General features: G+C 41.7%; 23 protein-coding genes across 45 annotated transcripts in view; 13 read left to right on the top strand and 10 right to left on the bottom strand.

The window, feature by feature from the left end:
* Positions 1-13,557: 13,557 nt before the first annotated feature.
* Positions 13,558-18,532, top strand: RB195_001580 (uncharacterized protein; the record flags this gene model as incomplete). 2 transcript variants are annotated; one of them, XM_064198430.1, is made up of 8 exons in its annotated part: positions 13,558-13,737; positions 14,709-14,872; positions 16,529-16,706; positions 16,766-16,885; positions 17,058-17,178; positions 17,482-17,623; positions 18,180-18,294; positions 18,353-18,532. In XM_064198430.1, 8 exons carry the CDS (start codon positions 13,558-13,560, stop codon positions 18,530-18,532), a joined length of 1,200 nt encoding a protein of 399 aa, XP_064054311.1. The 2 variants fall into 2 exon arrangements, with proteins under 2 accessions (XP_064054311.1, XP_064054312.1); XM_064198431.1 differs by having other exon boundaries at positions 13,591-13,737.
* A 3,254-nt stretch (positions 18,533-21,786) lies between these two features.
* Positions 21,787-22,337, top strand: RB195_001581 (uncharacterized protein; the record flags this gene model as incomplete). The annotated part of the gene is made up of 3 exons (XM_064198432.1): positions 21,787-21,807; positions 21,944-22,051; positions 22,119-22,337. The coding sequence occupies 3 exons, from the start codon at positions 21,787-21,789 to the stop codon at positions 22,335-22,337; spliced, it is 348 nt and encodes a 115-aa protein (XP_064054313.1).
* Positions 22,338-24,237: 1,900 nt separating this feature from the next.
* Positions 24,238-26,524, bottom strand: RB195_001582 (uncharacterized protein; the record flags this gene model as incomplete). Of its 2 annotated transcripts, XM_064198433.1 has the most annotated exons (5): positions 24,238-24,381; positions 24,471-24,562; positions 24,631-24,680; positions 24,740-24,840; positions 26,453-26,524. In XM_064198433.1, the coding sequence occupies 5 exons, from the start codon at positions 26,522-26,524 to the stop codon at positions 24,238-24,240; spliced, it is 459 nt and encodes a 152-aa protein (XP_064054314.1). The 2 variants fall into 2 exon arrangements, with proteins under 2 accessions (XP_064054314.1, XP_013298230.2); XM_013442776.2 differs by lacking the exon at positions 26,453-26,524.
* Positions 26,525-27,566: 1,042 nt separating this feature from the next.
* RB195_001583 (uncharacterized protein) lies at positions 27,567-29,922 on the bottom strand (the record flags this gene model as incomplete). 3 transcript variants are annotated; one of them, XM_064198435.1, is made up of 5 exons in its annotated part: positions 27,567-27,713; positions 27,781-27,881; positions 27,976-28,181; positions 28,273-28,275; positions 28,442-28,629. In XM_064198435.1, the coding sequence occupies 5 exons, from the start codon at positions 28,627-28,629 to the stop codon at positions 27,567-27,569; spliced, it is 645 nt and encodes a 214-aa protein (XP_064054316.1). The 3 variants fall into 3 exon arrangements, with proteins under 3 accessions (XP_064054316.1, XP_064054315.1, XP_064054317.1); XM_064198434.1 differs by lacking the exons at positions 28,273-28,275; positions 28,442-28,629 and adding an exon at positions 29,507-29,853; XM_064198436.1 differs by lacking the exons at positions 27,567-27,713; positions 27,781-27,881; positions 27,976-28,181; positions 28,273-28,275; positions 28,442-28,629 and adding an exon at positions 29,503-29,922.
* A 19-nt stretch (positions 29,923-29,941) lies between these two features.
* RB195_001584 (uncharacterized protein) lies at positions 29,942-30,466 on the bottom strand (the record flags this gene model as incomplete). The annotated part of the gene is made up of 1 exon (XM_064198437.1): positions 29,942-30,466. One exon carries the CDS (start codon positions 30,464-30,466, stop codon positions 29,942-29,944), a length of 525 nt encoding a protein of 174 aa, XP_064054318.1.
* A 338-nt stretch (positions 30,467-30,804) lies between these two features.
* Positions 30,805-31,140, bottom strand: RB195_001585 (uncharacterized protein; the record flags this gene model as incomplete). Its single annotated transcript, XM_013442778.2, has 1 exon — positions 30,805-31,140. The coding sequence occupies one exon, from the start codon at positions 31,138-31,140 to the stop codon at positions 30,805-30,807; it is 336 nt and encodes a 111-aa protein (XP_013298232.2).
* Positions 31,141-31,251: 111 nt separating this feature from the next.
* Positions 31,252-42,797, bottom strand: RB195_001586 (uncharacterized protein; the record flags this gene model as incomplete). 2 transcript variants are annotated; one of them, XM_064198439.1, is made up of 24 exons in its annotated part: positions 31,252-31,564; positions 32,707-32,826; positions 32,892-33,065; positions 33,132-33,286; positions 33,595-33,657; positions 33,770-33,892; positions 33,968-34,086; positions 34,145-34,250; positions 34,470-34,596; positions 34,658-34,749; positions 34,841-34,949; positions 35,095-35,189; positions 35,254-35,388; positions 35,589-35,748; positions 37,962-38,128; positions 38,196-38,358; positions 38,416-38,520; positions 39,550-39,609; positions 39,808-39,902; positions 39,961-40,060; positions 40,272-40,372; positions 41,624-41,777; positions 42,408-42,516; positions 42,749-42,797. In XM_064198439.1, 24 exons carry the CDS (start codon positions 42,795-42,797, stop codon positions 31,252-31,254), a joined length of 2,994 nt encoding a protein of 997 aa, XP_064054319.1. The 2 variants fall into 2 exon arrangements, with proteins under 2 accessions (XP_064054319.1, XP_064054320.1); XM_064198438.1 differs by lacking the exon at positions 31,252-31,564 and having other exon boundaries at positions 32,685-32,826.
* A 1,799-nt stretch (positions 42,798-44,596) lies between these two features.
* On the top strand, positions 44,597-50,555 carry RB195_001587 (uncharacterized protein; the record flags this gene model as incomplete). Of its 3 annotated transcripts, XM_064198440.1 has the most annotated exons (12): positions 44,597-44,737; positions 44,801-44,857; positions 44,924-45,074; positions 45,417-45,501; positions 45,998-46,113; positions 46,291-46,419; positions 47,320-47,459; positions 47,956-48,051; positions 49,448-49,580; positions 49,642-49,743; positions 50,035-50,152; positions 50,342-50,555. In XM_064198440.1, the coding sequence occupies 12 exons, from the start codon at positions 44,597-44,599 to the stop codon at positions 50,553-50,555; spliced, it is 1,482 nt and encodes a 493-aa protein (XP_064054321.1). The 3 variants fall into 3 exon arrangements, with proteins under 3 accessions (XP_064054321.1, XP_064054322.1, XP_064054323.1); XM_064198441.1 differs by lacking the exons at positions 44,597-44,737; positions 44,801-44,857; positions 44,924-45,074; positions 45,417-45,501 and adding an exon at positions 45,845-45,930 and having other exon boundaries at positions 46,291-46,440; XM_064198442.1 differs by lacking the exons at positions 44,597-44,737; positions 44,801-44,857; positions 44,924-45,074; positions 45,417-45,501; positions 47,956-48,051 and adding an exon at positions 45,845-45,930 and having other exon boundaries at positions 46,291-46,440.
* A 1,935-nt stretch (positions 50,556-52,490) lies between these two features.
* Positions 52,491-53,143, bottom strand: RB195_001588 (uncharacterized protein; the record flags this gene model as incomplete). 3 transcript variants are annotated; one of them, XM_064198445.1, is made up of 3 exons in its annotated part: positions 52,491-52,548; positions 52,617-52,895; positions 52,980-53,143. In XM_064198445.1, 3 exons carry the CDS (start codon positions 53,141-53,143, stop codon positions 52,491-52,493), a joined length of 501 nt encoding a protein of 166 aa, XP_064054324.1. The 3 variants fall into 3 exon arrangements, with proteins under 3 accessions (XP_064054324.1, XP_064054325.1, XP_064054326.1); XM_064198444.1 differs by having other exon boundaries at positions 52,617-52,816; positions 52,928-53,143; XM_064198443.1 differs by having other exon boundaries at positions 52,617-53,143.
* Positions 53,144-53,458: 315 nt separating this feature from the next.
* Positions 53,459-60,458, top strand: RB195_001589 (uncharacterized protein; the record flags this gene model as incomplete). 2 transcript variants are annotated; one of them, XM_064198446.1, is made up of 11 exons in its annotated part: positions 53,468-53,517; positions 54,650-54,662; positions 54,771-54,849; positions 57,335-57,480; positions 57,541-57,657; positions 57,905-57,994; positions 58,184-58,269; positions 58,547-58,702; positions 58,814-58,920; positions 59,135-59,340; positions 60,306-60,458. In XM_064198446.1, 11 exons carry the CDS (start codon positions 53,468-53,470, stop codon positions 60,456-60,458), a joined length of 1,203 nt encoding a protein of 400 aa, XP_064054327.1. The 2 variants fall into 2 exon arrangements, with proteins under 2 accessions (XP_013298237.2, XP_064054327.1); XM_013442783.2 differs by having other exon boundaries at positions 53,459-53,517; positions 54,650-54,849.
* A 732-nt stretch (positions 60,459-61,190) lies between these two features.
* On the top strand, positions 61,191-64,438 carry RB195_001590 (uncharacterized protein; the record flags this gene model as incomplete). 4 transcript variants are annotated; one of them, XM_064198448.1, is made up of 5 exons in its annotated part: positions 62,114-62,305; positions 62,359-62,436; positions 63,575-63,700; positions 64,079-64,243; positions 64,316-64,438. In XM_064198448.1, the coding sequence occupies 5 exons, from the start codon at positions 62,114-62,116 to the stop codon at positions 64,436-64,438; spliced, it is 684 nt and encodes a 227-aa protein (XP_064054329.1). The 4 variants fall into 4 exon arrangements, with proteins under 4 accessions (XP_064054328.1, XP_064054329.1, XP_064054330.1 ...); XM_064198447.1 differs by lacking the exons at positions 63,575-63,700; positions 64,079-64,243; positions 64,316-64,438 and adding exons at positions 61,191-61,247; positions 62,626-62,712 and having other exon boundaries at positions 62,111-62,305; XM_064198449.1 differs by lacking the exons at positions 62,114-62,305; positions 62,359-62,436 and adding an exon at positions 63,290-63,448.
* A 779-nt stretch (positions 64,439-65,217) lies between these two features.
* On the top strand, positions 65,218-67,144 carry RB195_001591 (uncharacterized protein; the record flags this gene model as incomplete). Of its 2 annotated transcripts, XM_064198450.1 has the most annotated exons (8): positions 65,218-65,297; positions 65,527-65,632; positions 65,888-66,031; positions 66,170-66,277; positions 66,345-66,410; positions 66,696-66,806; positions 66,863-66,960; positions 67,027-67,144. In XM_064198450.1, the coding sequence occupies 8 exons, from the start codon at positions 65,218-65,220 to the stop codon at positions 67,142-67,144; spliced, it is 831 nt and encodes a 276-aa protein (XP_064054331.1). The 2 variants fall into 2 exon arrangements, with proteins under 2 accessions (XP_064054331.1, XP_064054332.1); XM_064198451.1 differs by lacking the exon at positions 65,218-65,297 and having other exon boundaries at positions 65,588-65,632.
* Positions 67,145-68,651: 1,507 nt separating this feature from the next.
* RB195_001592 (uncharacterized protein) lies at positions 68,652-82,481 on the top strand (the record flags this gene model as incomplete). 4 transcript variants are annotated; one of them, XM_064198455.1, is made up of 22 exons in its annotated part: positions 68,652-69,980; positions 70,033-70,474; positions 70,606-71,497; positions 71,809-71,908; positions 71,973-72,131; positions 72,190-72,305; positions 72,436-72,525; positions 72,605-72,721; positions 72,781-72,916; positions 73,455-73,563; positions 73,624-73,747; positions 73,813-74,005; positions 74,286-74,423; positions 78,767-78,949; positions 79,008-79,087; positions 79,417-79,550; positions 80,053-80,158; positions 80,221-80,341; positions 80,470-80,595; positions 80,816-80,950; positions 81,125-81,326; positions 82,405-82,481. In XM_064198455.1, 22 exons carry the CDS (start codon positions 68,652-68,654, stop codon positions 82,479-82,481), a joined length of 5,109 nt encoding a protein of 1,702 aa, XP_064054333.1. The 4 variants fall into 4 exon arrangements, with proteins under 4 accessions (XP_064054333.1, XP_064054334.1, XP_064054335.1 ...); XM_064198453.1 differs by lacking the exons at positions 68,652-69,980; positions 70,033-70,474; positions 79,417-79,550; ... (4 more) ...; positions 81,125-81,326; positions 82,405-82,481 and having other exon boundaries at positions 70,638-71,497; positions 79,008-79,094; XM_064198454.1 differs by lacking the exons at positions 68,652-69,980; positions 70,033-70,474; positions 70,606-71,497; ... (10 more) ...; positions 78,767-78,949; positions 79,008-79,087 and having other exon boundaries at positions 79,427-79,550.
* On the bottom strand, positions 74,894-75,631 carry RB195_001593 (uncharacterized protein; the record flags this gene model as incomplete). The annotated part of the gene is made up of 1 exon (XM_064198456.1): positions 74,894-75,631. One exon carries the CDS (start codon positions 75,629-75,631, stop codon positions 74,894-74,896), a length of 738 nt encoding a protein of 245 aa, XP_064054336.1.
* An 8,525-nt stretch (positions 82,482-91,006) lies between the features above and the next one.
* RB195_001594 (uncharacterized protein) lies at positions 91,007-96,241 on the bottom strand (the record flags this gene model as incomplete). Of its 3 annotated transcripts, none has more annotated exons than XM_064198459.1 (4): positions 91,007-91,128; positions 91,207-91,321; positions 92,004-92,073; positions 96,141-96,241. In XM_064198459.1, the coding sequence occupies 4 exons, from the start codon at positions 96,239-96,241 to the stop codon at positions 91,007-91,009; spliced, it is 408 nt and encodes a 135-aa protein (XP_064054338.1). The 3 variants fall into 3 exon arrangements, with proteins under 3 accessions (XP_064054338.1, XP_064054339.1, XP_064054340.1); XM_064198457.1 differs by having other exon boundaries at positions 91,905-92,073; XM_064198458.1 differs by lacking the exons at positions 92,004-92,073; positions 96,141-96,241 and adding an exon at positions 91,905-91,937.
* Positions 96,242-98,005: 1,764 nt separating this feature from the next.
* Positions 98,006-115,850, top strand: RB195_001595 (uncharacterized protein; the record flags this gene model as incomplete). 2 transcript variants are annotated; one of them, XM_064198460.1, is made up of 13 exons in its annotated part: positions 98,006-98,023; positions 98,123-98,213; positions 105,914-106,036; positions 106,903-107,073; positions 109,822-109,987; positions 110,663-110,777; positions 110,884-110,989; positions 111,585-111,687; positions 111,752-111,831; positions 113,058-113,194; positions 114,411-114,493; positions 114,596-114,790; positions 115,733-115,850. In XM_064198460.1, 13 exons carry the CDS (start codon positions 98,006-98,008, stop codon positions 115,848-115,850), a joined length of 1,506 nt encoding a protein of 501 aa, XP_064054341.1. The 2 variants fall into 2 exon arrangements, with proteins under 2 accessions (XP_064054341.1, XP_013298242.2); XM_013442788.2 differs by lacking the exons at positions 114,596-114,790; positions 115,733-115,850 and having other exon boundaries at positions 114,411-114,524.
* RB195_001596 (uncharacterized protein) lies at positions 115,657-115,974 on the bottom strand (the record flags this gene model as incomplete). The annotated part of the gene is made up of 1 exon (XM_064198461.1): positions 115,657-115,974. One exon carries the CDS (start codon positions 115,972-115,974, stop codon positions 115,657-115,659), a length of 318 nt encoding a protein of 105 aa, XP_064054342.1.
* A 100-nt stretch (positions 115,975-116,074) lies between these two features.
* On the bottom strand, positions 116,075-118,568 carry RB195_001597 (uncharacterized protein; the record flags this gene model as incomplete). 2 transcript variants are annotated; one of them, XM_064198463.1, is made up of 2 exons in its annotated part: positions 116,075-118,285; positions 118,551-118,568. In XM_064198463.1, the coding sequence occupies 2 exons, from the start codon at positions 118,566-118,568 to the stop codon at positions 116,075-116,077; spliced, it is 2,229 nt and encodes a 742-aa protein (XP_064054343.1). The 2 variants fall into 2 exon arrangements, with proteins under 2 accessions (XP_064054343.1, XP_064054344.1); XM_064198462.1 differs by lacking the exon at positions 118,551-118,568 and having other exon boundaries at positions 116,075-117,931.
* Positions 118,227-121,227, top strand: RB195_001598 (uncharacterized protein; the record flags this gene model as incomplete). Of its 2 annotated transcripts, none has more annotated exons than XM_064198464.1 (6): positions 118,227-118,252; positions 118,925-118,989; positions 119,292-119,369; positions 120,120-120,215; positions 120,282-120,434; positions 121,028-121,227. In XM_064198464.1, 6 exons carry the CDS (start codon positions 118,227-118,229, stop codon positions 121,225-121,227), a joined length of 618 nt encoding a protein of 205 aa, XP_064054345.1. The 2 variants fall into 2 exon arrangements, with proteins under 2 accessions (XP_064054345.1, XP_064054346.1); XM_064198465.1 differs by lacking the exon at positions 118,227-118,252 and adding an exon at positions 118,639-118,697.
* Positions 121,228-121,857: 630 nt separating this feature from the next.
* RB195_001599 (uncharacterized protein) lies at positions 121,858-122,151 on the top strand (the record flags this gene model as incomplete). Its single annotated transcript, XM_064198466.1, has 1 exon — positions 121,858-122,151. One exon carries the CDS (start codon positions 121,858-121,860, stop codon positions 122,149-122,151), a length of 294 nt encoding a protein of 97 aa, XP_064054347.1.
* A 144-nt stretch (positions 122,152-122,295) lies between these two features.
* RB195_001600 (uncharacterized protein) lies at positions 122,296-122,733 on the top strand (the record flags this gene model as incomplete). Its single annotated transcript, XM_064198467.1, has 1 exon — positions 122,296-122,733. The coding sequence occupies one exon, from the start codon at positions 122,296-122,298 to the stop codon at positions 122,731-122,733; it is 438 nt and encodes a 145-aa protein (XP_064054348.1).
* Positions 122,734-129,793: 7,060 nt separating this feature from the next.
* Positions 129,794-133,367, top strand: RB195_001601 (uncharacterized protein; the record flags this gene model as incomplete). Its single annotated transcript, XM_064198468.1, has 2 exons — positions 129,794-129,872; positions 133,240-133,367. The coding sequence occupies 2 exons, from the start codon at positions 129,794-129,796 to the stop codon at positions 133,365-133,367; spliced, it is 207 nt and encodes a 68-aa protein (XP_064054349.1).
* A 2,196-nt stretch (positions 133,368-135,563) lies between these two features.
* Positions 135,564-137,961, top strand: part of RB195_001602 (uncharacterized protein) — a gene marked incomplete at both ends in the record, with an annotated part of 7,105 nt that continues 4,707 nt past the window's right edge. Inside the window, 7 exons of the mRNA XM_064198469.1 lie at positions 135,564-135,626; positions 135,823-135,986; positions 136,057-136,130; positions 136,202-136,312; positions 137,272-137,432; positions 137,493-137,660; positions 137,749-137,910. Of these exons, the coding sequence (XP_064054350.1) occupies positions 135,564-135,626; positions 135,823-135,986; positions 136,057-136,130; positions 136,202-136,312; positions 137,272-137,432; positions 137,493-137,660; positions 137,749-137,910 (903 nt within the window). The remainder of the gene's footprint in view (positions 135,627-135,822; positions 135,987-136,056; positions 136,131-136,201; positions 136,313-137,271; positions 137,433-137,492; positions 137,661-137,748; positions 137,911-137,961) is intronic.

A 137,961-nucleotide genomic window follows, 5' to 3' on the forward strand; every position in this document is an offset into this window, starting at 1 on the left:
TATACATCATGGTTAATACTGCATACGCTACGTATTTCCAGGTATTCTGGACAGCTCTTGATTGTTCCTTCTTTTTCTTCAAACATAGCAATTTAACCTTCCCTTCCATTCCTTGCGCACAAATCTCCCTCTCTACAGGAAGATAGCAATCCCTCAAATTTCCCTTTTTCGTTTTAACTCTGAAGAAGGCGGATTCAATCATGTGCTCGATCGACGATCCATGATCCTTTGGGAACTTGTTGCTCAATATTTTCTTTCATTATTCTGCTCAGTTAATATATTTGTGTACTGTGGTGCTTACTGCTCTCGATAAACACCTCACATAGCTGTTTTTCACGTTCATGAAAGCTGGAATTCTGAGGCCGTGACGCATTCATCCCTTTTTATCTTCGGAATCAGTGTTCACTTTCTTAACCGAATTCTTCTGATCTGCACTTTTTGAAGGGCACTTCATGCAGCTGACTTTACGTAGTGGCCAAAATTTTACAGATACTCATCCCACAACATATTTTGCAATTTTACTTGCATTATAGTACCAAAATATACTACCTCTGTATTGTCTATTATAATTTATTATATTTGTATTCTGATATTCGCACCATTTATCTTAATCGCTTCCTTTTGAATTATTTAGTAGATTTAAAGATGTATGTATTGATCAAAATTCAATGTCCTGCTATTAAGATTCCCTTGAAAGCCTAAAAAAAATGTGCGAAATACATGGATATGCCACTTTTAACGTGTTCCGTGGGTGGGGGACTTGGATTCATTCGTGGATGGTGGACGGGATATGCAGGACTGAATATTCAAATCTTGGTGAAACTGAGAAATCGGAAATGCAAGGTGATAAAAAAAGGAAAAGAAGTGAAGCGTAGAACGAAATTAAATTGCTGGTGTGAGACATTCTTGCAAATTGCCTTCAGAGTAGTTCAGTTCGCCCTAGAATTGACTTGCTGATTTCTGGACTTTGTTTTTCAATTTTTTACCTTGTATTTATGGGTTTTATACCTCAGATATTTTAACTCAAGTCAAATTTAAAAGGTCGCTCTAAGGTTTTATATAACTCACGAAATACTGCAAAACGAACAAATTTTCGTTTCTCATATTCTTATCTAGAATAGATCCTGGAAAGAAGTAAAATTCATACGCTTGAATGAAAATTTCGCACACCGAATTTCTATCCAAGCGTATGAAATGTACTTCCTATCCAGATCTATTCTTGATATTATTCAAATTGAATCCATTGAACTGGCCTTAACGACACTGTTTCTTCGAATTGCTTATTTTTCTGTGAGATAAAAACGATTTCTGGAATCGTATTCCAGTTCGAGATCTCCTTGAATATTACAAAGAGGTTGGATTTCTAGAGGTTTTAGAGAGGACTATACTTTCGTTGTTTCCTGCCGTTTTCTTTTCAAACCAAGACACGGTGAGTTTTTTTCACTTCACTTAGTCTAATTTTTATTTTGTATTGTATTGTAATCGTATCTAGAATCATTTGATAATATCATTTAAAGAATTAGAGTGTGCGTTATTTGTGAAGCATCTAATATTTATTGTGTTGTGCAAATCCTTTTGCACTTTACTGCTTTGCTGACTATCGTTGTTTCCAACACAGTTGCGTTTGTTCGTCGGGTTACCTAGAGTCATTTAATAGTTTCGTTCAAAACATTATTTATGTGATAGCACTACTAATGGAAAACAGCTTCAAAGACTTCCTCACAAAGTTTTAAATTCGCTATTGTTTCCGCTGTGATTATAAATCTCATAGGTTCGACAGCAACCAAAATCGTTTTTCACTGAGAAAAATTCTGTCGAGTTGTGAGCAAAGAAAATTTTTAGAACCTCTGGATATGATTTTCGATTTCTTTTCTTGCTTTTTTTTTAGGACGGATCTGCAGTGTTAATTCCTCTTGATGGAGCCTTAGCGTAATCGAAATTCGAGCAGTTTTTCCTCGTCTGCGATTGTTCAGTCGAAATACCGTGACTTTCTGCCTTTACGATCCTCTTAAATGAATACAGGAATGATGAAGCAGGTAATTAATAAACAAGCAAACAAATATGAGTTTGCGTGTTGAAGTAGATAATAAAGCTTTTCGATGGTATGAAAATAAGCCATTATTAGTGAGCAAGTCAGGTAATTAGTAATTGACGATTATGTCATCCTATTCGATATTCCACGCAATTTAGGTGGCCAGTCAGATATGAGCTGTCGCAGCTTCCCACGAGCGTCAGCCTACTCGTGTCGTGCCAGTAACACCATTTCCTGGTTCGAAAAATACTACAATACTAAGCATTTGCTGGAAATGTGATGTTATTCAGCTTTCCGATTTCTTAGGAAAATCTCCAGACTAATAGTCACATACGATTTTGCACACTTTCCTCGTCACAAGAGGCGAACATCAAAAATTGTGATTGCAGATTCGATGTCGCCTACGAAAATCACTGACTTTTGAGTTCTTACGGTACGAAAATCTATTCATTCTTCACTGTACTCCTCTAGGGGAAAGTTCCTCTCGATAGATGGTGGTCCTTTGGGCTTATTATGAGATGAATACTTACTACTACTAGTATTATTAGATTTTGTTGTGCCCTTCTCTATTTTAGAAAACGCTGGATTCACAAAATGATTTTCGTTGACATTGAATCGAAGGTCGGCTCAGGAATCGCTTCTTGTTTTTCCCGACGAGATGTAGCGAATCTTCATAATCTCCTATGCTATAACTGCTAGGCAGTGCGAAGTTCCTGGAATTCTCCTCGCGAAATTTGTTTCCTGAAACCTCTCTTCACCTCATGTTATGGAAGACGTTCCTTAGTTCTTTCCTAATTTTGATTAAATTTTCCTTTCAGCTCCTCCACTACAATAGCTCAGCTCCCATTACTAGACGTTAGATGACTTAGCAGCCATTATATTTAGCAGTACATATGTTCATACATGATAGCTCAAAATACTCTAGAATTATGGAATACTCTGGATTTATAGAATTTGCGATTATTTCCATCACTATTCTCGGTCCGCTAGGATCTTCTGAAGTAATTTTTATTGTGTTCATTGTACTTGTTTTATGGGGAATGGTGTCAGTTGGGAAGAGGCGAGCGAATAACTCAACTTGAAACCTATGCCTATCATCAAAATCAAAGTTAGGAGGCAAAGTCATGAGCAATTCAATCCATGTAGCGCGGCTGATTAGTACATGTCTGCTTCAATTAACGGATAATAATGTTTCTGTGGCGTTCCTGAAATGAGATGAGATCGCCTAAGGGCGTTGCTGTATATTTTAGGTTTCCTGGAATTGCGGATTATATCCGCAGTCTTCCTTCTTCTTTGAATAGATGCGAACTAAAAATATTTTGTTATTTAACTGGGAGAACTCTACTGTTTTCAATAAATGTATAAAAATATAAAGTGCACTGCACTGGTCAGTCCCTATGGAGGTGCGCCTACCCATTCAGCTTCTATTCAGAATCGTTTGAGTACGTTTATGCACGCCTAAGCACTATGTACGACTTGCGGCAGTTAGCAGATAGATGAGGCTCATGCCAGACACGTCTGTTACCAACATAGGAAGGGATGAACGGCTTGGTGAGCTCTGGGGCAGTTTCGCAATCGACTGTGCACCCACAAGTGAACTTCTTACCGAGTGCGCTTCACCCGCAGTGCGGTTTTCAGTCACTGGCTTACTTAACCTAAACGGATGTTACCGCCTAACGTGACTGTGTGCTACTTCGCCGGAGTGTATCGGCCTTGAACAATTCTGACCAGCCACGTTCCATGCTCTGCTGGAGCTCGCATAGGTTCCGCTATTCTATAATCTGCGGAATACTGCGTCTCAATTGAACAGCCAATCAAAGCCAGGTGTCCTCGGGTCTTTTTTCACCACCTTCATCCAGATTTTACTTTTAAAGCCAGGACACCCCCGTTTTCGCTTTGAGGAGATCCCCAAGACAAGACGATTAGAACGTCAACATGTAAATAATAATAACTTCTCCTAGAAGCACAATTCCATACCGTAGACTTTGGACTTCTCTGTTGATGGCATCTCTGAATATCTGTGACCTTTATCCTCTACACAGGACTCGAACCACTGACAATTTTATAACTAACATACATTGGTGTTAAGTGAGAAATGTGATGATTTTAAATGACTAAAGAACCGAGTCTACGATCCTGAGAGATCCGGAGATTTTTACTATGCTTTTTATTATCGACTGGAGCTCATCTTACCCTATTAGCACTTAATCGGCCGTATGAATTGATGCCTCCCCCTCTCAATGTAACGAGCAGATAAATAGTGCAGAGGTCCCACTCCTCTCGTCCGTTTCATTTATTCTATCTCGAAAATTCTACGAAACTTCTTTAATGATCCACTCGATTAGGTTTGTTAGGTCTAATTTCTCCCACTTATGCTTATGGCAAAAGAGTTCTAATTTTTAAACGTCTCATGCGGAGGAAATCTTGTTTCCTCGTCGTAATTTCGATTCCGCTGCACGACCATACTTGGCATCGACCACTTTTTCACGGCGCTCGTCTTTCTAAGGGAAAATAACTACATGTTCAAATTAGCAACTAGCAATTAGCTAATTTGGGTGTTTTATTGTCGAAGTATAATTTTAGGAAATAAATAAGAAAGCTTGGAGGAATACCGCAGCTGTCGAAGATACGGATCATTGCATTTCATCTTTGGAGAAAGACTTCACAACAGTATCAGCATTTCCGATGTAAATGATATACTTTGAATGAACTTGCTTTTTTTTCGCGAAGGCGGCAATCGGTCGACTCTCCTTAATCCAGAAATACATAGCAACTTTGCTTCTGCTGTTGTCTTCGCATTTTCGCGCAATTTTGGAAGATTTATTCTTATGTCGTAAATTTGTAAGTATCTCTTATACGTTGTTATATGATTTCATAGTTTGAAGTAAGAGAATCCAGGGACAACAGAGATTCAAGAAATCCAATCTCCCCATCAACTGCACAAAAATAAAAAGAATTTTTCAGATAGTTTTCTGTACGCAGCATTAAAATATCCACTTATTTCTAGCGTTTTGACATTTATTTCCATGTAAATTCGAGCTCAAATGTTTAATGAAAATCCCTACAAACTACTCAATCGTCGTTATTTTTTAAAGAGATCCGTGTACTGAGATATCATATCCTTTCCGCCTCCTCCGACTTTGTTTGTTTATGGTGTTTTTCCGGGTTATCTAAAGATTCCTTACGCACTACCTCATTCATTTCGAAGAGGCAATCCTTTCTTACATTAATCTGAATACTCAATCCTTCATAGTATTTCTGTTCCTGACTGAAAATATTGAGCTGCGAATCAGAACTTTCTTTCCCAATGTTGGCCTCAAATACTGGTACTTCACTCGATCAATTGTTTTCGCGATTTGCTCCTAGATATGCTAGGCGGTGGTTCCGCAGAAGAAAATTTGCGTCTGCTCTGTGTTCTAGAGGTATTCCCATATATCTAAGACACAGTATGACTCACTTCTTCATGGTGATGGATCCTTTTCCTCACCTTATTTCTAGCAAAGGGGCGGGTGTAACGCAGTGGGTTAGAGGTACCGCTGCCTGCACGATCGATCGGAGGTTCGAATCCGCCCTACTGCTCACCAAGCCTTTCATCCCTCCGATGTCGACAAATTGGAACCAGATTTGTCTGCGAGGATAAAAACACAGACACATCAGCTGGTTCCCGCAAGCCATTGTATGGTCAGCTACACGTTCGTCAACCTCAAACGATTCTGAATCGAAGTGAATGTGGTGGTGCATCCCAAGCGGATTGATTAACGCCAGACACTTTATTCTTCCTCCTTTTATCTTTAGCAAGACTATCTGAATCTTTTCAACAGGTGTTGTAAGGGTATGCCTTTCTTCTCTGAAAGTCCGGCTCATTTCTTAAGAACTTCACTAAGCGTTTATTTGCCTACTACATATCTTCTCATCCGCTTCGGTCGGTTCTTCCAACAACTTTACATTCTTTACATCTGTTCACACATGTGCTTCTCGTACTTATGCTTCTTGACATTCCAATGATCTGAATCTGGAACGACTCTACGTATTTTATTCAATTCATATTCTAAAAGTGAAAGCATGGGATATTTTGTTTAAGAACAACTGCCACAAATGCTTCAAAATTTATTTATTTATTACTCCAATGGTGCTCAAAAAGAAAAGAAAAAAAGCACTACAGATTCGTCTCAGTCGGAAAGTTTAAAAAGAAAAAATATTGTACTATATATATATATATATATATACATATATATATCTATATATATATATCTATATATATATATATATATATATATATATATATGGGAAGAATTAAAGAGAATAAAGACTGTACCACGTTCCACTGACAATACTTTTCTACAATACACTCCTGCTACAGTACAGTATTTTTACACTTCCACTTACTTTTACTTACTTCTACATTATATATATATATATACCTAAATATTGTAATGTAGTACCTAATTACCTAGTTTGCACTTTTTGCACTAGAATTGAATATTTTCGTTCCGTTGATGGGTTTTAGGCCTTTCGGAGCTCACCAAACGTCAACATCCCAATTTCATTTGGGTGAATTGAAATTCAAATTATTTTCGCTGAATAAGTGGCCCAATGTGTCCTAGAATTGAATTTCTGAAGGGAGTTCTTTTTCCGAGAACGATTATCGAATTTTTGAGCGATTTTAGTGTCACGGATTTTCCAGCATAATTCGGTTTCAACTGAGAAATAGATCTTCCCTAGACAAGCCCATCTTCTTCAGCTTTGAAAAATAAACTATCCACTATCCTCTTTTCTAAAACTACCTCTTTGCCTTTTTTCCTTTTTTTTTTCTTTTCAGAAATATAACTTCATTTCAAATCATAACTACTTTTCACATCATCAGTAAATTTACAGGAGTTTTTCCTCTTTTACCGGCAGCTCCTCTTCTATTGTCCCATTTTTAGTGTCAGCGAAAAATCGTGAACGACATTCAGAATTTTGCGACCACTCAGCTCTCCCAGCTAAATCGTTGCTGACACGCCTGAAAACGCTATTCTATGCTGGAACTGAATTATTTTTCTTTTTTCAATGATTATTTCCATTCCCTGCAATTGGAATATTACAAGTAGTTTAAAAAGCTATTTTTTTTTTTGATGAAGTTATAAACGTCAGGACAATTTTCTAATATTAAGTCGGATTTTCACTAAAGAAACCGCAGAAACCCGAATACTCGGTCTCAAGATTTTTGCGCATTTGTAGAATCCTCGGGAAAAGAATCTCTCTGCCTTTTCGAATAGTATCATCAATATTATGGGCGTGTGTGGTGTAGCGGTTAGAGGTTCCGTTTCCTGCACGATCGATCGGAGGTTCGAATCCGCCTTAGTGCTCACCAAGCCTTTTTCGATATTCTCGATAAATTGGAACCAGATTTGTCTGGGCAGGTAAAAGCACTGACTTGACACATCGGCTAGCCACCGCAAGTCATTGTACAAGCCAGTTACAAGTTCGTAAGCTCAAACGATTCTGAACTGAAGTGAACGTGGTGGCGCATCCCAAGCGGATTGATTGAACGCCAGACACTTTAAACTTTAAACTCTATCATTAGCAAAAACCTCAAAGAGCAGCGCCGCAAATCCTTTCAGACTAGAAATAACACCGCACTTTTCCAGCATAAAATCCATTAAAAAAAATTTTCTGTATGTGTACATAATCGCGATAGAACAGAAATACCTACTATACTAAACAATTGCAAATGAGAGGTCCCCGTTGTAAGAAGTACCTACCGGAATTTGTAGTTCTAATTATGCTTGCTCAACCTAAATAACGCGGTTAAGTGTATAATTTACAACGAGAATTGGCTCTCAGAGCGACTTCACACTTTTGTATTCTCGAAACTATAGAAGAAAGGTTTGAAGTAAACAGCTGCTCTTCAAAGAGAGCTCTTAAAGGAGGCAACGCAAACAAACCAACGCGCTTGATGTCTACATACAGTCGCTTGTAAATCCAAAGGTCTTTCTATGGAGACCAAACTACCTTACTCCAGCACGAGACCAAAAACGCTAACGCATGAAAACATTTCAGTTTCCTCGTGGGTTTCACCAGAATTTCTGGAATGAAACTTACAGCTAATAGCTAGAGATTAGTAGCGTAGTACCTGGTGATAAGGAACGTAGTTGTCCTGATCGGGTACTAGCGACCATAATGGCGCCCAAATTGTTTCTTATGAGTTCAACACGGGTGCATCTATCCAATCTCTACGCAGTCGTTGACTTGTGCTAATAAAGAGAAGGACTCGACATCTAAGAAAGATTTTACTGACGGGATCGAAAGCGAATAAAATGCTAGCATAGAGCTTAAGTTGGAAGTTGCGAGAAAGTCTGGATGGTTTTCTTCTTTTTTTCAGAAAATACCAGCAAAACTAGTACGAACGGTGGTTGAAAGGAAAACAATGTCGGAACGACTGACATCTATGTAGATTTTCAAGAGAAGACTGTGACCAGATAAATTGCTTTTCAAAAGGAAATTTAACAGGAATGTTTACAATCTAACAGTAACAACGGTTTTTTTTTGAAAATTAGTTTTGAGTATAACCTACGGAAGATCATGTAAGTTTTTTTTAATGGGTTTCTATCTTATTTCAACGCTATTTTGTTTATCTTCAACAACAGCTGCTAATGAATTTATTACCGATTTTTCAACAATTAACGTAATTTGTTCGCAATGTCTAAGATGATAACTTTTCATTGCATTGTTAGTTGTACCTATGTATCTTCCGAAAACTTTCGGGAGTTTGTATCAAACAGCACCTTTTGTGCAAATATATCATAGGCGTAAACAATGAAAGCAAGCCGTTTTTTTATATATTATATATATTTTATATCGTATATATTATCATGATATATAATAACGAGCTTAGTCCGTGTGTGTGTGTGTGTGTGTGTGTGTGTGTGTGTGTGTGTGTGTGTGTGTGTGTGTGTGTGTGTGTGTGTGTGTGTGTGTGTGTGTGTGTGTGTGTGTGTGTGTGTGTGTGTGTGTGTGTGTGTGTGTGTGTGTGTGTGTGTGTGTGTGTGTGTGTGTGTGTGTGTGTGTGTGTGTGTGTGTGTGTGTGTGTGTGTGTGTGTGTGTGTGAGTGTTTTTTTTTTTTTGTGGTGGTTTTGTCCGCCGTGCGTCACAAAATTCGAAAAAGGGGGTGCGACGGGTCCACCCGGCGTCAGATAGCTATAAAATGAGTTGCGACGGGTCCCGCGGCGTCGGATTGGTGCGCCGCGCCAAATACCTATAGAAGGGGGTGCGACGGGTCCACCCGGCGTCAGATAGCTATAAAATGAGTTGCGACGGGTCCCGCGGCGTCGGATTGGTGCGCCGCGCCAAATACCTATAGAAGGGGGTGCGACGGGTCCACCGCCGCCAGATACCTATAGAAGAGGGTGCGACGGGTCCACCACTGCCAGATACTTATAGAAGGGTGTGTGACGGGTCCACGAGCGTCAGATACCTATAGAAGGGGGTGCGACGGGTCCACCGGCGCCAGATTTCTATAGGAGGGGGTGCGACGGGTCCACCGGCGCCAGATTTCTATAGGAGGGGATGCGACGGGTTCACTGGCGTCGGATTGGTGCGCCGGCACCAGAGAGCTAGGAAATGTGCTGCGACGGGTCCCACGTCGTCATTGGTGCGCCGGCGCCAGATAGATATAACGTGGGTGAGACGGGTCCCGCGGAATCGAAATGGTGCGCAATAACTTCGCGTGCATGTCGCAAAAGATAAATGGTTAAAGCCGTTTCATAGCCGTGGCCATTGCGCGCGTTGCTCTTCACCGTCATGACTGCTCCGTGTGCATATTTCTTTCTTTGTTGGCCTCCAGTTTTTAGCATGCCGTTCTCAGAAAGTGGAAACACGCATGCAAACGATTACTTAAATAGTAGCAAGATGTTTACGTGATCTGAAGTGGAACGTTATCATTATCAGTAAAATGATGTCTTTCACGTCATTTAATGTTAAAACATCATTCTGTGATAACTATTGGGGGAAATCAAGAGGAATACCCATACTTCGAGTAATGCTTTCAAATAGTATCTTTATTATTCTGTCATCGAAGGAGTGTTTGCAGCTGATGGTCGAATATTCTCCATATGTAAAATTGACGCGTTTAGAAGGAAAACCCCGTAATCTTTCGCCTTAATTTATAGTATAAAGAAGAGAAGGAGAGCGTTGTTAAAAAAAAAGCACAAATCTAATGTTACAGAAAACACCACTACTATTAACTTTCATTGCTCAGGAAAGGGGAGCGAAGCTAAAATCACCGAAAGTCTGAAGTCCGGCTTTAGCCGGACATTCAGACTGGTATATATATAATGTGTTATTGCATATATAATCGATAACCTAGAGAGTTACGACACTCTTGATTCCTTTTCGTTGTTGTTGTTTTTGTTGTAGCTGATACTCGATGTTGTGATCGAATTTTTCGTCCGATAAGTTAATTATTTATTCAGTTCCTAAATACGTTTCGACATTAGTTTTTGTTTCCTTTTTTCGGTGGGTTTCTGTGGTGGTATTGCCTCAGATTCAGTTTTTCAACGAAATATTTCCTGGATTTTTTTATTAGTGAACTTTTGATCACGTACATGTATCTTCCATCTTCCGCTGATTATACCTGATACAAAATAGATTTTGCAAGTTTTGCATTTCAGCAGGGATTTCTTTAAAACAACTTTTGAAACCGTGTACCTTGAGCTTCGAATTACATCCCTGCGCTTCCCTAACGCAAATCGCATTAGCTGGGAAGGAAACGATTATGTCGCGAGAGTTGCTGGATGTTTTCTCTATTCACCGTTTATGTTGATCACTTTTTTTTTATGAACCTTCGGGAAAATTATTAAAAACTGAATTGGTGTTTTCTGTTGCTTAGCGTCATATCATTGCTTATCTATTCACTTCTATTTTTTTCCAATCACTTGGTGAAATTCAAAACTATTAGAAAGTTGCTCGCTTTGCCAACGTGCTATTTGCCAAATTAAAAATACTCCTTTCCCGTTACGCGGATATTTTAGAAATATTTACGGTAGCTGACTGTTCAATGACATCGAGTTAACGATGAAGGACCAATTTGCACACTCATGTTTTACGTTCGGTACGTTAATTTCGTACGTTTTCGCAGCACTGCAATCCTCCAGCGCGAGGTCTTGTCCTATTGTCAAATGGTGCGCACTCAAAAGCATAGCGCTAGGGTACAGTATATCATTAGATCTTTACTGGTGTTTATTTTGAATGCGACTACCTGTAATTTTGGGATTTTTACGCTCTTATGGTGCACTCTGGTGCCATGGTCTGACCCAGCGCCAAGAAGAGACTTCCCTTTTTTCGAGATTTTTCTGCACTTGGTTACCACGACCAGACTAGGTATCAAATACGTTTGTCCTTGGGAGGGCGAGTACAATCGGAATGAAACCATCGGCAACTTTGTTCTCCAACCGGGCTGACGTAAACTTGTAATTTCGCTGTGGGAACTAGCCGTCTAGCGGATAAACATTTCCAGCGCAGGTGGATGCGTGGTATCTCCGCTGCGTGCATTTATCCACAGGCGAGTTTTAAGTGGATAGCAACACATCCAACTAAGGTCCATTTATCCAGCAGTACGCGTTTATTCAGCCGGATCAATCACATTGAATACGGGCACAAACGTGGACATGATACAAATTTATCGAATTGTCAACTAAATGCAATGAACCAGTTTGGCCTGCGTCCGATGCTTCATGTATCGGAAAACAGAGGAGGGATTTCTGAACGGGGATCTCATCAGCTGACGCTTCTTTGTAGTATTACTTTCTGATTTCCACAGCATGAGGTGCTATTTAAGAATTCTTCGTTTCTTCAAGAAAACTCCATTGTACTAATTGAGAGCGGTAGTTTTTCTCTCGGTCCCGCTGTCCTTGTTGAAAAGCACAGCGAATGCAAAACGAAACTGTGCTCATTTGAATGCGCTGCGGAAATTTCAACAGCACTCGCATTTCCCTATTGTTCTTGAGATACGCTCTTTTTCTTCGTTCTCTGTTTCGTGCTTCAGTTGTTTTGCAAGGTGGTGTTGGATGCATAGGCCCGAGGAGGAAAAAGGAAGAGGGAGGGAAAGAACAATAGTTCGGCAATCCTTGCTTCTCCCAGTTGCCCCTAGGGGAAAATTTCTGAAATTTGCACTTGGCTGACTTCTTGTTCGACAACGGAGGTTATTTCCCTAGATTTTCTATTTCTTTCTGTGTATTTCTTCTCGGTGTTTATTCGATAGTTGAGACTCTCGGTGAAGATCTACCCAAAATGTTAAGAAACGGTTGTGCCCGTTCGTTTATGGTCAGAAGTCCCGCCTTTGCGGCGATTAGGCGTGGAGGGGAGGGTGAGAAGGGCGAGGGGTCCCTCAATTCCTTTTCCTTGCCCTTTTTCCATTTTCTCTCCTTTTTATCGTTCCAATCCCTTGACTCCCTCAACTCTTTTCCATTTGTTCTTCTTCCTTTTCCTTCCGCTCTGTTCCTTTGGATTTTTCGTATATAGTTTTATATCGTTTTATATTGAACATAGTAAACACTTCAACTATTCACTTTATTTATTTACTTCACTTTATTCGTGCTCTCTTTCTTCCGTCAAATTACTCCCTATCCTAAAAACTTGGTTCCCAGTCCCTTTGTGTTACTTTTCCATCTCTTGATTTGCACAATAAAGGTCTTCTTTTTTCCCCTTCTAATTCACTAATCCACTCTCTCATCCCTCATCCTCAAGCCGTCCTTAATATTCAATCTTTAATTGGTCCGTTCATTCATGCACGGAAACATTTGTCCATCCTTTCGTCATTTCTTCCCTTCAGTCCATACTCCATTCCTAGTCCTCGTTTTTATATTCCTTCTGACCTACATTGTAGCTTTTATCTGTAACTGATCCGGAGGACTTTTCAAGAAATATTTCCCTTTTCAGATGCTCATTCTACAAAGTGCGTCTTATTTATTTTTATTCTCCTTTCAGTGTTAACAGACGCAACCGGAATATTTCATAGTCGTTCATAACTTGTCTCCTTCTTCTTTCTTTACCTTATTTTTCTCCATACAGTTAATCTTTTTCAGTACAATTACTTATTCTTCCGATGTTCAATTCTTACTTGAATTTAGTTTTAACTGATTTCCTTGAGCTGTAGCCAAGATTGGTATCGATCTTTATTAAACAGCAGCTAAGTTTCGGCGATATCGCCTTCTTGAATTACTTGAATTGTTTTTCTTTGAGCCTGTAATATCTTTTGACTTTGCTTTTCTCTGTAAAATCTTTTGATTACTGTCACCTTGGTTTATTTCTCTTTGAGTTTTTTCTCTTATGAGAATTGGGCAGTAACAACACATGTGATCCTCAACATTTTCAAACACTCATAAATTTCCATGTATTTTGCGTAGCTCCTAGAAGCTGTTTCTTTTTCTTCATATTCTACGATTTATTTTCGTTTTCTCACCCGAATTAGTCCTTAATTTTGATCGTTTTCTATGTGTTTGTGGACTTTTCCGACCGTATTTCCTTATTATTTATATTTTATAGAGATGGAGGTCAGTATATTCATGGGAATTGTATGCATGGTTGTCGTATGTGGCAACATCTTCGTGTTGTATGCTTTGATCTCACAACCTTCACTGCATACCACAACGAATTTCCTCGTCCTCTCGTTGACGATCAGCGATTTGTTGCTTGGAACGGCTATTATTCCATTCGCTATCATACAGGTAAGAGCATTCGCTTGGGCATTTTCTTTTTGTAACTCTAGGACTTAAGCTTTTAAAGTAACCTGATAACTACTGAAGTGGATTCCCAAACTAAGACGTTTCTCTTCATTAATTTTCTTGTCTGGAAATGGTAATAGTTCTTGGATTCTGAGTATGGCACACCTAGTAAAGTGTGTATCTTCAACGAGTGTACCATTTCCAGAATTTAAGAGTGTTGTGAGGTTACTCGAAACTATGTGCACTCCACATATACTGTTAAATGAGGAGAATCGGGAGAGAAAGGTTTGCCTGTACCTTTAAGGCGAACTTTGTTTTGCCTCGAAAAAGAATGTAAAAATTGGCACATTAACGGTTCTTTTTGTTGCAGACATGACGAAAATTTAAGGAGCTAAGGTGAGCACTCGACAAGACTTCGCGAAAGCTTCAATTCGGTGATAACATGTGGATTATACATTGTTTGCACTCCAACCCTCTGACCACTTTCATCAAAAATTAGAATTAAAGATTCACTGTTGTTGAACTCATCAGCGACCTCTCCTTGGTGATTAACCCCTTCTCCTGCTCATAACTTTTTTGGCTTCAATCTACTCTTATGGGAGAAAAAGGATCAGTATCCGTATGGAATTGGAAATTTCCCGCTTCCATTTGTCTTACATGAGTAAAATATTGCAATTAATATTCACATTTCACCGTCTAGGTGTTATTTTGGCTGCCGCGTTCGTTCGTATTTATGTTGCTTCACTTGAGTAACGTGTTTACTTAAGCACCTCATGGACGCCGGCTTGCATTGTTTTCCAAGTTCTCTCCGCTTAAAGTATCCGGAGATGACGGATAACACGTCCGGACAACTCTCATTTTCGTCTTTCGGTCGAATTTAGGGACTTACAAATGGAAATTCTTAAAAATTCAGAAATTCAAATTCTTAAAAAGAAATCTCTATACATCTACAAAAAAGTGTTTCGCTCCTTCAGGAACACAGCAAGGATTGGCTTTTTGGCGATGTCGGTTGTAGACTGTGGCTGACCGCTGATGTGTGGTTTTCCACCGCATCCATCTACAACCTGCTGGCGATCTCGTTCGATCGATACATGGCAGTGAAACAACCGATACGATATCCGAGTATATCGTCGAAACGGTGAGTTTTTGGTGACTTGTAGTCGGTCGCTCAGTTAAAAAGAAGTGATATCAGATTTTTAAGCTGAGAGAGTCAGTAGGCACAAGGAGAGTGAGTACTTATGATGACCAAAAACAACTACTGGAATAAATTCGAAATAAGCAAGTCAAAAAGGGAAAGACACAAAAGAAAGAATCAAAAGAATGGCGGCACTGAAATGAAGCTGTGGGTTTGACGAGAGAGACATAATGGGTAGGCTTTGTTAAGTAGAACATTTCTTGAAGTTATTGGCTTGTCAAAATTTTTGATTCCCAAGTGCTGCCTAAGTTTCAACTAATTATAGTATAGAATTTTTTAGGATAAAAGGCGGAATTTCCTTCAAATTCCGGAATTCTTTTCGTAAGCTGTTGTAATTCGTGTTCCTTTTTGCTCATTCTTGTAACATCTCCAAAAGAAGTTTGTTTGTATTCTTCTTCTTAAAAATTTTCTAAAGGACAGAGATTATAGTAGTTTGGTAGTAATATGAAAATTTTCTTGTGATCTTTAGGGTATATTCAGGTAATTTCTTCTCGTTTTTTTTTCGCAGTATATTTAGCAGGAGCCTGATATAATTAATGATTTTGAAACCATATCCCATATTGTGGTTTCGCTGTGAGACCGACCAATGGCCAAAGACCCCTGGCGGGTACCATTCGCACGTAATTGTTCCAGACCGGTCATGTAATAGTGGTTGTGGGTTTTAAGTGCTCCATCGTTACACCTTCATTGTCATCTCCGGCGGGGACGTTAGTGTTCCAGAGAGGCTCTACGGAGTGCCTACACAATTGATTGGCCTACGATTCATGAGGCTTTCGCCTGAGGCACACATTAAAGAGACAACGTTTTTGCGGATAGTTTTCTTGGAATCCTTCATCGCAGTGGAACGTGCATGGTGCACAAAACAAACAGAACCTTCGTGAAAATTTCATCGAGGTCACTGAGACTCAAGAAAAGGGGTTGATGGAAGTCGTCAAATATATCTTTTGTTTCGAATGTAGTTCTATGATCCTCGGCCCTCTTGACTAGCAACCTTTCTGAAATAGATGGTCTATCGAATTCTCGAACGCTTATGTACACTATGTTTTCGCGGTTCCAGAAGGAAGGCTGACTTCCAAGAAGGGAACTCTATGAATTTTTGAAGGTCTCGCTGAAACGTTAAAACTATAGAAATTTTCTGATGCCACTCTTTTTCTGATTATTTGTGAGGAAAATGTGACCCGATCATCTTACTTGACCAAGAATTTGCATTATACAATTCATCTGCAGATCTGTCGTATGTCGTTTTTCCACGAATTTTGTAGAAACATAGGAATTTTATGGAAGAAATTTTGAGGACCTCGAATTGCAGTCTTTGTACGGTTTTTGAGATTTAAACGCTGAAACACCTTAGAGGGATATCTTCGCTTGGAAATTCGAAAGCAGATTTTCCTAACGGATCTACAAATTCTATTTCGGAACCTTAAAGCAATTAAGAAATCTGGATCAGAATCAGATCACTCGAATCGAGTGCAATACTGCCTTTTCTAGAATTCCTTCTCTGAAGCACTCTTGTTTTAGCGTTCCCTCAGGCTGATTATGGTTATGGTGAAAAAAAGCAGGTTGATTATGGTGCAATACTAGAAGAGTTGGCATTTTCAGAGTCACTCGCCTACTCGTTTTTCTCGTATGGGCATTCTCTGGATTACTTGGGCTCTGCCTCTTTATTCTCGAATCTATCCATAATTCGCCAAAACAGGAATGCACACCGATGCGTCTACCCAGTCTCTACATTATATTCTCCGCATCGGCATCGTTTATAGTACCAGCAATGGTTATGGTGAGTTACGATAGGATATGACTCTGTGTGATGTACGCGCACAGTCAAGAATTTCACAGATCGCTCTTAATGTCTCGATATTCTGCACGGTATTGACGACGAGTAGATTGAAATGCGTGTCGATCAATAGCAGTGGGTCTTCGATGCGTATACATCGAGGACGAGCGCCTAGTAGCAAGGTGGGTCTTCACATACCGTTCATAGGGACTTTCAGACTTAACGTGCACCAAAATTGCCAACTTTTCCCTTTTTTCCATTTTCGACATCTCGGAAAGTTTTTGGTTATGCTTCTAATGAATATTTCCGGAATTAGGAGAGTAATCGTTGACGTCGTATTCTTGCCCTGTGCAGGTTGTGAAGCAGTATCCTGTCGATGTTGATGTACGCCAGAAGCTCTCGGACGACATGAAGGATGCTCACCAACATGCAAAAATTGCGGATGAATTGCCATGCGCTCAGGAACCGCCAAAAGGTTCGTCTCTCCCGGAAAATTTCTTTTTTACTCTTTCACGAACATATGTACTGAATACCTTCTTTTTCAAATTTGAAGGAAATCTCACAAACAAAGATTCCTCATGGGCGAAGTTTCTTTTTACGCAGTGTATTTCCTCCCTTCCGCCCCTAGATTCAAGACCTTGTAAGCATAGCAGTTATTCTACGAAAAATACTACCTACTCCGAAAATGCACGGAAGTTGACTCGAGTTGAGAGGATATGCTACATTCTTGGCATCTGAGCATCATCAGCAATTAGAGAGGTCGAAGAATGTTGTTCAGGGAAACCGGCTGCGATCGTTGAAGGAAACGAAGAGCAAACTATTGGAAATCTAACACTGAAGTCGTTCTTCACACATGTGATGGTCGTTTCAATGATCAGTACAAACAAGAAGAAAAACAACATTATATCACAGATTGGAGGGTAGGTTTTTCAGAGGAAATCTGAGAAGTTTCCAAGCCAGAAACTTAGATTTTCAAAGGAAATTTAGCTCCTTTCTCACTTTGATCCGACCGAATTCAACTCTTTGTTCATTACTGGACTTTTCCTCTGCAGATTTCCCTCAACAGTCTTTTGTCGGAACATCAGTGATTTTTTCAAAAAAAACGTCAAACTTATTCTGACCCTTTTCCTTTAGATTGGTTATTTGTATTGTTACCACACCTCAAAGGATTGGGAGGTCTTACTGAATATCTCCTGAATTTGCAAAATTCAAAAAAGATGATAACTTTAAATCAAGATAGGACCAAACAGCAGCATAGGTTCAACTCGATGATCAACTCGTAGCCCGTGTCATTTTCCCCTTAGGGAGTTCATCGAGGAACTTCGGCTTACTCTAAACAACCAATCACTAACCAGTTCTTCAAATAACTCCCGGATCTCAGTAGAGATACCTGCAACTTTACAAAAAGCATAAATTTACCGACAGAATTGAGAAATCATGACAATTATCCCGACGCTAATCTTGGCTGTTCTCCAGAGAACGTCATCGCCATCGTTTGCGCACCGAGCTACGTGTTGCTCGTACCACGGCTGTCGTCGTGGGCGTTTTCGTCATTTGCTGGATTCCTTTTAGCACAATTTATGTTCTTCAGGTGAATTTTTTTAAAAGAAATTCCTATAATTTTTGTCGCTTAAATCCGTAATTTGCAGGCGTATTCCATTTGTCTTATGCCTGATTGTATCACTAACACAATGTATGTGGTCGCATTCTGGCTTGGCTATTCCAATTCAGCCGTGAATCCGCTGTTGTATGCAGCGTTTTCCAGAGACTTCCGAGCAGTTTTCCGGAAAATCCTAAGTATCAAGTCGAAGGGACCCATTCACAAATGACATTCATAAGCTTCTTGTGAATTTGCCATGTGTTGCAACACATTTCCTTTCCTCTATGCATGATAGAAACCTTTTGTATAGGTAGAGTTATCAGTAGCACGTGAATTTTTGTGATATTCTGAGCATCGCAGCCAAATTACAGCTGCCAAACCTATGCTACACCCGATGACTGCGACGTCTACGATCGAAACTCGCCTCGATCACACGCGACGTTGCTGTCGCATAGGCAAACATTTATCCCCTATTTTCAAAGCGATACTGTTGCCGCGTTGCAGAGTGAAGGCGCGAAAACGTCCTTCAGTGCAGCACTGGTTCGAGCAGCAAGGAAAGAAGCTCATTATCCATCCATTTTCTCATGGCGATTATTGAATTGCTTCATCAGTTGCAATTAACCGTGCCGCCTCAATTTATTTACGGGTTTGTAGTTCCTGTTGCCATCGAACAGCGGTTACGAACAGATTGATCTCTTAATCATTTAGGACATAACTCTTACTTTATTTTTCTATTCTTTTTTGGTTCGTTTTATGTCCCTAGTAAGTTTTTCAACGAACGAACTCCAGTACCGGTATATTTCTGTGTGTGCGTGTGTGGCTGTTTTGCGACATAAAAGTTTTCTACAAGGATAAGTTCGACTGTGCACACAATGGAAATGATATCTCCTTTCAGACAGATCGTAGACAGTTCTTTGACAATTTTTATCGTATGCATGGTGATAGCATTTTAATGTTTACGACAACGACTGCCCTCTCCATAATCTACTATCCCGTATAAGAATACTCCACCTGAAATCCGTACTACCTCAGATTCGTGGGGTGATGCCTTTAAGTGACTGTCTTATCTATCACTGATTTGCTTGAGACTTTGAATTTTGAGATTCGGCCAAAGTTGTTTCTGATATTATCAACAGTTGGAAGGGCCTAGAAGGGTTCTGTCGTTCTACGTACACCCCATCTTCTTACACTTGTTGGTATGAAATGTATGAAACGGTCCACGCCACGTGCGAGAATGACGTGAATTGTTGAAACACCACAAGCAAACTATAGGCAGCGCCTTGTACCCAATGGTGGGTATGAGCGGATTTGCACAAGTTCTGGCTGCGCTGTTTGGGCATATGAAAGAGAGGACTACTACATGATGTCGGGAACAGTTTGTTGTATCACGTGCAAGTCGGGTTGTGAGGATTGTATAAAAGAAACTGGGCGACCACTGTCCATTCGGGTAAAGGAGCATCTAAATAGGCTCACAAAATGAGAACATTGAGCCTCTCGAGGCTCACCAAAAATATCACGCTATATAAATAGCGGGCACAGTCTGTCACGTGTGTGTATGTGTATGTGGAACGAAATTCCAGAATAGAGGGAGACGGATCCCACGGCTTCGGATTGGTGTGCCTGCCCCGCAAAGCGATGAAATGGGGTGCGACGGGCCCAACGACTTCGAGTTGGTGCGCCGGAAAGCTATGAAATGGGAGAGAAAGCGGAGAAATGTATTGGGACGGGTCCAATGGAATCGAATTGGTGCGTCGTGGTAGAGTCGTATCGCGCAACAACTTTATGTTATTTTGACAAGGGGAAAATGAGACGTTGATATTACCTGAAAACTTTTATTTGTCAGTATGGTGATGACGCTCTTGTCATTTCATGTTAGCACATCATTCTGTGATAATTGTTGGGGAGAAAGGGAAGAAAAACTCATACTTGAAATCATGTTTCGAATTTGTGGCAGTATCGAAGAAATATATATGTAACATCAATCTTTCATGTACTCCAAATGTAGTGCTGACTTTAAGGAGAAAACTAAAAACTGGTAAATGACTAAATTTTTTTGGAAAAAGCACGGAAAAACAGCCGTTAGGGAAAAGGGGAAGGGGGACCGAAGTGAGCACCACAAGAAGTTCGCTGCGCAGCGTTAACTGCACGTTTAATATAACTCCGGAATATGGATCGAGACTACGATGCCCTTCGAGTTTGAGATAATAGCACGCAGAACACTATGTAGAGGCTGCGTGAACAAGTGCTCGAAGTTCAACAATTTACGAAAAAAAATTGTTGCACTGCTCCTGCGATTCTGCCGGACTGGCTGCTAGGCATCCTCCTCTGTAAAATCGTTTGTGATCCATAATTGTGGCGCAAAATGGTCTGCAGCGTAACACTTTCCATCACATGATGTAAGCTGTAGCCAAGATGTTCGCTGAATATGTCGACCATTTTAATGCTTTCTGTAGTCTTTTGAAAGGAAGTAGAGATTTTATTGATTTTCTTGAGCTGTAGCCAAGATTGTTATTGATCGCCTTTATTAACCACAGCTAACGTTTCGGCGTTATCGCCTTTGTCAGAGCCTGGAAAATTCAAAGCCATTAGTGATTTATCCTCTCAAGCGCTTCATCACCCTACAGGAAGCATCCAAACGGTAGGCAAACTCAAACAGCAACACATTGGCTAGTGCTTACCTCATTAGCTAGACTTCGTAACCACCACGTACCACAACTATGAGTCACAAGGGTTTTATATAGGGACCTCACGGCCCGCCAATAGATCAAAACCCGTATAGGGCTTGATATGGGGATAACTCGTTTGTGATAGCAATGCATTCATCCTTTTTGTTTATTTTTGAACTTTTAGCGGTTATCCAAAAGACCTCTAGTGTTCTGCGTGCTGTGACCTCGGACTCGTAGGATAATATCCGAACTCCTACATCTACTTCGGAGTTTGGATATTCTACGGCGTGCTCCAACTGTTAAATTGGTCGTGCGTATGATCGACTCTGCACAACTCCCAGCTGCGTGGTCTGCATGTATGCCAGAGAGTGTGATTGCATAGTATCAAGAGTAGTGTATCGTATCACGTGGAGGTTGTGCGGTGACGATTACATAGGAGAAATGGGACGTCCGCTGTCTATTAGGGTCAAAGAGCATCTAAATGGCTAAAGGAGCATGCACTCGCAAAATCTAAAACCTTCACCCCACTTGCAGCACATCGTAGAATATGCCATCCAAACTCCGATGTAGAGGTAGAAGTTAGTACATCATACGAGTCTATCCTCGTATCCTACGAGTCCGAGATCATTGCACGCAGAACACTAGAGGCCTTTTGGACAACCGCCAAAAGTCCAAAATGAACAAAAAGGATGAGTGCATTGCTATCACAAACCCATCGAGTTATCCCCATATCAAGCCCTATGCGGGTTTTGATTTACTGGCGGGGCGTGAGGTTCCTATATAAAACCCTTGTGACTCATATGTCACAAAGGTTTTAATGCTATGCGATCAGTTTCAGGTGCGAATTCTGGCGTTGTAGATCAATTGTTTCTGCGCGTATTTCTCTTCCATACTGTTTTGAATAGATTTTCTTTGAGACATTGACAATTTTTAGTTTGGTACATTCAACATTTTAAACATTTACTTTGGTTAAGAGCAAAATAGCAATACTGGAGCACAAATTAAACAAGGAGAAACGTGAGTATGTCAACCAATTGCAGCGTTTATATGAGAGGAATGCAGAAGCCATCGATAAAGTCAAAGTTAGTTGGTTCGCGGCACCGTGCTACTTTGTAGGAGTTTTTGTTGTTATTATTTCTTTCTTTTCAGCAAGTCGATGCAACTATGCAGTCGGTATCAACGAAGATTGTTCACCTAGGTGATCAACTTGAATCGGTATTTTATTCTCGCTTCTTGGCTACAGGTCAAGAAAATCAATTAAAACTACGTTTCAACATGCCGAGATTCAAAGACAGTCGAACATGGGCAATACGTAGAGTTTTTATTTTTTCCAAAGCTCTGACAAAAGCGATAACGTTGAAGCGTTAGCTGTTAATCAGGATGGAACACAACCTTTTCGAATACGACCCCTCAGTTGCTGCCAGATCAACATATTGGGAATTTCGTGTTTCGAAAAACCAAAACCAAAAATTAGTTGAGGAAAAAGTGGCAAATGAGAAAATTGGCAGCTGACAGAAACGCAGAAACACCAACTAGTAGAGGAAACAAATTTAGTGCAATGTTGTTGGCATATTGGTATTCAAATACTCTCATTTTTATCCTTGTCTATCAAATGTTTTTGAATATTGATTAAAACAAATGATAGGTCAAAAGGGGAAGGTGGTAATGGGTCGCCGCAGGTTCGATACCCTGTTGTGTAAAATGCTAGCAAATGAGTTAGAAACGTGGAACCACTTCGAAAAGATGAAGAATATAATTATATGTAGTGTTCAGCTGTTTAAAAGTGGATTTGTTATAGTTCAATGACCAAGTTCAGATTCTGTGCAGATTGTTAGGTCTGGAAGATCGCAACTAACTTCATGAAGACTAAGAGAAATATTTTAGATAGATTTACAGAGGTTTGACTCACAAAATAGTCGTAACGCTGTTTTTTGCAACCTTCTGCTTTTTTTTTTGGAATTTAGGTGGAAAAGGAAAATGCCGCTTTTCTCATATATTGCCCATTAAAAAAAATTGAAAAAAAAGGCGAAGCTCTGGAAACTGAGAGATACAGCATCTGATATAGAAAATCTTCGGCTACAACATACTGGAAGATAATTTGCTTCGCACTAAGCTACTTCGAGTGATTAGACTTTCTTCAAGATCATACACTTTCCGGCGCGAGAGCAAAAATCGGAAGTTTTTTCGATCCAGAGAAGATTTTTTAATAAATCACCCACAAATTCGTATGGAGACTAAGTAAATTCCCATATGCAAAATTTCTTCTTTTCGGGCAGTTTCCTCAAAATTTAGATTGGAAGGATGAAGAAATCGAAAATTTTCTACTTGTCCCATCTAAATTTCAAAGTAACTAGGTCTCAAAATATAGGGCAAACCTTCTTCTCTGGAAAACTACTATTTGAAACTACCTGAAATATTACTCTTGTTCTTTTCTCCACTTATCACGAAGTTATTTGCGATCTCCAAAATCTAACCAAGTGCACAGAATCTGAGCTTTTTTGACCATTAAACTCTGATCGATCCACTTTTAAACTGCTCAAAACTATGTATAACTCTTTATCTTTTAGAGTTGGTTTCGAGTTTCGTTCTTTTTTGCAAAAATATGGCTCAACGGGGTACTGAACTTAGGTGGCCCTATTGTCACATCGTCAACAGATTGTGCACTGCCGAAACGAAATGTCGAAATTATTGTCCTACACCCAAAACGTATAAAACGTAATATTTTGTCCTGGTTATCATGGTTTCGCTACTGCCCAATCCCTTTCTGCGCCCATTCCTTGCAACCCCTTCCGTCTACGAACCCCCAGTGAGAAATTCCCATCACATGTTTGATCCTGCTGTTACTAATTTTACCTATTTTTGATGTAGTTAAGTCAAAATCAATACAAGCGACATATTGAATATGCGAGATTCAGGGGCAGTCAAACTATGTTATCCTAGATATATCGTGATCATCTGTCCTATATTTGTGCTATTAGTCATACCACACTTCACATATGTTACAATATCTTGGTCTAAGCACTGCATCCGGTTGTTGAACCTCTCTGTTGGGCGATGGCGATCCACAATCGGCGGCAAGCGTTTGCTGCATTTTGTTCAAGACCTGGTCGGTTTGAAGCCAACCGTTTGCGTGATATTGCCCCATAAGTCATGTCGTTTTAACCCAAGTATCACAATTATAAAGCACATGTCTGTCGAAATCATTTATACTTTCAAGACGTAATGTAGTATCGTGCGTAAAATATTCGTATTCGGAAACAGGTTGAATTTAGTCACATGTGTTAGGTACGAAAGCAGGAATGAAGCTTGCCGCTCCGAGCACGTGCAGAAAAGCGACGAATGAGAATATGGCGACGATGACCGCTAGTGCAGTTGTGGATATACAACACGTCTTGACCAGACTTCTCTTATCCTTAAAGTACTGCTGTCGAGTGGATTGAATATAAAGAACATAGTGTTGAACGCATCCGCGTACGTGCTTGCGCATCCACTAATCCTTACCGACGTGAATTTCCGTCTCCCAGAGGGTTTCTTTGAAGCAGGGCTCTTCATGGGAGTTGCAGCAGGTTTTGCAGTACGTTTCTTAGATGGGACTTAAGCAAAAAAGAAGTAAGTTTTTAGTTCCAGTGGATTTCTTACCTTAAAAAACAACTTCAATCACCAGCATCTGCAAGGTAATCGATCTGGTTGTCATTTGTGAAGCCTCCAGTTCTGGAATTGAATAAATAATCGGAGAGGTATGAAGTAAATCATAACTTTTGAGGACTCACGGAGATGGTGAGAGTGGTTGCTGTTCAGGCGGCTGGTTCGCTGGCTGTCCTGCTGGCTGTCCTGCTGGCTGATTACCTGGTGGAGCAAAAAAATCGTCCATCTGAAAAATCACCTTTAATGGGGAAACTGTCAGAACGATAAATGTACAAGAAACCTAGGCACCTATGTTTGCCCGGACGGCTGCGATACGCGCTCGATTAAAGCGCTATAGAAGGAGCACGTAACGTGTGGAGTGGACGACGACTGCGATAGCAATTGGCGTGTCGCGGTTATCTGGGCAAAGACAGCTCCGACGATGAATACAAACTTTTGATCATATAGCACAGCCTTCTTGACCCAAAAAGACCAGTGCACTAAAATCAGGTGATGTCCTTTCTACTCTTCTATTTATACTTTTTCGACATGATTTTTTATCATTAGAAACAATCAGGATCATTTTAGGACAATTAAGAATGAGAGCGGTCACTGGACGTTCAGATTGCAAGTAGTCAGAATGGGCATAATTTCAAATAACTCATAATTATCAAACCGGCTTTATTCGTATCTTTTGTTCCTCCACTCTGAGTCCCCAAACGTGAAACTGGAAATGCTGCCTTCTATTGGGAACTTTCTTTCTTGGCATCTTTCGATTTCTAGTTACGTGCTGTATCGACAGGGTAAAACTATGAGAATGGCAATTTTTTGCTTCTCCGACCTTTCAGGAAAGCAGAAATGAGAACTAAGAGGGTTGAAGATTGTTCGAGGTTCCTGGTACGTCGCAGATCCCATCAAAACTCTTCCGCATTTCTTCCATCATCGATACCATCCAGACTGCACCATGAATGTGAGTCCCTCCGGTAGGAAAACAAACCAACCACGTTCACAAACGAGCGCAGCCAGTGAGCTTTCTTGATTGCAAATTGTCACCCAGGGCGAATCAGATCTACACTCGCTGCTGTATCCTTAGATACTGATGTTTTGATAAAGTCTTGAAGGTGTGTATCGGAGACAATCTCGTAGTTCGCACATTTTCACGAATGGCATGCAGCCATTCGTAGTCGATGAATATCTGTTTTAGTTATCCATGGATAGATTACTGAGAGAAATCCTGAAGGCTTCAAAAGCCTTCCCATCATGCATTTTCTCCTCATAAGCTGCAACACCATAATCTTCACAGATTTTTCATTGGCCCTGATTTCCAGCTAAGGTTTCGCCGTTATCGCCTTCGTCAGAGCCTGAAAGTCAAAGAGATAAGTGTTAGTGTATAGTTATAATTTCAGATCATCCTACATGCATCCAGTTTTTGCATGCTCAAAAAAAACTTGATGATCAAAAGGGTAACACGGCAAATCACTTCTTACTACAATAATTAATCACGAGGGCTTTTATAACTTCCCCAGTAACCCGTTCCGTAGATCAAAACTCGCGGTTTGGTGTGGGATAGTTCATTTGTGATCGCAAAGCACTCATCCTTTCTGTTCATTTTTGGATCTTTGGCAGTTATCCAAAAATCTCTAGTATTCTGCGTGCTATGGTGTCGAACTCTGAGGATACTATCGTAACTTCCACCTCTATGTCGGAGTTTCTATGGCGTATTTTATGGTGTGCTCCGAGTGGAATGAAAAGGGCAGACTTCGCGCCCACATCTAGATGATCCTTCATCCGAATGCACAGTGGCGTCACCTTCCAGTTTTGTAATGTTCATCACACGGCTTTCACGTGACACGACAAACCACTCCTCCATAGCATGTAGTCACTCTCTCTGCCATTTGCACAAACCACGGAGCTTGTGCAGAGTCGGTCATGCGCACGAACCTTACGTTACGTAACGACTGACACTTGAGGTTCGCTGGTGGTATTTCCATAACCCTCACCTCATTCTGTAGATCCGGTTGGTGTGGATATGTACGTACAGCTCTGTTCGTATTGTAGAAGATGCAAGGTAGACAGTAGTATTCATGCGTATGCTGAGATTCAAGGATACTCGAAGATAGGCGACTACTACTCGCACCCATAGAACGCACGCCGTGATCCGAAACCAAATCCAGCGCAAGCAATAGTTAAAAAAAAGGATTTGGTCACTGATCACAGTTTGTAGTGATAAATGATACCTGGAAGTTTGTTAATTTACAGGGCTATTTATACTTGTATCAAACTCTTTCCTATATCTAATTAAACTCTCACCCACCACCCTTATTCGACATCTCCCTTGTTCTAGCGATAAGATTTCTTCGCCTTGTTTTCAACAAACCTACAGTCATTCCTGTCCGTCTTACTGTTACGGAATGTACCTACGACATCTAACTGTCCTATTTGTACGAAGTCTGCAGCTTTTTTCGTCCTTTCCACTGCAATATTCAATTAATACCAGACAGTTCTAGAGTATGAACAATTTCTTATGTAGATTGGACTACACTCCATGTGTGCATGAGAATGTCGTTTGGTGGTTCTACACTCCCCCACCAATGGTTTCTGTCATCTGGTTTGCATTGTTCTTGGCTTTTTTCGTTTACATTTTCTAAAGATTTTTTTGAAAAATTTCTTTCGGATCCCCTGTATTATATGATTCAGCGAGTAAACCCTGGTTGTTAGCGATGAGAACGATTGTGCTGCAGGTCGACAGCAGAGAACACTGCTATTTTTCCGCTCTGAACCTTACCGATGTTCATTATCTCATCCACTTCTTAAGACGGAACATTTACATTGAGAGAGTATTTTCAATCTCTTGGTGTTTCAAAGGTTTAACATGAAATAAAACTTTATAAGACCTCCTGATCAATAAGCCGCTTATACACAGTAATGTAGAACTGTAACAGAAGTAACATTAACTCTCATTTAGCAGTCACATTATTTTGTAGGGCAGTAGTACGGTAGGAGGCTTTGCACAACGGTTAAAACTTCCAAAACGTGTAGTAGAATGACAGTTGTGAAGATAACGACGATGACAAGCAGGACTATCACGACAATAAGCAACTTTTTCAGTGTAGGGGTTTTCTGGAAGAGGTGAACATTTTTGTTTGAAATAGAAAAGAAATCTATTGCTTTTTGGAGGTGTACCAACCGCCTTTGTTTTGCCACTCAATAAAGGATCCTTTTCTGAATTGGTACTTTTGACACTTTTAGACCTGCCTCTACCGAACAATCGGAACTTCGATTTCTTTCCTATAATGTGCAAAATGTTTACTGGAAACATGCGTGTTCCTCAAGATCTGGAAGTTTACTATAAAACTGGCATAATGAAGGCTACTGTAGATACCGGGAGTCTGCGGTTTTCTAGATGTGGGTGTCTGTGAGAACGGTGAATTTGGTGGTACTCCTGGTGATGGACCTGGTGGTGGTGGCGCATCCCCCGCTGGTGGTGGTGGTGCCGGTGGAGGGGGGGGAGGAAGAGGATCACCAGGTGAAGGAGAACCTCCTGGAGGTAGGAAGTAACTCATTCTTCGCAAGGTTTTCGAGAACTTCCTGAAAATTTGCTGTTGAACTTATCTCAAGAACGACTTTCAGTAAACATCCAGAGTTCCATACATCTTTTGTATTATGACCAAGAACCCACCGTCTTCACTAAGGGGTTGATTTGTTGACAGATGAAGTCGTTCTGAAGGATTAGGAAGGCGACTGCCTCTTCGCAGCTAGTGAGTGAAATAGACGTTCCCAAGGCCTTTTTTTGTTGATACTTATCTTGTCCGTTGAATCAAATTCGATCGAATCAATTTGTCAATCACACGATCAATTTCACTTGTCCTGCTGTAGGTGGAATGCAATTCTGCTGCCTATGCTCCGTCATCATCACCGACGGCGACGACGAAGGTTGGCGATGACGACTTTGTTCTTGGCTTCTGGATAATGTTGTCGCAGCGATCACTGTCGGTGTAGCCCTTTCAATCAATAGGTAACGAGGATAAGTCTTCATAGTTAATGAAATCGTTGTCGCTTGTGATGACTATGCTTGCAGCATTCTAAATCGCATATCCATACAAACTAGCCAAGCTTCTACATCCGAGTATTCAGAAACTATCCTAACATTCGTCGTTTAGAATATATTACTTCTAAATGTAGATGGACCACGATAAAACGATCACCTTGATCACCTTGATCACCTTGACTCCCGTTGATCTTAAAACTGGTCGAGCGGGCACCAGTAATTCTTCCATTTGTCCCGATTGCGTGCCAGAGCAGCCCAGTGGTTCCTCCTTTTGCGTGGGACACGAAGAGCATCATAATTTTTTTTGAAGGACTTCATAAAGAAATCTGACCATCGGATCGGCGGTCTTCCTGTAGTGCGCTTAAAGGCATCAGTCCACGAATCTGAGGTGGTACGGATTTCAGGTGGAGTATTCGTACACAGGATGGAAGACTATGGAGAGGGGGTGATTTCGTCCATTTCTTCCTAATTGCCGTAAAAAACGGCCCGGAAGATACGGCTTCAGGCGTTCTGGCGCACTATTTTCTACAAGGAGTCCGACTGGAGCGCGCCAGCCTTGTGCGGTGCCGCATCTTCCGGGCCGTTTTTTACGGCAATTAGGACGAAATGGACTGAATCACACCCCTTTCCTTAATCTACTATCCAGTGTACAAATACTCCACCTGAAATCCGCACCACCTCAGATCCGTGGTATGCTGCCTTTAATATCGCAGGGGACCCAGTCGCTCACGGCTCTGGTCCAACGGTTGTCGTTAAAGTGCATCACGTGTCCGGCGCACCTTATTTCACTTTCCTTGGCAAACGTGGCGGCGTCTCTAATCTTCGATCGCTGACGTAGGAGGGAACTTCGAATCCCGTCCCTCACTTGCTTGAAACGGGAACTCCCTGCATCACTCTCTCAATTGCACGTTCGATGACGCTCACCGCGTTTTCCTCCTGCTTGCGAAATGCCCAGGTTTCCGAAGCATAGGTCAGAGCAGGAAGTACGGTTGTGTTGAAGAGGTGAGCACGGAGCCGAATGTTCCTGGTCTTCTTCGCTACACCCTCGATGCTCTTATACGCTCCCCAATCCGCTCGTCTCCTCCTCTCCAGCTCGGGGGTCGGGTCATTCATCATGTTCAATTCCCGACCCAGATGAACGTAGCTGGTGCATTCGGATATGTTCGTTCCGTTGAGCGTGAATGGGGCATTCGAGACCCATCCGTTGCGCATGAACATCGTCTTTTGCAGATTCAGCTGGAGGCCGATGCATGGACATGTTTCGTCGAATTCGATCAGCATTCGCTCCGCTTGGCTGATGCTAGGTGTTATCATCAGCAAAGTGCAAATGGTGTAGCTGCCGGCCATCAATCTTCACTTCCATCTCATCCCATTCCAACTTTCGCATTGCGTTTTCGACGGTGGCTGTGAATATTTTGGGTGAGATTGTATCACCCTGTAGGACCCTCCTCTTCACGTCAATGATGATGTTCTTGTAGAATGGCGAAATTCCGATCGTGAAGTTACTGTACAACTCTCGAAGTACCTTTATATATTGAGTAGGGACGCCTTGGTTGTCCAAGGCTTCCACGACCGATTCCGTCTCAACTGAGTCGAAGGCCTCCTTCAAGTCGATGAAGGTGAGACAGAGCGGCATCTTGTACTCTCGTGATACCTCGATGAGTTTCGAAACAGTGTGAATGTGGTCAAGCGTGCTGAATCCTTTTCGAAACTCTGCTTGCTCACATGGCTGTCCTTCATCCAAGACTTCTTCAATCCTATTAAGGATCAATCTTGTAAAGAGCTTGTAGATGACGGACAGTAAGCCGATAGTTGCCGATGTCATATGGATCTCCCTTTTTATACAACAACACGGTCTTGCTGGTCTTCCACTGTTTAGGAACCTTGCATTATGACAAGTAACGTGTAAAGATCCTCGCCAGAGTGTTGATGAACACTGGCGGAAGGTTTTTCAGGTGTTCTGGTCTTATTCTGTAGGGACCGCGTGCCGTACGATTTCTTACCGACATGATAGCATATTTCCAAAGGTTCTCCCGTCCGTATTTCGGACGGGAGAACCTTTGGAAATGAGATGTCCGTCTTCCCTCAGATGGTGAGGAGGCAAGTGGAAATGGCTGTCGAAGAGATCAAAGAAGAAGTCGTAGATGATTTTCTCCATCCCCCTCATCGATGCAATGGTTGTTCCCTTCGGGTTCCGGAGAGCAATCCTCGACTTGCAACTGGCGAAGTATCGACGGGAATAGCGGATGCTTTTCCACGCCTCTGCAGCTTCTGCCAGCACTTCTGCTCTTCTCTCTTTAAGGTCTTCCTTGATCGTCTCTCTGCAAAGCCTTGCAAGCACGGACGTGAGTTCTTGGTTCCCTGCGACTCGTGATGCTCCCAGCTTGCTATCAGCTCAAGAGTTTCAAGAGACAAGCGTCTCTTGGTGGTTTTAAAACTCTCAGCCTTCTTCGCGCAATTGTGAAGGTGTTCAATATATTCCTCGTCAATGTTGTCCATTGCGGAATCTTCCCAAAAGCCGGCTTGCGAAGAGATCCCAGTTAATAGTTAGTCCGATGTAAAGTTCCTCAGGCGTTCTTCTTGGTCCAACTTTGGCGTTGAAATCGCCAATTATGAAATTGTAGAAGGCATGATCTTCTCGGTAGAACTTCTCCAAAGAGCTTCGACTTCTTCTTCGTAGCTTGATGTTGGTGCGTAAGCGACGAAGATAGTCAAAGCTGGCGTTGGACCACATCTTCTCATCCGCAGACGTCCGATTCGGGTCGTAAGTTGTTCGAAAGAGTCGATGTTCTTTGCCATACACGTGTTGACGAGGACGCTAGCTCCACCAACACCTCTACTGTCGCATGTTCCTAAGAACAGTTCTTCTCCAGTTTCATATACGTCGTCTCGTTTCGGTAGGTCCGATGACGTCGTACTTGGTCTTCATGGCTTGCATCATCAGATCTTTGATGGCCGCTTCCGATGCAAGCGTACGTGCATTATAAGTACAAATCGTCATCCTAGTCGTTTTCGTTTCGATAGCCTATATGGCTCCTACAACCCCATCCTTCCTGGCGCTACCATACCAGGCTTTCCTCCGGAATCAGGAGACTCTTCTCTATTACTGTGACATGCAAAAAAATTTCATAACGCATGGGCAGGTTGCAAGCCTCTAGTCCCATGAGTTTTTGGGAGAACTTCCGTTCTCCCGGAGTGGACATGTGGAGCTTGTTTGCTGGAGGCGACTCCAAACCGCCTCCCTTGCACCTCCCAGTCACTTAATTGCAGGCTTTTGGCCGGACCGACGTGCGGGATACAAGGATGTCATGAGTCATTCCTTAGAGAACAGGGAGTCCGCGTCACGATAAAACGATGTCGCTGCAATTTAACCTGTGTCAAATTTGTGTGAAGTGCAGTTCTTCCGAGTGATTTTAAAAAATCAAATACAAACATTTTCGTGCTTTTAGTTTTCCTCCTAATAAGAAAATAGTTGCGCAAGGCGGATAGCTAATTTTTCAGCATCAGCTTACTTTTATTTTTGAAATAATTTTGCAAATCTAATTCTGCAACATACATTTGGAATGGTATCTCTGAAGCCCCAGAGATCAACAACGTGCAACAGTACAATGCGCGATGCACTTTCATATCTGCAAGGAACGTCGTTTACGAGTAAACTTTTTGAATGACCCGTAATAAAATGGATGATCGATCGGATTATGGAATAATCATTCGAAACGGGTTATGGGTCATGTTGATAGAGCAGTACGTCGTCACGGGTGCCGCTCTATAGGCATCGCCCACACTCTTTTTAATGAGATGGACCGTAGATTTGGATGTGTGTCACCTTTCTTCTACTCCTGATGTCGTACGTAAAATTTGATTTTTCCGCTTAAATTCCTCAAAAAAGGGAAAGGATTTCTAAGAAAAATATGTGTGAAATATCGTGTAACTTGTTAAAAATCAATTTCATTTTTCTTTTCAACTACCACCAACTTATCCGATATATACCCATAAAAACAGATATCAAGCAATTAGTTAATAAATACTCTATCCCACATGAACTATTTAGTATTGCTAGCCAACATATTGCATTGCTTAGTGAGCTCATCGTTCAGCCGAAATGTAATCCCAGGATATTTTGTAGCTCTCGTAACTGTTCTTTTCCTCCGCGGTTTCTTTGTCGTCTTATCAACCACTTTGAAACTGCAAAGAAGACAATTCTCAAAATACTTCAGAATTAACTGTCCGCGAAGTTCACAAAAGTTCACCTAGCATGGACGTCTCCTTGATGCATTCGAATGCATACATCAAACGGCATACTATTGAATGAAACATCCACATCTCCACCGATTGTAGTGACGACGCCCATATTGGTATTCAGCCGATGAACCACTTCTCCATGATGGAATAATGTTCCGTGAGCATCGAGGCTAACAGACACACTGAAACATTTGAGAAGATCCTCGAGAATATTTCTTTTCTAGAAGAATCAACGCAAGTTCACATACTTAGCGTTGAAGTTCGATATGGAATGTTGGTTCCACAGTGATACTGAAGATGAGGTGAGTAACTTGAGTGAAATTGCACCCACAGACGTTGCTTCCACAGCAAGTCCAGAGAGAAGTGGAAAAGTAAGCGAAATATCACGGAGCACCGCGTTTCCCTTAAGCGATGAGTTTGACAAGGGAAAAAACTAATCATTACATCTTAGAAACTAATGGGAAAAAATGTTTCAGTGAGTTTGAAAAGAAAGTCGTTTGAGGATCCATCCGAGGAGTTCTCCGGAACTAATATAATTTTTCAGCTCTTTGCAATTTTTTTTAAATTTTTTTTCAGCTCAAGCAAGAAAGAATGTATAAGGAGAGCAGTGCATGAAAGGAAAGATAAATAAGTTTGTTGTAAAGTAGATGAATTAATGAATGGATGAAAAATGGTGGAATGTATGTATGAACGAATGAATGAACGAAACACCTCTAGAATTTTGACAGTTTGCCCATCGGCATTCCACGCAGCTCCCATCATTTCCGAGGCATCCTAAAACCTACATTCAACATATATTCCTTTTTCTTTTTGTGATACACTTAAACGTCAGTCATCCAAATCTACTACTATTTTGATTATTTTATTTTTCAAGCACTCAAACAACCTGAAAGATTGTGTGTACAGGCAATGCATGGTTGATGAACGAAATTCGAACGTCCGCTTCTGGATCTGCTGGAGTTGTTTGCTCTCTGATGAACGAATCCAATGCATTCGTGTTTACTGAGACCTGGAAATCCTTTTTTTGCAGAAGAAAGTCTTGAAAAGGGAACGGATAAAGTTTTTGTCAGGTTGAATGACTCACAGCAAATAAGCTGACGTCTTCTTTACCATGTTTCACACGGATATCAATGTCTGATCTTTTAAACATTCCAGAATCAAATTCTGCCGAAGACGTCGCGTGCAGCTTGTAGCCAACAAGCTCTGGAGGAGTAAGAAGATAAAGAGGTTCGTGATTTTTTTAGTCTGTAATTTACCATACCTGTAATTTCACGCCAGTCCCTATAAGAATCCGCGATGAGGGCGCGTTGAGCGTAGTTCGGTCGGAACACTTTGAATTTTCGCATACGATGCCAGAACTCCTCCTTCTAAACGCGGTTCTATTTCAGGAGTTTGCATTTCCGCACGCTCCTTTATGCATGCTATTTTTTAAACCAATGTCGGGCACAAAAATTTTTTTGAAAAAAAAAACGCAGATAAAAAGCCGTACATAGGTCGTTGAACTAGTTTAATTAGCAAAATTAAATACATAAAGTTAGTTCTAGTTGTTATTTGCACTTTCTTTTGAAGGCAAAGCAGTTGCTCACCAATTCATCCTGAAGACCGCTGCTTTCCACCGCCTTATAGAAATACTGCCATTTCTCATGATCATCTGGATGTACACTTTCTGTACGTAACAACATAGTGGCAACATTTTGATGTTCCGGTAAGCAGCTATAATACGATACGGTAGAAATGGGAGACGGTAGAAATGTTGAGCATATGGCGTGCTCACTTTATAAGTACATCAATAGCCACTTGTGATTCACTAGTGCTCGTAGGATTGGGGCAAGTGTTACGGAACAATTTCACCAGTACGTTTATCAGCTGAAATTCCCTGGATTTGTTTAAGGTTTAGAAAACGGAAAAAGGTTGAGGCATAGGGTGTAAGTCCTCAGTTAAACTGCCAAAAACTGACCTCACTGTCATAAAGAGACGGACTGGCTGCTTTAATCACATGAAGTGCTGCCATCTGTACGGCACTGCTGTGATTGGAACAGAGCAGTCCACGGGCTACTTCGAAGGACCTTAAACAAGACTACCTCTGCAATTATTCCCACAATCAGTGCCAAGGTGAAAAGAGTGCGGCATAAGATAAGAAAAAATACCGGAAGTATGGAAATTTCTATTGAAAAAAATCCCAGAAAGTTAAAGAATGGAGCAAAAACTTGCATAGCAACAGGAATATTCTGCAACACTTGTAATGCCTTCAGATAGCATCTATCCCGTTTGCAATCACTAATATCGGTGATAAATTTGACGACAATCTAAACGTTAAATCCTAGACATTAATATTTTCAAGAAGAATTCATCCTCATCAAGCTGATTAACCCTTTCTTTTCCTTTTTTGCACGCATTTTGAGTGCTTGGAGTACGTTCACATCGTCTTCTGAGGATTGTAGCTACAGTGTTGGCAATTTTCCAAAATCGTTTGGTTTTGTCTCCTTTTGTTTCGGCCATCCAGTACTAAAACAGTTTTGTTTGACTGAAACTGCTTACTGTGTTGTTCGTAAAAGGCTGGATAACATAGCTGTAGGATTCCTGAATTCCTATAAACAGTCGAGAATCTTGACCGATTGCATCCTCTCTGCCTTCATGTCAATTTTGCGCAACCAGAAGCAGTAAGTGCTTGCAGTTTCAGAAAAGTTAAAAGCTTCAGTTCTCACCATCATTTGTTTGTGCCACTTCTCGTCAGTGCTGGTTGCATGAGCAGCTCCGAACAAGTAATCTTCCAAAAACTCGGGGCCCTGTTCGAAGAGCACCTCGCGAGCAATTTTCAATGATTGTGAATTTCCTAACGAACCCAGCACGTTTCCCAGGACATGTCTATAAGTAGTAGTATAAACATTTCGCACAAACTACTGTGCTCTTTTATTGACCAGCAGACCATAAAATTTTAAGGGGCTCAGAAACTGACTATACAAGAAATACTTCGAAAGTTTTTATCGCACAATTTCCAGTTTCAAAGCTTCTAATAGAACACATGAGGAAGATTCCAGCCAGTGTTCTTCAATATCCAATGTTGCAGGATCAACTAGCATTCTGGTGAAGCTTGCACCCGGTGAGAGGGAACCTCGACCTCCCCCCTCCCCCCTTCCCGCATCTCTCCTCTGCGATCTCTCTTAAAAGGTGTCTATAAGTCCTTGGAGTTTAAAGGATTAAAAAAATAAATCTCGAGAGAATTAGTTAAAGGGATTCTTCTCGAGAAATTTCCAGTTTCATCGGTTCTATAAGAGCTGATGAGGAGGTTCGCTGCGTTCCTCACAATATCCAGCGGTGTGCGTATTAGGTCATGCGTAAGTTTCTCTCCGCGATCGTCAACATTTTAACTCACAACAACCTGAATCTCAGGAGGAAATAATCAACAATCTATCGCATCGATGTACGAAGACTACTGACTAACTAAATTTTTAATTAGAATATATTTGTTGTTAAACAAAAATGTCAGAAAAATAGGAAAGGAACCTCCCGGACAACTAATGCACCCTCAACGAAATGTTATCCGCAGAAATGAGAATGGAAGCTAATAACCAATAGGATGGGTGGTTTCTCTAAAGGCATCACCCCACGAATCTGATTTCACGTGGAGTATTCGAATGCGGCGGGGTGTAGTGTAGCGGTTAGAGGTTCAGCTTCCTGCAGGAGCGATCGGAGGTTCGAATCCGCCCTAGTGCTCACCAAGCGTTTAATTCCTCCAGCAATAAACACTGACTTGACACATTGGCTAGCCACCGCAAGTGATTCATTGTATAGGCCAGTTACACGTCCGTAAACCTCAAACGATTCTGAATTGAAGTGAACGTGGAGGCGCATCCTAAGCGGATTGATTAACGCCAGAAACTTTATCCTTTATCCTTTATTCGAATACGGAATCGTAGATTAAGGAGAGGGGGATGATTTCGTCCATTTTTTCCTCACTGTCGTAAAAAACGGCCCGGAAGATACGGCTTCGAGCGTTCTGGCGCGCTATTTTCTACAACGAGTTCGATTGGAGCGCTCGAGCCGTGTGTACAGGCCGCATCTTCCGGGCCGGTTTTTACGCCAATTAGCAAGAAGTGGACGGAATCACCCACCTCTCCATATTCTACGATCCCGTATACGAATACTCCACCTGAAATCCGTACCACCTCAGATTCGTGGGGTAATGCCTTTAAATCATCACATCACAAAGCTGACGTGTCAAGGACTTCCGATGGACAAACGCTATACGGAGTCGCAGATTGCGAGGTCAGGGGTGGTTCCACTCACCCTTTCATAATCGTAGCAAAAGAATGGTGTCAAAGACTTCGGACTTATTCATGACGATTTCAGTTGCAACGCTCCATCCTGTACAGGCGCCGCATTCAGCTGCGAAACGAATTAGAAAGCCATTGAGTTCTCCTCGACTGCCTATTCTAGTGAAATCTTTGAATTGAAACCTTTGAATGGGACCAGAACGTATACAGAGAGGAGCGCTCTAACGTTCCTCGTACGAAATAAAGCGGCTCCCACGCCGTTTTTTAGGACATTAGGGAGAGGTGAGCTGGATAACCCTGGTCCTGCAATCCACAACTCCATTTCTAGCTTTTGCCGTGGATTCCTCACCACGTCAGATTCGTCATATGCTGCCTTTAATATATTGTTTGCAGTAATGAAAATCGTTTTTGTACGGCTGCCTGCAACTGTAGAATTTCCACAGAATAAACAATCACGTGTAACTGGTCTGTACAATCACTTGCGGTGGCCAGCCGATGCGTCAAGTCAGTCTTTTTATCCTCTCAGACAGGTCTGGTATCAATTCTGAATTGAAGTGAACGCGGGGGCTCATCCCAAGCAGATTGATTAATGCCAGACACTTTATCCTTTATCCTTTAAACAATCACGAGAGAGAATTAGGTAGGTAGAGCGAAATGTTCGAAAATTATCCCAAAGAATAGTTGATTAAAAATAGGTCATTTTCATTCCTTAAACGTTTTCCTTAACGGAAATTGATTGTGTTTGTTTGTACCTAACTAACCGTAAAAAAAATTCTGATCAGCTACTAGCGTTGCTAAACTCACAAGATCGGTTCATTCTCTGGATTCATTATGACGGCCTTCCAGTCTGCTTCACTTGAATGTCGTGCTTCTCGCACGATGTGAGCGAACATCGACGAATGTTTCTCGCAGGTATGTGAATCGCCCATTTCGAAAAGATGCTTGCGGTACTCGCCAACCAGTTTATGCAGCTGAATACGAAAAATTACAGAAGAAATAATTGATTTTTCAGAAATTAAGTCCAATTTCCATGCGTACCTCATTTTTCTTGCTTTCTTGTCCAAGTAGCACCTTTTCGTAAAGCTTATGGCCTACCGAAAGAGCCCCAAATCTTTCAGCAGCACAATCTGCTGAAGTTTGATTATCCTCGCAGTATCTCTTCACATAGTGCATGGTACGGTTGGTTATCTCTACGTGGGTCCTAGATGGAGTATGTATGTTCGTAGCATCAGTATTCCTATACGGAATGTCACCTCACCTGCTCTCAACAGTGAAACCCCATCTCCAATCGAATGGTGATTTAAATGTGACGATCTCAACCGCTTCGATTACGACAATGTCGGCGTCAATTTTCATGTTCTGTCTGGAGTACAAAACTTTTTTAACGATATTTTTTTGAAATTTATTTCTCGATCATGGTGATGTAAATGCGAGGTATAGCACAGCAGAATCAAAATATCGATCTCGCGCTCTCTACCGATCGATATACCGTTTGTTCTGGGTTCCTTACTGATGTTATGTGTACGAGTAACCGTGACAGTAAATATACTACTTAGACCTACTCATGCACGTAGCACTATTATTATTGAATTACTTTAAGTTCTTCTTTTTTTCTGTTTCAAATTTCCTTTTACGTTCAAATGGAAATCCGTTTCTACGTCTTATATGGTCCTTGGTTAAAGACATCACCCCACGAATCTGAGGGGGTACGGATTTCATTTGAAGTATTCGTATAGGGCACATTAGATTATGGAGAGGGGGTGATTCCGTCGATTTCTTCCTAATTGCCGTAAAAAAAACGGCCCGAAGATACGGCCTGTGCACAAGGATGGCGCGCTCCAATCAAACTCGTTGTGGAAAATAGCGCTCCGAAACGCTCGAAGCCGTATCTTCCGGGCCGTTTTTTACGGCAATTAGGAAGAAATGGTCGGAGTCATCCCCCCCCCCCTCCATAATCTACTATCCCGTATAAGAATACTCCACCTGAAATCCGTACCACCTCAGATTCGTAGGGTGATGCCTTTAATGTGCCCACACTGGGTGAGTGTTCCACAACCCAGAAATCCTGAGCTCAGACAGTTCTATGTGGTTGACACTAAGAAGTGTTCGTTTGGATATTTTACATCTTAAATAAAAGACAAGAGCAGCTATATCAATGTCGTTTGGGAAATTCTCCTTTGAAAGCAATTCTGCAGTCTTCGATTACATTGTACTAGGTATTTTAACTTGACAGAACCAATTACAGCTGATGTAACGAGAGTGGTGAAAAAGAGCTCAGCAGAGAATTATCCGATCAATGCCTTTCGAATTACACTTATATCTATCTATGGACATCTACAGATATTGGTTTTTCGATCAGTGGCATACTGTACATACAATAGTGTGCACTTACAAGTACGTTGCGTCCTGTTCATAATTTACAGGCTGGAGTCCACCAATGCGACTGTAATCCCTGCAAATATATTACCAGTATTGGTCATACTTCCATCGCGGATTTTGGTTTTCACTTCATGGGAAAGAAATTAGCAGAGATTTGAAGGAGAAAAGAGAGCACAAGCCGGAAACGGCAGAAGTGACTAATAAGTTCTCTTGCTCTTAGTTTGGAACATAGAAGTTGCCGTTGGAAATCCTGGAACCTGGAAGAACCTACAAATCGCTTTTGATATCGCAATTTTTGATCGTTCGACGGAAACGTTTATCCTCTGGCCGTGAAAAATGAACTTTACATTTCCCATAGAGGGTGTCCTGCAACGAACACATACAGTACTGCTATCTAGTAGATCGTCGTGAATGATCAGCTAACCACAGTCTGTTCGTCGCCTGCTCCATTTTCAGCTGGGGTGTAGAGGGTGTTGATGATCCCATATAGGAAGTTCCAGCGTGGCTCCTCGCCGGGGAATTGTCTGGAATTTATCGATACATGTCGAGTGTTTTCCAGATTCTGGTTTTAAATCGTTTTCAAGAGGACATTCGTTAAATTCAGGCGCCGCAGTCGTGAGAACATCGCGACCTCCTAAAGATTCAAGCGGTTCGTGAAACTCCGTGAAAAATCCTGTTGCGAGGTTTTTATTCGCCCTCTAAGCCACTAACTTGTCCTTAAAAAAGTATTCTTACGTTGGATCATAGAGAACTTCTTTGATGTTGTTTCCTCCTTGAACGAATGCTGCATACACATCTGGGACATTTCCGCAATTTCCTGTCTTGCATTCAGTTAACTGAAAACATGAAAGTTCAGGGCCAAATATTTCCTTCTCGCTAATAGCCGAGCAGAAACCATATGCAAAAAATTTGCTTCCGTCTCAGCTTCGTTAAAATTGTAAAATCATTATAAGTCATATTTATTATTATAAACAGCAGAATCGTCGGAAATAAATCATTTCGATCCCATTTCTAGGAGCAATTACTACATAGCTTTTTTTTCAGCAAAGTGTCATGAAAAAGGATTTGCCCCTCTCGACTCATAACAAATGCATAATGTTCCTGTTCCATGAATGTAACTATCCTTAGGATGAAGCTGATTTCAATTGGATGTCGGTCAAACTTGGTAATTCAGACCAAGTTGCTATGTAAGGAGAACGATTAGCGGCCGACTTTACACCGGACAACGTGTGTTGAGAAACCACAAGAGTGATCCTACCCGGTAAAACATGCCTCGCTTCTAAAAAATGTACATAAACATGTACGATGTACATCGTGGCTTTTCTCTAGCAATTTCTATTCAATTTTTGGAGTCATAAGAATCCGATGTGCGAATCGTTTTGTTGGCATTGCTTTGGACTTTTCAATGCTGACTCGCCATAAGGCATGCAGAACGGTTACGACGCGTGTTAGAAGAGTCTTCGAGCCTGATAACGACAAGCACTTTGTTCGAAGATGCGAAAACAACAAAGTGGAAAACAGCAGAATTTCTCGGCCGATGATTTCTGTCATTTTTTGTTTCCAATTTTTCTAAAATTTTAAATTATTCCTCGGCCAATCTCTTGAAATTCACTGTTTCATTGCTCATACATAGAAGTATTGCAAGTGCCAGCAACCAGTGTCTCAAGCTGGTTTCCTCCGCGCTTCGGTGCCGCTGACTGGATTGGCCGGTGGGCTGGGTTTGTGCCAGAGATGTTTTTCCGTCGTACAGAGTCACTGTCATTGTTATCCAGAGAGCAGATTGATGACTAGTAGCAAAATGGTGCAGTGACGTGTGCCTGGCACATAACTCGTACGGAAATTCCCATTGCTTACTACAATAAAGAATTCTTGAAAGTGTCCACAGATCAGAGAGAACGGATTTGGGGCATAAATGAGAGCTTTCAACTCCTTTCTTCTTTTCTTATCCAAGATTTTTACTTCTTCTACACCATGCATCTAAATACTGCGCAGAGTTCCCCTTCTTGCAGAGTTCCGCTCCTTGCAAAATTTTTATGTTATTCTTGTTTAGAAATAAGAAGGTAATAAGAAAACAGTTCTGTGCTCACTCTAAATTTGCATAGCATTCCTCCTGCCAAATCGTGGTGCAAAGAATCGAACGAAAAATTTCCCGCAATGATCGTTGACGGAGCTTTCGGTTTGTTCTTCACTAAATCGTACATGACTGTTTCGGTTTCGAAAGCATAGTCGACGGTGAGTAACCTAAAAATCACCACATGTCACACCATTAATGGAAAAATTTACGTAAGAAATGTTATTTGAGGAAATCTTTTCTGCCGGTTGTTTGTTTACAACATCGAAAGAACTAGCTCACCTGGACCTTCGCTAGCCCAGTTGGTAGAGCGTCAGACTTTTAATCAACGGTCACGGGTCCGAGTTCTCCTACGGGTCTGATGATTCCGCTTTAAGAGCGTTGGTTTCAGAAAAGATGATAAGTTTGTTACATGCTGTGGATAACATTAAGCTTTTTAAAATACTCTCTTCCTTTTTTTATTTCTTATTCAGATCCTGAATCTTAGGGGAATTTATGCCTAAAAAACTGGTCGATTGAAACTAAAATTGTGTGACTCAGTTTAAGACATTTTCAAGAAAAATGAAATATGACAAAGACGTCCGACAATAAACCGATTTCTACTTTCCCGAATCACATTATGTTCGTCGTGTTTTAATTCGCAGGACGCCGTTTTTTCAGTACTAAAATGGATGGAGGCGGTGTCAGCCGGCGATAAGCTGCTTTGTTTCGGCCTCCGTCTGTTTCTGAGATAATTTTACTACTACAAATATTATATGGGTGTGTTGACTATGCATATCCTGAATCTCAAGAGAATTTACCTTGTATAAGACCAAGGATCCTCGCCTTCGGGAACTGGAGAAGCTTTCAGCGGCTTTTCCTTCAGTTTCCTTCTTATTTCATCTAGGTCAGGCGGGCCAGCGAGTAGGGCTAAAACAAAGACGACAGCACTCGACAACTAAGCGTAGTAAAGAAAAACTTGGAAAGCCAGAAAAAATTGCACGTGTACTAAAATGTAGAAAAAGAAAACTTTCCCCACTGTAAGAACACTCCATCGAAAACTCGAAGTATCAACACGAATGCTCGAGTGAGCGTTCAATTCGATAGCATGTGCTTTATTGACATTTGTTCTGGTACAAGTAAAAGAAAACGAGAGAATTACCTGTGAAAAAGCATAAAAATATGAGGAAATGACAATGTACACGCACCATTGTCCACAGCTACTATGACTCTTATCAGTAAGGCCACGTCTTCATAGTGACAACATCTTGCATGCACTGCAGTTTGGTCAATAAGGTACTTCAGTAGGACGATGTTTTTGGAAAGACGTCAAGTGTTGGTTCTGAAAGGAAACAATTCTAAAAACTCACTGTATGTATTGGGTCATCCTACAAATAATATGGTACTCTATAGTCCCTTTGTTTCTTAAAAAAATGATTAAAGCTTTCTTCCCCAATTCAAAGCATTACAAAATGGAATAAAATAAAATAAAACACAATAAAATGCACTAAAATAAAACAAATAAAAATCAGCAATTTCTCACTTAATTTCTGCAATCCGTTTCAATCTTTCCGATAGATTTTTTCAATGCTTCTCTTCCTATATCCACCTAGACTTACGAGGTCGTATAACGTCGCTTTTTTGGCGTAGCGCAGTCGGTTACAAGTCCGTTGTAGCCACACGGTCGAAGGTTCGCAATCGCTCCAATGCAAGCCAATCCTTTCGTCCCTCCGGGATCGATAAACTGGTATCAGGCATGTCTGGGAGGATAGATACACTAACTTGATTATCGGCAATATCATATCAGAATATTTTTGAAGGGAGGTACTATCAGAATATTCTTGAAACGAACTTTCGTATTCGTTCGTTCATTCTAGGTCTTCCAAATGCAAGAGAAAACAGTGCTAGTCAAATACTGTCGAAGTAAAGGTTATTCGAAGTACGTGCACCGGTCTCGTTATAGGTAATTATATGACATAATTACACCCACGTCGTCTTGAACCATATATAAACTCATTCTCGAATCCACCTCCTCTATACGCCTATTTGGGTCATCTATAGCGTAAGTTTCCTTTGTTTGTTTCAACTCACCTAAGTAATTTATTTATAACATTCGTATCCCTCACAGAAGTGGAGAAATTTTTTGAGAGAAACGATCAAAAAGGAGTTGATCGTGCCGTCAAAATTTCCCATTCATCAATTAAATTTCAGAAGGAAATGCTGGAATGTAATGAAAGGAGTTGAAAAGTAGTTGAATAGTGCTCAAATTGATAGTCAGCCCAAAACTCTCAGTGTAGTCTGTATAGTATCGTAACTGCGCTACACTATGTATTTTTAACGTGAACTTCTAATTTAGTTGTTTTTCTGATTAATTAAAAATTATTTAGTTCGTAATTACCTTCTCTTATTTTTGGGGTGACAAATGAGTTTTTTTTCTCTAGTTTCTATTCTTTTATTCCGAAAAAGATATTATTTACTTCGCTTTACGGTCATTAAAAATAAGTATATTTCAGCACATTGCGCAAGTAATAATAGTGGAAAATAATAGCAATAATTAACGGCGATTGCAGTTATGAATTAAACATAATGGTGCTCTTATTTTCTCCAGAAAATAATAAGTTGTGCCTTTTGATTCTTTAATTCTTCTCGTCCATTCTAATTTTCTTAACAAACTGAGAACGAATCCTCCATGGAATATCACAATAATCTTCCCAAGACTTCTGCTAGAAAATTAACAACGAGAATTGCATTGACATAAAATTTTTAAAAATCATGTCTCAGACAGTATGGCCATGACCTTTAAATTATCAATGGTTTGAATCCTCGACGACACAATACATTCGAATTTGTGCCGCAAAAAAGTAAACAAATGATGAGAAGCAAACAGATTTGTTTACAAATATTCATTTGTTTGGATTCTCCATGATAAAACACATTTGAACTAATGGACACAAACAAGTAAAGAAATGATGAAAAGCTGCTAAACGTCTCCATACTTCCTTTCTTCAGGATGATCCTTGCTCTCTTGAATTTAATCGTTGCAACAACGTCTGCACTAAATATTCTTATGATTGCGCCGACACTCTCGTACAGTCATATTTCATTCAACGCGAAAATCGCGGAGGACTTAACCTCGAAAGGTCACAAAGTGGTAAGCGCGGGTCTCGTTCCCACCGAAAAGGACATGTTCACTCAAGAAAACGCGAATGCTTAGGTGATGTTAGTGCCCGATATCGACAGTGAGGTGCCAAATCCTGTCGGAAGCTTCGAAGTACGGTAGTAAATGCTATCGTTCTAGGCGTAAAGTTAGTAATCCACTTTATTTTCCGCAAAATAGGTTGTCAGAGGAGATGTCGGACTTGATCCAAGAGCATTCGCATCCACTTTATGGACGAATCCAGGTCCATATGAGGATAGTTCGCCGTTAAATTTGTGGATATTCGTCAAACTTCTACGTGTTTCGTCGCTGTTTGTAAGGGCTTGTGGAGGTAAATCGATATTTCTCCTTAATATTTTTTTTCTCCTCTTTCTTCTCTGAATGTAAGTGTTAAAAGTGATAAGGATCCTCAAAAAATTATTTTCTTCTTCATTTCCTATTAATTTCTCTTCCACCCGGCGTCCTATGGCTTTCTGTTTCATTTGTTTCTCCAAATCCTTTTGGGTCCTCGATCTCTTCTCGAACCTTGGATCTTCCCTGAAAAAGTGATATTAATCATATGCTAATGTCCACTAAATGCAATAATACGCTTGGCTGCATGTATTAAAATCATTCTAAACATTCAAGAGGCTAGAAGTCCTTCGAAATCGCAATAAAACTAGACCTTTTTTAGCACTCGCATCTGACCATCTGCTACTGAATTCGTTACGGGGACGTCAGTTCGATGTGGGAATGCTCGAACAATACGATTCTTGCGGGTAGGGCAGTGTACCACGAATCTGACTTTGTGAGGGAATCCGCGGGAAAAGGTAGAGATGGAGTTGTAGACTGTGAGATCCGGCATGGTTCCGCCCAACCTCCCCTAATCGTAAAAAAAACCGCGTAGGAACGGCGTGTGTTCCAACTAGGTACATTAGAACACGTCCCTTTGCACACGCTCCGGTCCTCTCAGCAGTCTATTCACTGGTTTTACGTGAATAGACTGACTGAGGACACCTAATTAATCTTCGACCGCTCGCGCGTGGTTGCGGCGCTTGCACAACGGTGGCGCCTTGCAACCGAAATCGTCTTAAAATTGTAGTCTTCCGCGATCATAGAGAGATGAACGGAACTGCCACGGATCCGTCACATCCACAATCTCACCTCCAGCTTTTCGACGGATTCCCTGATTCTACGTTAGATCCGTAGTATGTTACCTATAATTAAAACAATGAAAAAACATCGATAAGTCATTTCCAACAAACTTTCTTTTAGTTTCGGTTTATTTCGCGTAATTGGTGTCACTAACTTCGTGTGGTTGAGCGCAACTGGAATTTATGCAGGGCAGCCTCTGACAATTGGAGTCAACCATCCGCTTAGTTACGCTCCAAGTAAGAATTGTTAACAAATTCTTCCATTAGATTAATACTATTCTCATTATTACTTCGTGTTTCGTGAAAAGCGTGAAATAAGGTTCGCTTCCGTTAATAACTCATAATAATAGCAGCACAAGTATCTTCGGGATTAGCCTCTTTCGCTACTTTTCGATGCATTGGTGACTTTTTCAGATCTCTTCGCTCCTTTCGGAGACGAGATGAGCTTCCTGAACCGTGCACAGAACGTCCTCATATCTGCCGTCACTGCCCTCGTCTTCTCGTACAGTCGCGCTCAGCAATCCAGAATCTTCTGGAAAACTGGTGATCTGCCCTTTGGAGAGGGTGACCATTTCTATACAATTCTGCATAAGCACTGAAAGCAAACTAACTGAGACTGACACAGACTGACACAACTCTAGTGGGGCTGAAACGAAGTGAAGCACGGTGCTAGCCCCTCACTACTGTGCTGCACCGCACCGATTCCGGCGCAGCCACTATTCTGCCCGCAGAGTTCAGAGACGCACGGGTGCGGTTTGGCGGCTCTGCGGTTTTGGTGGTTATTGAACGTACTGTTGTGAACAGTCAATAACCACCAAAACCGCAGAGCCGGCAAACTGCGCGCCCGTACGGCTCTGAACTTCGCGGGCGGCCTCACGCAACTGCACCGTGCTTCATGTCATTTTGACCCATCTATGTCTACAGCCCCTCTCTATTCACAGTTGGGTAAAAAAGCTGATTTTATGGTGTCATGAAGCGGTGACGACTGCGTCAATATAATCAGGTATAGACATAACATAGACAGGTACTGTTGGGTCAAAACGACTTGAAACTCGTTGCGGCTGCGCTCGAAGCGAAACACTGGAGCGTAGGGTTGGAATCGAGGGAAGACCCTCGCTAGTACCAGTCATCGTTGCAGTCCAAATGAAGTTAGCGGTGGTTTGATCTCGATCCTAACAGCTCGCTACATCGCACTGCTTCGAGAGCACTCACTTACGCAACTCGTCCTCAAGGTTCAAGCCGTTTTGACCCAACTGTGACCCCAAAGGTGTCACTGTACCCATATATATCATCTACCAAATGGAGAGGTCAAGTGAAGCCGCGGAGATGCCCACGGTAGACTATTTGAGGAAAAACCATGAGGCGCATAAGGCATTTTATCCGAAAATTACTTTAATCCTAAAAAAAAAACTTAGATAAAATCAATCACAAGTGCTGTTTCAGATCTTTTCGCCACTGCACGCTCATCCGACTCTGTGTTGGTGAATACACTTCCAATGCTCGACTTCGCTATGCCAACGTCCAACAAAATTGCGTACATTGGAGGTTTTACAGCGCAGAAAGAGCCCAAACGTATGGACACGGTATGTATGTATGACCTGATAGGGGCCATAGAGATTGCACACATTTGCCGAGCATAAAACTCGCTGCGTGTGCTGAAACCATAGCTAGGCCAAAACGATCTGCAACATTGTGTGCTGTGAGGGTGGATGTGCTCGAAGTGGCGCGGAGGAGCTAGTCCCAATCGGAGTGGGACGTTGGTCTTCTGCAGCATCACTGCAGATCAAAAGTCGATTGGAACGCGCCACATCGAAGGCAGCTGCTTTCGCCGTCACAACGGACTTTGGCAGCTATGTGTAGCCATATAAGAAGCCGGGAGCAAGTAAGGAGGTTCTGTATATAGTTTTTTTCGTAGCTATAATAACATTATAGCAAAATAAACTGCACAGATGTTGTGTTTCCGCCAAAGTAGTTGCTGAATGGTTTCAGCTTACGCGACGTCTCCTTTCCTTCCTACTCTATTTGATTCGCATTTGATTCCCTTAGATTTCTCCTTCTTTTCGAACAAGTACTTTCTAGTTTTGGCAGCAACTTGCCGATTCGTCATCCCGAGGTTTCATTTTAGTCACATTTGGATCGATAGCCAAAACGATGGACATGCCCTTGGAAATGCAGGTACAGAAGATACAATCGGGTCAAAACGACATGAAGCATTATGCAGCTACGTAAGCGACTGTAGGAGAGAGCGCGTAGAAGAAGTAAGCGTAAGCGCATACGAGCAGAAGTCGGTCCTAGCGCGGCAGAGCGGCCCCACCCAACTACCCCAACACCTTATTGTGATCAAAAAGCCTCGAATGGCTATCGAAAACTACTCATTCAGGCCTGGAACCCTTGTACTTTGTTTTGATTAGCGAACAAAGCATGTCAATTTGTTTTATCTTGATCTTTTTGCAGTTTATTGTGATCTACTTGGGTGGTTCTAAAAATTTCTCGGTATAGCTGAACGAGCAAAACTAGCAGCATGTCCACAGTTTTCTGCACTCTCATCCTTCTCTTGAAAAAAGACCGAAGCAATACCACTCCTTTTCGACCTTTCTTCATCTTTTCAGCTCTACATCCTTTGAAGGTGATGCTCAACAAGAGGTCCAAAATGTGTATAGTTACTGATAGTTATGTTTACTCGGGTGACTGCGATTCCCTCTGGACTCTCCTCTGTCTCCGTTCAAATATAGGCGCCGGCGCCTACATGTCACGTAGTTTGAACAGTGTACATTTTACAGCTTGGAGCGGAGATTTTCTCTATCACATATCCACATTTTGATAAACTATTAACTAAATCTCAATTATGCGTTCTTGATTTTGCGATTGTTTTCTTCGGTTTTTTTTTGAGTACAATTATTCTAATCTAGCGCTCCGATTCGCTGAATGTTCCTTAGTATTCACAGCCAAGTCAAAAAAAAAAAAAAAAATCCGGTGCGATGTTGCATGAGATGTTGCGTGCAGTTTTTAAAAGCAGGGAAAACTTCCGATGTTGGATTCTTTCCAGTACTAAACAAGAAACATCAAGGCTTGCTTTGTAGGAATCAGAGAACACCCCTTACAAATTAAGGCATCATAAGCATCCTGCAGGATTCCTTACATCCGTAGGATTGATCAAGCGAAAAGGCGTAGAACCGTTTTCATCCACCGAATGAGTGTAAAGAGTTGTCCTATCGAGTAAACTGAGACCTCTGACTCTCTTGATGCCTCTGATTCCTAGATTGGTAGGTAGTGCTTCGCTTTTTCGCTGCGAACCATACTTATTGGTGGAAGGAACCCAACATTCAACACTTCCCAGACCTCGGCGTTATCCGCTCACCGATGTTTGACAGCATGCTGCTAGCTGACCGCGAGCGAATTAAGCAGGCATCTCGACGTGTTGACTTGGTGAACTTGTTGAGAACGCAAACGCGAGGGCTGTATCTCGTGCGGCAATCTGAAACCTTTGCCGGACAATAATTCCGAAAGCATGAGAAGACGCGGTGTGCGCTGTATGTAACAGTCGTAATGTAAATAACGCAGCACCTTGCAGGATAAGTTCTTCACAGCATTCTCTCAATTTCCTGAGATCACATTCATTATAAAGTATGAAACAACGAATTGTACTCTGCGAATCCCACCAAACGTGCAGTTTACTCGGTGGATCCCTCAGGCAGAGTTGATGGGTAAGTTTCGTGGTTGTTCACAGAATAGCATTCAAAAAAATCAATTCGCGAATGTTTGCAGCTCATCCCAATTACTTGGCAGTGATCACTCATGGGGGCTGGAGTAGTATACTGGAATCTATAAGTGTTGAGAAACCACTGGTATTAATCCCGCTGTTTGCTGGTGTGTTGTCTTCTCTTTAAAAGTTGCTGTTTTGGTGCGAGAAGAGTGGGCCGTACACGGTCGAGTTTGAAGTTGTGTTTGCGTAAGCGGCCGCACTCGATGCGCACGGTTGCGATTCGCAGTGCAGCGGTAAGTGGATCTAACGAGGACCCCACCTCGATTCCAGCCGATTTCATGGCGCCACTTCGAATGCAGCCGTTTGTGGTACTACATCTGGGTGCTGCATCGGTTTGCTTTGGACCATAACTGATGTTGCATCTGTGTTGCAAATATGCTGTAACCTGCATTTAGACCACGGGAAGAACTCCAAAGTGGTGGAAGCGAAAGGCGCAGCGCTCATCTTAGACAAAATGAATCTGAAAGTGTCCGATATAACAAAAGCAATAGCAGATGTGACTTCGAAACCAAGGTTGGTCGCTAAATACTAATCTTAGGGCTTGGAAACTAGGGTTCTAAATTTGACGTTACCTTTGTGTAAAAAAAAAGTGGGAAATCGGCGTAACGATGAACATTTAATTTATAACCACGAAGAGCAGGCTGCAAATTATCTCACCACACTCTGATCCGGAGGTTGTAATGCTCTATACACTATTTGCAGGTATCGGGAAGCGTGCATAAATCTCTCTCGAATGATGGATGATGCTTCACCGCTAAAGAGCGCTGACCTTCTGGACTACCAAGTCAGACGAGCAGCCAAAGCAAGCAGAAAGAAATTTCCGTCAACTCCTAGAGAATCACAGCGTTTCCCAGTCAATGCTTGTATTGAGATTTTCATTGGTATCTCAATAGCTATCGTGATAACTGCTTCTTAATCACAACGTCTCGATGGATGTTGTTGTACTTCATTATTCGACTACTGGTAACTGGACTGATAAATAATAAAGTATAAGGTGTCTGACGTCAATTAATCCGCTATGGATTAATTGACGCAATGATGCCAACGCATTTTTTTTTCAATTCGAAATCGTGTGAAGTCTATAAACGAGTATGCAGCCTATACGATGGCATGCGAGAGACAATCAGTTCGAGCCAGTCTTTTATCCTCCCAGGCAACTCTTGCACCAATTAATCAACTCCGGAGAAATTAATAGCTTGGTTGACGCTTTGCTATGTCGAACTGTTGACCGCATTGACGCGATGGAATCTCTTACAAGTTACATACATACTTACAGTTACGAGTTACATCCACCCTGTGGAGCTGTATAGACAGCGTCTTTCACAACAGTCTAATACTAAATTAACACCTATGCATGGTCTCATGACCACGGACTAGAGCGAAATCTAAGCAAATATTACAACTTAGTACTAGCAACAAGCAGCGGATGTCTTCGTTACTGTGGTCCCGACACAGCAAATCAATAGTACCATTCATGACACGACTACAACTGTAAGTTTGTGCTTCTGTTTATTAGTGTGTGGACTCATACGAGTGAAAATAAACATCCCGATAATTGTTGAGAACGTTTATTTTAAGTTTTTAGTTCCACCGTTTACTGTACAATAACATCACATTTCGAAACAGCACCAGTATCATTAAGAGATCTATTCTGAAAAAGCAAGTTCTCCATGTGCTAATAATTTCAACGGACCATTTTCCGATTGTCACTTCGAAGGAAACGACTCACCATCATAGGTGCGATGGGGAGAAGCCGGACTCTCCTCAGGTGAAGGGGTTTAGCGCATGGGGTGCAGCTCAAGTGAAGGGAGTCATTTCGCCAACCGTTCAAAAGTGAAGGGGGTAATTTCAAAAGGGGTAGTTTCAAAAACCCTTTTAAAAGTGAAGGAGGTCTCTTCCCCAACCGTTCAAAGGTGAAGGGGGTCAGAGCACCGGCTCCGACTATCGCATCTATGCTCACCATATTAAAGAAGTGTTAACAGAAACAGGGTGTTCAGATAGTTCACAGTGATCCACTAGCTTTGGCACTAAACTGGACTTGAATCGTGAATATGGGGAGCTGCATTTAAGACGAGCCTACCACGATTTTTACGAAGTGCAGAACTTACAGCGAAAGTTCGGCTAGTAGATTGTGACAATCAGCGTGGTTCCGCTCATCATTTCCTTAATCATCGTAGAAAAAACGGCATGGAAGACGCCTTTTCTTACGACGACCTCACTTGCAATGGGCCGTCTTTGTGCACGCGCCGCATCCGAGTGCGAGCGGACGAAGATCAATGATGTCTCCTCACCAGCGTATTGATCTTAACTCTATAAACAAGCTGCAGAGGGGACAGGAGCGCGTTCAACGTGTTCTAACGTACCTTGTTGGAACAAACGCCGCTCACAAGCCGTTTTTCACGACGATTGGGGAAAGATGGACCGAACCACTCTGGCTCCCACAATCTACTATCTGAGCTCTACGCATCTGCAGTGAGTTCCCCTCTACATCAGAAACGTGATACGCTGCTTTCAAAGTGGTATTAGCAAGCAACAAAAACAATGCGAAAGGACTACGTAAGTGGTACTACGAGCTGAAGATTCCAATGATGATGATGACAATGATGAGAATTGAGGGTCCTTGTTTCTCTATGGATTGGCATTCACTTCTTAGAACTTGTTTACAGAAGTGACGTAACAGCTAAAAGGTGGAAATAAAGCAGTTTTGTACTGCTAGATGGTTAACATATGGAAAGTGAAATCGGAGAAAATCTTCGTACCTTATTCATCTCCACCATTCTTTTTGTTTTGTTGGACGACGAAGTACTCTTTCAACAGTTCTTCCCGAACTTGGTCAGGGAGTAGACTATTCTTAGATTGTCGGTACTTGTTCAGAACAGCTTTCTTGGCAGAAGCAAGTATTCGGCCATCTAAATCTTGTCGAACAGCTTCCGACACTTCAGCGCGCAATATGCCATCTATTTCTGACAAAAATGACCTAGAGCTTTCAGACGGAGATCTCTTTGATGATTGAACTCGTTTCATACGGAGACCGTTAACCCTTTGAAGTATTTCCTCCACACCTTGATATCTGTGCAGCAAAGCATCCGCAGGTACCTCCATTTCTCGATCCATTTTAAGGATTGTCTCATCGGAAACACGATTTTCGCCTCGACTTGAATTCCTATGTAGGGCATCCTGAACGTCGCAGTCCACAAGCACACAGCAATAACGGAGACCAAAGGCACGTGCCATTCTTTCAAATGGGCGTCGCATGCTGCGAAGATAGAAATTGTCATCCACAATTACCGTTCTGTCAAACTCCTCGTCGCAATTCTGTTCCAAAAAGAAACGGACGCACTGCTCAAAAGATTTCCTATCTGTGTGTGCTCGAAATTCGTCCGACCATCGGCCATTAACATCGTCCAATGAAAATACAATAGCATTGGGGAGACGTTCTGTTATCTTGGAGCAAAGTGTGGTCTTTCCTGCAGCTGGTAGCCCCATGATCAGCAAAAGAGACATCTTAAAAAGTAAGCCTGAATCTGAAGCATATGTTATATCAAGGTAAACAGGGTAGTATGTGAAATCCCATTGAAAGCAACCGGGGTTAGTAGAAAAAAGAAGCAAGAATTCTAAATGTGAACTAGACCAAGTACAGAGAATTTGTGTAAAATCGAGCGCCTAATTTCAGCGTTCTGTAGCTGCAGGATTGTGATCCTGTTCGCGATTTTGCAGACAATTGTTAAAGAAATTCAATTTGGTGCATCAGGGTCGACTCATTTTTGTGCGGGATTTCAGAGTCTACGACTAGATTGTAACAGTTGGGCTTATTTTTGAATGGAGCCCATGGATTTGGATCTGGCAGTGCCTTCATTTTCATCTGCTAAGCTTTTTGGGTAGGTCTGCGTAGTAATGTATGTTCTTTTTGTCAAGTTTTACTGAGCACTGGTTTTTGTTTTACCTTCCTGAGGTCCTTTTGATATTGAAATTACTTCGATGGACCTTTAATCATTGAAGACACCTTAGGAAAATTATTCCACTTTCTTGAAATATCTGCGTTTTGTCTAATGACAGTATACATAACGCTACATACACTTCTCGTACTGGACGTTGTGTCAGAATATAAGCTGCAGCGACTATAAATCCTCGTATACAAAACAGTTTGAAGGTCTCGGTATCTTCAGCAGGTTTCTAAAGCCAGTTGCGTGTGATACTTGGTACTCTAGCATTAATGATAAAGTGGGATTGAAATAGAAGATTTTTCGGGTAAAATGCATTTGGGGGCTTTGGGGTCACTAAGTCGCGCCCTTATTTTTGGAGGTAAATAACTAAATCAGAGGCATTTTGGGTAATTGGGCCCTAAGAGCTAAGCGTTAATCCTAGACCATCTATGAGATGTAAGCTAACATTACTAAGAGAAAAAAGAAAGATAGACCTTTCAGAAATAAGTGCGCAGTTGAGTGCCTCGCCCTCTACTCCCAACTACACTTTCCCCGATTTTTTCTCTTCCGAACCCTAAAAACCTGTTTCTTAGCCGACCATGTACTTTTCCTCAATTACCTAATGGATTCGGCGCAGGCTTCGCTATCAGCATTTTTTTTAAAGTTCTTAAAGTCTATTGGGATCTGTTTGTCACTAAGGATTACTGGTAACGTTAGCCGTTAGGCTTTAAAGGCATCACTCCACGGATCTGAGGTGGTACGGATTTCAAGTGGAGTATCCGTATGCGGGATAGTAGATTATGGAGAGAGGGGTGATTCGGTCCATTTCTTCCTAATTGCCGTAAAAAACTGCTCGGAAGATACGGCTTCGGGCGTTCTGACGCACTATTTTGTGCAAGGAGTTCGACTGGAGCGCGCCAGCCTTGTGCGGCGCCGAATCTTCCGGACCGTTTTTTAGGAAGGAAGAAATGGACGGAATCACCCTCCTCTCCACAATCTACTATCCTTTATAAGAATGCACCACCTCTGATTCGTGGGATGATGCCTTTAATTCGATTGTTCTGCCCGTCATCGTTACTTCTTTTAGGCTTAAGGAGTTGGTAGGTCACGATGATGTCACTTCCATTGCCGTATCTGATTTCTCGTCCGATTTCACACGTTGTATAGCAGTTCTATGTCAGGAGTTGAGGGCTCTGTACGATCTTCAGGAAGCCGTTCCACAGATTGGTGAATCCGAAGATAATCTGGGGTTCCTTCTTGAGCTCAGCTCATTTCTGGCAGAACTAGGTGAGTGGTAGACTTTTCATTGTCATTGCGAACTGCATTTTGTGTTTCGTATGTTATTGCAATCCGTGACGCTAACTGTCCTTATTCACGGCGTTTGCGTTTTTTTCTTCGATGGCCTTGGTAGTGGTCAGTGTCAATGGTTGATTCCTAGCTGGAATAGCAGCATTATTGATCATCTTTGGTACAGAATCCGTTGTTGAGCGTTATTTCGGCGTTTACTTGTAAGATAGTTGATAACCAGTTCGCTTCACAATTTTCTACCACTGCAACTTCACGGCAAGTTTTCGCTCCGAGACACGATGCAGGAAGTGAAATTATTTTAATGTCTCATCGACAAGTTTTGTTGCGGTTGGTCGATATATCCAAAACATGTTTGAGCTGTGCCATACAGCGACCATTTACACTTCTAATTCGAAGCAAACGTAATGCTAAAGTGATGAGTTATCTTTGCTATACAGAGTTTACAAAAAGACCATACTGCAATCCTAGAGAACTATTCTAGGCACAGTACCTTTTCCACCTATGAAAAGTAGTTCTGATAACTATCCTGAAAACCAGACATTGTTGTTCTTCTAACCTGAAAACCAGACATTGTTCTTCTTCATTATGAAGTGGTCACATAATAGAAGATAGCAGGTATCAAATAGAACTGCTGCTAAATAACGGAAACTCTTAACAAACGCATTTGTCTCATGAGCAGCAGTGGTGACTTTGGACTGGCTCCACTGGCTTTGGAATTTGGTGCGCTGGTGCTGATCAGCGGCAGCTGCTTTCGCTCTTTCCTTTAATCTTTTATGTCTCCGAGTGTTCGCAGTTTTCATCGTTACTTTTCACTTCACGAAATGATTGTTAATGATCAGCTGCAGTATTCCTTCCTTCTTTATCATCAGCTTTACTTTTTCTTCTGCATAGTTCTGTACTTAACGACTGCAAAGACTACAGGGTAAAATGGTGTTAGGGGAGGGGAGGGGGGGGGAGCACTCAGTGGGGCCCTTATTTCTCGAAGTGAATAATCCAATTTATCGGGCCCCAAGGCCTAAGCATTAGTCTTAGAGGATCTATGACACGTAAACTAAAGTTACTAAGAGAAAAAAGCAAGAGCGTCGGGAAATAAGAGCGCCACTAAGTGCTCCGCCTCCCTAAATACATTTTTCCCAAGACTATAGTTTTTGCCGTGAGGCTTATCAAGGATGTCAGCTAAAAATCAGCAGCAGTCGGCGAGGAATATGGGTCAAAGAAATTGTTCAAATTATTGTGGAAGCTAGTTATAAATTTGCAGTTCATTCATTTTCAGAACTTCGTTGTTTAAAACAATTACATAATATTCTCAAAACAATGTAGATAGGTTTCTGTTTTCACTACCCTGAACGATTATCGAAACACTGACCCAGGGTAGTGTTGCACTTGACGGGATAAACGTAGCATTGCTCCAATCATCCTCTATTTAGACCTCTAAAGACGGCGAAAAAGCCGAAACGTCAGGCAAATAAAGAGTTCCATCTTAAAACCTCGCAGGCACATTCTCAAAACTTATTTTGGCGTTTTTATTGCTTTTCAAACTAAGTACTGCTCTTCTGTGAAAGATTTTGTGATAGTTTTTGATATACACTGCTGAAATTGCACCTGTTACTGTAACTTCAACTCAATCTAAGCAATACAGATTAAGAAGTCTTGCAAAACCCGTTTCGCAATTTTTTTTAAAGAAAAAAAGTGGGATTACGGGAAATGTGTGGATTTAAAATGCTATTAGACTTGTTACTTTTAAAGTGAGCGACCTTGCTTGTATACTCACTAACTTCGACTTCTGCCTTGTTTTACTCCTGTATTTTTTCCGATGCTCTCTATCAAATATCAATTACTTCGTTGCAGTGTTTATGGTAGGATTAGTTTGTGACTCTAACTTGTTGATCAGTTCCGTGATTAATGTTTCTTACTGACTACCTCGTTGGACTTAATGGATTTTGGGCCTCACAGCTGTCTGAACGTCTTTCGCTTTTCGTTGCCAGCCCGTGCAGTTACTGCTTTCCCTTGAGAACTCATGTCATTCATAGAAATTGAGTTATGAGTTTCCAAGAGTTCAGCTTTTTTCCACTAATTTGCCATTGTGGAGTTGTGTTTGTGTAATGTCGTAGATCTTCTGCACTTGTTGATTACTTTTTCTTTCTCGCGTGAAGTGTTGTTGGTTCAGTGACAGCTGATTGCTGCCGACCATCACAGGCGCTCCTCCAGCGAACCACTTTGTCATTAGATCCGCTGCGGATTGTTGAACACCTGAGATCTTTGGCAGAAGTAATGTTTTGTTTTTTTACAGCGTGAATATTCTTTTCTTTATCACATTTTCTCTCAGCATCATTAGGTGCAGCTTTAAAATAATATTTTTCCGTTGTTGCTAGCCTCCTTCTATAGTTCTTTCCGTGGATTTTTAGATTTTCTTTTTAAAAAGCGGCTGTTTCCAATGGGCGATTGAATATATTCTAATGTTTAGAATGTCCGCACGAAGAGATTACATGCGGATCTCTCGAGGATAGATTAAGTACTCCGGAAAAGAGGAAGCTTCTTGTTAATTATCTTCTATGCGAGATCAAAGCCGCTCGTCTCTTTGCTAAGGATGTCTTGTCTCAGCCATTCACTGTAAAATTTTCCTTACTGACTGATTTTGCTTTGATTTCAAAGTTTGTGCTTCATTTTTAGGAAGGAGGCGACAAGGAGCTCACACCCTATCTTTCCTCTGCTCTTAATTCGGCAAATGTTCCTAAACCGAGCGGTAGCATATCGCCGATGGAAATTATTACTATGCTTCATAAAGCGGTTAGGGCCTCTTTTATGTCGAAAGTTCTGTTTTTGCACTTTATTATTACTTTTTTTACTATACTCTGGTCAAAATGACTTGAAGCTTAATAGCTTATCTAAAATGGTACTCTAACTTCCTTTATTTTGTTCTGTGCTCGAAATAACTCCAGTGTAGTCCTATTTGGAAGCTGTGCTTTCGGATTATGGAATTCAGCTGCTAACTGAATTTCGTTTTCATTTTAGTTTTTCAGCCTTTGTTTTGTAGGCTGATGCGCGACTACAAGCTTGCATGGAGCGTCCGAGACCGTTGTATACTGCAAAATTAGATTTGAGGCAATGGAAAATGGTGGATAAGGTTTGAAAATTATTTTTTTCTGAAATCTCCCAACTTTTTCCGCTCAAGTCCTCTTTATTTCCATACCAAGATCTTCTGTCGATCTTAGAGGTAAAGTATTGCTATCGATGCGTCTGCTCATTATTTCAAGAAAGAAGTTTCTTCTTCTTTCGTTATATTTGTCTGAATATGGTTTTTTAAAATGTTTAGGTTGTCGATGAAATTGCTCAAAACTGTCGATCACGATCCCTTCTTCTTTTGAAAAGAATAGATGTCACCGTGAACTCGTTTTTGTGGTGAGTAGTGCTATGTGTCTTATCCCACAAAGAAAATATTTGAATATTAAATCGGCTGGGATATAACTATTTATTTTACGCCTGTAAATGTATAAGTTGTAAATTTAAGAACTTGTAAATTTATAAATTTTCCATGACGTCCCCGTTGCTCGGCTTAAGTTTTTCGCATATTCTGTGTATGTATGTGTATTCACTTGAGCTAACTGTAGTCTTGTTTAGCAAAAAATTGTTTCCAAAATGGTTTAATAGCTTTGCGCTTCAAAGCTACGTAATTTAGGTGCGACAGAATAAAATCGCGTGAGGCAGAAATTAGGGAGCTTTTCGCAAAGCGACGTGCAGCAATGTCTCACGTAACGCCACCCGATGTGGCTTGTTTGCTCGCCGCAAGCCATGATCTGTTAAGAGTCGAACAAGCCAGTAGCGCTAGACTCAGGTGGGTCACAATGTAGTGATCTTTTCAGAATATCTATACTATCTTTGTTCTATGTTTTCTTTATCTTCTATCTCTATCTTTCATTCTATCAAAGTGACACCTGTCTTTCAGGAAGAATACACGTTCTAAGGTGCACCCTCTTGCATTGGCTGCAAGACCCACAGATCGAGGTGGACGCACCAATGAGATGATAGGAGATATCGCACGAGAGCAAGCGTGTTAGCAGTTGCAAGATTTTTTCTATGTTTAATGAGCAGCAGTTCATCTATTCGACGATTTCCACGCGAGTTTTCGGAAATCATAGTTTTTTTTTCTATAGACACTTCAATTTCAAACCATAAGAGGAGGTAATAGGACCAAAACGTTTTCTCCTTTTTTGTTTTTACTATCAAATATTTCTAAAAGCTGTTGAAAAATTATGTTTGATTGTAGCTGCTCAACGAGGTCGTGGCCGAGGTGGTGGTGGGTTCAGAGGACAACCTGCACCGCAGCAATCCCATCAACAATATGGGATGCCCAGAGATCAACATTATGGTGGTTCCAGAGATCAGTATAGCGGTTTTCAAGATCAATATAGTGGTTCTCGAGATCAATTCGGTGGTCAACGAGATCAATACGGAATGTCACGCGAACAAATGGTAAATACGATTGGTTTTGATTGATTTTACGTCTAGTATTTGTTTATTTCATTCGTTTCCTCTATTCTTTCCTATTTTTCGCTCTCCTTCATATTGATCTGTTCAAAAATCTCGGCATATAACTCATATTTCCATGATTTTTTTAAAAGATAATCATGGACTTTTAAATTCTTTACTCATAACTGTCTTCTTCATTCCTACTGCTCACCAAGCCTTTCATCCCTTCGGGGTCGACAAATTGTAACCAGATTTGTCTGGGAGGATAAAAACACAGACACATCGGCTAGCCCTCGCAAGTCATTGTATAGGCCAACACTCGTTCCAAAACCTCAACGATTGCGAATTCCAGTAAAATGCGTTGGCGCATCCCAAGTGGATTGACACGGAAGTGACTTTATCCTTTTGACCTTCAACTGTCTTCTCTATTGATAGTCGCACCTCTGATCCTAGGACTTTGTCGGCTATTTCATTCTACATTTTTATTTTTACAGCATTTTTGAAGTTGCGACAATGCTTGTCTGTGGCTACTCTTTTTCTCGTGAGCTTGTTCCTTCACTATTTTCGCACTATTTTGTTCTATTTCACTTTGGTTATTCTCTGGCATTTCTCAAAGTTTCCAGTTTTTTGAGTTTAATATTTGAATGCCTCCACGTCCACTATTTGTTTGCCTTCCGAATTCTGACTTTTATTTTCTCATTAAACCTTTCTTCATTTCATTCGTATTATTCTTCTTTTTACCGTAATATATTCTACACCTCAAGGAGATTGTCTTGTTGTCTTCGGGTGACTTCTAGTTGTCCTCAATTCCTTCAAGTTTTACGCATCGTCTCATTATTTACGCGTATCTTGTTTACTTCCAAAGTTCTAATTTAGGTTCTTTCAATTCAAATCCAATTTTTCTTTCTTTGATGTTTATGTGCTATGCCTATTTAATAGTGCTTTTTTGAGAAAACGTTTGTTTGTAGACCCAAAGAGAGTATCGTGGATCCGGATATTACGATAACTCTAGAGACCGAGGAAGAGGATATGGTGGTCCTCCACGGGGTGGTCGAGGTGCTCAGGGAGGATTCGGAGGTGGTGGTCGTGGAGGATATTATGGTCATGACAATCGATACTGATACACATTGTCGGATTTTGCCATTGACCTTTTTCTACTGTAAGATTTACCTTTTCTTATTATTGTGTCTTTATGTGCACTATGATCACAAAGTGCTTGAATTGCCGACGCGGGAATTGTTTTTGTCACGTAAGCACTCCTACTTATCATAGACCCTTTCTTGGGACTGACACATTATTTGCTGGGTTCTTCTCAATGTGTGTTTAAACACCGCTCGTCTTTTGCGCTTGTTTGAATATTGCGCTACTATTTTTCTCGAAGCACTGTTCTCTAGTGATTATTTATCTATCTTGTTTCTGTCGTTTTTGTTCCACTAATTTTGGTCCTTAAGTCTTTTTTTCCGAATTCTATCGTTTTTCTCTAAATAAAAGTTTCTTGGCACCAATATTAGCTGTTTGCGGCGGTTTTGTTCCATATAATTCTGATATGTGATTTGTTGTCTAGTACATTTGAATAGAAGACGTGTACCAAATTGCTCATAAATTTACCTGCAAATTCCCACGAACACAATGGGATCACTCTGCTTGTTGCGCTGTTCCTAGCTCAATCCATGCCCTCTTAATTGATCCCTCTGATAATTTTCTTTGAATTGAATTCGTCATTTGTTTGCCTCTCGCTGGTGCTATAATTTAAGTTGAGAAAAGTGTCCACAGCTGCGCTTCTTCCGTAATTGAGTTGTTGTCGTCAATATTGTCCTATATTTTCCATTTCTGGTCTTTTCCCATTTAAATTCATGATAATAATTCATCTGTATCAGCTCGCTGACGGCAAACGTCGTTCTGTTTACTTTGTGAGTGTCAGCTTATCGCTTTGTCGTAGGATCAAAATGAGACCATATGGTGTGCTTGTTGCGAAAATAGCTCTTGTGCCAGATCTTGATGCATTTAATCCCTGGTTGGCGTCCTTTTTTTGAGTCAGTTGATCTGATTTAACTCATGTAATTGCATCTTGACTGCTTCACAGCGCTCGTAATTTGATGTTTCATACAAATTGACAGCAGAATGGATGCACGTCCTTAGTTATTCTATTGTCTGGTCCCAGATTCTGTGCGGCATGAATTACGTGTTCTTATCCCAGTTATTGAGAAATAGAATTTAAAGTGTATCTTGGTCATAGGAGCGATGAGGAGCAACCGGACCCTCTTCTTGTTAAGGGGTCTAGTTTGTGGGGTGCAATTAAAGTGATGAGGATCCCTTCGCAAGCCGTGCAAAAATGAAGAGGTCCTTTCGCCAACCGCCTAGAAGTGAAAAGAGTCCTTTCGCAAATCTCCAAAAGAGGGGGTCGGAGCACCGGCTCCGGCTACTGCATCTACGATCCTGGTCTCGTCATTTAACAGAAACAATTTTGATCTCACTTTGACAGCCAATTCTATCAGACGCCATTCTATCAAATCATTCTATCCTATTAAGTTGAGCCGCAAAAACTTGTTTCTTCTAGTTTTTCCCTTCGAAATGTAGTTTTCAGTGTCGCTGACAGATTTGTGCTCATGAACTACAATTCACAATAGAATGGAAACCATTGTGTTCGTGAAAGTGATATTTTTGTGGTAAACTCTAGCCGTTTTTGAATTTCTACTTGTTTTCACCAAATATCATCTATCTCTATTTTTAATGTTGATTTCCTTCTATTTTCTTCTCGCACACTATATTTTAGCGCATGCGCCTTTTGGCGTCGGCCGGGCGCTTGCTCTCGCGTAGCGCTCGATCGTGCGAACCAGGTCCCATTTCTTCACTTATCCAATTTCGACCGTCAGTCGGGACCTGGCAAGTAGTAAAGAGGCCAACAACTACAGGTGCATTTCATTCTCTGGACAAATTTGTCATTGAAGATTCGCGAACGGCTCTTGAGGTCTGCAGAACTCTTAATTTTATTATATTAAAAATTTGTCTATTTATTTAAAGATAGTAGCAAGACTGACGCGTGACGAACAGTCATTGTTGCGTGAAGCCCTAGACGATTTAGCAGCTCGTCATGATTTGGTAAGTCGTTCAGAGTGGTTTCATGTTGGAAAATATGTTCCCTGAATATGTTTCTGCACATTTGGCACCTGTCGCACGTTTTTGCACAGTTTTCTTCGAAACTTCTATTGCACCCGAAAGAACCATCACTTGTACAGAATCCACGACCACACAGTTTAAGTTATCTTTTCAAACCATGCTGTTTTTGAGAATCAGCAGAAGCGAAAGCGACTACCACAGCAACCTAAGCGAAAAGATCCGAATTTTTTGCTTGAAGACAGCATACTAGGAATCTGACGTGGTGCGGGAACCTGCGGGAGAAGCTAAAGATTGATATGCTTATCACTCAATGAAACGTGAAACCTCTTTGCTTTATGCGAGAACGCTCCTCTATGTACGTTTCGGTCTCAGCATCTCTTTCATTTTTTTTTCGCTTGAGTAGACTGGTGAGAAGACATCTTTGATCTTCGACCACTCGCATTTCGGTGTGGCGCGTGCCCAACTGTGGTGTTGCAACTGAAATCGTCGTACAAAAACTACGTCTTCCACGCCGTTTTTTTACGACTAGGGAGAGATGAGCGGAACCACCCCGGATCCAGCAGTCTACAATCCCAACTTTGGCTTTTCCTTCGGATTTCCCCAGTACGTGTGATTCGTGGTATGGTGCCTCTAAAGTGAATGTCACTCGAGTTTTCTTTTGAATGTGTTACGTCGAAAAGGTCACAGCAGTAATTGATTTTTGCACTTGCACAACTTCTCATTTCATTTCGTCTATAGATGTTGAAAAGGATCGAAATTATTTGCGTGTGTGTGTTTTCCCTCCATTTTTTGCTGAAGTTAAATGTTTTGGACAATAATGTGTTCTCCTTTTTCGATGGCACGATCAATCTTGCCATCAAAACTGGAAGCAACAGCATTGTTGAACAAGTTGCGGAAGCTCACCTACATGGAGACATTGAATTCCAGCAAATCTAACACTTCTAATTTCAACAGAGCTTCTTATTTCCTACCGTCAGCGGAAAGAGTTGACACTGTATGTTTTCTGTGTTTTTTTTTTTGTTTTCTGTGATTTTTTCCTATTTTTCGTTCCTCGCTAACTTTTATACTGAAAATAAACATAATTAGCATTACATTCAGGTCCATTAAAATACGTTTTCAGGAGCGCTGTGTTCCAATGACAGATGAGCAAACTCGAGCATTGTTCCTCGTAAATTCTCTTCCATTTATTGGATTTGGATTTCTTGACAATATGATTATGATTATAGCTGGAGAATACATCGATCAGGTTGGTCTTCTTCTCAGAGAAATCTTCAAAGGTGTCTGAAAAGCAAGAGCGAAAAAAATTTCTGCCCTCTTTTACGGAAACATTTTAGTGTTCAGTGTAATATTTTCTTTATGAAAAACTGAACTGAAAAACGCTCACTGGAGACAAATGTTCGGAAACAGCGTTGGAAATCTTGCATGGGTTTGGATAAAGTCTAGTTTGAACTTGATCCTTAGAAATAAGCTACTTTCGCAACAAATTTTGCGTTTACCGGTTCGATTTTTTGGCCGTCCTTTATAGATTTGAAACTTGTAGGGAGATGAGTAATACGTGTACTGTACCCCTATATGTTTGAGTGGTTAATATTTGTATTTAAACTCTATGTTTTCGTTACTTTAGCAACTTGGCACAATGCTCTGTCTATCCACCATGGCTGCAGCTGCTCTCGGAAATCTCATTTCTGATGTGGCTGGTGTGGGGCTAGCACACTATGTCGAAGGAATAGTCTACAAAATTGGCCTCAAACATCCGGTGCTCACTTCAGAACAGCTGGAAAGTTCTCGGGTAGGTTGGCGGGGATTACGGAGATCTCCTTCGAGAGTATTTGTGCAGCATAGTTAAGCTTTACAGTTTTAGGCTCGATGGACGACCAACTTTGCTCGTGCTGTTGGCCTCTCCATTGGTTGTATAGTCGGAATGTTTCCGTTGTTGTTTTTTGACAAGGATAAGGAAGAAACTGAAAACGAAGCGCCGAAATAACTGAGCACCTCGAACCTCTGCCTCTGTACATTATAGATGCTCTAGAATGGAGTGAGCTGGTGTTAGCCCTCGCATTCTTGAACTAATCACTTTTTCTTCTTTCATCTTAATGCCCTTGTTTCTGCACGAGCGATTTTTAAGCTAACGGGGTGTAAATCGAATAGTAGATTCGATTTGGACATTAATATCATGTTTCGAATAGCCAATAGTAGTACCCTCTACAGAGAACTTACTCAAGTCACACACGTAGTAGTGTGCCAAAACCCATTTTTTGTGTCTTATCGTAACCGGATCATTGCCAGTGCTTTGCTAGAAAAATACCCGATTTTTTATCCATTTCTAAACCTAGTCATGTAGTATACGGAGAGTGCACATAGAATTTTTGAGTATTATCAGACGGTTCCGTGAGGTTTAAGTCATTCTAGTCAGTTGTTGTAGAAATGATTAGCATTATTATTACATTGTAGCTGTTGTATCTACTAAGTCATATGTAAAGTAACTGTAATACTACTTCAAATACCTTAAACTGTACAATAAACATGCATATTTAATGTGACAAGCATTAGTTTGTGCATGAGGTGAATGCCAGTGATTTATTTTTATAAAGTGAGCATCAAATATTTGTCATTTGGCCATTTTCATGGTATAATGAGTCTTTCCTAAGCAACTACTAGAGTTATTGCTACAATATGTGATGTTTCATATGTAATGATGACCAAATGGTAATATCCGTTGGTAATACTGCAATAAAGATATTTGGGTCAGATTTTCGAACCTTCATGGCGGTGAATTCCGGAGGAGGAAGGGAGACAATAGACATCATTGACTGGATGCGCCACGCGGCCAGTCCATCTGTTTTGTCTACATTCTCCATATGAACCCCTAGTAATCCTATGCGCAAAGAGCCCGCTTATTCATCTAAATCGTCTTTTAAAGCTGGCACCACATACAAGGGTTATCCAGGAGATCCTAAATTTTAATCACAAATGATCTCAGAAATCGCGCGTAATTCACCTCATCCAAGTCTACAATATTGACATATAGTGATTCATCATGGTCCTTTTTGCTGAGAGGTACTTCCGTTTCAGTCATAGTATTGGTTTGGCTTACAGACCTGTGAATTATTCTTTTCTCTCTTCCGTTTTCATCATGAGCGGCCAGTATTTCGCCACCTATGTTGAGGATTTGGAGCAAGTAAGTTAAGATTTTTTGCTGTTATTGCCGTGGTTTGTTTAAAAATAAGTCTGTACTTATTTCGAATATGTTATGAACTATGTTCGAATATGAATTTAGTTGAATATCAACAATGTCAATGTGTTTCTCGCTTGTTGTTGTTTGCTACCGCCTTCTTTCGTACAGCTGATTCTTATTAGTGCAGATTTAAGACTAGACTAAGAAGTGAATAAAATACACGAGCAATTTTTTCAGCAGTAGGTTGTGTTACTTCAGGATCCTTTTGATGCGATAGATTTTGTCGAACGCGTTGCATGGAGAATGACCGGTGGAGCAGAAACAATAACTGATCCCGTATCGTTGAAAAATAAATTCGAGGAAGAAATCGGAAGCCTGCAAATGCTATGCGATCAGTTTCAGGTGCGAATTCTGGCGTTGTAGATCAATTGTTTATGCGCGTAATTCTCTTCCACACTGTTTTGTATAGATTTTCTTTGAGACATTGACAATTTTTAGTTTGGTACATTCAACATTTTAAGCTCATTTACTTTGGTTAAGAGCAAAATAGCAATACTGGAGCACGAATTAAACAAGGAGAAACGTGAGTATGTCAACCAATTGCAGCGTTTATATGAGAGGAATGCGGAAGCCATCGATAAAGTCAAAGTTAGTTGGTTCGCGGCACCGTGCTACTTTGTAGGAGTTTTTGTTGTTATTATTTCTTTTTTTTCAGCAACTCGATGCAACTATGCAGTCGGTATCAACGAAGGTTGTTCATCTAGGTGATCAACTTGAATCGGTATTTTATTCTGGCTTTTTTTTTAACAACTTAAACATATTACCAGCATCTAGCTATCCAAAACGGCAATATAATCGATTTGATATCACGACCAAACATAAACCACACTTTACTTTTTTAAATTCCATTGAATCTGCTAACAAAATATCATTTTCTATCCTTGTGCGTTCTGAACGAGTCGAAAAAAAATCAGTCTTCTTTTTCGGAGTTCACCTACGAAATCATTATGCATCTTTTTGTCCTCTACTTCATGTTTTTATGCGTCTCTTATTAATTTTGTTGAAGGTTCACCAACCAAGGCAGCGTGCTCACGACGCTCTGCAACTTATCCAACATTTTGACGAGTTTTTGTCAGATCAGCCTTTGAATTCCATGATTTTCACAGATCCAGACAAGGTCTGCTTTGAGATTTTCGTGTAAATGAATTTATCCAAAAGGAACTGGAAATTTAGCTGTTGGAATCAGCCGATCTAGTTCAAAAACTGTACTCCATCTCACAAGAATTGTCGAAGGAGAAATTTGCGACCGTCCAAGCGAGGATAGCACATAGGTATGGAAATCTTCAGTTTGCAACACGGTTACAAGCTGTACATAAGGTACAAGCAGTGATTCAAAGGTTCGTGATGTCTGACCCCGACTTTCCTACTGTTGGGCCAATTGATGATGTGGATATGTTTGCATCATATGTAAGGTTGCTCCACAAGCATGACAACCTTCTCAAAGATCCAACGTAGTGGACGGCCCAGAAAAGATCCCGTTCTCTTTACATTACATATCTGATGATATGAGCAGAGAAGTACGAAGATGTCTGCGCAAAGCAGATCTTCAGAACGACGTGAGGGTTGTAGAAATACTAACAGCAAACCTCAAGTGTCAGCTGGTGCGGAATCGTGCGTATGACCGACTCCGTGCAACTCCCAGCTGCGTGATTTGCCCGTATGGCAGAGAGGGTGATTGCATGTTAGGAGTAGTGCTTCGTATCACGTGTAGGTTGTGCGGTGACGATTATATAGGGGAAACGGGACGCTCCCTGTGTGTTCAGGTCAAGGAGCATCTAGATGGACTCGCGAAATCTAAACTCTCCGCTCGGAGCTCACCGTAGAATAAGTCATCAAAACTCCGAAATAGAGGTAGAGGTTCCTATGCTATCGTTCGAGTCCCAGATCATAACGCGCAGAACACTACAGGCATTTTGGATCACCGCCAAAAGTCCAAAAAATGAACAGGAAAGATGAGTGCATTGCGATCACAAACCAACTACCCTCATATCAAAATCTGTGCGGGTTTTGATATACGGGGCGGGTCGTCAGGTCCCTATAAAAAATCCTTGTGACTCGTAGTTGCGGTACGTGGTGGTCTGTTGCGTTACCAAGTCTAGCTAATGAGGTAAGCACTAGTCAATGTGTTGCTGTTTGAGTATGCCTACCGTTTCGATGCTTTCTGTAGGTGATAAGGCGCTTGAGAGAATAAATCACTAATGACTTTGATTTTTCCAGGCTCTGACGAGGGCGAAAACGCCGAAACGTTACCTGTTAATAAATATCAATACCAACCTTGGCCATAGCTCAAGCAAATCAATAAAAAAGCTACGTATTCAACATGTCAAGATTCAAGGACAGTCGAACATGGGCAGTTCTTCGTTTCAGTTCTCGACGATCCCATCTTAATTCCAACCACTTCCTCCACCGCTCCGCTATGAGCGCAGCCGCTTACGCAATTGTACCGCGCTGTCGTTTGAACTGGCTATATCATGATGATCCACGGATCTCCCTCACTAGAGGGATCACAGCCGGTTAGTCGCGAGGCTACGTGGCGCGTCCCTGGGTGGCGGATAGGGGGCTAATCGCGGACCCAAAGCGACCTTGTGCTTGCCCAGAGACAGGTGGATTCAGGGGATGGACTCCCTGTTTCTGCTGAGCCAGGACTGACTCATGACATCCTTGTATCCCGCACGTCGGTCCGGCCAAAAGCCTGCAATCAAGTGACTGGGAGGTGCAAGGGAGGCGGTTTGGAGTCGCCTCCAACAAATAAGCTCCAAATGTCCACACCGGGAGAACGAAAGTTCTCCCAGAAACTCATGGGACTAGAGGCTTGCAACCTGCCCATGGGTTTTAAAATTTTTAAGCAAAACACAGTAATAGAAAAGAGTCTCCTGATTCCGGAGGAAAGCCTGGTACGGTAGCGCCAGGTAGGACGGGGTTGCAGGAGTCATGTAGGCTACCAAAACGGAAAAGGACTAGGATGGCGATCTGTACTTATAACGCACGTACGCTTGCATCGGAAGCGGCCATCGAAGATCTGATGATGCAAGCCAAGAAGATCAAGTACGACGTCATCGGACTGACCGAGACGAGACGACGTCACCCTCTCAACGCCGTATATGAAACTGGAGAAGAACTGTTCTTAGGAACATGCGACAGTAGAGGTGTTGGTGGAGTTGGCGTCCTCGTCAACACGAGTATGGCAAAGAACATCGACTCTTTTGAACAACTTACGACCCGAATCGGACGTCTGCGGATGAGAAGATGTGGCCCAATACCAGCTTTGACTATCTTCGTCGTTTACGCTCCAACATCAAGCTACGAAGAAGAAGAAGTCGAAGCTTTCTATATGGACCTGGAGAAGTTCTACCAAGAAGATCATGCCTTCTACAAGGTCATAGTTGGCGATTTCAACGCTAAGGTTGGCCCAAGAAGAACGCCGGAGGAACTTCACATCGGGACCCACGGCCTACAATGGAATGACCAGGGAGAGAGGCTCTCCGAGTTCATCATGACGACTAAGACCATCCATGGGAACTCGCAATTTCAGAAGCCCTCTTCTTTACGCTGGACGTGGGAGTCACCCGGTGGAGGGTACCGTAATGAAATAGACCACATCATCGTCAATAAAAGGTTCTGCCTGACGGACGTCGGTGTTGTACCAAAGTTCTATACGGGATCGGACCATCGCCTCCTCCGAGGAAGATTTTCCTTCACAAGGAGAGCAGAGAAAGCCGCCAAGTTCAGAGAGAGAAATCCCAGGACTACCATCAACTGGGATCTCTTTGCTACGCTAGTCGGCTTTTGGGAAGATTCTGCAATGGACAACATCGACGAGAAATATGACCGGCTTGTCGAACACCTTCACGACTGCGCGAAGAAGGCTGAGAGTTTTAAAACCACCAAGAGGCGTCTGTCTCTTGAAACTCTTGAGCTGATACGCCAGCGTGGAGCAGCACGAGCCGCAGGGAACCAAGAACTCACGTCCGAGCTCGCAAGGCTTTGCCGAGAGGCGATAAAGGAAGACCTTAAAGAGAGAAGAGCAGAAGTGCTGGCTGAAGCTGCAGAGGCGGGGAAAAGCATCCGCTATGCCCGTCGAGACTTCGCCAGTCGCAAGACGAGGATGACTGCTCTCCGGAACCCAAAGGGAACAGCCATTGCATCGAGAAGGGGGATGGAGAAAATCATCTACGACTTCTACTCTGATCTCTTCGACAGCCATGTCCACTTGCCTCCTCACCATCTGAGGGAAGATGGACAAGTCATTCCAGAGGTTCTCCCGTCCGAAATACGACATGCTATCATGTCGGTAAGAAATCGTACGGCACCCGGTCCCGAGACCAGAACCAGAACACCTGAAGAGCCTTCCGCCAGTACTCATCAACACCCTGGCGAGGCTCTTTACACGTTATCTGTCGGAATGCAAGGTTCCTAAACAGTGGAAGACCAGCAAGACCGTGTTGTTGTATAAAAAGGGAGATCCACATGACATCGGCAACTATCGTCCAATCAGCCTACTGTCCGTCATCTACAAGCTCTTTACAAGAGTAATCCTTAATAGGATTGAAAAAGTCTTGGATGAAGGACAGCCATGCGAGCAAGCAGGGTTTCGAAAGGGATTCAGCACGACTGACCACATTCACACTGTTTCGAAACTCATCGAGGTATCACGAGAGTACAAGATCCCGCTCTGTCTCACCTTCATCGACTTAAAGAAGGCTTTCGACTCGGTTGAGACGGAAGCGGTCGTGGAAGCCTTGTCGTGTCGTGGACAACCAAGGCGTCCCTACTCAGTATATAAAGGTACTTCGAGAGTTGTACAGTAACTTCACAACCGGAATTTCGCCATTCTACAAGAACATCATCATTGACATGAAGAGGGGGTCCTACAGGGTGATACAATTTCACCCAAAATATTCACAGCCACCCTCGAGAACGCAATGCGAAAGTTGGAATATGGGACGACATGGGAGTGAAGGTTGATGGTCGGCAGCTACACCATTTGCGCTTTGCTGATGACATCGTACTGGTAACACCTAGCATCAGCCAAGCGGAACGAATGCTGACCGAATTCGACGAAACATGTGGATGCATCGGTCTTCAGCTGAATCTACAAAAGACGATGTTCATGCGGAACGGATGGGTCTCGGATGCCCCATTCACGCTCAACGGAACGAACATATCCGAATGCACCAGCTACGTTTATCTGGGTCGGGAACTGAACATGATGAACGACCTGACCCCCGAGCTGGGCAGGAGGAGACGAGCGGCTTGGGGAGCGTACAAGAGCATCGAGGATGTAGTGAAGAAGACCAGGAACACCCGGCTCCGTGCTCACCTCTTCAACACCACCGTACTTCCTGCTTTGACCTATGCTTCGGAAACCTGGGCATTTCGCAAGCAGGAAGAAAACGCGGTGAGCGTCATTGAACGCGCAATTGAGAGAGTGATGCTAGGAGTATCCCGTTTCACGGAAGTGAGGGACGGGATTCGAAGTTCTCTCCTACGTCAGCGATCGAAGATTAGAGACGCCGCCGCGTTTGCCAAGGAAAGTAAAATAAGGTGGGCCGGACACGTGATGCGCTTTAATGACAACCGTTGGACCAGAGCTGTGAGCGACTGGGTTCCCCGCGATATTAAGCGCACTACAGGAAGACCGCCGACCCGATGGTCAGATTTCTTCACGAAGTCCTTGAAAGAAAAATATGATGCTCTTCGTGTCCCACGCGAAAGGAGGAACCACTGGGCTACTCTGGCACGCGATCGGGACAAATGGAAGAATTACTGGCGCCCGCTCGACCAGTTCGAAGATCAACGGGAGTCAAGGTGATCAAGGTGATATCATGATGATGCACTCCGAACGAAACACAGTTGAAAGGAACTAGATGGATAATATTTTTCACTGGTCAAGGTGTTACCATACTTCACTGATTATAAGGTGCCTCAATAAACCAACACTTCGTGAAGAAGGCGAAGAAAGTGTATAATGATACGTAGGGTTGATGTACTCGTTGATTTAAGTGTCCAGTACTTCTGGACCTCAACAGAGAAGTGCTCATCAGTACAGTTGATCAGTCCTAGTACTCTTTTGAGAAGTGAAAGCTGGTAGACTTGAAAGCTTACACCTAATATTTCAGGTATGAGGAAGTTGAAAGGCTACTTATTGATGAATTTGGTCGCGCCCAACGTGACGAAAAGAAGATGGCTGAGGTGGCGAAGATTCTTAGTGAATTCAAGGTTCTCTTTCAGACTTGGAAATGAGATCCGCATTTTCTCGTTGTTATGTCTTGTCTTAATTTAGGGTTACTCGCATTGTGTTGCACGATACGTAGAGTTTATCCTATCGCTTTTCCGAGCTGGCTGCGATGATGTTTACGCCGAAGCTCTTCAGCTGGTTCGAAATCATAAACCGAAGATAGAAGCAATATTTCCAAGTCCAACAGCTGTTGTACAGAAACTAGTTGGTTTTTTGGATCTCTTTCACGTTTAATATATTCTTTGAAGTCTTCTATTCACAGATCCTCAGTTTATACACTGGACGACTTAAAGAACATATTTATGCGAAGCTGCGAGATTGTAAAGAAAGCGATGATCGAGAAGGATATTTAGTGGGGCTAGCTCAGTCGTATACGAGGTGATTCTTCTATGTTGGTTGCAAAAGAAAATTTTCAATATAATACAAAGATTTGTATTCCTTGTGGATTTTTGTATCGCGGTGCAACATTTGTAGTCGTCCACGTACTTGCACTGAACATTACTTTCAGCATTTTACGTCTCAACAAAGACCTTGAAGCCCTCCATGTCAGTTCTGATGCTTCATTTCTTCCAACTCTGACGCGATCTATTTTTGACAGGTAAATCGTGAATTTTTATTGGGATTGTCGTATTCAAGCAAACCAGTAATCTTTGAAGCTGCTAATGCTTGTCCTTCAGATATCTGTCGACGTATCCTAATGAGGAGCTGGACTACCTAAATGCTCAATGCAACAATATTTTGCATCGATTTTATGAATCAAAGAAGCACGTCAAAAAGCAAATCCATAGCGGAGGGTATACACAACTTGTTAGCAGCATACTCCGCAGCCGATGCAGCCCTACTTTATGTTCAGGCTACAAGAACTGAAAAGAGATGTACAAGCTCGTTTATTGACCGTGGAAACTTATGGCGGTGAAACATTTCTTTCTGAAGACGTAGCGATCAGCATCCTTCAAGAGACAAAAAATGCGTTTAACAGGGTGTCACAGGTGTGTCATTCTTTGCGAGATACTTTTCTCATTTTTTGTGTTTTTGCGTTGTTTACCATTCAAGTGGTTTTTACTTTTTACTCCCTGTAGCACTCCTTGAATGCGTTTTGAATGTTTTTTGTCACCCATAGTTAGTTGTACAAAAGAAGAGTATTGGTAGAGGGAACAGTGGTATAATCTACTATCTAAATTTTTGTTGTTGTAGTCAATTAGTAAAGTGCTGGATCACGTAAATATTGGAGTGATCTATATTCTCTGTGGTTGCTTGAACATTTCTCCTCAACAGCATTTTCTCTGTGGATTTTCTTGTCTGAAGATGCAGAATTGCAAATGTCAGAGACCAAAAGTCATAAAATCCCCTGAGATTGTGAACTTTTCCGATAGTTTCCCATTTAAAGAAGCATACTTATACATTTCCTTCAGTCGATTCATCTTTTTTTGAGCAGATTTTTTAAAACTTGTTCTCCTGCTATCTGTACTGGCTCTCGTGCCGTTAAATTTCATGGTCATTTCACAGGATTCCCTTGGCTTTTTTTAGCTTTGTGAGAAGTCCGAAGTTCCTAAACAGAGTGAAAGTATTCTTGATATCCTGTTGAAGTATCTTTATTCGGAACACTTAGATTATGCTGTTGAGTTGGCCATTGCAGGTTAGTTCTATCTTAGTTTACCATTTCTAAGAACAATGCAATAGAAATAATACTACTAAGGTATTAGTTTGGCTGAGCCGAAGGTGAGCCCGCCAGCCTACTTTTTCTCCGTAGTATCACAGAACACTACCATAGTGCTGCTGCTGATGAAGCAATATGAGGATTCCGTACTCCCTCTCATCAAGTTCGTTTCCTCCTTGTTACTACTACAGTACTTCAAATACGATCGTGCATGGAAATTTATTTTAGAGGATCTGTCGTTGAACAATGCGTAGCGAAGAAGTGGTCATCCTCATTGCGATCACTCGAGCAGAAGATTAATATGGGACTGGAGCGACAGTTGAACGCAATTGTCGGTTACGTTCGATTTGTTCTGTCGTCTGAACAAAAAAAGGCTGACTTCCGCCCGGATACTCAGCAGATTAATCTCGGAGCATCAACAGTAAGTTTGGCAATAATTTGTTTCTCACGTACATTCATAGCAGCTTACGATAAGGTTTTTTGTGCAAGAATGTATAAGATTTCCATTCTGCTTTATCGAAATCGAAAACCATGATCATTCATATATCATCGGCCACACAAGCCGTTCATAGTGTAAAAATAGCAAGTTGGATTAGCCTTCACCTTTCGAAGACCCACTTCCACTTCTGTTTTTATTGGAACCTATCTGAATCTATTCTAATATAAATCTAAATCAAATCTATTTACTGTTATCTTTTTAGCCTTGCCAGCAGGTCGTGCGGTTCTTGAACTCACAAGCTGCTGCTATGGAAAGGGGATGTGATGGAGGAAATCTTGTTGTTTTGCAAACGGAGTTGGCGAACCGGTTGTATAAGCTTCTATTGAATCATATCCAGCAGGTCTAATATTACTTCACTCATACATAGTTCGAAAGACATATTTTTGTCGTGCTTCTGTCGAAGTGCATTGCTGCGATACTAACCTTGCTCTTCTAAAGACGAAGAGTCATCCTACGAATCAACAAATATGGAAAGGGACTGAAAATGACATGTCACGTCATTTTAGAAAAGAATATATATTAACTACTTACTTAGATGGTCCGTCTTCACTGGAAATGCGGGCCTCAGCATCTCTTCCACTCGTTTCGTTCCCTCGCCATTGTCATCCAAGATGTTCTCAAGTTTCGAGAGTGACATTGACGAGGTCCTTGAGCCGTATCCAGCTGAGCTCTCAGCTGGTATATCCGTGCAGCGAACACGTCACCCAATCTCGTTGGCGGTCTCCCTCGAGGGCATTTAACATCTCTTAGGATCCACTCAGGCGTTCTTTTAGTTCATCTATCGTCGATTCTTCTCATGATGTGACCGGTTCATCTATGTTTTGCTTCAGATACATATTCCGCTGGGTCGCGAAGACGGGACATTCCTTTTAAGTCGGAGCTACGAAGACCGGCTAGGTGTTGTGTGCGCCGGTTAAACTTCAGGAGACATCTCTCAAGGGCTCTGTGGGTACTAAGTAGCTTTCTAGACGTGGCCGTGGTGTCTGCGCACGTCTCCGCTGCGTAACAGAGCGCTGGAAGAACTGTCGAGTCGAACAGATGGGCACGAAGATCTTGGTCTGTCAGTTGGTCCGTAGCTTCCCTGGCGGCTGCTAATGCTGCCCATGCTGCTCTCATTCTTTTATTCAGTTCTTCCTTCAATTCGTTTTCCATGTTCATAGAACGTCCGAGGTATACGTATGACGAAGTTTCCACGATTTGGGAGCCTTCAAGTTGTACTCCTTCGTCCTCGCAGTAGGCGTTCTTCATGAACTGTGTCTTCTTTCTGTTTATTCGTAGTCCAATTCTCTTCCCTGCTTCGTTCAATTCGTTGAGCATCGTTTCTGATTCATTGGTACTGCTCGAAAAGAGAACGATGTCGTCCGCGAAACGACGGTTCGAGAGAAATCTTCCATCAACACGTATGCCCCTCTCTTCCCAGGAAAGTGATTTCATTATCCATTGCAATGCAGCAGTGAACAGCTTTGGCGATATAGTATCGTGTTGTCGTACCCTCTTTCCAATGGGTGTGGAGAAGGGGCGGCGGAAAAGCTGTATCCTAGTGTGCATCGATAGTAGAAATTGGCTAATGTTGTTACATATAACGCGACCACACCTTGATGGAGCAGCGCTGACAGTATTGGATTCGTTTCTAAGCTGTCAAATGCTTTCTCGTGCTCAGTCGACGAAGTTTGGAACAAGGGGCAGGCAGTATTCCCGGCAAACCTCTACGACCCTGGACACGGTCTGGATGTGGTCCAGACAGCTAAACCCCTGATGGAATCCAGCTTGTTCTTGAGGCTGGGCTTCATCCAGCGTTTTAGATATACGCTTGAGATATGATCTTGGTGAATACTTTGTATAACACTCTCAGCAAGCATATCGGACGGTAGTTCCGAAGGTCCTCTCGGTTACTTTTCTTATGGATACGAACGGTTCGCGACGTCTTCCACTGATCTGTGATTGTTTCTTTCTGAAGGTAGGACCTCATGTGTGTCAAGATTACATGAAGTGCATGGCCACCAGCTCAAAGAAAATCTCATGCCTCTTATGAAATCAGGTCCGAGGGCTGTACCAGGTTTCATGTTCTTGATAGCGACTCGTACTTCCGAAGGGAGAATCGGTGGTGAAACTTCAGCAACAGAATGGCCGGGCTTGACACAAGAGTTGATGAACGGAAAAAGTTCCTTCTCCGCAATTATTTCCATCTCACCACGAAAAGAGGTGCGAATCCTGTCTTCGCTTAGCAAGGCTGCTTGCGGAATATTATATTGCGGATATCCAGGCAGCACTTGTTTATACTCGTTCTTTTTTATGGTGCTTCCAGAATGTCCTTCTGCCTGTATTTGTAAAGGTCTCGCTGCAACGCTTTTCTGTAGCTACTGTTTGCTACTAACCCCTCAATATGCGATGCATTGATCAAGCCCCAAAGTCCTTTTTCTTTCCAACAATTCCTAGGTGGTCTTCGAAATTCGATCCAACTTTGTCGTGCGCGGCTTTGAGGCACGCTCAACACGGGCTCGTAATCCTTTGAGCAACATCTCATAGTCCACGTTTGGGTCCTCTTCGATGCGCCAGTGATCTTGGGACAAGGAGTCCTCGAGTAGGCAGTCGTCGTAGACTCGTTTTCTTTTTTTCTCCTTCGTTGACGATAGCAGATGTTCTTCCCCATTGGGTGGCTGAATCGTATTTTCGCACAAAGAAGACGGTAATCAGAACCACTGCGAAAGGATGGTACTACCAAAATGTTGTGTAAACACCACCACAGGTTGGTGAGTATGTTGTCGATCTTCGCACGAGTCGAGGGCGATCTCGATGTCCACCGACGATGATCCTTTTTAATGAAAAGAAAATTCCCGTGAAAAAGGCATGCGGCGGACAACAGCCCGGCGAAATTGCCGTTTTCATTCCGGCCCCCTAGCCCAATTCTTCCGATATTACATTCCTCCTCAGTAATCTTTTCTAGTTTTGCGTTGAAGTTCCCAACGATGAATTTGTAGGAGGACTACTCATTGCGGATCCGATTCGGATTCATCAGCTGCTGATGTTGATGAGTAGCAGTTGATGATGCTGATGGGTTTAAGCGCGTAGGGTGGAGGCGAAGAATGGCCAAATGAGGTGACAGGAGCTCTTGAGAATCGACTGGACAACAGAAGGGTGCGCCCCTCACTGGTCGCCTCACCGTCTGACGTCTGAGACGGCAGGGCCCAGTGTGCAGGGGAATAAGGCAGTTAATATGCTGGAGTGGCAAAAAGTCCTTTCCCCAAACTAAGCAGTCCTGCCACGTGCTTGAGCTTAGCTTTCACCACAGGTCGCCGCCCAACATATATGGATCAGATAGCCGCCTTGCGATATTTTGCTATGGTGGCGGTGAATCTTGGCAGTGGTTTACTCTTAGCTAGGCTTCCAATTCCAAGAAGTCGGAATGTCGGATGTGTCGAAACCCTTACCTGCTTGAGAGAGCCTGCCGGAGAACGCACCTCTGCTGTGCATCGCAGTTCGACGCCCAGAGTCACCTCCACGCCGCTATGAGGCGGTAAACCGTTGTGGAGGGAATAGATACTAGTGAATATTGAATACGGAGACAAATTCTGTTTCCTTTCGAAGAAAAAACTATTTGATTAAGAAATTTCGTTGGAAAAATGAACTTCATTCTAGCGAACAAAATGATTATCGAAACATTATTTTGTGTTATATGTTATTAAAGGGGTAGCAAAGTCTTCCACTCTCCCGTTTGCCGCAGTCCTCGGAGTCAGACAATAATCAGGCAGATCTATTTTGCTGCTGTTTTTTTTCTTCAAAATGTGGAAGCATATATATATATATATATATATATATATATATATATATATATATATATATATATATATATATATATATATATATATATATATATCACTGTTACAGTTCTCTGCTGTTTTCCATTACCAACGACATTTCGGTCGTTCTTTTCTGATGGGTCAAGTAGCAAGACGATACTTTGTTGGTTTTACTTCGTGGAAAATTAGTCCCTATAGTAGGAGTACAGAGGCAGGTGTAGCGCAGTCGGTAAGAGGTCCGCTATGGTCGCATAGTCGATGGCTCGAAACCGTCCTAGTGCCAAGCAAACCCTTCATCCCTCCGGAGTCGATAAATTCGTACCAGACCTATCTGAGAAATTCATTGTATATTCTAACACGCGCTTAAGAACCTCAACGATTACGGATTGAAGTAAAACGCGTTGGCGCATCCTAAGTGGATTGATACGTCGGATATAGTCGGGTCAAGACGACGGGAATCACGAGCGTAGTTGCGATCCATTTGCGTGCGTGCTCGAAAGTAAGCGGTGGAGGCAGCAGCTGGAACCGCGCTGTTACCGTCGCAAACTGTAGCGATGGGTGGTGCTAACAAGAGTTTCACCAAGCTCCGAGCCGCTACGTTCCACTGGAGGGGCTCGAGAGAATCCGCGTACATGCTTCATGTCGTTTTGACCCTATTATACTTTGTCCTTTTATACTAGGAGTGTTTTTATGCTGTTGTTGTAAAAGAAGAGATACTAATGGTATACGCAGGTGGATGGATTGAAGGTACTTTCTATCCCTTTCGCAGATCTTTGCTGCCCCAATCAAAGATCATGTCTTCCAGTAAACTGATATGACATCCCGTTGCTTTTGTTTGTATACATATAGAGTGATGAGAAACTCAAGAAGGAAACCATCGTTTCAGTTTATTTTCAATTCTGCTGGTGCTATGTTGCTGCTCTGCGATCTGAATGAGTACAGAAAGTGTGTCTCGCAGTGGCGTCTTGAAGCAACCGCTTCGAGGCAATTTGAGAGTCTACACGCTCTAGCAAATCTCCTTGTCGTTCTCCCGGAGAATCTTACAGATGCGGCGCATAGCCCCATGCTAGTGAGTATTGTTCTCAATTTGTATTCCTACTTTCCACGCGACTGATTTCGAATTTTAGGCGGATGTTGATCACACTCTCATACAAGACTTTCTGAAACTTCGGCATGATTATAGAAACCTCAAAGTTAATGTAAACTTGTACTAGACAGTATTTTGATATGTACATGCAAATATTGGTATTTTGTTAATTGTTTTCCCTTGCGACTCTTTCAATTGATGAATTTGGTGCAATTGCTTCTGTGATTTTTTTTTTAAATTTCATTATAAATATGCTGTTTCTCTTACGAAATGTTGTTCATATCGGCTCTCAAGTAGGTTTGCGCCCAAGCAAAAAAAGCTTATATTCTCAAAAACCCCCTAGAATCTATGCGAATTGTCTCCCGCTCGGCAGTGGAAATGTTTATTCGTTTTTTTTTTTACTTTTGAATACTTATTCTGCTATTTTCTCAGAGATTAGTAAGATTAAGGTCGGAGGAGATGTCTAAAGAAGCACTACGACTGAAAGATGAGGGTAATGTATGCTTCCGTGAGAAACGTTACCATAAAGCTATTGAACTCTACACTCAGAGTCTGCACTTGGAGCAGTCCCCTACTGTATTAGGTGATTTTTATCTAATATGACATCTTTCTACATATTCGCTTTCTAATAGTAATAAGGTGCATGTGCCAGAGATTTCAAACTATTCCAATGTCCTTGTCAAGTTTACTCTTCGGGAATTCGCGAATCTAGTCTTTGCAGAGCGATTGTGTTGAGCGTTAGAACTGAGAATGACATTGATCTTGATCGGAAATGCGTTTAAGGAAACATATGTAAGGATCGCATCGATGTTGAAACAATATTCATAGGTGCTGTTGTTTATAAATAAGTTTCTTTCTTCTGAGAAAATGCCACAGTTATGCTGCAAATAACTGCATAACTATGAATCACTGTACTAGTATAGCGTGGGATTATCCTTCCAGTTGTTTTTTTCTGTTTCTGATCATCTAACATCTAGGAAAAGAAATAAGTTGTTTTATTGTTCTTCGTTGCTTGTTAACATGTACAGTTGAGTGTTGGGTTGCTCCTATTCAGTGTTAGATTAATCCACTACATTCTGACTTAGCAAATAGAGCCCAATCCTATCTGAACCTCAAAGAATGGGCAAAAGCTATTATGGACTGTAATCGCGCACTCGAAATCGATTCGAAAATGGAGAAGGCTCTTTACAGGTAGATTTATTGTACATATTTCTATGCGTATGCGCGATTAGTAAATTTCGTTACTATTGAAGACGGGCCCATGCTCTTGAGAAAATCGGTTTGAAGGCATCTGCACGTAAAGACTTGAAGCGTTGCCTAGAAATTGGTTCTAGTTCGGCAATCGAGACTATGATAGAAAAACTCACCGATCAGGTGCGGCTTGTTCCTTTCAAACCGTCTATAGAAATTGTGTGCTTTTGAACATTTTCAACAGAGGTTTTTGAACATTTCTATGACAAAAACAGAAAGACATGCTGTCATAGCTTTGTGATTCTTTTCAGCTCGATGCTGAGGTTATAGATGTACCTTGCGTCGAAAAAGGAGACGAAATACGCTCTGGCTCAGAATTCACTGAGATAATTATTGATATTCCTCGACAGAGCAACAAGGAGGAGCTGAAAGAGAAAGTTAGGTCGCTGGTATTAAGTTACTTTTTATAATTTCCCATATTCTCTTGAATACTTTAGTCTTTGCGATTTTTTTTTTGCTTTTTTCTAGGTTTTTTTTTTCGTTGTTTGTAGTCACTTGTGTGAAACTCCGTAATTACAGTGGATGACTAATAATTATGAACTGAATTTTATTTCTTCTAATGTTTTACAATTTTCGATAGATTTTGCTAAAGTTTAGGAACAATCGAACGATGATGTTGGTCTGATCTATGAGCCTAGCATGTATCCTCCCCCAACCACTCTCCGACAGTTCTCCAAAGATTATCGGGAGTTGCAACGATTACCACCGGAAAATTTTGCCAAGTACTTCCTGGTAAGTGTGTTGTATTGAAAATTTCGAACCTGTTGGATGTAGTTAGTTTAGAAATTTCTATCATTTTTGCCATTTCACATCCATCGATGTGTTTTCGGTGCAACTCTGTCAATCTGCAGAACTACGGTAGCTCCGTTTTATCTCAACTCATTGGCTATCCTACATTGTTTTCAGTCAGTATCAACATCGACATACTCCTCCTTATTTGGTGAACTTATGGAAACAGAGATGATAAGTCGCTTGATCCAAGGTTTTGCCTCTCTTCTCAATTCATCGAATGTGAACGCTGCTGAAGTGTCAGCATGTTTGCTGCGCCTCGTCGATGTACCAAGGTTTGAACTGTTGGTGATGCTTCTTGGCGATGATGAAAGGAAAGGTGATTCACTGTTTTTCATAGGCTCATTGTCTTTTTTTTAACTTCAGCTATACCGTCCATAAATGTCTCCATAAGTTTGCGAAGCCAAGCGGCTTGAATACATTATTATCAATTTCCTATTTCTTTGTAAAAATCGACTATTCTTATTAGCGATTATTCTTTGATATTTGCATGGATTACATGAGATTTGGCAGTGCATGGTGCAAATGTTTTTCTTTTTTCTTTGTTGTTTCAGGCAACTTCCTCTGGAGAGTGAAAATTAACCGTTTCTTAGGCAATGAATAATATTTTATTAAAACTTTAGTAAATGGTCACAATCACTTCTAAACAGTTAGCTGCAGTTATTATTAGTCGAATGCTTTTTGCAGCCCTTTGGTTGTATAATTTGTTACATTAAAATTGATCGATATTTATTAGTTCAATTATAGCTGCAAATTGCTGCATCCACAAATTTGCCCCGTGCTCACGTGCGGCGTCTGCTACTCATTACGCGGCACTCTGTTTTATAGGTGTTTCAGCTGGATCCCTCTGAAACTTTTTGATTTTGTAAACGAAGAAGTGTCACAAGAAGCGCCGACGAGAACTCTTAGTTTCCAAAAAATCTCAGAATCCAAACTTAAGATTACCATCGTTGTTTGAGTACCGTCGGCATCGAAATTCTTTTCACAAGGGAGTGCGGTGGGAATGTTTCAACGCCCGCATTTTCTCGTTTTTCCTTTTTACTCCAGAGAACGAAGCCGCTCCAGAGAACGAAGCCGCATCAGAGCAATGAGTTTCACCGCCGCACGTCTTTTTTTTTCAAAGATTTCTTATTCAGTTCAACTTATTATCCACATACCTGCTTCATAGTGCAATTAACTTATGTCGTATAAATGACAGCTTATTCTTCGCTTGAGGAGGCTGGTGTGCTATTAAAACGAGGTCTATAGGTTTTCTAGACCCTTACAATTATTGGGAGGAGGAGAGAAGGAGTAAGGAATGATGTGTCCGTCGTTATTACATATTGTATTTTCGTTCACAAGTGAATTAAACATAGTGGATCTATTTGAAGATGCACGCTTATCGCATCTGCTTTTAGATCTTCTCCACATTTGCCTCAGCTTGCCAGAACCCGATGTCGTCTTCATCCGTGAAAAGTATCATCTGGAGGAGTAATCATCTATTGCTTGATTTGATTAAAATTCAATAAGAATTTTAAGAATTGTTATCTTCGATCATGTGCCCTAATAAACGAGTACTTCAAGCATTAGTTAGTGGGTACTACGCATAGATAGGGAAACGTAAGGGCACTTGCGTAGGAGTGCACTCCTAAGAGTGCTTGGGATTATCGTATTACGCCTGCAGTTTCATTTTTCTGCCAATTTCTGTCTGGAATTCTGATCATGGAATCAAAAAGTTCTCTGAATATTGAATACTTTGTTTTATTTCAAAAGAATTCAAAAATTGGAAACATTTTTGTTCAAAATAGGAGCCGAAGAGGGAACCGGAATGAGTGGCAATTCGCTCTCCATCCATTCACATATCGTTTCACACGAAAATGTGTAATTTTCAGAAATTAGTTTCTTCTTGGTTCAAAGATTTTCGCCCTATTTCTGATCGTAGTCAGGTTCATCGTACTTGGATAAAAAATGGTTATCCGATGACAGACTAATATTTGCTCTCTGGATGGAAACACATTCTGCATTTGTGGAATACTTGCCGTAGCTGCGGAATACAATCACTTACAAGTGCAAAAATGCGTGAAAATATTTTGGAAGGCGGATCATTTAAGATTTTTTTGGGTTCTCTAATTAATATTTTCGAAGAAATTTGCCTTTGTAGCCTATCTTGAGGAGTTTTCCGGTTCCATTAAAGTGGAGACAAAGTCGTATGTGGCCTTCATCGTTTCCATCATTTCCACTCGAAAATCAACAAAATTCGAGGGGAATCAGTTTTACACATTTTGATGGACTTTTCATTTACGTTTCACTATCGATCGAACGAACGAACTCTTTAGAGGATAAGGATTTTTGAGGATTTCTACTTTCTCACAGATGGAAGGAATATGTCTTCTGCCTTTTAAAGACAACGTATCACGATTTTGACGTAGTGTGGAACCCGCAGCCAAAGCGTAGAGTTCGGATAGCAGATTGCGGAATCCAGAGTGGTTCCGCTCATATTTCCCTAGTCGTCGTAAAAAACGACGTGGGAACCGCTTTATTTTCCACGAAGTACGTTAGAACGCACCTCTATGTATATGTTTCGGTCGCTTCAACAGCCTACTCAATAGTTTTATTTGAATAGGTTGGTGAGAAAACGTCATGATCTTCGACCGCCCGCACTTGCATGCGGTGCGTGCACAACTGTTGCCATAAAAAAAGCATCCTCATGCTGTTTTTCACGACGATTAGAGAAAAGTGAGCGGAATCACGCCGGATCCCGCAATCTACATCCCGTACTCTACGGTTTGGCTTTGGGCTCCACACCTCGATTTCTGATGAGGGATTTATTAGAGCTATTTTCTGGTTCTTTTTTTCAGTACTTCGTTGCGAATTGCGGTGAACAGTTATGGATCATGTTCCCATCATAGAATAAATATTCATCCTTTCTAGGATCACCACGTTGCTTGAATTCGGCGATCAACCTGCGTTTAATGGATTTTGCAAGTAATATTTCCCACACACCCAAAGTAGAGAACAGATTCTTTTTTCAAGGCACAGATTTTCTGGCACTTTTTTATTCTGGATTATTCCTACTCAGAGGCGTCGGCAACTATAATACATACTTTTGGAACGGAAAAGAAGAATATTGGAACTTGTGTCAAGCGGAGAAAGTGGTTGCGCAGCTGCAGGAGCGTGGCGGTGATTTGAGTGAAGAAAGATTCCGGCGACGACAGAACATTTTCGCGCTTTTTTTCTTGATTATCATAGGTGGTTATTCTTCTGTTTTGCATCTATATGTACAGTCAAGTCATCACTTCATTCACAGTTGCAAGGGAATATACATGGCTCATCAAATTCTTTCGATTTTTATTTCATTCTGCGTTTTTTCTCCAAACAAATGAAACCAAGGGACAGAATTCGAAAGACTCGTTACATGAAATTTCCTTATCATGTTTACGGTTGCTTAGTGTTTCTCCTTCGAAGGTGGGATCTCTGCACGAAAAGTAGCGGTAAGGATGCTGTTTGCAAGTAAGAGTTTGATCAATTCCCTCAATTCTCGCGAGTAATCTATAGAAAGTCGCCAGCCTTTTCAAATAGCCTTATGTGATCCCGTCATCCCAACGACACAACCTATTACGAGTAGGAAGCAAAACGAAGACAATCTGCAACATCTATGCGATTGTGCTGGTGAGACAGTGATAAGTTGCGTTGTTGTAGAGACGAGATCACAGCAGGCCGTTCCACACTCCTGGATTATTAGGGGTATTGAGAGTGATTGCGCTCATAGTCGTTCACTGCACTCTTACTCTTCTGTTGTTGTAGAGATCCAAAATAATAAATTTCGTGAAATTTCGTCTTAAAAAAGTTTGAAGTCGGATTTTTTTCTGAAGTATATGCGCAGTAGAACATCTTGTTATTTATGACCTTACCAGAGCAAATCACCATAAACACCATATGAGTAAAACCTGCCACGTGATAACAAGACATTTTCGCACATGTGTAAATATGCTCTGCTAAAAAAAACGAAAGGAACTTATTGTTCCCCCCAGTAGACCTTTTCCAATGTAAACATGAAGTAAAATGTACTACAATGTGTCTGATTGATGATGTTTGTAGATTTTCAAATAGAAAACATCAAAGTACGTTTTCTACCCTGCACCTGCTCTTTCTCACGTAGATATCCGCGATACCCGGAAAATTTTTTTGATTGAATTTTCACGAAGAAGAAAGGAACGTGTTATGTGATCCCGTCACCCCAACAGCACAACTTACTACGAATAGGTAGCAAGACGAAGACAATCTGCAACATGTATGCGATTGTGCAGGTGAGACAGTGATAAGTTGCGTTGTTGGAGAGACGAGATCACAGCAGACCGTTCCATACTCCTGGATTACTAGGGGACATTGAGAGTGATTGCGCTCGTTGTCGTTCACTGCACTCTTACTCTTTTCCGTTCATGTAGAGTTCCAAAATAATAAATTTCGTGAAATTTCATCTTCAGAAAGTTTGAAGTCGGATATTTTTTTTTTGAAATTAGTGTTTTCTCTTTCCAGGTTCCTGATGATATTTGAATTGATCTCTATAATTTCTTTCAATTTATTGTGTGCATAAACTTCTGTCGGCTAGAAATGGAGGAATAGTAATGCTGTATAAAAAAAGAAATTCTGCAGCTCAAATTGTAAACACTTGATCTCTCGTGCTATTCTTCCAATTACAGTTGCGGATTTTAATTTAATTGCTTTGAATATTGCAAATGTGACATTTGGGGAACAAGTTTACGATGAAGACAAAATCTATTGAAGGAAAATTCCGTGGGTTTAAGAGTCTAAAAATGAATGTTTGTACTTAGAGGCTACTTTTCATGTGTAGATTTGCTGTGTACGCTATAGGTAATAGGGTCAAAACGACAGGGAGCACGGTGCGATTGCGTACGCGGCCTCTCTCGATGCGGTACGGTGGAGCGTTGCGGTTAGGAACGTCCTGGAACCCTTGTTGACACCACCCATCGCACCTCGGTTCCAACTGCTGCCTCTATCCCGCCGTTTCGAACGCGCACGCGAATGCATCGTGATTCATGTGGCTTTGACTCGACTATAACTTGCTTCAGCTCGAAGTGCTCACACCTTCAGAGACATAGCTAAGCGGATAAGTACAGATATCAAAAGTACAAAACTTTTAGTATTCATACATACTTTGTATATCTCCGCATCTTGCAAAGCGATCCATGTGTCTTATCTTTTTTTTTTATTTGCTTCGTTTTCCAATGTCGAGGTAATACGGCTTTGTTTACTTTAGACACTTTCAATAACACGCTACTGAGATGCTTCGAAAAACTGGTACTGATTTTCTAAATATTGCGTTGACGTTGACGTCTTACGTGAACATTGACGCTGTGACACTCTTAGAGCTCAAAAATAGAGTATATTTACTCTTACTTAATAGTTGCAGAGACGTTTAATTTTAACCTTCCTCCTTCGTCATTCCGTTTTTCCACTTCTTCTTTGAATGGTTATGAGATGTATCTTCAAAAAGGGTTGGGTTTCTCTTAGACACTGACAGACTGTATCGACGAAAGCAGTAAATTCTAATCAGTCAACACACTAGAAAACAATCTTTCAGATCAGTGCATATATGTGGAAGAAAAATTTATTCATGCAGAAAAATTACGATACGAAAATAACCGATCCAACTTTCATAACCACCGTTGCACGACCGTCTGTTAGGAACCAGGAACCGGATCTTTACCACTTTCCAGTATAACCTTGCATTGGTTTAGAAACGCAAAACCAGTAGTATACCCCCAGTACTTTATTCCTGATACTCTTTCGAAGTTATGGGAAAGAGACCTACGCTTGCGCGGGATCGCCGCTTCTGGCGCAATTCAGGCATATCCTCTGCAGAAATCGCTTCGTCCCCCAATTGGAGTCGATTTCGTCCATTTAAACTTCAACACCGACTCCGCGGGTAGGTGTATTCGATAATTATAACAGGAGATATTGTGGCAAGAGGGCAAGTGCAAAACCAAGACCCAAGTTAGACCTTCCTTGCATGTTGACCAGTAAAGTTGAGAAGTGTATCACTTCTTGAGAAGACGACCAAGATTGTTGTCGACAGAGAAGAATGCGTCGCTCTCGCTGTCGAGCTGACGATATATGAAGAGATTTGCGGGTTTTGACATAGGTGCAAAGGGCATCCTCTTACTGCAACTCTTGACGCTTGTGGTACACTGCTTTACGGCTATCAGGGTGAGCACTGACGTGGTGTCCTTCTCTGATTTTGTCATTGAGCTGCTTGTTCACTAAGTCATATCTTGAGGGGTAGTGAAGGGTTTAAGAGAGTTGATTGCGCGTGCTTTTGATTTCTCAGCCGCCGGGGAAGGTGACGACGCCGAACGTTACCAAAAGAAACAACAATGGACAATTTTGGTCGTCTGCGCAAGAGAGTAATACCGAACCCAGTGCAAGGTGGTCTGCTCTGTTTACTTAACAAACACGAGAAGCAACACATTTTTCTTCAACATCGCAAGGAACTTTATATATATATATATATATATATATATATATATATATATATATCATGGAGCCTTAACGTCTCCCCAACGGTTGCAGTTAATACGCCACGTTCTGTTCACGTAATTTTACTTTTTTGGTAGAAACGACTATTGCTTTTGATTGTTGATGTATGGCAAAACTCGGTGTAGCTCTTGCTTACATGCAGCTGAACACACTGCATAGTACTAGAACCACCCTTTCGACACAACAACAAAGAGCTAGAAAGCAACGCTGACCGGATTTTTTCCTTTCTTGCAAAGCGTTCAAGTTTCTGAGGTAGAGATCAAAGCACTGAAAGGCATGATGGTGTTAATGAGGAGAGGACAGAGCACTAAGGTTTTTCATCTTCTTCACTGCATCCTCGATGATGCTTTTTCTTTCTCAAACTGAGTGTTTCTTTTTGCTCAGCTTTGGAAACAGATTGTTCACAATGTTGATTTCCATATCTAGATACATATAGCTGAATCATTCCGATGTATTCATTCCGTCAGAGACCTACTGCACATGAAACGTAAAAAAAAGAAACGTGAAACGAAGATTTCCTCTAGTTTCGTTTAAGGCCAACGGAGCCTTTCACCCCTCTGGGACCGAGAAATTAGTAGCAGGCTTGTCTGAGATAAAGCCACAGACTTAATACCTAGAAATTCATTGCAAGATTCCACACGCGTTCACAAACTTCAAACGATTTTAAAGGCATCACCCCACGAATCTGAGGTGGTGCAGGTGGAGTACTCTTATAAGGGATAGATTATGGAGAGGAGGGTGATTCCGTCCGCTTCTTCCTAATTGCCGTAAAAAACGGCCCCGTCGCACAAGGCTGGCGCGCTCCAGTCGAACTCCTTGTAGAAAATAGTGGGCCAGAACGCCCGAAGCTGTATCTTCCGGGACGCTTTTCTACGGCAATTAGGAAGAAATGGACGGAATCACCCCCCTCTCCGTAGTCTCCCATCCTGTATGCGAATACTCCACCTGAAATCCGTACCACCTCAGATTCGTGGAGTGATGCCTTTAAATTGAACTCGAACGTGTTGGGGCATCCCACGCGGACTGATCAACGCCAAACACCTTACTTTTTCTCGGAGTTTATCAGCTTAGTTGTGGAGAGGTTGGTCGTTTAAATTGTAGATTGAATCGCCCATTTCCGGCTCTGAAGAAGGCGCTGTTGCCGATACGTTAGCCATTAAATTTACTTAACAATCTCGTGTGCAGCCTATCAAAATCGATTCGACTTATTTTTTCTATTTGCCTATGCTTAGTACTGAAGACCCAAAATAACGCTGTGGCTTCGTTATGTTCGCCTAGAGCACTGCACGAACAGAGAAAAGGGCATGGGAGGGATCCTCATGACACTAAGATCACCATTGGAGGAATTGGACTCAGCTGTGCTGAGGCTGGTTTCAAATTGAATAATGGAGGAAATCCGGCAAAAAGCAACCATCCACGTTATTTACTGATGTTTTTGTACGAGCAAATCCATGTTTCTGCATGCAAACCGCAAGAGAAGTACCTCTGATTCGAGTCTAATGTCGGGCGCAGTATGAATCGTTGTTGGTTCACCGATAATTTGTTCTTCGAATAGTTACTGTGTTCCATTGAGTCAGTACGTTTTTAAGATTCCCAAACTCGGTGCTGGATCTATCCGGTGGCTCTTCTTGTTTTGAGGCATTCTGAGTTTTCTTTGATAAAAATAAATTGTGAGCTTTTCAAGAAGAATAAAAATTTAAAGATTCCTCAAGGGGAAAAAACAGCCATATCAATGAACTAAACAATTAAGCAACAAATTTTGGAGAACCAAAAAAAAAGCAAAGAGCTACATGTCGTTCGCTATTTACTGCTCTTATCGCTCACCTTCGGTTGCATAAGAAATTGCATCCTGTTTCTTTGAATTTTCCTAGTTTCTACGAAATAGCACTTGTAAGTCAACCCAATAATCCCATGATGAGTTTATTTCTCTTGGTGTTCGTATTTGAGTGTCCTCATGTGCTTGTCTAATGGTTTTGACTTCATTATCAATGCAACGGAGCTTCTTAGCTTAACTATGCCTATTAGTTCCGATATGGTGTTCACGACGATGGAGGGATTTTATTAGTTTTGTGGAGTTTTCTGCGAGGTTGCTGGGTTTCGCCAGGAAATTTTTCAACTTCTCAGTAGCCCTATTTCCCTCCCGGGTAGTCAAACAGGTGCATTTTCAGGATATGATCTGCGGTAAGAACGACCCAACATGATTCCCTGAAGAGATGTGAAACTTCAATGTTACATCCTTAGTGTCTCCGTTGCAATCAAAACTATGTAGGGGTCCCACTACGTGTGATAGATTGGGACTTCCACGTTCTTCGTGTTATGCGTTTTTCTGTTTGTCGGTTATTTATCAGTTAAGCAGCGCAACTCGGGCTTTCTCCTTAAAATAAGCTGTGACACTAGATTTAGTTGCCTTAATTTTGTTCCTAGGGCCGTTGTGCATTATATCCGAGCATACCGGGCTCGAATGTCCGAGATTATCTGGCGGACAGTTTACCACAACACTATGTGAGGATATTTTGAAGTCTTTCTGAGAAAGTCGTGCTATTTTTCGGAATTAGTTCTCCTATGGATCGATTTTGGAAGCAAATCTCATCGATCGATTTTTTGAGTCATGGTATTGTAAAATGGCGCCTTCTAGTCAATTCGTCGATGACGTATGTGAATCAGAAGCTACGATTGTGAACAGTTCTTCTCTTTTTCGTTTTTTTTTATGTCTAAAATCTCAACCTCTCACCGCCTTTATGAGAATGTGGGAGTTAAAATATCGTAATCTATCTTCTGAAACTCTTCATCGTGGAGTAAATCACCCCCTGTAAGGATCCAAATTGGACAAAGAAAGTGCCAGAAACTGCCTTGTTTATGCAAGAAGCTGTGTCTCTGTGAACGTTATTCAATCTACTTCATTTTGTGTTTTTTTTAGTACAAGAGCAAGATTGTCGTTCATCATCCACGTATCGACGACAGGGCGCTTTTCGTATGTATGTCGCATTCTTCACAAGAACTTTTTAACGTTTGCTTCTTCTTCCAGCGTTAGATCCCAGCATTTATTTTTTCTATAGGAGAAATTAATGTAACGGATCATTGCTCCTGGAATGTACTTTCAAAACGAGTCAAATGGAGTACATGAAGCCATAAAACAATTTCTTTGTAGCTAACTGCTAGAAAAACATACTGCCCAATCATTGATGGCCCATGATATCACGTGAGGCCAAAGTTTTTTTTTGCAGTCGTTTAATTCCTACTCAGTAATAGTTCTGATTGGACCTGATATTTTATTTGTTCACACAAATGTTTAATATACGAACGTAAATATATGAACGCGAATTAATGATTAATACGATAAATGAGCAAAGGAATGTTCGTGCGCGGTTGCAAGCAGTGTTACAATGATAAGATGGAAAGAATGGAAGATAAAGAAAAGAAGAATGAGAGGGAAGAAACAGGGAAACTTCAAAGTAATCTTTTCTAAAACAAAATTGCAACGGAATAATTAAGTTTCAGCAAAAGAGAATCATACTTTTGCTTGTTCGTTGCCGATGGCTGCATCGATATCCAAACGAGATACGGTATGCATTCAAACATTGGAACTGAAACTCTATATGAATGGGAACTTGTCTCCACCTTAAGCAAAATTTCTCAGCAATAAGAAAAATGAAGGAGCTCACTAAGGAAGTCTTTATCAAATTTGTCTCGAATTTCTGCTGCTGATGACGGGAAGATGGGTGTGACTAACGTTGGAAATGAAGATCCTGGGAAGCTTCGGATATTCTCCATCGCTATCTTAACTACGAATTCTCACATGCTGAGAAAATTTAAGTCGTTGAAGGTTGGGAGGATGTACTAGGAGAATACCAACCTCATGATAACCATGCTGGTAGCTGATAATATTCGTTGGAACTAATGTCAACCCTAGTTCTCATTAATGATTAATTTAAAAGAATACATTTAGGTCTAGTGTATCTCTCGCATCAATAAGAGCTGTTCGAACGCATTTGACGTGCTGTTTTCCAAAGAAAATATGATCTATTTTTTAAAAAGTATGTTCTGCGCTTATCCAGCCATTATATTCTCGCTATTGACTTCTCCTGCGGAATAATGCTAAGTAAATGAATTTAATTAGCCTTAATTTTCGTCTCTGAGATGTCGCTTAGTGTTTTTAGTGATATTCTATACTTTTGCGCTTGCTCTCTAATTAACTTAAATAATCTTTTCTTCAACATTAAGTACAGCTTCACCTAGATTACTATTTTCGAACCGGCACGATCACATGCCCTATCACACGGTTTTGTATTCGGATCTAATTAGAAAGTATTTATTCGGAAAAATGAGTAACTCAAATTCAATGAGAACTGATGAGATTTGCCTGATTTGTTTCTGTTATCGCTTGTAGGTGCATGCGACAAATTTTGTGAGAAAATGTAAGTCGTTGAAGTTCGGAAGAATGTACTGGGAGAATACCAACCTCATGATAATGTTCTTCAATGTTTGTGGAATGTGTCCATATATGAATATTCTGAATTGACACCAAACTCCTTGACCGAACCACGTACTTCTATGTTTGTCAGCGAGAGCACGTGTCTATAGGCAGTCTCACACCAACCACGTACATGCACTCAAAATATCTCTCTCTCTCCCGGGATCGGTTGACAGACGATGTCCGTTAGCTGAGTGCCGTTTACAGCACTTACCAGGATTTTCTAGCATTCTACGGTATCCCAAACTTTTGCTACGATTATACTGAAATTTTTTGTGCAGGATAAAATTATAGTCTCCTTTTTGATGTTCGCAGTTATGACAATTTTGAGAGAAAAAGGGTGATACGACTTCTACCCATTATCCTTACTGATGTTGTTCCTTTAACAGGTGATCTATCGCTCTAATTCCAGCTTTAGTTTTTCGCTGCTCAAAAAAGTGCTGTAAGACGGTTTGGGGTGAGCTATCAGGTTGGGGGAATAGGTCGCAACCACCTTTGTCTCAAAATGAAGAATGCGCGCAGAACTGAAGCATACTTCCAGAAGTTTACATGCCCATTCGAACGCCACTTAACTCACTTCACAAGCTGGTTGTCCTTTGGTTTTTGATTATATTCAATCTTGTTTCTTCAGGTCGTTAATGTGCCAAGTACACGAAGCGAAGCAATTTTGACACCTCTTGTTTTTTGAATTCAGTTGACTTGATAAGACCGCAGAAGCTGAGATTGGTGCTGTGCATGGAGAACAGACAATGCTTTGAAATAGCGTTCGCTGTTTCTCCTTGTCCTTCGAAATTGGGAATTTTAAAGGCATCATCCCACGAATCTGGAGTGGTACGGATTTCCGGTGGAGTATTCGTATACGGGGTCGTAGATTATGGGGAGGAGGGTGATTCCATTCATTTTTTTCCTAATTGCCGTAGAAAACGGCTTGAAAGATACGGCTTCGAGCGTTCCGGCGCACTATTTTCTACAAGGAGTTCGATTGGAGCGCACCACCCCTGTGCGGCGCCGCATCTTCCTGGTCGTTTTTTACGGCAATTAGGAAGAAATGGACGGAATCACCCCCCTCTCCATAATCTACTATCCCGTATAAGAATACTCCACCTGAAGTCCGTACCAGATTGGTGGGGTGATGCTTTCAACCTTGAAAGCGGTTCACACACGGGTGGATCCAGTGGAAACATTTCTTTTTTCGGAAATAAATAGCTGCTGCAAATCAAATTAATCAACATCAACAGTGTCTTCTCCACTGTTATTCGTTTCCAACAAATTACTACTATTTCAGCTGTTTTTCGATGTCCCTTATTTTTTCTTCGTGCAAAACAAAAATCTTGGAAGCAGTTTTAGCGGCCTTATCACCTCGATTAGCATTTGCAAAAAAGTTCAAGTTGTAGGAAATTTTCACTTTGGTTAACTTGACACTCTCCTTCAACACTAAGAACCAAAATCAATGGAATTAAACAGACGGAGTAGGAGTGCCTTGTAGAGTGGGGAAAGTATTATCTGTCGAATGACATATAAAATTCTTTTTATATCTGGGTGCAGTTTTCGCTTTGAAAAAATGCTCACCTCAATAATTCTCAACCTGGTATATGAGTGGGGTTACGATAGGTATACAGTCAGTTATGGACTTGGACATGTTCGTTTGCAAGTCGTTTTAATCCTAAGAGTTTTTGTGGGAATTCTGAAACTCACTTTTAGTTTCTTTTTCTTTCTGTAGCTCTATGATACTAGCTAGCTGGAATCCGGCCTTGATATGCTCTTTCTCAAAGTTCGCTCCTGTAATTGGCTCTCGTTCTCTCCTAGTGGTGGTGGTTAGGCGTTGGAGAATAGCAAAGTTAGTGAGCCCTTCCCCTAGAGGTCCCCCACCCGTCTGCCCAGAGTCTCTGACCGACTCGTCCGTTCTGGTTTAAATTGGTCACCCAAACCCTGGTAACCGTTTACCAATCATAGCGTTCTGGGCTAGAAAAAAGGAACTCGCGTGAGGATATCTCACCTTCTATACTCATTAGAATGACCTATGAACGGGCGTAAAAAAACCAACATCGCTGTATAAACTTAGGCTCAGCCAATATTTCTCAAATCTCAAATTAGTTTAACCAATAGATGGTTTTTTGAATTTAATTATTCTATCATTTTTTGGGCCCACCCTGCCTTCTGGTGAGAAAAGTAGATAGACTCCTACTAGACTGGCTTCACTTCTATTTGTTCGCTCTTCTTGATAAAGAATTTCTGTGTATGGCTGTGTTCTAGGATTATACTTTAGTTCAAGGAAGATGTCCACCGTTCCTCTATGATCACCATTGCCACATGATGCGATTCGTCAGTTTCTAAGAAGACTTAATTATCTAAGAACTGTATTCAAACGAGATAATCACCCAGAGTCGTGATGTCGCGTTGGCTTTTCTGCCTCCTTTTGAACTGTCAAGCAAAGTAGAATTTTTAAAGAAATCCCAGCAAAATACGTACGAACTTTGAAATCTTGCTCCAATATGTAACATATTGTCCCCACTTATAACCTTTATACAGAATAACAAAATATTCCATGGCTTCCAGTCATAAATTGAAGGCTGGGATGCACTGAATTGCCATTTTCCTACCTACGATCCACTTTTCTTCTTCTAATTCTTTTCCCGAGTTCTTTGGTCTCGTTCGTCATTCGTTGCGTTCCCCAATCCCTTCATTCTAGACTGATTTAATGTAGTCAACCGTTAATTAAGCTTGTTTTTACGCCCTCATGTGACAATTTCAATTGTTCGCTATCATTGCTCGCCATGTCCGCAACGCGAATTAGCTCAGCTAAGTCAAAAAATTCTACCTCTCTAATTTTGTTTTATTTTGTTTTTTTCTAGACGCTAGATTTGATTTTTGAAGCAAAGATATCCGCGAAGATGTAACTATGAAAAGGACCCAGTTTGTTGAGTTTAAAGGCATCACCCCACGAATCTGAGGTGGTGCAGATTTCAGGTGGAGTATTCGTATACGGGATGGGAGACTTTGGAGAGGGGGGTGATTCCGTCAATTTCTTCCTGATTGCCGTAAAAAACGGCCCAGAAGATACGGCTTCAGGCGTTTTGGCGCACCATTTTCGAGTTGGAGTTCGACTGGAGCGCGCCAGCCTTGTGCGGCGCCGCATCTTCCGGGCCGTTTTTTACGGCAATTAGGAAGAAATGGACGGAGTCATCCCCTTCTCCATAGTCTCCCATCCCGTATACGAATACTCCACCTGAAATCTGCACCACCTCAGATTCGTGGGGTGATGCCTTTAAGTGAAAATCGCTGGTATTTCTTTTCTTAGCCGTTGATGGACCTTAAAGTTTTGCGCGGCTATATAAAAGTTTTCCCGCAATTTTCCTCTTTTGCGGCAGCAATCCCTAGCAAAGTTCTCTTTTTTTAACATAGAGTACCTCAAAACATCTGCATTCTCTGTATCTGCGAATGAAGTTTTCGATTAAATGCGTAAGACTACAGACTTCCTTCGATTACATGCGATTTTCTATTTCGTGCAAGGTTTCAATCAAAATCTAATTCCTTTCAACGGAGTAAGACAGCGAAATTTTAATGTTGGTCAATCATTGGGACTTGTAGCTGCTGATATTTTCGTGAGATTCAAGTTCACAGACTTCATCCAAGCTTCTAATAAGTTTCATGAGTTTTGTAAATCTATAGGTCTTTGCCGGATAGATATATCCATACGTGGTACCACGTGCGAAAGTGATGATGAAAAAATCTGTGAACACTGTTCAGCCCACAACAAGAGGAACTATTCAGGAAAGTTAGGAAAGGGCATTCTCGGAGGTTTTGGGCATTGGTACCGCCTCACAAGAGTGAGAGTTACGAAACTTGATAGAGTTCCTTTCATTTGTTCTTTGAATGCTTCTCTCTTTTTGATTGACTAATGGCTTAAGACCTAAACTTATCTCGAAACACCCAGAACTTCAGGAATACGCCAGGGATGTCACATGTAGCCCGCATGAGTTTCGGGCACTTCCTATTTACAGTACATCAAGGGCGCGCGTTTGTGAGTTTTATGACTGACTTTCGAAAAACTCGAGGAGGGCGCTGTACTGAGCGTTGTTGATTACACCACTGCATGGCAAAGTGATGCCGACCACAGAACCTCACCTTCCACTCATGAATTCCCTGACAATTCCGCGATCATCTCCCAACGATTCCACGCGTGGTGTTGACATTGGTACAAGCTCGCGCGTAGGAGTGCTGTCCATACGGATGGTGGAAACCAGGATTAGTGAAGCATTTTATTGAGAGCGTTCTCAGATGAGCTGCACTTGAACTGCACCCCTCCACTTTTTTGAATCTACCACCTTCATAAATGTCGTTGTCAGTGGTGAACTGCTTGCAAGAGACGTTGCAGAGCTCTCTCAGTTACATGGAAACTCTCTAACAGTTAAATCATAAGTAAATTGCATAGATAAGTATGTTCTTCTTTATTCCCCAAATGCTAATCCTCTTAAGACCAATGATTCTCCTGTTCTCCGAAAGTCGAACTTCCCTACATCACTTTTCCCTTTTCATTTTTTCTTTCTATTCCTGCATTTTCTGTGCTCTGTTGGATTCATTAAAGAGATAACCAGATAATTTCACTTGTGATATGAAGTAATTGCGCTACAGTAGGTGTTATGGAAAAAAGTGTTTGTGGCCTTCCCGTAGACTGCAGAAGAAATAATTAATAGCGCTTAGGTTTGTTTCTCTCTATTAGAAGAATTTCCCCTAATTTGGACTCTAAAAACTTTAAAAAATCCAGAAATTTCCAAACATAAATGGAATGCCCTAGCAAGCACAAGAACTTTGTAGAATGCTCTCGTAGCTTTTTATATGTGAGTATATAAGGGTGCGCGTGTTTATTCGTTTGATAAGTTAATTATCGATAATTTGTTTGGTTTATTTTTTTGCTTTTATTTATTTGCATAACAAGAGAAGTGAACAACAAATTCACGTCGCTTCGGACACTCGCAAAAAAATTACAGAGCTTGGCTGAAACTCGGCGGGCCATCCGTTGTATTCGCCGGAATTTGCGTTTTCTGTCTACCACTTCTTGCCGAACGGTATTACCTGTAAGGAACCGGAAGCATGTTTTATCAGAATCGAAAATCTCTAAGCGGCTGTCGACAATTTTTTTTTTGCGTCCAGTCTCCAGAATTCTCGTCAGAAGACATGAATGATAGACCTAACAGATGAGCGGAGGGTTATAGAGCGCAGTCCACCGCAACCAGATTGTTGAATCTTAGTTGTCTTCAATGAAGTTAAGAAAAAAATTTGAGAAGTTTTTGGCGCACTTTTTCTCGAACGACCTGATACAAACACACTAGAAACTCTGGAAAAGAAACATGTGAATCGACCAATCACTTTGGAAGTTTCTAGAAAAGCAACGCTTCCCTCGTCAAGTGTTGTACAAAAATTGTTGTCGATCATGAAAAATGAACTGCGAATTTTCAAAAGCCGCTGCTGTGTTAGTGTTTGCTTGATTCATATTCCTTCCTGTTTTCATTCTGCCCTCGTACTTTATGTTTCTTTTTTCAAATGCTGCGATCCATGCTGATATCGGAACCCAGTTTCCTTCTTCAGCAGTGCGAGCGACTCAAATTCATACAAATTTCAGTAAGGTTATGGAAGTGAGCCATTGCTGAACTCATCCAAACGTGCCGATCGCGAACATTTAGAAAACGTGACCATGTGAAAACGAAAAATAATTGTGTCAACGTAATGTGTTTGAATGCAGAGAATGTAAATTCTGTGACGAAATCTAAACAGTTCTGTCTCTCCACGCCAAGTGCAGGCTTTCTTCCTCCACACTTTGATGCAAAGAAATTTATTGCGAACACATCTTAGATAGGTGTTGCTTCCAAGACTTGACTGCTTTTTTTTCAAAGAGTTGCTCGTCGCGAAATGTCCTCACTGCTTCATACTAGCGTATAAAATTTTAGTAAGTCTTCCTCCGATTGCGTGGATCGTAGACGGCAATTGTCACCATGGTTCGAGTGAATGCGGTTAGTTATTCTTGTTGAGCTACTTTCTTCAGGATAATACCGCAGTTGCTTACATAACGATGCCAAACTCGCATAACTAGGTAGAAGTTAAATGTTTAGGCTGATGCAATCACCACTGAGAATCTGAGACCACAATCAGCTCCTGTAATAGGGCGATTCGTGTACATTTTAGCGTTTGCTGCAGTTATGGGTGAGTATGTACTTTCAACCTAGTAATTTATCCATTTGGTCGCATGGCAAATATGACTGGTGCATCTGTGCAAAATTACAAATTGGACCACTCTTCACTAGGAGGTAAGGCATGTCGTACTGGAGCTTTGCTCGTCAAATTTTTTTCGTAAGGCGATTGCTTTCACTTATTTTATTTCGCAACTCTGATTAAACTATGACTTTTATATACTTTCAAAATCGAAGCGAAGCCCAAAATGTTATTGTTCTTTGTCGCATTTAGTTGAACCGTAATCAGGATAGTTGAAAATTTTGCTGCAAATTTGGTTTACTCTCCTATCTCGAGGCCCATGATTATTCCACTATCTCCTTCCGTTGTCTACAGAAAACCTTCAGACAAGTTGAACACAGAGGTGGAGCAGAACTATTAATTAGCTAGTCAGAGCACTTCCGGCCTTTAGAATAAAGCAGTACGGAAGCCTCTCCCCGTCTGCGGGGTGCAGGTCAGAATTCGCATAAATCGAAAAAAGGAGCGAGTTGACCAGCTCTGAAGACCCACTATGTCCTATGTCTTGCGTTTCTTTTCGGAAAAGTCGAAACTCTTGATTTTTGAGAGGCTATAAAGGTGTTTTTCTATTCTAAAACAAAGTGGCTCGATTCAATCATGGTCTCTAATTTTCACATGTGTGTTCATCTCCGCACTGTTCACAAGTTAGTAAATGTAACCATAGAGGTTCTGTCAATCACCTTGTCATTTTGTTCTGAACAGACTGGATAGTGTTTCGTGTAACATAAGCGACCTTATCCACGAATACAAACCCACTATTTGAAGCCAGCGTATCAGGATTTTGACGTAGTGTGGAACTCACAGCAAAAACGTAGAGTTCGGATAGCACATTGCGGAACCAAATATGGTTCCGCAGATCTTTTTCTAATCGTCGTTAAAAAAAACTGCGTAGGAACCGCTTTAGTTCCTACAAAGTACGTTAGAACGCGCTTCTATGTTCACGCTTCTGTCCCCTCAGCAGCATATTTCTTTATTTTCCTAGTAGAAATAGGCTGGTAAGGAGGTATCATTGATCTTCGACGGCTCGCACTTGGATGCGACGCGTGCACCAGGATGGGCCGTTGCAGGCTGAAGTCGTCGTAAGGAAGGACGCCTTCCACGCAGTCTTTTCTGCGATGATTAGGGAAAGATGAGTGGGACCACGCTCGATTCTGCAATCTACTGCTCGAAATCTACCTTTCCCTACTGGTTCCACACCACGTGTTGTACTTCCGAATTATGCACATCCCATTTTTTTTTGTCTGAAATCGTCCGAAATGAACCAGTGTACTGTTCTTTTAGCGTGTACTTCTGCAGTTGGATTTTTTCTTGTTTCCGAATCTGCCTCAGAGGTCTAAGTGAGTTCCTTAGCTTAACCCAATCTAATTAGCTTATTGACTTTTCTGAATACGTTAACGCGTTATTACCCGAAATGTCGCAAAAACTGCAACCCGAGAAAACCATTTCTTGAGGTTAGAGGCATCACCCCACGAATCAGGGGTGGTACGGATTTAAGGTGGACAGTTGCTGTACAGGGTCGTAGATTGTGGAGAAGAGGGTGATTCCGTTCATTTCTTCCTGATCGCCGTAAGAAAACCCCGGAAGATGCGGCGCGTGCACAAGGCTGGCGCGCTCCAATCGAACTCGCTGTAGAAAATAGCTCTCCGGAAAGCTAGAATCCGCATCTTCCGAGCCGTTTTTTTACGAAAATTAGGAAGAGATGGACGAAACCACCCTCCTCCTCATACGACCCTGTATAGGCATAACCGCACCATCCCAGATTCGCGGGTTGATGCCTTTAAAGTGTTGTAACGGTGGACTCTCGGATTATCTCGTATTGTGCTGCTTTCTGCATAGACAAAGCTGGACTTCAGGGAATGCCAGAAATTCTTCCCGAACTAGCCATTTTTCTTTGTAAGACCATTGTGTGTGGACTTGTTATTGAGCAGATCAAAAATAAGTGTCTATTTCTGCCTGAGTTGGGCATTGCGTTGGACACTAGCGGTCATCATTATGACGAAAATGGAGAATATGTCTGCGTATCAGGATTTTCTACTCTAACCATGGACTCTTTAACTAACTTGCATGGCTTTTTTTGGCCAAATATTTGATTCGTTTGAAGAAGTGATCAGCCTACCTCACAAATGACCACTTAAGGGATTGTTTTAGAAGTTTCTTAATCTGTCCATTGACAGCGTTGTTCATTTCCTCCTTCTTTTCACCTTCTTCTTTGAGTTTTCTCGGGCTAAGTTATGGGATTTGATGTTTTGGACCGTAGGCGCCAGTCACTGTGATTATTTGCTTGTACTGCTATTTGTTCTGTTAGGTTTGACACCAACAGGTGATCGAAATGGTTTCAGAGCTTGTGAGATGCTGCAGATGGTTAGGCAGCCAGGAATCACGCGACAGGTTTCAATCGAAATTAGTGAGGGTTGTGGATCTTAGATATAGTCGGATCAAAGCAACATGAATTTCCGTGCAGTTGCGTCAGCGGCTCGAAGTTGAGCGTAACGGTCAGGATCGCGGACAGGACAGGGACCCTTACTAACACCATTCATCGCTTCAGTTCACGATGGCCCCACATCGTGCAGTTTCGACCCCACTACAAGTCCGGAATACCGCATTCGTGTATTCTCACGTACATCTAAACCTTTGCTCGGTCTATCACTTCTCGAAAGTGCTGTACAAGCGAGTGCCACGATAGCAGTAGTATTTACTCGCCAATAATAGAATTTGTTGAGGAACACACTCCTATTTTACTAGGACCATATAAGCGATCGTTTGTCTTATGTTCACAGCTTACTCTCTTCCCGAAAAACGTCTCGTTTGTGTTGAAAAGATGATTTGACCTGAGACCTGAGTTGCTTTCCGTTTTCTGTGAATTAGTGTGGATTAGTGAAGTAAGCAATTTGTTGTTTTTACTAACCTGGAAGGCGTAGTTATCGTACATTCAGATAGAAATGAATGATGTAAATATGCGAATGGAGAGTTAGGATCAATTTCGGCGTGGATGGACTTCCAACTGTTCCACTTTATGGGAAGTATGCGTTATCTTCTTCCGCTCAACGCAACTACAAAGTTCGGTTCCGTGGCTGATGACTAAGAGTTTCTGTTTGAAGCAGCCAAGCAGATCTTTTTGTTGATGCACGTGCGTGCACCCAGCAACCCCCTGTGTCGACGCGCATAAATAGTCTGGCAAGCAGTGAAGGGCGGTATTCGCTAGATCCACGTTAATCTGCTCATTTTATGACTGCACATAATATATCTGAGTTACTGAACTTAGTAGTCGGATGTTAACGTCCACATACTTACAATTACCTATTTGCTTACCAACAAATGTCTAATAAGGGGGTTTGACTCAACGTGCATTTTTTGGCATGGACCCAAAACGCTAGGTCTAGAGGAAAGCCGCTAACTGGTTAGTTCTTTTATTTTACTACAAAGATGGTGGGTATCTGTGCCGGAGCTCCGGACAAGTTCAACAGCAAGATGATGCGGTCAGAAGAAAAACATTCGAAGAAAACGTGGTCAAATTCATATGCAGCCAGGAGCACTCATTCCTTTTGGAAACAGATATGGAGAGAGCGGGAACATACCTTCAAAATCCGCGGCGTCTCTCCGCTGATTTTGAGGTTCCCATACTAGATTAGGACAGTGGATATGGATTTCCAGTTCTCAGTGCGACCAGCACAACGAACATAGTCTCCAAGTATGAATCATATTTACTTGGATGGATCCAGAACTCAGTTCAGAATTTCGTTTTGGGAGAAACGTTCAAGCACATTGGGTTGCAGATAGAAGACAAACAAACATCTGAATAGCCCTCCCCGTGGTTGACCATCTGCGCATCCAAACCGGTCGTCCATCACATGCCACTTCCAAGAAAACAACTTTGACAGTGGTGCACCTCTCTGATACCTTTTCGAGAATTCTCGGGGTTTGGAACAGAGAGAACTCTTCTTGTTGACCTAGCTAATTTTACACGTAGCTTATTTTTCAGTCCTTTCGAAGCGAAACAGAAACTTTCACAGGAGTCAATGCCGTTTATTTTTATTATAGTTTTAATCTGGTGCAAAGGTGGATAAGGACTCTGTTAATTAAACACCTTGACTCAACTGCCTGCGGGTGAAGTCTTAGGCTGCAAAAAGTCCCAAGAGATTGGCACGTGCAGCAACTGCCAGTATAATGTGCTAATCGTCACCACAGTTATTACCATTGACTTTCTTCAATATGGATATAATTGTTTGCACGTTTTTTCTCCTTAGTTTTTATTCAGAAATACTTATTATACTTACGGTTGATAATTGAGGTTTTCTTTTTATGTATAAGGTGAGCGAAAATGATAGGGGACACACAAACATTTTGATATCCAGCTTAGAGCCGCTGCATTTTCCTGTGCTTTTGTTGTTGTTATTGTGGTAATTTGTTAATATAGAATAGAAGGAAATGTTCCAAGAAAATCCCTGTTGTCCAGAAAATCAAGAGGAAGGAACTGTTCGAAAGATCCAGAGGCCTACTCATACTCTGATCCTCTCCAGAAATGGGAATTCGTTTACAGTTGGAGAAGTGGTAATCAAGCTGAATAATCATATCTACGCTGTTTTTAACGCCCTTATGACTGCGAGTCGCCCTGTTTCTGTCATGGCATGCGCTGGGATACTCGCAGATGGTAAAACTTAGGTGTGGCTGGTTCCTCAAGGAATAAGAATAAGCTGTTAGAACTATTCTGACTATATGAAAAGCAAATTGCTACCTTGGACTGATGTTCACTTTAAAAATTGCCTTTGGACCTGACAGCAGGATAGGAACCTTCGCTCACAAGACAAGAGTGTTGCAAGGTCAATTTCCTCGACTTCGTCAGCTTCAACGAGTGACCGACCAATTCTCCCAGTCTGAATCCGACCGACTACATTTGCTGACATTAGCAGCAATAGTCTGCTCGACACCTCACCACTGTGCGTGGATTCATTGAAGACGAGCTCTTAGTTGCCACACTCGATGCCTTTCCGAATAAGTTCATTCTCAAGTTCGGTCGGAGCCGAATGTGTACAACTGCGTGGGCGTTCTCTCTCCCTCACAGAGATACAGACAGACACATATATGTGCAGTACATATAGTTGGGTCAAAACGACATGAAACACGTTGACCGTTGCGCAAGCGGCCGCGCTCGGAAGCGGTGCGGTGGAGATAACGGTTGGAATCGAGGTGGGACCATGGCGAACAGCAGAGGTGTGTGGCGGTAGCGTGGACACGATCCCAACCTCTACGCTCTACCGCTCCGCGTTGAGCGCAGCCGCTTGCGCAAATGTCCGTGTTTCATGTCGTTTTGACTCGACTATACATCCGAACAAACATGAGTTCCCACTCATACATACGCACAAAGATCCCTTGTCCTTTTCACGCTGCCTTAATGCCAAGTGCAGAGACCTGCGCCAGTTGGACAAATTCGTTATTGATTGCACTTATAATGTCGTAATATTCTACTCATGGACAGACCGAACGCGTAGAGTTTGTTTGGCTAACTTCAGCAAATTCGCAGTAGCGTTATAGTTGGAGAATACGGGCATCACTCGTTGCCATGTGCTCGAGCCGCTAGCTCTCAGCGTGGCTTAGACTTGCGGTTACGACAGCGACTATCACCGCTGATGTCTGGGACCAATTAAAAGTTCAAAATGGAAATTGCACCTCAGATATTTACTGTAGAGGCTGTGAGGGCAGAAACTTGCGTGAAAAACAGTTGAACCTAGTATGAAAAGCAAGTTGTATAAACAAACGAGGCCGAGATTCTTATGAGGAATCGTTTACTTTTTCTCACAAAATATTAACGGACATCAAACAGCTTTCACTTCCATCGCTTTTGCATCCATAGTAAAAAGTATCCATATAGCTGCTTTTTAGATCTATAAAATTTCTATGGATAGTTTTGGGATGGAACGTGCGGAGAAATGAGATGGTGAAGTTCGCATTCAATACTCTTTTTTCGCTCGAAGTCAGAACTGTCCCTAACTCTGAACTTCTGGGGAACTTCTTAATTGCTATAAATTCCCAAAGTTCTTGAAACGAACTGAGGACTTTGAGAAGGACTTTGGATTGGAAATATGAGTATAGCCTTGAGAGCCTCGAGAGCAATAGACTCATGCAAAGCGCTTTTTTGTTTGTTCTTGTTTTTTTTTCGTGAAAATTTTACTTCTGCATGCTCAATTTCTAGTTCATTACTACTGTGTTGTTTTTTTACGCCTATGCTAAGATTGTTCTGAGGATACGTTGAAATTCTGTTGATCATCCTTCGTTCTGACATCAATTGTGTTTCTGGCTCCGTACTATTTAATTCTTTAATTCTCCACGGGATTACCATAGTAGCTTGAATGCACGTCAGTCTCAACTGTTCTCGATAGAAGTGCAAAAAACAGGTACACTAATTCCTGGAAATCTCAGATATCATGAAAATGAAATAAAGGCTATGGGACTTTTCACAGAATCCACATCGACGAAAGCTACGGACAAATTTAACGCGATTATTCGAAAAAGAAAAGAGGAGGAGAGTAGGATTTTGAATGCTACTGGTCAATTACGGATACGTTGACGCACCGTTATGAGAATAGTTAATGAATAGAGAAAAAGGACAATTTAAGAAAACAGCTAAGATACAAAAAGGAAAAGTGGGGAATACGACTAAGACTCTAGCAATCAACGGTGATTTGCTCGATGAAAAAGAAAACCTATGAGAATTGAAGGGTCAACTCATGAACAGTGAACAAGGAGGACTTCGAACATTTTAGTTTCCCTCGAAAATCACTTAGAAACTCACCACGATTATAAATAATCAGTGGAAGATTAGTGGGGCGAGGTAGGGTTGACAACAGCAAATCATTTATTAGATTGTGGTTCTCATAACGGGACGAGCGGTTTAAGAAAAAAAACAACTAAACAGAAATGCAAAGTACACCAGGTCAACTACAAGCACCGTTAAAATTAAGATAGATAGATGAATAATTTCGGACGTAAGCCTCAGTTGTCCCTAGTCCGACAACTGAGTTAGTTTTCGATGAGTTGAGGGAGGCCCAATATTGTTCACGCTCTTTATTTCGACCAAGTTTCGGCGTCATCGCCTTCAGCAGAGCCTGAAAAGTTAGAACACTTACAACGTATCCTCTCAAATGCCTTATCCAGAACAAGTTGGTATCCCATAAAAGAACGAAAGCATTATGTACAGCGTGACAATATATTAATATGAAGAGGAATGATCAAAGTCCCCTGGATGGTACTGATACTACGGTGAAGATATTCAACGGTCATTAAAAAAATCCCACCCGAGAGGAAAAATGCACAAGTCTCTGCGCTTACTTCAGCACTAGATTCGCCATGGTCTTGGCGGACCACGGCAGAATTGCTCTGCTAGTGATCTGTGATGAGCTAGTACTGAAAATATTCATTCCCTAATTAGTTAGTACAAGGCTGCTTCGATCTGTGTACAGGTTTGTTGTTGCGTTATCTGAGTGTTTTTTTGCACAGCTGCTTGAGTACTAAGTCAGTACTGCGACCATATCCGCTTTTATGAACGGTCATTTGGTCAGCCGAACAATGCGAGAACATTTATGGTGATGTTTTTAACGAAACTAGAATGTTTTTTTTTTCGAGAAAGATATCAAAAACTTACTGGAAAAATTAGTATTTAGGAGGATTTCTTTTCGGATATAACACTGGAGTGATTTCCGCAGTTATGTTATTTCTGCCACGAAATCAACACATGGCGCCTCTCAATGCAGTATATTATCAAGTGATAACCAGTATGACTAGTGGTAAGTTATACTAAGTGGCCTTTTATTTAAATTGTGGTCATTTCACTCTGAGTGCAACGAGGACGGTACTAGGTGCGGTCGCGACTGCGAGGCAGATTACCCGAAACCATTCCGTGGCCAACCAATCCCTCTTCCCCTGTAGGGTTGATATATCGGTACCAGACTTGTCTAGGAGGATTAAAACTTAATTCAATGCACAGACCGGTCAAACTCGTCCATAAACCTCAAACATTTCTTAAGCGAAATCAAATGCGTAAGAGCATCCCCGTACGTAACGCCGTGCAATTCATCCGTTATCCTTTATGTCCTTCTATTTGAAGGTACATTTTTTGAAACTTATTTTTCCATGATACTCAGGCTATCACCGCAGAACCACGGTTCACTTCATGAAATTTCTCCCGCTATTTGAAGTGCTTTAAGCAGTGGTACAATAAGCCTCAAGAAGTGTTTAACTTTCAAGGAATAAGCGATTACCCTATCTGCCGTTCCCAAAAAATATGATATTTAATTATTCCGTGATTTTTAACCTGAATAGAACTAATTTCGCGACGTTTTACAGCGACAGCTTTACTTGAAAAAAAAAGCTGGTTTTTTTGTGATGAACAGCAGTGAAGTTAGCAGTAACAACGAATGTACGCACTTTGAATCACTCAATTGCCAACAACAATACCTGCATTGCCTTCGCGCGCATTCGAAGCAAATCGAGGCAAATCCTCGGGAAGAGAGCATACGCGGCGGTTAGAAAAATGCGCGCATTGCTGCGGATGCGGATGCATTGCGGTGGCGAGGGCGAGCTCAAATAGTGACGCCTGTCTCTGTGTTTGAACACTTTTCGATTAGTAACAACGTAATCGCAGTATTTTCAGCCCTAGCCATCGTTGGAGCACTTCTTTCAGCGAAAGGATCAGATTATTTTGGCCGAAAAAAGGTTATAGTCGCTGCAAGTTGTTTGTTTATCGTTGGAGCGTTGATGTCTGCATTATCCTGGGCGAAAATCACACTTGTAATAGCCCAAGGTACTCTTGGTCTTGCCATTGGTGAGTTATTTGTTTACTGATTCATTTCTTTATCTAGCCTTTTAATAAAAAGAAGAGGTGAAACACACAGTTTACGAAAGTCGGAAAAGATAACGTATTTTGAGTGGTGATGTTGTCAAACCAGGGCTTTTGTCTATACATTCAGTTTTCTGTTTTTAGCTATATTCCAGCTGTGTATTTAAATTTTTTTCTTCTCGAAAGAAACTTCTAATTGTACATCCATGGTTTTTTTTGCTTTAGTTCTTCACTCCTTGTGGATACACTTCTTTTCTGGGAATAATCTTGTGATAAACTTCAACGAGATTGGCAGCAGCAAAATCTCCGAGATTTTCCACGAAAGATGGCACTCGACGTTCTTTTGCTAGTTTTTGTGATGGCTTAGTCAGTCGTTTGCAAAAAGGCTGCGTATCCTTGTAAAATTGTTTCTATTCGGCATTCAACTCCCTAGCGAAGTGTTAGCGACCGTCTCCTAAAGTCAAGCGGAGAAGATTTTGAAGTCAAGGTAACGATACTGGAACATGAATCTAGTGCACAACGCTCTAAAAGCGCTTTTGACCCATTCCAAGAGACCAAGGACGAATCGCAGAGGACCATCTCTGCGTTACCTGGAAACGTGCCCCGTAGTTGAGACTAACAGTGTGATTGTGCTAGCCACCTCACCACAAGCGCTGGCTGGAAACTTCTCCGATCCTAAGGTACGATCTACGCTTCCCATCTGTAACTGGATCCAGAAGTAAGCTTAGAACTTTCTTTGTTGGGTGGATAGCGCGTTTGATCGAATAAATCACGTTCGATTTGACCGTTTTAAGCTCTGAAGAGGTGAAGTCACCGAAAAACCAGAAACGATAGCAACCTCGTGTCGGGCTGAACTTAAGGAGACAAATAGGGAACTAGTAATCATATTAAAGTAAAACTGAAGCAATATAATGAACGATGTGCAGAGTAAATACAGACGATTAAAAGTGAATTTACAGCGTTTTGAAAGTGATCTTAGCGATGAACTCTAATTATGAGCGAGTGCAAGACTACTGCTGATTTTGTTAAACATGGAGATAAACATTTTTGGAGCAAAAAAAAAGAACCTAGGAAAGCAACTAAGTACATATGCATCTCGTAAAGTATGCGCTGTGAAGCGGTGTAATTACCTGTTCTTAGTGGCTCTCTGTTTTTTTTTTTTTTTTTTTGAAAGTTTTTTTGAAGTAAGGTTGGGAACTTCAATAAATTCCGCAGCCTTTTCTTAACTAAACTTCCTGAGACCGAAATTAAATGTAAGAAAGTAAGACGGGATTCTGGTAGGAAAAGTCTTTTTTCTTTATATTTTAAACTGGACAAGTTTTTGTAAAGTATATGCTGGGTTGTTGGACCTTGTTCGAAGATCACAGATTTTGAGGCGCAGTCTTTCGAAAACTCCTAATTTTTGCGCTTCTCCTCGTTGCTCGACTACGGTAGTGCGATTATGATTCCGGCGCCATCTTTGATACCGCAACAAGGAAAATCTTTCACTGCAAATTTTTATCCCTGTAATTGTCCTAGCCTTTTCCGGAGCAAATTGAGAAAAATCTAGACATAGGAGTGAGATTTTGCTATTCTTTTCAGATAGGCTCCAAAAAAGCTAGAAAAGATAGGAATTTTGCACAAATATGAACGAAATCTGTCTCTGCAGCAAAATGTACTGTACTGCATTAAATTTACCATAAACATCATTGCTCAGCAATACGTGCACCCACTTCGCATTGCTTTTATCCCTATGTCCAGTTGTAGCTATCTTTTTTCGCGTAGCAATGACGTCCTTTTTTGAGTGAAAACATTGAAAGTCATTGTTACTGTATTAGAATTGCGCTCGTTTAAAGGCAGCGTACCGTATTTCGTTACCGTACCAAATTTTTGATGTTTAGACCTACCGTGGATGATAGAGAGTTTGCGGGTTAGATTACGACTGTGGCGTGGCCCCACTCAATTCCCCTCGATCGTCCTGAAAAACGGCGTGCGCAACCGCCTTAGCTCCTACGAGATATGCTAGAACGTGCCACTCTCGTTTCCTTAACGTTCTAGCCATTGGTTTTACGTGAATGGGCTTGCCGAGGAGGCCTCACTGATTTTTGACCGATGGCTCGTGGGCACGGCTTGTGTGCAAAGGTGGCCCGTTCTAACGTACCCCTTTGGAACAAACGCTGTTTCCCACGCAGTTTTTGAAGACGACAATCAGGAACTGGGAGTTCAGGCGAGGTGTCAAAACACGCAGAAACTGCGACTGAAAGATGGGTCTTTTGCGACCTCTTGGTAAAAATTGAGGGGATTATGATGAGCGGAGCCAGGTTTGAGTACCGTATATTAGGGCTACTGTTGCCAGCCCGCTCATTGACCCAGCTAAGTCAAATGTGCTGCTGAATACGATTAAATGTAATAAATATATATATACAGTAAAATAAATGAATATAATTAATTTATCCCACATTTCTGATCTGATGGAGATTATTAATTTATTGGAACTCCCAAAATATGTACCACTATTACGGTCAGGGTAAGTAGAAGTTCTCGTTCATCTGCAGCATCGCCAAAGCAGTTAAATACATGGATTGAAGTGAGTGAAACGTTAATCTCTGCTAAAACGTCAAAATTATGTCCATACACAAGGTCTAATTTTAAAATAAATCAAGGAAGTTTATATTGGCTTGCTCCATTCGCAGTGCTTATGTTCTCAAATGTCTAGGAGTAAGAATTACTGTGAGTAAGAATACCCGGTTGCAGGTTTGGCGTCAATGATAGTTCCAGTCTACATTGGCGAGGCATCACCGTCGAATATTCGCGGTCGTCTGGTGACTGGTTTTCAGCTAATGATCACAATAGGCCTCGTGGTGGCCAATATAATTGGAGGCGGATTCAGTTACGTTGATCCTGTAAATGTTGGATGGAGGTTTGTTACTGATCTTGAAAATTTCCGCATACGCTGAATTTACTTCACTGATTTTTTATTCCTCCGATAGAAAGCAAATAGAGAATGAAATTTGTTGTATCGCATTTATTCTCCACCAGATCTCGGGTGGTTGACCTTGCACTACTGTAACTCGTTCTTTTGTATTGTTGGTTCTCGCAGTTCCATCGCTGATCACAACACGGTCCAACTGGAACTTTGCCTCAAGGTGCCGGACATCGCAGAGGCTAACAAAAACACCTGAAGAGGGCATTTTTGAAAATTCAATCTTCATCGTGGGGAGCCCATCAAAGCGACAGGTGGACTGGTCTGTCCCACTTGCTCCAACGTGCAATAGGCGTAAAACTTCGACTCACTCGGCGAAAATCATGGACTTACATTGCTTAAAAAAATTAAAATTAACTAACTTTAGTCAAATTTTTGTGCCATTTCCCAAATCAATTAATGCCAAAGACAAAACTCGGCGGTTACTGAAACGACAAAACATTTAAAAATTGCCCTGCTCCGCTTATTTCCGCTCATATTCCACAGCTTTCGCTGTTTTTTTCGTAGTTGTAGAGCAGGTGTTGGAATAAAACTAATAGTGCTAGAGGAAATGTTAGTAGAAGAAGAAAAGATAGAAAATAAGCTGAGGAACTCATGTCTTCTATCATTCAGGCTAATGTTCGGATGCGCCGTTGTACCAGCTCTCGCTCAATTGATCTGTTTCACGTTTCTTCCAGAAAGTCCGCGATGGCTCTATGACCACAATATGAAGGAAGAGACTGAGGCGGTAAGGCGTTGTAGGTTATCATGTTCCAGCACGGTGAGAACGGTTGAACTTATTTCTTTCTCTTCCACACGTCTGTAGCAAATTAATGGAGTAAATAATGTTGAAGGTGCTGCTGAAAGTATACTGCGGTGACAAAGAATGGGTGAAATATGAAATGGCTGTAATCAAAAAGGGAACTGAAATGGAGAAACTCACTCAAAGCGGCGGCTCTGGTGTGTTGGATTCCTTTGCAGCACTTCTCAACTTTTTCCCGGAATATCAACAAACAAACATTCATAAATCTAATAAACTAAATAAGCTGGGGTAATTCTAACAAATGAGCTGGTTTTTTGGGCTCAAAAGGAAACATTTTCAGACATATTTTGTGGAAAATACCAGAGTTTTTTGGATAATTGCTAGTTCTCTGAAATTTAGGCAAAAGATTTGAACGATGAACTTATTTGTGAGCATCTTTTACGTGCTAGTTGGGACTTGCACTATCCTTTTCTTCGGATCCTACGCTTTTGACCAATGTACCCAGAAACAGTTATTATAATGAAACGAAACTGTGACAAATGATTGACAGGAAAGAAGCAGATGAACAGAGTCGTCATGACTGCACTGATCAGCCCGTCTAACTTTTCCCAGATGATAGTTCGAATAGTGAGATTTTCGTGCGCAAATTGAACAATGGTGCAACGAAATTTCATGAAAAAAGCTTGCGCAGTGCATTAGACAATCGTTAACTAAAGAACACACTACGAGATGAAGTTCCACGCAGCTGTATCAGCAATATGTCGTCGGTCTTTCATTTCCAAGGGTTTTTAGGTGTTTTGCTCCGCGTGTTGCGCACACCTCACGTCCGTAAAGCGCTCATAATAGGAAGTCTCCTTCAAGCGTTCCAACAACTTTCTGGGATCAACACGATCATGTAAGATAAAGCTGTACTTTTGATCTTATGACGCCTAAGATTTTGTAGAATTAGAATTTTCCAGGTATTACACTGGTCATATAATCCGAAGTTCAGGTGTAAAAGATGACCACACAACAATTTGGATTTCTGTCGGCACAGCAGGTAATTTGTTGCCGCATTAGGGGCTATGCGTGACGCCAAAGTTTTTTCTTTGCTTCGCCGCAACGCATGCTCTTTCTCTACTGAACACGCGATTTTCCGCCTCTCTTCTAATGTGTCCCAATCCAGGTCGTCGTTGAAATCCGTCAATGATTTTCTGCTCCGATTATATTAAGTTGGCTAATTGATTTTTTTCTAAATATTTGGAAGTTGACTTTGAAAGCTGGAACATCTCTTTTTTGTGGCGGCTTAAGTGAAGTCTAGCTAACTTTTCTAGAAGCATCCTAATTCCGGTGCTCCGAAGCGGTAGGCTTCTCTTTTACCGACTTACTTTGCAAAAACCATTCGCGCGTCATCATCGACGACGATTCCTTGAAGTCTCATTGAGCGGTTATCGAGCGCCACAACCTACGTTATGGGTTCACAGCTCGGCGTTGCTAGCATCATCGAAGTTCACCTACACGCTCTAGGCTATGGGGACGTTCTGTCTGGGTTGGTACCGGACGCGCTGACCGAGACCAACCGTTCATGCTGGCTCTGTCAGTCATTACTGCTTCGCCAGCGCCGTTCGCAGATGCTGCAGGATATCGTAAGGGGAGACGAGGGCTTCTGTGATAACGAGCCAATGTGCCTCCTGATTTTCCACGAGAAGTTAGGCCGCGCGGCAGCCAAAACCGAATCAAAAGATGGTTCTCCTATGCTGCCTTCGGGAATCCTGTAATGCTGTCCGACATGCAGGCGATCGACGCCAAAGTCTACACGCTGCAGCTCTACGAGTTGGGTGCTGCAATCCGAGGGAAGCACGACCGAGTCGCCGTTTACCTCGTCCACGACAATAAATCGCGCTCATGCGCTTCCGCCACTCACCGCCAAATTGAGACCGTAGGTAGGGGAACTGTACCCCATGCACTCTATTCTCGAGAAGTCGTTATATCAGGCCACCATTTGATCCGGGCCTCCAAGCATTACCTCGACCAAAAACTGTTCAGTTCTCACAATGACCACAAATCCGCTATTAAATTGTTCTTTGAGTCTCAGCCCTCCAGCTTCTCGTCCCCAGAAATGGAACGTTCTTAGAAAGATGAAACACTGTAATAGACACTCATATTGAATTCGCCACCAATGCATGATTGAAAAACTATGAAATTGTAAAGGGTATGTGTGTAGCAATAAAATTAAGTAGCCCATCCAATAATTTCATTTCAGTTCCTTGTAACCTACAATTTCAGCGGTCAATTTTCTGGGAACCTTCATTCCGATGGCTCTTGTCGAACGTATGGGTCGTCGCATGTTGTTTATGATCTCTGTTAGCGGTGTTCTCGCTGCACTGCTAGCTATGGGAACCACGTTTGTGTTTATTAACAAGGTGATTTCACTCGTACAATTATTCTTTAGAAAAACATGTCTCCAAGTGTTCATAACGGGTGCAGTTAACCACGGAGGTACAAAATTCTGCCGGTTCCATAAAGCTCCCTTACCATATATTCGTGCCGCTACACTATACAGCCGGGTACTTCAATTGACCCGAATCCTAACTCTAGTGATTACGTTCGAAAACATTCTTATCCTTTCCAATTTCAATAAAAATTTAATTTTATCTTTGCTAAGGTAGTTGGGAGGTGACACTCAGCCGCACTCTTCTTGGATTGTTCTTCTCTGGCGTTTCCCGTAATTGTACGACACGCAAAAAAATTTCCATAGCGCACGAACATCCTTCTTAAGTGACAAATGGTTTTCCCATCTCAAAAACAAAAAAAAGCATTCAAAAAGTTTATTAATCGAGTGGCCACTACTAGAAGTGGATGGCTGAGTCAGTCGGGATCCTTGAACCTAAGCATCAGTCTTAGGGGATCCACGACATGTAGGTTAAATCTACTAGGAAAAAGGCATTACTGAGGTGGGACTACTTCTGCTTTTACTTTGCCAAACCTTCCAAACAGGCTTACCAGAAGTGAATGGCCAAGTAATATCAGTAGTACTTTGGTAGAAAAACGACCGAAAATGGATTTCATAGCAATCCGTGTTCACCTAGCATGCACGCAACAACATTTATTCGCACATTTTCGATTTGTATTCGCAAGTCGGTGGCCTTAAAGAAGGCTGTTGGGTTAGCCTTTACGAAGAGTGTTCACATTCGCCTGCTTCGTGACTTTACGGAGATTTTTAAAGTTGGCGCCAGATCGCTCCTTCCACGATCCGAAAATCCCAAGAGGGCACGGCTGAGTGGCGCTCCCAAACCACTTTTAAAAATACTAACTACCGTTTCGCCTGCAATAAGAGACGTAACATAGGATTAAACGAAGCGCAAGAGATATTACGGTCCCAAATAGAAGACGCTATGGTGCACGATTACGAATCAATATTGGGAGTAGATGTTTGACGCAGTTCTTGAACTTTCTCTGGTGTTTAAGTAGATCTACTTGTTACCCTAGCTGTCTCAGATTGTCTTCATGCGTTACATTTGTAGTATTCTACTCCGGTAGTATATTCGTTGTTTTATCCAAGTAATCTTGATCTTATTATTTTTAATATTATTATTACTGTCAATTTGTTTTTTGTGCAATTCACTTCCATAATTGCAGAATTCGGCAATAGCTCTCAAAGATCAATACTTCATCAATGAATCGTATTCGAATGATATTCAGAGACAGTGTAGGCAATACAGGTATCGATTGGTTGAAGTTTATGACTTGTAGCGCACTGTGCAGTTCAAATCCATCCAAAAGCAGGTCGTGATAAGAACAGTTTTCAAGTTTAGTTGTTTTAGAATCAAAAATGACAATCCTACGTGTTCAAAATATCAAAATCCTTATTCTGTTGTAGTCATAGGCGCCGGAAGTTCTGGTTCAACGGACTACCGCGACGCGTCCGATTGCGAGCACCGTCGGACGCATCGCGGTTGCCCGGGAGAACACAACTACGATCATGTCCTTTACCCTATCGCTACGGCGGCGGACGGAAAGTTAGTAGTCAGTTCATTCATTTTCTGTTTGTCAAATCTGGTGCAAGTAATCGAAAGTGATATGAGAAATGCGATTATTTTTTTAAAGAAAAAAGGTGAAAATTGCAGAAACTACACTTGCAGTTTTGTAGCTTACTTTATCGAAAATGTCGAACAGAAGTTTGGCAATTTTTTGAATCTTGTATTGTTTGCACTACTTCTGCATTATTTTGCTGCTCTTTTTCATGTTATGCGCTTTTTTTGAAGAAATTTATTTCCATTGGGTGTCAGTGAAAAGTAAGAAGACGTTAGGTGTAAAACGCTAAAAATCAAAGCGGATTTTTTGAGTGCAAAAGAAAAGAATAAGAAAAATGTGGTTATCGATCATAATGTGACAAGAAATTGTTAAAAGATCAAAGATTAAAGACAAGAAATCGTTTAGCGAAGTGGAAAGGTTATAATGCATATTTCTAGATGTTTCTGGCCACTGTAAGGAACTGTTCGTTTCCGTGAAGATCAGGATCACCAGACTAACACAAGCAAAAGTCGTATTGCATTGGACGGAACAGGACCGAGCACATATCGATCGCACATTAATGCAGTGATTGTCGAGGTTTATGTTGCTAGGAAATGATAGGCGGACCTGTGGTCGATGCTCAATCGACGCTGGATTCAATCCTAAACAACTACTCCTTTTCTGAATGAACCCCTTTCTGTCCACTGGAAGCGCGGCTTTAGCAAATGACACTCAGGTCATCCTTGTTCTCGAAAACCCACAGACTTTTAGGAGGTCTTCTGCCAAACAGTTCGCCGCACACGAACGACGTTAGTCGAATTTGGGAGGCAGGCGGAACTCTTACTTACTTAGATACTTAGATGGCCCGTCTTCACTCGACGTGCGGGCCCCAGCATCTCTTCCACTCATTTCGTTCCCTCGCCATTGTCATCCAAGATGTTCTCAAGCTTCGTGAGTGACGTTGACGAGGTCCTTGAGCCGTATCCAGCTGAGCTCTCAGCTGGTCCATCCGTGCAGCGAACATGTCACTCCATCTCGTTGGCGGTCTCCCTCGGGGGCGTTTAGCGTCCCTTGGGATCCACTCTAGCGTTCTTTTAGTCCATCTATCGTCGATTCTTCTCATGATGTGACCGGCCCATCTATGTTTTGCTTTCGATACATATTCCGCTGGGTCGCGAAGACGGGACATTCCTCTTAAGTCGGAGCTACGAAGACCGGCAAGGTGTTGTGTGCGCCGGTTAAACTTCAGGAGACATCTCTCAAGGGCTCTGTGGGTAGTAAGTAGCTCCCTAGACGTGGCCGCGGGTGTCTGCCCACGTCTCCGCTGCGTAACAGAGCGTTGGAAGGACTGTCGAGTCGAACAGATGGGCACGAAGATCATGGTCCGTCAGTTGGTCCGTAGCTTCCCTGACGGCTGCGAATGCTGCCCATGCTGCTCTCATTCTTCTATTCAGTTCTTCCTTCAAGTCGTTTTCCATGTTCATAGAACGTCCGAGGTATACGTATGACGGAGTTTCCACGATTCGGGAGCCTTCAAGTTGTACTCCTCCGTCCTCGCAGTGCGCGTTCTTCATGAACTGTGTCTTCTTTCTGTTTATTCGTAGTCCTATTCTCTTCCCTGCTTCGTTCAATTCGTTGAGCATCGTTTCTGCTTCATTAGTACTGTTCGAAAAGAGAACGATGTCGTCCGCGAAACGAAGGTTCGAAAGAAATCTTCCATCAACACGTATGCCCCTTTCTTCCCAGGATAATGATTTCATTATCCATTGCAATGCAGCCGTGAACAACTTCGGCGATATAGTATCGTGTTGTCGTACCCTCTTTCCAATGGGTGTGGAGAAGGGGCGGCGGAAAAGCTGTATCCTAGTCGTGCATCGTTCGTAGCAATTGGCTAATGTCCTCACATACGACGCGTCCACACCTTGATCGACCAGCGCTGACAGTATTGCATTCGTTTCTACGCTGTCAAGCTGTTTCTCATAGTCGACGAAGGTTAGAACAAGGGGCAGGCGGTATTCCCGGCAAACCTCTATGACCCTCGACACGGTCTGGATGTGGTCCAAGCAGCTGAACCCTTGGCGGAATCCAGCTTGTTCTTGAGGCTGGGCTTCATCCAGCGTCCTAGATATGCGTGTGAGGATGATCTTGGTGAATACTTTGTATAACACGCTCAGCAAGCATATCGGACGGTAGTTCCGAAGGTCCTCTCGGTCACCTTTCTTATGGATAAGAACGGTTCGCGAGGTCTTCCACTGGTCTGGGATCCTTTCTTTCTGAAGATAGGATGTCATGTGCGCTGCTAAGATTACATGAAGCGGATGGCCACCAGCCCGAAGAAAGTCTGATATAAAATCAGGTCCGGGGGCTGTGCCAAGTTTCATGCTCTTGATAGCGACTCGTACTTCCGAAGGGAGAATCCGTGGTGGAGCTTCGCCAGTGGGGATGATTGGGCTTGACACAGGAGTTGATGAACGGAAAAGGTTCGAGAACCTCTCCGTTATGATTTCCATCTCACGACGAGAAGACGTGCGAGTCCCGTCTTCGCTCAGCAAGGTTGCTAGCGGAATATTATATTCGCGGAGATCCCTGCGGCACTTCTTTAGACTCGTTCTTCTTTGTGCTGCTTCTAGAATCTTCTTCTGCCTGTACTTCAAAAGATCCTCCTGCAACGCTTTTCTGCAGCTAGTGTTTGCTACTAACCGCTCAATGTGCGATGCATTCGGATCAAGCCTCAAAGCCCTTCTTCTTCCTAACAATTCCTTGGTGGTCTTCGAAATTCGATCCAAGTTTGTCGTGCGCGACTTCGAGGCACGTTCAGCACAGGCTCGTAATCCTCTGAGCAGCATCTCGTAGTCCACGTTTGGGTCCTCCTCGATGTGCCAGTCACCTTGGGACAGGGAGTCCTCGAGTACGCAATCGTCGTAGACGACTTCTTTTCTCCTTCGTTGCCGATAGCAGATGTTCTTTTCCATCGTGTGGCTAAGTCGTATTTTCGCACGAAGGAGACGGTGATCAGAACCACTACAAAAGGATGGTACTACTGAGACGTCAAGTAGACACCACCTAAGGTTGGTGAGTATGTGGATCTCCGCACGAGTCGCGCCATTGGGCGATTCCCATGTCCACCGACGATGATCTTTTTTCATGAAAAGAGAGTTCCCATGAAAGAGGCGAGCGGCGGACAACAGCCTGGCGAGACGATTGCCTTTTTCATTCCGGTCCCCTAGTCCAAATCTTCCAATCCTGTGTATCTCTTCTGTGGCCTTTCCTAGTTTTGCGTTGAAGTCTCCGACAACGAATTTGTAAAAGGACTTCTCCTTGTGGACTACTTCCTCCAGCTCCTCGTAAAACGCGTCCAATTCGGAATCATCAGCTGCTGATGTTGGTGAATACCAGTTGATGATACTGATGGATTTTTGGCGCAGAGGGCGGAGGCGAAGAATGGCCAGACGAGGTGACAGGATCTCGTGAGAATCGACGAGGCGGAACTCTTTGGAAAGCTAACTCGGTCTAATCGAACATCATACATCGACTGCTTAAATGTGGATTGCTATGAACCTCTTTAATAATCTTGATAACAACCCAGACAGTAGTTTCCTTTGGGCGGCCACATCTGGGATTTTGCCCGACAACTTCCTACTTTTCCAAACGTTGACAAATTCCAGTAACAGTACTTGGATGAACATTATTGACGGACAAGCCCTTTTTTCTTTTTTGCAGCCGAAGAAATGCCTTTGATAATTAGCTCTTAAATACGTAGAGCACCCTCTTTCTTCTTCCCATACCTGAGCCAGAGAATTTTGTGGGAAAGGTCTGGAACGCGACAAAGGAGAAACAAGAGTGGGCCAAAGTAATGAAAACAATACAAGAACTGAAAAAGTGCTACGCTTTTGTTCGCGCTACGTTCAATAAGTATCTGATATTGCAAGTTTTCCTTCCGCGATTTTCGCCTTTTTTGATAGGAATTGCATTTCTTTTTCATTAATTTTGATGGCGTGCCTCTTACATGCATCCAACAAGGAATATCGGATCTAAAAAAAAATGAAAAATCGGACACACACATACGTTCACTACCTGTATTTGAGTGTACTAGATGAACAGCATGAGTAGTTGGCTTAGTTCACATTCTTCATTTGCAGCAACTGCGATAGCTGCGTCAACAATGAACATTGTGGCTTCTGTGCGTTGAAAGAAGGCAACGCTGGTAAATTTTTCCTGTGTTCACATTTCACTCCTTAAACTTCTTATTTTTTTCTCTTCCTTTCCATTCCATTCCATTTTTCCTTTCCATTTTTCCAACTAAGAACATATTTGAAATATCATTCATTTCCGCATACGTGACTATCTACTACTTTATGAAATTTTTATATATGTTTTGATATCTAGGAATTGCACAAAAAATCCGTACAAAAATTTCATACTAAGCGGAAAATGCGGAACGTTTCTTACGCTTTTTATAATTGCTTTGAAATTTTAGTTTTTCCAAGGGCTACATCGTTGTTCCAGGTTATTGCCTTAAACTTGGAAATCCTGGTCCTCATCCCGTTTCTGGTGTGGGTCCTTGCAAATCGCCTGACGCTATGGGTACGTCTAAGAGTTACATGTCTTAAGCACTCGAAAATTAGGAACTGCGAACTTTTTACGAATGCAAATCTTCTCTAGCATTTCTTCTTCGTTCCCCAGTTAATCAAGTAGCTTGATCTAAAAACTACCAGCTCATCATCGACCAGGAGGTGTTTTTGATATGATTAATTCTGTTAAAAATTGTCTGAAGGCTCCAAGGAAATCGAGAGAAACGCTGGAATCCAAAAAATAATCTTCACTGATGAAAATAAGTTGATTCATCCTTTCCAACTATTGGATATCTCCATTTTCTTAGAGGCAGCATACCACAATCTGGGCTGCTCCGGATTTCAGGTGGTGTATCCGTATACGGGGTCGTAGATTATGGAGACCGGGATGGTTCAGCTCATCTCTCCCTGAATCACCGCAAGCAGCCGGCCTCTGAATACTGTTTTGTACGATGCCTTCTATTGCAGCACGCCACCCTTGCACCCGTAGCGTCCCTTACTGCCTATCGGGGCAGTCCGAATTGGTTTTCGACGAATCGCAGGGCGGAGGCGGCGCAATTGGTGGCGCGTTGCAATGAATGGCGTCGCACGAAGCAGCATTCCGGAGGCGGCTGTTTGCAGTGATGCAGGGACAGATGAACGGAACCACCCCGGTCTCCATAATCTACGACCCCGTTCACGGATACTCCACCTGAAATCCTCACCACCTCAAATCCGTGGTATGCTGCCTTTAAAGCTTCTCCCTTATAATCGTTTATTCCAGGTGATGAATACAGATGGGATCAGCACTCATGCAAAACAACTTTAACGCCAGTTTTCATTGCTATTATGTTATTCTACCTTCTGGCATTTTCCTGCGGTAAGTTACTATTTTCCTCTTCATTTCTTTATGTTATATATTTTATATAGATTGAATCATTTCCAGGATATGCTCCTCTTCCTTGGGTTATGAATGCGGAATTCTATCCGCTTTGGGCAAGAAGTACGTGCGTATCGATTGCCACCATGTGCAACTGGATCTTCAATCTGGTCATCTCCCTCACCTTTATAAGCATTAGTCAAAGCCTACAGAAATATGGTAAGTTCGGTTTATTTTAACGTATGGGTGGGGCAAAAGTTACGAAGAGAACTAATAATTTCCTTATTTTCTGATTTTATTCATAACACAATGATATCGTTATCAGTACGACCAGATGCTGAATTTTTAGTGAGCACAATACAAATTAGCGTATTTTCACAAAACGGTTACTTCCTTGCGTTATAAAGGTGGCTCTTCACGAAGTTGCGCTGTCTCACTTGTGAAATGACTGTGCTCAAGCAGGACGCATGCCGCGGTTGTCTAACTTCTAACGCTTTTCCTATGTAGACAGTGCTAGCAGTCGTAATGTACACAGAAGCTTACAAACGTCAGGAAAGTTTCTAATAATTTTCGCGACCTGCGACTAATGGCGAGCGAATCAGCCGCAGGAAGATCTTCTGAGTTGATCATTCTGAAGCAAGATTTTGAACGCTTGCCCTTCTGCTCTTCATAAAATCCGACGTGAAGTAGAAATGCTCTCGAAGAAAGTTTTTTGGAGAAATTGCTAAAATCGTAGATCTCTTCGTATCTTCTGTTTTTGCTTGAAAAACTAACAACACCTTAATCGAAGGTATAGACCTGATTTCTTCCAGGTGCATATTATTTGTATGCTGGTTTCACTTCAGTTGCGTTGCTATTCATATATTTTTTCGTTCCGGAGACACGTGGGTGTCCTATTGATGAAGTCGAAATGTTGTTTATGAGCAAAGAGGTTCGAGAACGTGCTCTTTCCAAGAAGAGGATAGCTAGAAATGGAAATGATAAAAATATTACAGTAATACAATTGTCTTGAAAATATATGTACAGGAACTACAGGAACCGTGTAGAATGTACTAATAGTTTGGAAAAAGGTGTATCCATAACCTCTATTGTGCTGTTATATGATCTTCGAGTGATTATCAACAAAATTCTCATTTTTCTTCTTTCTCATTCAACTGCATACAGCATTGATGAACATTCTGAGCTATGATATCAATAAAACTTTATGCATGTCCTGTTTGGTGCATGAATAATTGGCAGCATGAAATTTTGCAATTCTCTCGTTGATTTTTCTCCTTTTTTTCTGATACTTCTACTCATTTTACTATGCGTACTCTAAACATGGAGGACAAATCTCATTGTTTTGAAATTTTTTCTTTTTTTATTTCCATTTGCAGAAGAAAAAAAAGGTCCTTGTTATTGTGACCTCAGAAGTTCTACTGGTTAATTAAATGTTCTACACTACAAGAAAAATCTTGGCTTTTACAAGATTAGAACCAAAAAATTTTATTGGATAACGTTTCGGTTAGCCCTTCTTTAAAGCCTGAAATGGGCGATTCATTTCGCAATCTGACTGACAAAATCTCTCCACAACTAACCAGACAAACCCTTAGCCTACTTCTTCAACTTACTAATTACCAACTTAGCGGCTACACTGAAGCCAATGCAACTAGCGTTTCTGGACTTTGAAGCCGCGTTCGACTCTCCTCACCGAGGCCGTCTTCTCAACGCGCTTCGCGCCGATGGAGTACCAGGAAAGTTCGTTCGCTTGCTTGATGACATGAATCAACGAACAACTGCTGCAGTTCGAACACCAGCCGGATGTACAACACCGTTTGAAGTGGTAACTGGAGTAAGACAAGGGGCGGTGGCAGGACCCTTCCTGTTCAATTTCAACGACGACATTATGCGAAGAACAGTCGACCAGTGTCCTGCCGACATTGTATTAGCACCATAAGGGTGCCCCTTGACTGACTTCGAGTACGCCGACGATGTTGTTATATTCGCGGAAAGCAGCACGAAACTTCAGCATTTTGTCAACCTTGTATCGAAGCTGGCTGCAGCCTACGGACTACGCCTACGCCCTGATAAATGCAACCAGATGTGGATCTCTTCGAGACCTCGAACGGGAATCAGGGTGGACGGACAACCGATAGAACTCGTCGATGAGTTCTGTTACCTGGGCTGTATGCTGAAGAACAACGGCAGCTACGAGAGAGATTTTCAGCAAATATGCACTAAGGCCACTTCTGCATTTAACTCCTTAACGAAATGCCTCTGGTCGACCCCCATCACCAACGAAGTCAAGCTGCGAGTTTACCTATCCGCAGTTCGCCTTATCATGATGTACGGATCAGAGACTTGGGCAGCACCATCAACGGTTATGGAGAGGTTTGACTGCACGGAACGAAAGCTGCTTAGACGGCTACTTGGCTACTTTTGGCCTAGGGTATGCCAAAAAGAAGATCTTTACGCAGAAATTGATGTGGTTTACCGGCGGATGACACGTGGAAGATATCAACATCTTGCACCGCCTTAAAAAAAAGCGGCTAAAGTAAATCGTCTTCGCTTCTTTGGTCATATATTAAGGAGACCGGCAGATCGCCTTGTCCAACGAGTTCTGAAGAGTTCGTCGGGTTCGAGCTGGAAGAAGCCACCTAGCCGAAAACGGAAGTTCTGGACTGAGGTGGTAAAAGAGGACCTGAGGACACTCGGCGTGGATAGGCAGTTCAGGCGAGACGTAAGGTTTCGCAGAACATGAAACAGCGACGAATGGATTGATTCTCTGCAAGCTCTCGCAGAAGATCGAGAAGGTTGGGCGGAGCTGTGTTCAAGGACGGCACACCTCGGCGAAGATGCGGGTAATCGCGTCAGGCGATGACATCAGCCCGCCGATTAAGTCAAGTAAGTCATCATGATCTATGTATCAATCAAAGGTCGGGTCCTGGTTAGGCGCTCAGGTGAGCAGTTCTTGCATCAGTGGTTGAGAAAGTAGGCTTAGTGTCTGTCTGTTTAGTTGTGAAGAGATCTGGTCGCTTAGAAAGCGAATCGAATCGCTTACTTCAGGTTCTGAAGAAGCCGATAGAGCCGAAGCCGAAACGCTAGCCAATAAAATTATTTAACAAACTCGTCTTTAGCTAATTAAAAGTCAATACGACATCCTACTATGTATGCCGAGGTTTACTAAAAGTCAAATATTTCGAGAACCATGAAAATTTTACATTGATCCTGTAAGAAGACTCTCGCTTCTATCAATAGCTTCTTCAGGTATCTGAGTTCTTTTATTCTTTCCTGAAATTTGGTTTAGCCCTCTACACATGCGCTGAAGACGTTTCTAGGTCCAAATACGGAGTTCATGCAGCTTCCGTAGATTGGACGAAAGTCCGGTCTCAGATAGTTTCCAAGTCGAGTTTTGTTGTTTCACGTGCAACATCAAACAGTAAGTGGGAAGTTTACGCTGCCACTGTTGGAATAAGCGGATCGCAAGAACTCCTTCGTCTCCATGTATTTTCTCACAGCAAAATTTCCTTGGATGCTCTCTAACTGCTCCATCCGGAAACGTTTATTGCCATATCAGTACAGTCCAAAGACCATCGTAACCATATCCACGCTTATGTTTACCCTATATATAGGAATACGCAAACAATGCTGAATACGTGTTCCTAGCGGTAATGTGAGGCCGTAAAAGCCATACATCTTATCTCGGTGCTGGTCTTTTTCCTCATTTAAACATTCTTCCGTCATAAACATGCCGATCCTCCTGAATACTCCGTTTTGTGAGTGTATGGCAACTGTCAAAATCATTTTTTCGCTTGTTTTTGTTCTTTGACTGTTACAGCTGTTATTATTATCAATTTGATACAAGTATAACTCCACATTTCATTCGGATCTTTCTTGTCCTACTTCAGGGATTACTCTGATCGCTATAAACTATATATATGTGCTCTCTTGATGGAACAATCAACACATGAAAATAAGAGAAAATATTTCAGCAAAAGTACACAGTACAGATGGAAAAATAACCGTCAAATTTACCGAAAATGAACATCTATAAAGACAATAATGCTTATTTGCTCTGTAAACGAGCTGGTTTATCAGGCTCGCATTTAAGTAGACTAAACGAGATTCTCACGATTCCAATACTTACGGCAGAGTCAAGACGACATGAAGCACGGACAGTTGCGCAAGCGGTTACGCTTGAAGTGGTGCGGTGGTTCGTAGCGGTTAGGATCGGGTGAGGACCCTTTCTGCCACCGTTATTGCTGCAATTGGCGATGGTCCCACCTCGATTCCAATCGCTATCTCCACCGCGCCGTTGGGCCCTACCGCGAACGCAGCTTCATGTCGTTTTGACCCGAATGTATTATTTGTATTCTCCGTATTATTAGCTGTAGAAAATAGTGAAGCGAAGACATGAACTGAGAAAGGTAAGAACATGTGCTCTGCAATCACACGATTTCGCTCTATGACCGTATAACAGACCAGTAGCAAGGTCGCAGGTAAGAAAGGCGAGTGCCTTAGGAGGTGGCATGAAAGCACACCCACTCCTATCTATGTTACAGCTTACTAGAAATATGCTCACAGAAATAAGTTTTTTCATTGTTTCTCTCGGTTCTTGTGGTGGGACTTGCCCTCACGCCCTGCCAAAGGAACAAAATCTAAGCAGAAACCTGGCAGACGATACGGCGTACAGTCGGGTCAAAACGACATGAAGACAGTCGCGTTAGCGGCTGCGCTCGAAGCGGTGCGGTGGAAACGGGGATTGGAATCGAGATGGGACCATGGCGAAGTAGCGAGGATCCCTACACGATTCCAATCACTATGCTCCACGGCACCGCTTCGAGCGCAGCCGGCTACGTAACTGTTTGTGCTTCATGTCGTTCTGCTCCTACTATATAGTGCGGTCAAAACGACATGAAGCACGGTGCAGTTGCGTACGCGGCTTCCCTCGAGGCGGTGAGGTAGAGCATAGCGGTTGGGAGCGTACTGGAACCTTTGCTAGCACCGCCCATCGCTGCAGTTTGCAATGGTCCCATCTCGGTCGCAACTGCTGCCTCCACCGCGCCGTTTCGTATGCGTACGCAAATGCACCGTGCTTCATGTCGCTTTGACCCGACTGTACATACGACTGTGATGTGCTGCATGTATACTCAACTCCTATTTTCTTGGAATAGATTGTAAGAGTATTAGTATATAACTTCATAAAATTAGGAACTGAACCTGAACTCAAAAACTGCGAATAAACCATTCTGTGATCCTAAGATTCCTAAGGGAAAGTGTTGTGGCACGTTCTACCTTCAAAATGATTCTTTTTGTTTATATAAGCTTTGTTTTATTGGGCAAAAAGGCAAACACTGGGTTTAATTCTTCGGAAAACTCTAAAAAGGTGGACTTTTTTCAAGAACTGCGCCCATGACAAGCGTTTAACAACCAAGCCGCTCTTTGTTCTACGAATATTTCCCTTCAAGACATTAGAACTAACATTACAGTATTTATGTCACTGCATGTTCCACCAAAAGAAATTGTTTTGTTAGATCACGTTAATTACGGTATGCAAATCACAGACATGTGATCTCCAATAATTTTATCTAGATAAGAATCGATAATCAAAATAATCGATCATGTGCCAAGTAACAATTATCACCGACACAGTGCCCTTGTTAGTTTTTTTTTTGTTTCATGTCATTCATTCGCGATTCTGTTGTTGACTTTTCTTCTGAAGTGATAAAATTTACACAAAACCAGCAGTTTAATAAGCGGTTTCTCCAATAATTTTCTTGATTGCTTCGATTAGAGCAAAGTCTCCGGCTAACTTAACGTCCACACTTTTGCGGGACTTATTCCAGACCTTGTGCTTTTTTTTGTAGAAACTAGTTATGAATGTCGATCATCATCATTTTAATGTTTTCGAAAATAAACAGCCTCACATCAAATTTGTTTCATCATCATTACAGCTGCACTTATACACACACACTCCATTTTCCATTTATCACCTAACTTCAGATAATCATCCCATCACTTCCTTGTTTTTCATTGATTCAAAATCACTTCAGTTAATGTTCTGAGGAGAAAGTATGCTTCCGTGGCGTCAGGAACTCTTCTTTCCTCCAGCGAGCCCAGAAACACTCTGAAAGTTTTTTGTGACCGACATGAAGCATTTTAAAAAAAACTCAATCTCTCCTCCTGTTTTTGTCTGCTAGCCTTGTTCGCTCTGTCGATCCACATCCATGGGGTTCTCACGGTTATTTTACGATTCACCATTTGTCATGTGCTTAAAATGAATCGCTGCGGTTGTTTATAGGATCTCGTGCTAACTTAAATGTTCGTGTACAAATTGCTATTCACATACTTTGTTCTGTTCGTGATTGCTGACATCGATACTTTGACTGGGCACACCAGATTAATTTGGGGACATCAGTAATCAGTGGTGGTCCTGGTTTGCCGCTACAACTTCATTTTTGTGTCACCACTGGAATCAAAGTCGACGTGCTCCCTGCGGCACCTACTTATTTATGAGTCCATCTTAGGTGAAGCCGGCGACGATTTATCTGATTGACCTCGAGATTTAAGATTCAGCATAAGCAGAGAAGTTGACTTTTCCACACCTATTCATCTCTGTGTTGAATATGGTTATTGATTGATGACTGATTAACAAGCTGGAGTTGTTCCAGCTAAATTAGTCGTTTGTATAGTCGGCCCCCGGCGTACAAAGTGACGTGGGCATCAGCTGCACGGGATAGAAATGGGGATACACGTGAGTGCGTTGCGGCGGTCGCGTCGCTTTCACTGGGCTGAACATGTTCGGCGCCGACTATGAATCCTAGCACGTCTATGTGCATATATATATATATATATATATATATATATATATATATATATATATATGTATAATGCTGTAAAATAATTGAGAGCCGCCAATTATCAATGCTTTTGATCGTGTAACACATCTAACCTGTTTCTACCTCATAGTTTTTGCTTAATGCGAGGTAGAAACGTAGCATTTCATGCAAACGTCTTAAATACCCAAATTTCCGCTTCCAAATAGCGTTTAAGCTATTAAAATATTCTACTATATAAGTCTTCAAATTTTTGAAGTACCCTTATCGCACGAAAAGGATAGAGTCATAAAGTGACTATAGAACAGTTTCCGTAAAGTGCAAATTGATAATGATTGTTTCCGATTTTCCTATGCTTCGAAGTGCCTGTGTGAAATGTGTACCACTAGAAAAACACCTACAAAACGCATTGCTACCGCGAGGAAACTTAAAACTCATATCTAGGTTCTCATTAGAGGTAGAACGCATTATAGTCTGAGTGTTTGCAGATTCAACCCACGTACGTCAGTTTTTGTAGTTATCATATCTGAGAGGAGACTTCAAAGAAACAAACTTGAAAAAATCTAAAGGTTGATCTGCTATCAACTTTAATCTCCGGCTTTGGAGCTATTTGAGGATGTGTGAAGAGTATTGCTCTCCTTTTTCATCGTCGAGTTTTTCTTTAACTGTACTAGCCGCTGATCATTTAAAAGAAGCTTAAGTTCCCCTACACTTGTTCGTTTCTGGGAATCACATTCCTATTGCTGGAGCAAAACGACCTGAAGCAGGGCGCAGTTGCGCTCGAAGCGGTGCGGTCGCGAGAGAGCGGGGACTCTTGCTGGCACCTCATCTCAGCGGTTCGCGATGGTCCCACCTCGATCGCAACAGCTGGCCCCACTGCGCCGCTTCGAGCGCAGCCTCCTGCGAACTGCATATGAACTGTAAATGTGACAAAGGCGTCGTCGCCTTCGTTAGAGTCTGAAAAGTAAGATCATTTGTGATGTATCCTCTGAAATGCCTCATTCAGAACAAGTCATCATCAATCATGTATGATCTTTTTTTGCTTCGAAAACGAGTAAGCGATGACAGGAGTGCGAATGTTGACCGAAACGCAAAATTACATTTAGAGAAGCTACTTTTTTGCGTTATTATCATAATTTGATTCTTCTCTTTCGAAAACGTTCGGTAACGACTCCAATCTATTTTTTTTTTTTTGGTTTGTTTCAATATCAAGAGAAAAAAAACAGCTGTGGATCACTTTTGCGTTTCCGGCAACATCACAAATGTTGCGGGAACGCAAAAGAACAGCTGGATAGGCTCCTTATTGAAAATCTTATTATAGTGCGATCTTTTTATAAAAAAGATGGTTAGAATGGGGATTCAAAGGCAGTGATGTGCTAGAGGAGCATTTTCAAATAAAGACTAAATGCGAAGTGCTACTTATGAATTTCGGCAAGAAATAAAACTCATCTCATTCTCACTCAGCTTTTCACTGGTCGATATCCGTTGAAAGATCTCATTTGATGAAATTAGCGCTGCAATTCAAGGATACTCGTTCTTCATTAACTTCCTTCCTCCGTTGATTTTTTTACTAAGTCGCTTTTTCGAGATCCCATTTTTCCCGAAACACCTCAAATATGGGAGGAAACGTCAAGTAAATTCAAAAAAAGCTACCGGGAATATGAACTCTGCAGTGCAAACTATTCTGGATGTTCTCTGCAGTGGTTAGTTTTCTTCCGATCACTTGATTATGGTTACCAAATTTGCGAAAAATAATGTAAATGAAGAAATACAAAGCCTTGTAGGGGAAAACGTCAGCTGATTTCCCGGCTGTAGCCCACACCAGCATTTCGCTGAACTTTGAATGTAGGTGCAGAAACTGGTATGAGTAGGATATGATTCATTTCTCAAATTTGATTCACAGAGTCCTGGGGTCGGGTTTTGTTTGTTAAGAGTTTGATTTGGTTCTAAACGCATTTCTTGATTATTCAGAACACAAGAGAACGATGACGCTGATCCATTGCCAAGCGATGAGCGGTGCTACCGTCAACGTCATTGTGTAGCGCACGAAATCAGTAGCGGCCGCTTACTCACACACATTCGGGGTGTTTTGTTTAAAGGTATCAACCCACGAATCTGAGGTGGTGCAGATTTCAGGTGGAGTATTCGTATACGGGATGGGAGACTACGGAGAGGGAGGTGATTCCGTCCATTTCTTCCTAATTGCCGTAAAAAACGGCCCGGAAGATGCGGCGCCGCACAAGACTGGCGCGCTCCAATCGAACCCCTTGTGCAAAATGGTGCGTCAAAACGAATGAAACCGTATCTTCTGGGCCGTTTTTTACGACAATTAGGAAGAAATGGACGGAATCACCCCCCTCTCCGTAGTCTCCCATCCTGTATACGAATACTCCACCTGAAATCTGCACCACCTCAAATTCGTGGGGTGATGCCTTTAACGTGAATAAGGGGGATAGTACATTGATTTTTCAAATCAACATGGAAACCAATCCTTTGTTGTTTGTTTCTAGCAAAGAATATTAATTGTAGCAATGAACATAAACAGTAACAATTTTGTGGTGCTCCGAGTATGTGCGGGTGTCATGACAGGTTGCATAGTTTCCTGGAAAGACCCTGTCACGTCTGCCTTTCAAAAACAGCCTAGCTATGTCAAACCACTTCTATTTTCTAACCTATAAGTGTACATTGGGTTCACTAGGGATTCAAGATGCAGCGGCCGGCATACTACGATGTACATAATGCATGCAGATTTGAAGTAGTGGAATGAAAGAGCTCACAGGAGTGCAACGGGTTTATGGTGACATCAGGATCAAGCCCTGTGGGCACTTGCGACATGTATTAGGTTGGTCCGAAAGTCTTGCCTCAAAATTTACTTTTCGATCCAGACTTTTAGAGGTCTTGAATTGAATTGTTTTGGCAGTTGATTGTGGTGGAATGCCGTGGAAGCTTACACCAGAGGAGTAAGCTATGTATTAAAGGCGCAGATTTTACTGGAATTCAACCATGACCAATAAAACGAGGTCAAGTTTGAACCATCGTGTACTACACTTGGGTGTAGCCGTACAAGCGTCTACAAGCTTTGGGTTGCAAAAAAGTGATGTCGATTTGGGTCCCCACGACTTGAGTACCTCGGAGCTGGCAACAAGAACGAGTGTGTCTTTGCTTTTGCGCCCACACAGGCAGGACTTTCTCCGCGAAATCATTACAGGGGATGAAAATCGGGTGTTGTATGTCAATCATACATGGCAGAAAAGTTGGCTCTCTCGTGGCGAGTTATTTCCAAAAAAGTCGGGATGAGGATTTTACAAAACGATTTTTTGCTCTGTTTTTGGTGAGATTCCAAGGAGATGCTGTACTATGAACTCCTTCCGTCTGAGTGCACCTCCTCAACTTCAGCAACTGACGGACACAGTTCGCCTGAAGCGTGAGAAATTTGGTCATGCTGCTCTACTTCATGACAGTGTTCGAACTAACTTGGCGAAACTAACTCCTCAAAAACTACCGAGCATGGTTTGAAATTCTTCTACACCCTCCGTATTCTTCTGACTTGGCGCCATCTGACTACCATTTCTTTCGCGCACTGAAGCTGCATCTACAAGAAGAAAAAATTCGACAATTAGAAAGGGCTGGAAAATGAGATTTTGCGTTTCTTCGACTTGCAGCGGTCAGAATTCTGGACTTCTGGAATTGATAGTCTAGCGAAGCGTCGTACATGTGTAGTGGATCATGATGGTCATTATTTTGTTAATTGATATGTAGCAACAATGAAGTTGGAATGGTTTGAAAAAAGTGTGGATTTAAGTGGAAGAATTTCGCACCATCCATACTCTCACACCTTCGACGGGGTGGATCTTTGAAGAACGAGCGGATTTCAATAGAAGGAGCCATATCTTCCATATTGCTAAACCCTGGGACATGGGTTCCTGTTACAAGGACCACAAGGCACGCCACATACTGCATACATGCACAACACGTACACAAACGGAACGCTGGTGTCAAATCGACAGGAAGCCCGATTTAATTGGGTATACGGTTGAGATAAACATGAAACCCTCGCTGGCTCCAACTGGACTGTAGCGAAGAGTAAGGGTACCACAGCGCCACTCCACGTGCGACGCACCGGTACCAGGCTTCAGGTCGCGTAGACCCGACTATCTGGTCAAGAGTACGTCTTAAGGAAATAATAATGCTAATAATAATTAAAAGCACAATCACTCAAGTAGAAATAACCTTCTCCTAAATCAACAATCAATCTTCAGAACTTTGAAAAAATAAAGCTTTCAAAACCACAGCAAAGAACAAAAGAAGTGTTGTATCTCGACCTCTTTATTTATATATTTCTAAATTTTCTAATTCAATGTGAAAATTTGCCTTTTCGTCCCTTTACACAGCTTTGAAGCGCAAATAAATTATTGTAGTAAAACTGATTTGAGTACACCTTATCTTATCTCACTCTCTTCTCTTCACAGACCTCACCACAGATTTCCTGGCCAAGTTCTGCCTTCTACAATACTTTTCCTCGCTCCGTGAGAAGAATACTTCGTTCTTCGATCATTCTCTATTTTTTTCTTAACCAAATGCCGCGCTGTTTTGTTCTCTACGTAGATTCCATACCCCACACAAACTTTCAAAACACGTCGTCGTAGGTGTAAGTAAAGCTACTCGTTATCCTGAACGCTGATTTGTTTGACTCTCTGCCGATTCTCTGGAGGAAAGCAGGAGGACTCAAAATATTTGCTGCCATCGTTCTTCGATGCTTAGTAATGCGAAAATCCAATATTTTCTCTTTATGACATTGATTTTCGATTGTTTCTATTCAATTTGTAAGAGCATTTTATTCTTCAGGAAGATCTAGGGTAGAGGAAATCCAATAGACGTCCAAGTTTTTGACATTCACTTTGTAGACAATTTTAAGTGATCTTTTTTCCGTGTATAAATTACGTTTTCCCCACCACGTCGTTTTCTTTGTTCTTAAGAAGCCATTATATCCAGTCATTTCTTGTTTGTTTTCGTTTCTTATAAATAATAATGGAATGATGGATGAATAATGCCGATAACGACTAAGGAATGAGCGAATGATCGAATAAATGATAGGCAATAGATGAGCAAAGAGTTTCGCACACATTTGGCGTAAATTCTCCATTTTGTAACATATTTTGAACTGCCCATCAAAGCACACTACAGTGTCCTAGGCGGCAATTTCTTATCATTAACATCTCCATAAAACAACTTTTTTTAATTTTTAAAAAGCTAAATAACGATTTACATGATTCACGCTATGCTCTATGGATTAACGATGGAACGAAGTCTAACGGCTTTTCGTGGTATATTTTTTAACACCGAATGAGAAGTTTTACTCCTTTGAGGTTCTACGTAGAAATTAATTTCAAAAAAGAGAGTTGCCCAAAACCTATCCCTTTAGTGTCCCCAAGCGCTTGAACAGAACAAAGTATTGGAATAAGCTTTGCAGGAAGAAAACCGCCGGAGAAGTAATTAGCTGCTACCAGGGATTCGGGGGCAAAATATAAACATGAAGATCAACATGTATAAGAATAAACATTTGATGCAAATATAAATCAAAGTGAAAAACCACATGGTCGCCTTACCCACTGGATGTCAAATTTTGCAGCTCACAAACAAATGATAATTGCTAGTGCGTAATCCAACTGCTCATGACAGCAATCATGAAACTCCCACACTTGTTCCTTATTTATTGATTCGTTCTGCTTGATATGAAAAGCGAATATGCAAAGCCTCTGTTTTCCTCCTCATTTTCATAACCTGTTATTTGAGTCGTCGATTTTGGATTTCGTCGAATTTTTTTGAGAACTGTAACCCCCAGAAAAAAACAATTTATTAGTTCTCTCTGGACACACGTCTCCACATTTTTACATCTGCACCTGAACTGCTGCCGTTCTTTTTCTTCGTTGCACTCTATGTAGCTAAATCACCGCCTATATTCTCATTGGACACTTCTGTTTCTTCCTCTTTGAGGGCAGTTTCTTTGAAGGATATCTGCTACTACTCATCATACTTTTCGTTTGTTTCCACTTCCGACTATTTAGCGCCAAGAGACATAAATGCAGTGATCAAAAAGGAAAATAACATCAAATAGCTTCTTTGATAACTCTTTTGTGATATAATTTTTACTAGTTCTACACTATTTGATTACTTCATGCGAAAAATCTCATTTCATGTTTGTCTCCTAGGATCGCATATGAATTGGAAGAGGCTGACAGCTGGAGACGAATACACAGAAGAATGTTTGCAAATCCTTATACATTTTTCTCTAAAGTCCTCTTTTACACCGGGATTCGATCGCGACATTTCGTTTTGAAATCAATACAATAAACTGAACGTTGGTTTCATTGCACATCTCTTTCTGCTTTCTAGTTGTGTTTAGTTCAAATATATGGGTTTCAAGCATGAGATGAACATGTGGGGGATGCAGAAGAAGAATTTTCAGATTTGGGACCCCAAGTAAAACTAACGAAAGAAGTCTTCTGCAGCAAGAACTAGAAATAAGATAGGGAATCGAAAAATAAGTGGAGTTCCAAGAATTCACATAGTTATATAAGTTCTTCGGCTCAACAACTTAGCGAAACTGGAATAAGTTAGTAAAGAGTATAATGGAAACCCTTCGGAAATGTGCTAATCAAATCTTTGAATTCGATCATTACCCTTTTTCACGAGCCTCCTGGCACCTAAGCACTGGATTGGATTATGTGGCTGCAACGAAATGCAAAATTTGTTGGCGTCAACGATTCCCAGCCAGGGTGGTCACTGAACAATGAATGGTTCAGTCACATTCTGTTTTGTCTGAATTTTGAAATCAACCCGTGATTCCTATGATCTCATCATCTCATCCGGCACTTATTCCTAAATAAATTCAAAATTCCAATTTTGATGTCATTCTATTCTGATTCTTTTCTGTTATGTACGACAACACTATAGAATATTGCTACGAAAGGAAATTTTTTGATTTTTCCTTGCAACAGAACAATAAAGGCATTTTTCTTTGAGAAAACAACCCCTCTTGCACCTTCATTGTATGTAGTGTTCCCGCTCCTGCAAAAAAATGTAGATATTTGTTCTCTTAAATGCACAATAATCTGTTGAGGTAAAAAAATTAAAAGTAAACTTTCGAGGAGATTCTGACAGAACTAGACGACGATTTTGACCATTTCTATACAAGTCGGAAGAAATTAGAGTACAAATGTGACTGGTTCTATCCAAAAGAATTTAGAATATTTTTGATTTCAGATCTAATACGCTTTCCGCAGTATCTCACTACGGATCTCTTTGTATCACTGGCAACCACATATCCTTTGCCGCTGCGGAGATCCATCATTTTTTCGTGGAATTTTTAAGTTTTTCAAGTGCGTAGAAGTTCCTGTTTTACTGAAAAGGTTTTAACAAACAATTTTTTTCTCAATTGTTAGTTTTTCACTATTCTGCGTATACATTGTATACCCCGAAGACGGGCACTTTCCTAGAAATAATCTTCTACCATGATAATTTTCAACTAATTTTGTACCTACTGGATTATTTCCCAAGACATTAATTACATCAAGCGCACTTAGTACAATCAGAATGTCTTCATGAAACCAATAGCTAACTTTGCCCAACAAATCTTCTAGAAAATTCACATGGTCACAGAACGGAGAGATGTTTCTGCAAAACTTAAGTGAGAAGGAACTTCAAACGAAAATTTTCTGGGATTTATTCACACTGCCCTACAATTTTAACGTCGCTGACTGTTCGACTGTGGGTAGATTTCTGGCAGACAATAAATTGCGTCAAAAAGCGAATAAACATGAAGATTTGAACGTGCATAATTAACCGTTGGACGACCTTCACATCATCTACGCGTAATATAAATCGTTTTTCTGATACTCCAATCGTGGAAGGTTGTTTTTTTCAAAAATGCGCCAGGAATATTCTTTGAACAAGACGACAGTATGCTGTTCACGTGAGCTCTCTGTTCGTTCCGGTTCCTGAACTTTTACACGGCTATAAATGGCTGTAATCAAATATTTACTGTTTACCTAACGATTATGAACGAATGTTTTCACGTGTTTGTACACGTCATTTTACTACAAAGTAACTCGTACCAACATAACAAATAGATTCCAGTATTTGTGTGTTTGTTGTTGTCGTTGTTGTTCTCATTCGTCAGCATAGCGGTTTACCTAAGGGTTTTATGGTACTTATGCGCCTTTCGTTGTCACATCCTCCAATGCAACGAACGAAAAGTCCTCCGAAATCCCTTATTCCTGTGCATAATTTAGTTCATCCGGGTTGTTCCTCCCTCTTTCATTAAAATTTCTTTAGCTACTTTTCTCTGAAGAGTTCTGTAACATTGAATAATTTATTGGAACGACCTCAGTTTGCAGCAGTAATTCGTGAATCTTCGTGGGATCTCTCACATCTCCCACACACACACACACAACTAATTTTGTTTACTTTGCAGTAGCTACTCAAAACTGTACTTGCATATTTATTTACCTACGCCTCACCGAAGCTCTATATAATGCCGTCGCAGTGCAGGGACCCTGGACAGTTAGATGTCATGGAGAGGCCACCAATGAACCAGGTAATCCCTCGGATTCCGATGCACTAGTCACCACAGCTGGATTTTTTTTCTTTTGACAAGCCATACCTATCAAAAGGTACAGGAAGATCAACGCATAAAATGTCTCGAGAAAAAAAAAACTGAAAATTCAACATGAGTGACCAGTGCATCAAACGGAACACTTATTAATGAATTGTCATTCTCCTTCTGATTTCAGGAAGAATTCGACAGACGGTTTGAATACGAGTTGCCCCATGAACACACTAGCATATGTTTTAAAGTAGCCGTCGTGACAAGAAAATTCTGGAGGCCTTTCACATCACCGAGGAATTTCGCCAAAACAATTGTTTCTTTTATTCCAATATTGTATTGGTTACCTAGGTCGGTCGTGCTATTCAATCTTCCTTTTTTCTTTGCTGGTCCTCACGATAATCTTCATTTTTGTCTTCAGATACCAGTTCAAGACAAACCTTTTACATGATGCCATCGGTGGACTGACAGTTGGAATAATGCATGTACCACAAGGTAAAGGCAGTAGGTTTTTGCTACTGTAGGTATATGGGTGACATATAAGCCAGAATACTAAATTTTTGCAGGAATCGCTTACGCGCTACTGGCAGGTGTTGATCCAGTGATCGGTCTGTACACTTCGTTCTTTCCGGTTCTTGCGTATATGGCTTTCGGTACCTCGCCACAGTGTTCTACTGGTTTGTTTGGCTGATTTATTTATTTGTTTACTCACTCATTTTTCTAGAAGCTGGTAAGCTTGACATTCAAGCATTCCGCATGAAAAAAACTGTGGTTGACTTGAATTCCTACTTTTAATTCTCCAACAGTTCATAATTCAGGATTTAATTATAGTTCTCAAATGTTTACTCCTTCATATTTATTGTATCAAGGGCCTTCCTATAAGGATAGTTGTGGACTAATTTTTGAATGAAAACTTTTGGAGAAAAAGCTTTTTAGACAGTTCTGAATATAGTGATAGTTTCAAGAAGTCCAACCAATAAGTGGAAGTTTCGACAGATTCCTAAGATGTGAGAAAAAAGATAACTGTCAGAAAGCATTTACTGTTGCATAGCTCAAAGCTTGGAATTGTATTCAACAAAGACAAGAAAGAAATTGTGTTTTTGCTTCACAAGATTTTTTTCTCCAAAAATTGGAGTCTTGTAAAAAAAAACAGTACATTGTGCAAAAGGGACTTTGTGGATTAGTAAAAAGACTATTCCAAATGTCTGCTGTTGAATCGATTATGAAAGTTGAGTGAATAGATTTTGCGCATTTAAATTCAAATGAGAGAGATAGCGGTATTAATTCGAGATTAGATATAAAAACTTAATTGCAATCGCATGCGGCAGCAACTATACCTTGTCGTTTGTTCCGTTCATCGCCAATCGAAGTGGGCGCTTCGGAGTTCGGAGACAAATTTTAAGGATACGAAAATTCGGTGAATAGAAATAAAACTCAGTTCGATTGATTAGGAACGAACATTTCTAAAACCAATGGCCTAAAGTATGGTATAAAAATAAAAGTATAAATGTGAATTAATTCACTAGACTTTTGGATTATTTCCGTCTCATTCATTGACAGCCAGCAAATATCGGGGGTTAACAACACAAGAGGAACAGCCGTTATTTTCAACTGCTAGTAACCCTATGCATTTTAGGAACATTCGCTGTCGTTGCCCTTATGACCGGTAACGCAGTGAAGAGACTAGCTGTTACACCGTTAGATGAGGATCCACTTACAAATCTGACAATGTCGTCGGATGGTCCCACGCCGATACAAGTCGCCTCTGCACTCTCTGTACTCATAGGAATGATACAGGTACGATATTGGATGAGTTAGGAGGAAATCCCTCCCGACATCGTACGACGAGCTATTTAGACGGCCGTAGCGATTCTTGGTTTGGATTTTGTCACCACATACTTCTCGGATGAACTTGTGGGTGGATTCACTACTGGTGCTTCTATGCATGTATTCATCACTCAACTGAAGGATGTGGCAGGAATTACTGGACTGCGCAGACGTGACGGCGTTGCAAACGCTTTACTGGTAAACAGCAAATTGAAAGTTGCTTAGGGAATAAGGAGAAGTTTTAGAAATTCCCTATCATTATCATTTACCTTCCTGTCCATTCCAGAAAGTCTATGATCTATGTGAAGCAATCGGTCGCACGAATCTTATGACACTTGGTTTATCCGCTGTAACCATGCTTGTACTTGTTCTTGGAAAAGATCTCATTAATCCACTTGTGCAGAAACGGCTTCGCTGCCCAGTCCCTATTCCTTTTGAGCTTATCGCGGTGAGTCTAACATGCCTTGATCCAGAGACTTGAAGGAGACAAGATTGTAGC

Source organism: Necator americanus, chromosome IV (assembly GCF_031761385.1).
Source record: "Necator americanus strain Aroian chromosome IV, whole genome shotgun sequence".
NCBI classification, from domain to species: domain Eukaryota; kingdom Metazoa; phylum Nematoda; class Chromadorea; order Rhabditida; family Ancylostomatidae; genus Necator; species Necator americanus.